The following is a 108,498-nucleotide window of genomic DNA, read 5'->3' as shown; positions in this document are numbered from 1 at the left end:
GCGCGTTGCCCGGCGCGTCTGCCTCCGTTTGTGCTACGCTCCCTTCCTATTTCCAAGGCTCCCAGCTAGCACAGCGGGAGCAGGACTCCTTAAAAATGGAAGCAAAAGGGGGGAAAGGGACCGTGTGGGAAGAGGCACCGACGTGCCTTTGCCCACAGGGCAGGGAGAGGCCTGCCTCGTTTTGGCGGAGTGAGAGAAACGGCCGAGAGGCCGCACCGCGGTCGCCGCGCGGAGCGGGTTAAACCGAAGCGAGGTGGCTTGGAGGCTGCAGCCAGTGGCTGTGGTCATAGAGACTTAGAGGCTGTGTTCTGGCTATAGCCACTCCAGCCGTCGTGCCTCACCTCTTGCTGTGGCAGACCCTTCTTTCCCCCACATGGTCCCCTCAGAGAAACCTGCTTCCATCCCGGAAAGGAACAAATAGAATGGAGGCTGTAATGCCATCCAGAACTGCCAAGAAATGACAAAGAGCATCTAATAAATCAGCTGCTTATTTTTCCACCAGCTGCTTTAATATGCAGAGTATATGAAGACTATGTTAGCAGTACCTTTTAATCAGCGTCATTCATGAAAACATACATGCTTCTCTCAGAAAGAGATCACACCCATAAGTCATTGAAACTGTACTTCCTTCAGATAATACACGAGCCTTTACTGTACTATTAACATTTTTTTCTTATCTTTTGTGTGCACCAGCTGGATCTGTAAGAAGGCTTTTGCCAAATCCATTCCACTCCATTCTGCACATGAGTGTATGCAGAATAAAGGCAGAGCCCCAAATTCTGTGTTCCCTCTTCAGTAATCTTGGGTAAATCATTTCATAAGTATATTACTAATACAGTGATGAAACTCAGCTAAATCCTGAGTCTAATAATGTTTCCTTCACAGGAAATTTGAGACTAATATGTTTGTTAAGTACTATGAGATCCCCCACTGGATTATGCTAGGTGAGGACAAAGGATTCACATATGAAGCTTTTTCCTTCCACTGTCCAAGGGATTTCCAAGTGCTCATTTTCCTTCCCAACATAAAAGTCCTCTGATTCTGCATAGCATCATCTCAAACAACAGGTGTTTAACGAGAGATAAGGATGAAGTCAGCCTAGTTATTGTCAGCTATGGGAATGAGACAGGAAATGGCAGGAGGTTATCCTAATTTATACAAAAATACCCTGCTCTGGTATGTTAATCAGTTTTGACAGCAGAATAAAATGGTGCATCCCGTACACATATATAAGTTGTTCGAAGGGCCCAGAATAAAGACCTTGAAACTAGGTAATAGCTAAAGGAAATGTGTCAGATATAGTCATTTGAAAGTAGTTCTCTGCAGTTCTTTGTGCTATTGAGCTAATAAAAAAATGTCACTCAAGCTTGTGCGTTAGAGCTATTTTTATGAGTCTCAAGGGTCTCCCTTCCATGATAACAAAAATGCAGAACTTTATTTAATGTTCCCTGAAGTATGTGACGGTTGGTGGTCTGCATGGGCTGTATTTTTACAAGTGACAGATCCCACATACAGGTTATTACTGAATAATTCTTTGACCTGCCAGAATCTTTCAGCCAGCTGTTTAACAAAGGGAACTGCAAATTGGAATGGCTGGGTCAAATCAAGTGTAAAAATTTAAAAATAGTAGGTAATCTGTGTTTCTTCAATAACATTGCTCCGACCTGTATGCAGATCTAAGCACTTTACTGCACTTCGGCCTGCATAAGCTTCAGAACGTTGAGGCAATGGCCTCAGCTTTTTAATATACCTCTCCTAATTATTGGGCTTTTGTTTTGTGAAGTGTTTAGCTTTCAGTGCCGTTCATGACTGTCCTTTGATTGGATCTCCAGAGCATTTCTCTTTGGGGAGAAATGTTTTTCCAGCTGCTTAGTTCAGGCTGTGGGTTAAGCTATATTCAAGAATCCAGATCTTAAACCATGCTTTGAAAATAGCCTTCAAAGTCCTCCATCTCTGGGGAAGTCAGTCAGAAATAATGGTCCAAATTCTGCTATGGCTGAACCACTAGTGAGTTGAATTAGTCTTTAAGTGGATGCGCTTGATAGTTTCTACACAATCATGATGTTCCAGCAGCGTAAGAATTCCTCCTAAGTATAAATATAATTAAGTTTATGGATCTCCCAAATCACTTTCAGTGGGGTATAATCTAATGGCATGCTGTAGGTACAGGTATTCTTTCACCAGTAACATTCAAAGGACAACATGTATTGTTTGCTGTGATCCCCGGAGAAACACAAGCAATCAGTGCATGTTCCACTGTGGTTCTTTGCTTGGAGGCTTACTTTAGCCTGTCAAGCCCCTGCAGTATGAAATCAGCAGAAATCAGCATAGTCTGCACTCTCAAGCCCATCTCTCAAGCCTCCAAATAGGCAAGCTTCTTTTCAGTCCTTCGCTCACGATTTTATAATTTTCATCTTCTTTGACGGTGTGCATTATGACTGCATTAACACCTGCCTCTGCACTTCTTAGGCTATTTTCCTACCTTGTCATGGATACATGAGTCATCTTATCTGTGATCTGCTGGGCCGAGTTAGAGTCATAGTAGCGCTGTGCACTTCAAGGCCATTACTAACACTGCTAAAGCTTGCATAATATATTCTTCTATGTCTAAATCCCTCAGAGATTGAGTAACTGTTTTCTTTTTCACCTCAAATGACTATGCAACTGTGTGAGTCAGTGCTATTATGACAGAGGAAATGTAATCCTTGTGTCTTTCCAGTACTGTATGGCCAGAAATTTCTTTTGTAGGAAACCTTTGTTCAGTCTTCTCCAAGTCCTTATATGTCACCAGAGACATTTTTACTGACTTCAATTCACTTTAGACCCTGTGCTTTGATCTGGAAACTGCTTTAGGTCTGGTTATTGGTAAAACAGATGGAGAGAAAAAATAATATTTATCCAATATCCTGGAATGATATTACTGAGCTGTTTCTTCCCGTTATTTATGGAAGCATTACTGAAATGTAAACATATTTAAAAGTATTTAAAATAACATAAAAAGAAGCTTATTTAAAAAAAAAATTAAGACCAGAGGTACACTAGAGGGAATATTTTGTACAAAAGCTCTGTAGTGACATCTGTGAATGAACCATGAAAGGGACTAGCAACAGATGGCTGCTAAAAAGGAGGAGGGAGTGAAAGGTGTCCTTTTGTAATAGGTGAACATGGTATCCCTGCAAATAGCATGGGATGCACAGACAGGATCTTTGAGGGACAGGATCTTACATGGAAAGGTCATTGTGGCTCTTCCAAACACGCTGGTACATGCTGGAGGAGCCTTTGGCCTGCTCTGACGGGGGCTGGTAGTAACTGCCCAAGGAGGACCCTTGCAGCAGCAGGAATTGCTGGAGCTTGGCACATTCCCCACATCCCGGCTTGGCACACTCCCCCATGCTTGTAAGTGAGATTGCGTTGGTGCAGAACCAGGTATCAGCCCCCTGCGCCACCTGGCAATGCTGATCCGGGCTACTTTTTCACGCCAGAGCACCTCCACAGCGCTGTGCAGGGCATCAAAGCGGCCCCCTTTAAGCAGCCACTTCAAAATGGGTAGCCGCAGAGCAAATCAATGTTCAACCTAAGCATCGCCCAAACGCAGTTACAAAAAATGCTTCTCATTATTTTTTCTTATCTGATACAGAATTTGTTATAAAAACAGATTTTTTCCCCCTCTCTGTGACCCCATTTCTCCTGTGAGAGCCTGCACAAAATCCAGCCTTATATCAGTACAGTCTTATATCACTGCAGCAGAACAGACCCTACTGAAATGATAGTAAGAGTAATAGTCAGGAATTTCTAGATTTAATCCTACCTCTTCCAAGGACAAGTTGTGTAGCTTTAGTTGAGCCAGAGGACTACACGAATTAATGTGTTAAGTGAGAAAATTAGCATATCCCAAAGAGTCATGGCAGGCTCAGTCCGTTCGTCTTTCCAGGCAGGTGGGACGTACGGATCACTGAACAGCTGTTGGCCAGTCTGTTACTTGGAGGTTACCCTCACTGCTATGGGTGACCTCACAGCTGGATGAAGACGTAGCGGTAGCGGCAAGCTAATTTAACCAGAGCCCATCCTCAGCTACATCTAAAATGACACAATTATCAGAGTTTTGCTGATTTAAAATCAGATGAATGCATGGCCCATATTTTTCTGATAATAAAAAAGCAACATGGAATCATATTGGGCATGATCTTTTCTTTAGTTGGAGATTCTTTTGACCTCATTTTCCATTGTCCCCCACACTGGTGCGTCTGCTTTCCAAGAAGACATTCTGAAGCTGGTGAAATAGTTTTTCTCATAAATCTTTTAAATCACGCAAATCCTCCTGGCATACCAGCTGACATTTTAGATGATGCATTTTTGTTCTTGTGCCAGGAAGCATTTAACATGTTACAGTTGCTTATGTTGTTGCTGTATTTTTTTAAGACGGGAAAACAGTTCCTTCCTCTTGTGTCTCCAGCAGAGAGACTGTTTCTCCTCGAGGAAGGAGTTCACATGATTATGCAGATGCGTCAGATAAATCCCTTCCCACGTTTGATATTTGCTAAGTTGAATGATTGTTATTCCAAAGCTGATAGCTGGAATGGTTGTGTGATTTAACTTCTCTGAAGCTTTTTCCTTCTGCTCACTAGCTTTAAAGAAATGAATATAAAATTGAAATCCTTCAACTTAGAAAGAGTCATTAACCACACATTCTTGACCACATTATCTACACAAGCATTTCTCCCTGTTTGTTTAAAGCTGGCCAGGAGTCAGGCTCTAAGTTCCAGAAATATTTTTAAGATAACAAAAATGGGCATCCAGATTGAAAAGGAACTCTGTATTTAGAAACTCAGAACTACTCCTGGGGGTGGCTGTGCTGTTAACTCTTTTCTGGTTGTTCTGAGTCTCCATGGTATTGGAGAGTGAGTCATGGCATTCTACTTTATATGAATGTTTTTCACATCCTAGATGATTAAAAAAAATACCATAGGGGAGTCTAGTAATACAATACCCAGCTCTAATCGCATCATGGCTTTCAATAAGGTTGTTGCTTGAGAGAGACTAAATCAAGCAAATTCACGGGGATGGTACTGGGCAGGAACTGTGACAAGACTCAGTATTCACTGAGTCCACGTGCACTTGGTACAGAAACTACCACAAGCTTAATTTTAGAAGGGAAGGAAGAGTGAAAAGGGAGAATTGAGTGCTGGTTTGTCAGGGGCTCTTACAAACTGGTTTCCTGCTGCAGAACACACTTGGGAACACTGAGCCTTTGCTAAAAACTCACACATTAGAAATTTTAAAACATATAAGGAGGGTGTCACATTTTTTTCAAAATTTTTTAAAGAGTTCATTGAAAACAAAAATAGGCACATTTCCAAGCTTGGCCTCTATAGACTTTTCAGTATCTGTAGCAAAGTATTTGTCCCCTAAGGTAAATAATAGCTCAATTCCAAATTTGTTGTCCTTTTGAAATACTGATAGAGGGGTTTTGTCAGACTCTAAAGGAGGGCTTACAATTTGTAACTAAAATGCATTTTAGTATAACTAAATTTGTTGCTATGATTTTAAGGGCTGATGTGATACCCTCACAGGCTGGTAATGCAGTTCTCATAGATATTTTCTTTCCAAAGCTTTCCTTCCCAAACATGTATTTAGTATTGTTTCAGGCCTCAGATAATTTCCTGCGACAGTCATCAAAGCAAAATAAAAATGGACATGCCGCTGTCAGTGTGTATTTCAGAAGTTTTCACTGTGTTATCAGCCATTTCCAGGGTGAGAAATGGTCTTTGCAAGAATACAGAACCTCTGGCAAGACACAAGGGTATAAATGAGCTGTCTCTTTTCACTTCACTGCTGGGATGGTTTCATCTCACTTACCTGCAGCCACCTTAGAGGTGAGTATCTAATCTACATCAGTTTATAGAGCTTTCTCTATAGCCAGTGAAGATGGACAGAGGGGATGAATTGCTCACTGACATCTGATCTGTCTTCAGACAGAACAAATCACCACTCCAGTGCTCCTGGCCTCAATTTACTGCCATGGGCACTTTGATGTCTTATTTTTAGATGAGTTTTTGTGGTTTTAGAATGAAAGTCTAGTTGTAGCAGGATACTAATGTCAGTGAAGATAACCATGCGCAAAACCTGGCACGTCCGGGTCAGCAATGAATGGGCTGGCAGCAGTAATCTCCATTCAGTTATCTGTCAGTAGGGGCTGAAATTTAGTTACCCTTTTACGCTTAGATCCTGATAATGTTAAAATGCTGCTTAACAGAAGAGCCATTATTTACACTTAATAAAAGTGATACCGTGACGCATTCCTTGTGGGGTGGATGTACTATCACATCTTGGCAATTGTGACAAAAGGAATTATTCTGCCTGGCTTGCAGTCTTTTCTTCAGCGTAAAAAAATAATAATGAGGCTGTAATTACCCAGTTGGAACTAAATGAACTCAACTGAAAATGCTGAATGATGAAAGATGACTCCTAACAGCTTCCCAAACTTAGCTTGTTTGGATCCCATCATTGCCAGTGGTAATGTCAGCATCAGGTCCTGGCTCCTGCTGGGCCATATCCCTAGCCAGGAGACATAGTTAAATTGTTCGGACTGTGGTGGTGTCCCACTTTGAAGCAGCAGTGAACAAGTAGTGGTGAGCATACCGTAAGCCCTGCCTAAATGACCTGCTTACATGACCAAGTCAGTATGCAGCAAATGAAGATGAGATTTGCAGCACATGAGTCACTCCACATTAATTCCTGGGTAAAGCTTCCTAATGTAGAGTAGTTTACTCCACCTTAGGAATGGAGGAAGCTCTTGAGTTTGCGTGAGGTCTCTCTGTGCAGTGTGACTACTGGTTGGTGCACTATCCACCTCCCATCCAGCCCAGATGCACCAGATTCTCCACACAACAGGTCTTCAGCTGAGCTGTTGTTGTTCAGTGAACAGTCATTCCCATGGCAAGCAGGATCCCACACTCCTCCCTCCAGCAGGCAACATTTCAATATCAAGTCTGTGAGGTTTCTCCAATTTTGCATCTTAAATTTCTCTAATAAACCAGTAGATTTACTGAGCCTTTTTTTCCTTCCGGCAAATGAAGAAGGGAAAAGGGGTCTGTTGTTCCCTTAATTCTGGCTCTCTGTTTCACACAGTTGTTAGCCAGCAAGGTGACAGCTAGCAGAGCAATCCCTGTTTGGGCCCTTACACGCCGGGACTTGCTTCCCAGATTGGTTTAGATGCTGAAAGGCGGGTGACCTTCTGCATTCAGAACAAAAGTAGCGTGTTCGGTGGTGCTGTTGGAGAGAGCTGAGGATGAGCTTCCCATAGCAATGAAAAGGCATAAAGGAATGTTTCTAGGTGCCCAACTAGCTCCAGTCTAGTTCAACTCACCATTTAAGAGTGCTGAGATTTAGCAGTTTTGTTAATGATACAGTACAGTGCCTAGTGACTTGGATAAATAATAACTAAAAGAGCATCTAAGTCAAAATACGTAGGATTTTTCCTCCTGGTTGTTCTGTGCGAGCCCTCACTTCCGCAGCAAAGCACACAGTGCTGTTGTGAAGCACACACCTCTTGTCCAAACACTGAGATCTCTTTCCTTGCTGGTTGCCATAGTGATAGAGAGAGCTGAGGGCCTTTTGGGGTAGTAATTCTGCAACACAAGACCAGTTGGATACGACATCTCTTTGCTTAACAGCTCATTCAGTTAGCCAGCTTTTCAAGTTCCAGCAGCTATGTCCAGCTTGAGAAGGGCAGCTTGCAAAGTGTCCATCTATATGGCTGGCCTTTTTGCAGATATGTAGCTTGTTATGCAGCTTGCTCCCTTGAACGTGCCTTAGCAGGATGGCCAACTATTGTCCATACAAAAACAATGGCACGACAGTTGCGCTGACGGCTTGCAACGTACGGGGCAGATCACACAGAGTACTGTGTGTGGTGAGAGCAGAGGGCTGTACCCAGTGCCTCAGTGAAACGCTCCCAGGTTACTAGGCAAACCTTGTTTTTATTTCACGTACATTGTTAACACAAACAGAGTATTTTGTTCTCCAGCCAGAACAGGGAGTCCTTCCTATGAAGTGCCCTGAACTCCCACTGACCAAATTGCAGGCGTACTCTGCCTCACTGATCTTGATCTTTATGGCCTTGGAACAGTTGCAGTAGATAAGCTGCAGCACGTCTAAGGGCATGGGATGGCACAGGACACAGGAATTGCCGTATTGAGCTTATCCTGTCTGCTGTAGCAGCCAGCTGCTTCATGAGAAGGCAGAGCATCATCTAGTTACATATGCACCCCTTAATGAATTGATATGGAAAGCAGAGCATCATGCCAGGAGGTTAAGCTGAATTTTTTCCTGACCTTAGGTAGAGAGTGAGCATGTATGTTGAAGCTTGAAGATTACAGACTGGCAGAGGATTAATTGCCCGAGTTTGAGCCGTCACCAGTACAACCTAGAAGTACCCCAGTCAGAGTCCATGGAATAAAATCGTGTGAAAGCCCATTTAGCTAGAGCACAAGCCAGGACCAAAACATTTACAGGGCTTCTGTACATCTGCAACAGGAATCCTTGTCTGGCTGCCAAGCACTGGGGAAAAATCCGAACTGTTGGCTGGGTGGCTCCAGCATTTGTTTTAAAGTTGACAAAGACCACTAATTTCTTCTAATTTATTAGCATTCCCCTTTGCTCTCCCAAAAGGAGAAGTACACTTGCCGACCTAGCCTGTTACCTAATGTCTTCTAACAATCCCGTTTAGCAGAAACAGAGGGAGAAAAAGATGAAATACCTGCGTGTGGACCTTTGAGGAACTCCTGCTTCCCTTTCAGCAAGACCTGAGCAGTCAGTCGCAAGCAGCCCTCTTGAACAGCTCTGAATAACTGAAGTAATACGTTTCCCGTAGTACCTTCTCATCCTGACACTCATTTTAGCCTTTTTCTACGTCAAACCCCTCTTGGCAAGCAGAAGCCACCAGGAATGAACCTGTCTGTTTAATCAATACTTGCATGTCTCCTCCTCTGCAATTATGTCCCTGAACTGAGACGTTGATATTCACCTTGTGTCACAACAAGAAAGCTTTTGCCAGCGGGATGGTTTTCTGATGAAGCATGTGCTGGATATGTGACCTTTGTGGGTTTATACTGAAGAAGCTTCTGGATCCCTTTAGACAAACAAATCCCTTAACAAGCAGGATTTATGCTTGTTTTGTATTCTTTATGCTGCTAACCAGCTGCCACGCTTTCTCCTATCAGCAGCAGGTAAAGTGCTTCTTCTATAGAGTGTGTAAGGTAGTTTGTAACAGGCTTTGGGATACTTCTGGATAAAACATGGCATAAGATAGTGCTGTCATTGAATGATGATTCTGGCTTACCATGAGATCTGAAATTGAGACTTGCTTGTATTTGTTGCAGCTGCAAAGAGGTAACTGGCAGTGACTTATTTTGGAAAAGCCTTTGGATGGAAGGAACTTTACAGAAGTGAATGATTAAAGGGTGCATTTCCGGGATTTGCTTTCAGCAAAGGCTTTGAACCAGACTTTGGAGGCTACTAAAAAAAAGTTCTTTTATTTTCCGAACTCGATACATTCCCTAGGGAAAAAGAAAGAAAATAAATTCAGGCTGAGACTCCAAACAGCTATCTAGCCAGGACAAGCCTTTCAGACGTGTTTGACTCAACAGGCAGGGAAGATAAGATTCCCGGGAAGTAGTGGCAGGCAAGGGGGATGGGATGAACTTGTGGAGTGAAATTGCCCAGAAGCAAAGCACAGCCACTCACTTTGCAGTGAAAAGCTTTATCATCTCTGCACAGATTACCGGAGCTAAAAATAGCTTCAGCTCAAAGTAAACTGTTTTTGAGAGTGCTCTGCCCTGCTGGCATGTCAGCCCTGCACGGAGCCACTTTGCGGGAACATCCCAAGTGGCCTGTTCGGGCTGCGCACGTCCACACATTCCTCGTGCTGCCGCGCCGGGAGCGCTCTCCACGGTCAGACTGCGTCGTAAGACCCTGGCCATTAACAAAGGTGACCCTGGAGATGGTTTGCTAATGAGTTTAGCCCCATTACAGGCTTTTTTTTTATATATTTCACTTGTTGCTGAACCTTTCTGGATTAAGAACTTGTAAAAAAACTAAATTGGCTTGAACATCAAGTAATTAATTCAGACATATCGATACTCCCTGTCTCTTCCTTAATCCACCACAAACGATGCCCATTCTTTTAGATTTGGGACAGTGAAAAGAGTAGTTTGTCACTAAAGCTGCTTTTACCTGCCAGATACTTCTTTTCTTATGGTTCCCAGAGTGTAAGATGTTATCTGATGGCCTGAGACATCCTCACTCTATTTAATGAGCCCAGCAGACTGTTGAAACAAGCTATGCATTTTCTGATCAAAAGTTCATTTAAAGAATGTGTTTTCGGGGCAGGGGGGAGGGTAGAAGTCTGGAAAAAATCAAACTACCACATTTTTTCCATGTCCATTTTTCACCATTCCATATTTCCTTGCAATCTTGATCACATCAAGGGACATGAATGTAGTTAGGGGACAGCTCTGTGCCTGGGAAATTTAGTGGAATGCTTCATTTATACAGGAAGGCAAAATAACATAACGGGAGAGCTGTTGCAATGCTGCTCTAACAATAGCTGCACTAGTTTCTGAGGGAAACTAGGCTCAGCCTGCAAAACGTCCAGGTCAGAATCAGGACATTTCTTCCTGAGATGACAGATTGTCTCCTTGGGCTTTGGAGGTTCCTGGACGGTCCTGTGTGTTGTTTGTTCTCCTTGCTGGAACACGCAGTGCACGGCCGAGCACCGAAGCGCTGCTCCGTGGATCGTTTTCTTGACATTATCACCCTTGGGGATTCTCTCAGCTAATTTTGACACTTGTCCTAAAAAATTGCTCTGACTTTGTCCTTCCTCCTTTGGATCATGAGCTAAAGGGCAACAATCAACCGGTGGGCTTTCTTGGGGTGCTGGTCTCCGACTCTGTTTTCTCTGACGCGGAGCATCCAAGAGCTGAACAAAACTCGCTGCAACTCCCTGCAGACCCTCTGCGTAGTCCGCAGCAGGCAGCGGCAGCGTAGCAGAGCAAACCCGAACCTCCTGTTGCCCGAGCGGCAGCGTCGTTAGCAGCAGCCCTACACCACGCGGGACAGCACAGCATAAAGCAGCTGGATGCGAGAAACAGCAAAAACAGCACCAAAGGCAAGCATTTCAGCCAACTGGAGTAAAAGCCGTAGAAAAGTACAGGAAGCCGTTAAAGGCCGATTGTGGCTTTAGCTGAGCTGGTCTGCTCAACCCTGTAATACGGTCTATCATCCAGTGCCTGCCACGCCAGGCATTTATAATGTCTTCTGATTATGGTGGGGCAGGAGCAGCATTTATTCATTTATTTATAGCCAGCACCTCAGGATGGGTGTCTCGGGGTGTCTGGGACACCAAAGCCTTCTGCGTCCTGTATGAAGCAATAGGACAAGAGATGGCGAACCTGAGAATTAGCTAGAATTTAGGGTGGACTTCCAGAGAAAAACATCAACTTTCATTTAAAAATAATGAAAATAAATACATTTTTTATCCTAAAGTGTTAAGACTTCAGGCAAACTGAAAACTTCTCGGCATGTCAGGACTTTCTTCCGTGTAAGAAAAAGATACATTCTGTGGAAAATATTATTTCACCCCAAGTTGTATTTTCCTACTTAAAAAGAGTGTTTATTGTAAATATTTGACCAGCCCTTGTGGAGATGGTCTGAGATGAGGAGGTCACTGTAAGGATATGTGTGGAAGAAAGGAAGGACTCTTCTGAGGGATGCTTTGGGGAGGTTGTTCCCAGGACCAGACACACACGATCAGGAGGTTTGCATGTGACAATTAGTTAGGAGAAATTGTATTTAAAATGCAAAGTTAGTATACCATGCTCCAAGATTTCTGAAGTGTTTTGTTATTATCATTGCTGCTCATTGCATGCATTGCATCATTTGGTTGGAAAAGCTCTGGGCTGCTGTTGTTATAGGCATTTGTGTCCTTACAAGCACATGACAACACTTGGCCTTCAGACCCTGCAGTCTAAGTGTTAGCGTAAAAGCTTTTGTCTTTTGGATTTCTTTCAAATATGAGTTGGAATAAACACAAAAAAACCTTCTGCCTTTGCTGAACCAGCTGAGCAATCTCCTAAGGCAATGGTCCGGAGAGCCGATATCTCAGCACAGTGGGGCAGAGCCCTCCTCCACCAGCCGCGTCCCTAACGAAGAGAGGCAGCACTTTGCGCTCTGTGGTGAAGTCATTACCGTTACGTTCAGGTAAGTAATAATGCATGACTCAGAAGCACCAGAGAGATTAGTTTCTGTCAAATGATACATCTCTGAAAATCAAACTGGCTTCCTGGTGCCAGCTTTGAAACAAAATAGAATCGAATCAAGAGACAGCTATATTAGGTCAGTTGGGGCTCAGCAGCTACACTGAGCATGTTTTGCTTTATTGAGGTCTTTTCCCCTTCCTCAGTGCCTCGTTATAGTCATCAGGGTGTTTCCTGCACTGCCTGCTTCTTTTGCTGGTATTTTTTTTTTGCTCTTCCTGCACGTGATGGCACGGGGTGTGGGTGTCTATCACAACGAGCAGTCATCTTCTGATGCACACGATCGGGGCCGAGGCAGGTGGAGCAGGTCCGGCTGAGCAGCCCGGCCTCGGGTGGAGGCAGAGTGCCGGGTCTCCTAGCCGGCGTGGAGGCAGATGGCAAGCCTGGGGCTGAATGACACTGAGGCCCATCTGCCGCGTGAGAGCTGCAGGACAAGAGAAAGCCTGGTTTTATGTCCATCTTCTGCTCAGCAAGATGGCAGGTTGGGAGAGCCAAGTCCTTGCAGCCCAAATTGCTCACTTTGCACTCAGCCCAACGGGAAAGCTCCCGTGGCTCCAGCGGGGACTGAATCGGGTCCTCTGCAGGGAGCCTGCACGCTGCCCAGCTGAGCCGTGCCCGCTTACGCTCCCCTTTACAGGGTTGTGGCTCCTTGTGTCCTTACAGCAGGGACCGACTATCTTGCAATTCTCTTGGCAAAGCAATTAGCGTTAAGGGCCCTGGTTCCGACTGCAGCATTTGGCAGTAGCAAACCATGTATAGACAGCAATATCCATCACATGTGTGTGTTTGTGCACCTCTCCACTGTGCTGGTGAGGCTACGTAAGGGTGTGGGCCAGGAGAAAGACCAGAGACAGTGCTGCAGCCAGCTTGCTCTTTTGGCGTCGGTCACCTGGTGTTGCCTCCAAGACAGATGGGATATAGGCAGAGAGGGATGTTGCTGGGCATCTGATATGGGCAAAAGCAGCCAAAACTTCCTCTGCTCCTGGAACGGTCCCGAGCTCACTGAGGGCCCCCAGGCTTTGCATCTCAGCAACACAAAGACACGTGATCGATATACAGCGCTGGCTTGCCCTAAACGCCCTCCCCGCTTAGATTTGGGGGCCATGCCGACACCAGCTCTGCATTTCACCCCCAAATAAGGCTGCGATCCAGGGGCAGATGACCTGGAGCATGCATGGCTTTTACAAAGCCTATCACACCCTGTGGGACCCCGCGGAGCAAAAGGCACTCCGAAAAGACGTGAAGCTATTTTTCCGCGAGGCGCTGCCCTGCACTCAGCCCAGTAAAACTGTTTGCACGGTATCGAGTGCGAGGGTGCCTTCAGCCGGGCCCCGCCGGACGGGCGAGATACCGAGGCGCAGCTGGGACGTGAATCCCAGCAATGTGCTACAGCAACGCCGGGGAGCTGCGGCACGAGCACCGCTGACAGGTGGAGCCTCCGCGGGGGCGGGGGCCGCTCCAACAGTTGCGGCTGGAAGGAAGCATCTTGCAACAAAAGCTCCAGCGCTGGAAATCGAAGGAAGGATGTTTGGGCACCCGCAGCTGCTGGGAGATGAGGTTACAGCGCAAAGCTAAACAAAGATCTCTGCGAGAAGGAAATCGATCCCTCCCGCCTCACTGTAAGGCAGGAGCCGCGCAGTAGCTGCTTGACATCATCAGGATGAGCATTGGATTACAGCGGCGGGGACTCGCTTGGCGAGAGGAGGAGAACACGCCCCTCGGCCCCAGAAGTGCAACTTCATTTAGCAGCTCTTAGCACAAGGAAACTGCAAGTCTGAAACTGGCTGTGACTAACCTGGCTGGCTCGGCTGCTCGCCGTACCCGGCGCGTACGCTCGGAGGGTTTCTCCGAGCCCCCATTTCTTTGCCGGCAGCGGGACTTGGTAACCTGGGATTCAAGCAGCAGCCGGAGCCTCGGTGTGTCGGTGAGTACCGTTGCAGGCTCTGCCGGGCGCGGGGGACGCGGATGCTGCCGGGGTGCATCCCCGGTGGGCGATTCTCCCTGCCGAGGACAGACCTACCTGGCAAGGCGGCGAGGAGCCACCGGCACCCGGCGGGACCGCGGGGGAGCCGGAGCCGCGCTACGAACAGGCGATTTGCTTGAAGATGTGGTTAACTTTTGCCTGCCTGCCTGTGAATAGCGAGATTTTGCTGCCCACGAGCCGTAGGTTGAAAACTTAGCTGAATTCCAGTTTTCTGCTGTTTGCAGCAGCAGTTTGTGGGCTGAGCCGAGGGAGGTGGCTACCATTGCACTCTGGAAAGAATGTGGTCCGGGACTCGCTGCGGAGGGGAAGCGGGGAGAGCAGATCCAGCATTTAGAAATCACAATGGAAGGAGGATTTCTGCCCCCGCTGGGGATTTCTGCCCTCATTTCTGACATTTGTCCATTTATTTTGAGCAGCTAGCCAGACAAAATTCCTCGCAGCATAAGGGGCACTTCTGGTTTTCATGCGAACAGATGCCAACGTGCGAGCTAGCCGGGCGGCCTGTGTGCCTGGAGCGCCTTCTGCGCGGGGCTGTGCGCGGGTGTGCTGTGCTGTGCTGCGACACGAATCGCGACTCGGGAGCGCTGGGGACTGCAAAGCCCCTGCAGCTCCTAGGTGAACCGCTGGCACGAATGGGAGTTTTGCCGCGTGTCAGTGGAAACGGGCTCCGAGACTCTGGCATCCAGCTTTCCAAGCAAATATTTTAAAAGGCAAAGACTTGGGATAAAAAAAGAACGGCAGTGTGGCGATAGTCTCGGGAGCTTTTGAGAACTCCTCCACCTCCGAGCTGTGTGTCTTCCTCTCCCCTCTCTAGTTTCCCCCGAGCTGCTGGGAAGCGGTGGCGGTGAGCTTTTATGCGAATGTAATGCCTTGGCCCTAAAGGGGCGTTTAGGAAACATTTCCATTTGCTCAGAAGAGGTAAATGAGTCCACAGAACGAGAGCCAAGTGCAACGTTTTCCCAGAAGCAATGCCCTTGGTGGCTGAGATGGTGGGACAAACTCTTAGGAGGACTTGCGAGTGTCAAATGAGCAAGAGGTAGCCAGGGAGGGGATGCTGCAGCAGCGCGAGAGGACTCCAGGAGAGGGGACAGCTCCATGCCCCGCCGCAGCCACCTGGCCTGGTGGCAGGGACAGGGCAGGCAGGGGCAGCCCAGACAACTCTGGGCTCTGCCCCGGTGGCTGGTGGGCAGGTCGGCGTGCCCAGTTTGGGTAGCCGCGAGGCACGCTTTGGCTTCTCAGGCTCTGAGCTGGAAAGGGCCCCTTGCTGATGTGTGGCCACCCAGCTGGGAAATCCTCACATTTCTGCTCTCAGGAGGGACAGTGTTCGGGAAACATGAGGAGCATGAGGAGCTCCTCAATGGCTCAATTCATTCATGCTGCAGACACAGATTAAATGGCCATTTACAAACATGGCTACAGCAGCAATGCTTAAAATATCTTGAGCACAGAACAGGGCACTCTGGTTTCTTTAGGCAGAGCTCCACAGAGACATGCTGGTTTTCCATGCCATCATTTTCAAGGACACTTTCCAACAGAGTGAAGACTCAGATGCCTCAAAGAACTAGAAACGATTAAAATATGGTAGATAGGCTTCCACCATGGGTAGCTTCAGAGTGGAGACCTTAAAACCCAGGAATGTTCATAGGCATGCATTTTCCAGCTGCTCATTATTTTTGTACTCACAGTGGCCATTTCTAATGGGGTGTAAAGTCACACAATGAGCTAGAGCACTTGGTTTTACCTATTTTTTTCCTGATTTTCTTATTCCAAAGAAGAATAAATCTACTTTTGAGCCCACTCAGGGCAATATACATAGCCACACAACCTTCACCTCAAAAATATAACTATGAAAAATGCTCTCCAAGTTGCTAACACTTCCTGGCCCTCCCGCATTTCAGGGCTGGTTATTGTAGGATTCTGCCATGTGTTAATCCCTCCAGCCTGTCTGGGCAGTCCATCACAGGCTCTGTTTTATAGACAGAAACTAAACAGATCAAATGATTTTCCTGGGGTCACAGAGCTCTGTGGCAGAATTGCTGGGTTGAATCTACAGCTCCAAATTCAATACGGAACATGAGAAGCCATGACCCAGCTTTTTGTTTGCCTTTCTATGCCCCTCTGTTCTGAGTCTCTCTCATTTTCACATTCAAAGCCTGGATCCAGCAGTTTCTCCACTGCTAAGGGTTTCCTCTGTGTGACTAAAGCCCTATACAGGCACTGATTCAGAGGACCCAAGACAAGTCATTCACCGCAGTATCCATTTCGGAGACAGAATGAGAAAAAATATGCTTCCAGTACTCTAATCTGTGACTAGAGAAAGCCAGGTCGTAAAGGGAACTGCTGCCAAAAGCTTACCAGTATGAGCCAGTGAGATGGAAACTAACTGGGAGCACTAGGCTATGGCATGCACGTTGTCCCCAGCTACTCAAGACAGAAGATACAGATAGGTAGAGAAATTGTTCCAGGACTCGGTCTGAGACCTGTTGTGCTAGAGCAGCCCTGTTGGACTATGAACTATTTATTCCCGTTGCAAAACCTTTGCTCCATTCGAGCCTGCAGGGATATGTACTTTTGTACCACTGGTTTCTGGTTTGCACTGCAAGTTCTTAAATTCTTCCCTTACCAGCAAGGCCCAGTAGAAGCATGGTGCTCTTTGTGTCGCTTCTCCATGGCTGCTTTCATGAGACGTACTGCTGGTCACAAGCCATTGCCTCGGGAACTCCCAGGCAAGCCCTGAAATGCCAACATTTGTTGATATTTGCAATGATGTAATAGGCCAAACTTATCCTCACTGGAATGTCATCAACTTTACTGGAATTACTGTTTCCACAACATGTAATTAATCTGTAGTGCTCATTGCCACAAGATATCCCTGGAACTAAGACTTCAGAAGGCATTTTAAATAGATGTAATGTACTTATCTGGGTAATAAAACTACTCTGGTTATAATTAAGAAGATATTGTTCTAAGGATTATAAAGCCTTCTGTTTCAGAGCAATTAGTAACTGATGAAAAATATTCCATTACAATTGCAAGTTTGCTTGCACCTCTGAGGCCAAGGATGCCAGCTATTGTTTTGTGGACAGGATACTAAATGAGACAGTCTTTCAGTCTGCCCTGGGAGGATAATTCTCATATTCTAATCAGCGATGCATTTGGCCTGTTGTTTACCCATGAGTCAAGACATATGAGGATGACCTTCCCTCTGTCACCATCACCTTGGTTAAAACCAAAGAGGATTTCCTTTCTGGATCAAAAGCGGCACCACAACATCTGCCATACAGAATAACGCTGAATTCTGCCAAAACACATTCTGGGTCTTCTGGAACGTGCAGTCATTTTGAAACAATGCTGAGAGCACTGCATTCGTTTCATGCATTTGTTCCTTTTGGGTAAGAGTTGATAAAACCAGAAGGAATCTGAGCCCCAAATGATGTATAGTTTGCTGATGACAATGCCCTTGTAATTCTTTCCTGATCAGCTATCGATGTTCAGCTATCCAATGCATGTTTCTAGAGGTCCCCAAATAATCTATGGTACCTTGCTGGCTTATAGCACCAGATTAGGAAGAGTAAAGCGTTCTTTAACAAGTTACGTTTGCCCATCCTTAGTCGCATTGCACAGACTAAAACCACCTCAGCACCCTTAAACCCACAGCGTGGGAGGTTGCCTGGCCAGAGCCTTCACGCAGAGGCACCTTCAGAGCTCTGCCCATCGCAGTGGGAGCCGCAGGGTCAGGCCTGCCCAGGGCGGCGCGGGAGCCTTCACCGACGGAGCAAGGTGCCCACTGTCACTTTTGGAGACACAGCGACTCCAAATCCCCCAGCTGAGGCTGTGCAGAAAAACACCTAGCTGGAGCCAGGACCGTGGTGTTGGAAGGCCCATACTGGTTGTTGAAGAGATTCCCTCTCGAGTCCTCTCCTTTGAGTGACGGCAGGGTTTTCCCCTCACACCCCAGCAGGAACAGGCTTGCTCAGGGATGACTCTTCCTTTTCTAGTTCAGAGCATCATCATTCCAATTTGCTTTAAGCCTCTCTTGGCACAGGGCCATATATTTTGAGATGGCTTTTTTTTTCCTGCAATAAACCTGAAGTGCTGGGGGTTTAACTGGTTGGGCTGCGTAACACAAGAGCCAGGAGGAGGCAGGAACGCGAAGGAGGAAAATGAAGAATCGCGGATCGTCAGAGCTGGCTTTCTTCCTTCCTGCTTTTGTTTGCCTGGTTGGTGTCCCAGAAGGGCTATACGTATTCCCAGAGTTATGGGAATCCTGTTTCTTTTCTGGTCTGGTGTTTCCAATGAGCACTTCACTGTAAATGTGGTAAACACCAACAAAACTGTATTGTTCAGTCCTGGCATCTTTGTTTGGATAGTGTCACAATCATGGTTAGTATTTTCCACTTCTGTAGGCCTGTCATCGGCAGGTCTGAAAGTGCTTTACAAATACTTGAAACGTCTAGTGAGGGAAGCAAGTATTAATAGCTCCATTGAACAGATGGGGAAGCGGACACACAAAAGCAGCAAGTGCCCTGTCCTTGAAGCAGTGACGGAGCCAGCAGGGAATATTCGGCTCCCGCAACTAGGCATTTTAGAAAGTGGGTCAAAAGTAAGGAGAAAGGCTCTGGAACTGTCCTGGTTTGGGAGCTGATGGGGCATAATAGCAGAGGGCACACTACACTGATGGGCTAGACAGAACTAGTTCCCGCTTATATTATTAAACAGTTAATTTCTTGCTTTTTGTTCTGCTAATATTTGTTCCTGGGACAAAGTGAAAAAAAACAGTCCATGATGTTCCAAAAAGTCTGAAAGCTGAAACAGCTGCTAAAATAAGCAAGCGTCTTGTTGGCTGGGCTCTGCAGGTCAGGAGATTGCAATTCACCCACAGATGTTAAGGACACAGAGGAAATGTCTCCGAGTGGGGTTTGGGGACAAAACGCGCAGCTGTGCACAAACACAAACAGCAAAGAAACCCAAATAACGCAAGATAAACTGAGCAAGGCAACTAGCAGTACCGATCAAACTTCCCCTCTTGTCTCAAAGAGCCAGATGGGGAAGTTTCACTTCTTTAAACGCCAGTGTAGCTGCCAACCAACATTTGTTAACGTCCGTGAGAGAGCCGCTGACTCGCGCCGAGCCTGCCAGCGGTCCGGGGCAGGGGAAGTGAGCTGCCTCAGGCCTCCCAGCGCACCCGACCGAACAGAGCAAAAGGAGAAGTAAAACCAAAGAGAGAACTTTTAGTGAAAGCCAGGCCTCTTGCTAAACTTTCTGTTCTTAGACTCTAATGGGCCAAATCGCTGCTAGTGCAAATCCTCCCGAGCGTGAGCCTCGCAGACACCTGCTGTCCCGCAATCCTGCGGCTCTCGTCTGGGTGCTCACCAAGCCCAGCTTCTGCTAACCCCCTGGGCAAAGCCCTGCCAGACCCCACCTTCCGTTTGCTGTTACACTCACAGACAGTTGAAAAAGCAGCTGAGCTTCATGCTTCCGAACAAAAGCACAGACAATGTTTTCTTATGCTTATTTTCTTTTCCATCCCCAGAAGTTGCTGCCCTGCTGCATATGAAGCTTATTTGAAGTCATGTCCAGAAGGAAAGTCAACTAAATCAGGTAAGGATTCACACTGCAGACCAACATGATTTTTATTCACAGGGAAGTATTATATAAGCAGGAAAGGGTTTTTTCCTTCCCATTTTGCAGAAAGTCATTTGACCTCCCCTTGTATTCTGAATTACTAGTTGCTAGAAAGACACCCGGAGCTAAGAGGAAGCGAACATCCGCAATTCTGCTGTAATGACTTTCCTGCTGTATTTTCGATGCTTCATGGCAATGTACTTATACAAAACCATGTTGCAACGCTGACTCTAAGGGCAGCTGCTAAAGCAAACCATGCTGCATGGCTCTCCCTCGTCAGCAAACTCTACCACCGCACACCACGTGCGCCCTGTGAGCAGCAGAAGGGAAACGCGTCTCGTGCAAAGCCTGCTCTTTCTTACAGGCTGCCCCTATGCTTGCATGGGAATAACGCTTGCCCACAGATAGCCACATCAGTAGGGTTTGCCCGGCATGCAGAGTCAGCCCAGCAAGATCTGAGGAGCACCCCATGTACTCCCATGCCCAGGCTGCATTTCAGTGGACAACGAAATAGTTGGCAATTCATTTTCTTGGGAGCTTCCCCTGTTCTGAGGCTGTAGCTTGGTGATGCCCACTCTGAGCATCCCTGATGTAGTGTTGCAGGCACGTTTCTAGAATACCACTTCAATTCACGTCTAGGTGCCCTCTCTGCAGTGACTTACGGAGAGGGGATTTAACCTGCCTGCAGCAAGGAGCAGAAGTTGCCCTCACCTAACACAGATGTACAAAAATTCTTCACCCACCACAGAAATGCACAGAGAAAGGCATACGCAGGCCCAGTGACGCTTTCCCTGTTCAGGTGGGGGTTTGAGTGAGTTAGCATGATCAAAGCAACTATGGATCTAACAGCAGCTGTGGAGCCACACTAATTAGCCCCACCTCACCGCAGGCCTGTTTTTAACCCCAACGCTTTGCACTCCTATTGCATGTAAAGCACCAATAGCAGCATCTCAGCCATTTAATCCTTGTCATAGCTCCAGAAGATGGATTTCTTCCCCCAACACACAACTTTCCTGGCAAACATTGCCCCTGCCCTGGGCTGCAAGTTATGCTAGTGATTTTCTTCTGTGCAGTGGTGTGGAGGAACAGGTCAGACAGGCCCCAGGGAGTGGAGCTAAGCCCATTTTTGCTGATCAGCCTGCCTTACTCCATGGAGACAGTCTCAAGAGTTACTCTGGTTATTTTTAGGACTACTGAGAGTTGCCAGGGCTTTCACACCTCAGGAGGTTTCAGGGCTTCTCACTTAGCCCCTTACACTGCACCTAGTCAGAAGGACTATGGGGACACTGAATGTGGCTTTCTACAAGCTTGTACAAGCCTGACTGAGGAAGGCCCAACACAGATGGTTATCAGCTTTACACACCCTGTACTAAACAGTCTCCCCAGACTAGCTATGTAGTTTTAGCTGCTGCTACAGCCTCTGTAACACCTCTCCCAAGCTCAGCTCTCCCTTCCCAGGCATACAAGCACAGAGCTCACACAACAGCAGAAATCAGTGCTTCCCCTCAGCAAATAGAGCAAAGTTGCATACAATTTATTCATTTCCCTCTTCGGCATATAAAAAAAACCCAGCCCTGCTTACCTCTACCCTTGCAGAAAGCTCTTCTTGCACCTAGAAAGACAACTAAGCCATCAAGAGCTGGCCTGCCTTCTCCCTCCATTTATACATGACAAGGGCAGCTGTGCTAGAAAATAAGCCCCAGCTGTATCTGCTCCTAACTTATTTAACTTCTCCCCTAGAGTGGGGTGTCTGTCAGGTATGGGAGGTTGTGCTGTGGGTGAGAGCCCCCAGGGTGGTGGGCTGAGAAGGGAATTCAAAGAGGGCTGAGTGGGTGATGCTCCCTGGGAGAGCAATGCCCTGGTGTGACCAGAGAAGATGTGGGATTACTGGGTAATTTCCAGCCTTTGAGGTGAAATACAGCAGGGACTTTTCTTTCAGGGGCCTGAGCGATCTGGGGGGAGGCAGGAGGATCTGGGTCCCAAGGCCATCCCCTTCTAAGAGGGATCCACTCAATGGCCCAGAAGTGATGGGGATGTCTGTGCCCATTTTAAGTGGGGACAATACAGGAGCCTTTCTAAAACATTAGAGGAGCAGCTGTGAGATCTTTACAGCTCAGTTGTGTGAAGTGGCTGCTCTGTGGTTAGTCTGTCTTGCAAATTCAGCCAGTATTAGATCTTCCACACAGTCATCACTTTTGTTCATGTGAAAAGCATGTTCACATGAAAAGGCAGGTAAATAAGAAGCTGGGAGAACACACTGACACCTTCATACTCCTTATGGCTTTAAACCTACCCTCCAAGGGTGGCAGGGGCTCACAGAGGGCTGTCTCCCAAGGGGGAGGGCGCAAAGTGGCCGTGCAGCAGCTTCCTGGATGAATACAAGGGCTTTGGCTTGCTTCTCTTTGCTGTGCAACAGTCAGAGACCGGTGCTGTCCCAGCACTAGCGTGATGCCTGGCTTAGGAGGCAAAAAGGCAGGGAGAGAGATGTGCCAGCCTGCCCTGTCCTGGGGCCGGCTTGGCCTGACGGCTGCTCTGAGCCGTGGCAGCGGCAGGGACGTGCATGCTGCCACCCCTCTCCCTGCAGGGGCCCTTCCCGGAGCTCGGCTCCTGCCCTACAGAGGTGGGGGTCCCCACGGGCTGACAGGCTGCTCCACCACCTTCGCAGCTGGCACTGGCCAGTGGAGGCTACCACGTCCCCCCCGTGCACGGCGCTGGTCTTGCACGGAGCAAGGGGCTGCACTGACTTCGTCCTGTGGCTTTATCTGTCATGGGTTCTGAGCCAGACAGTTAATTTTAACTCCCAGATGCAGATGCTCGCTCTGCCCTGCCTCCCCCAATGCTCAGAGGAGCGTGCGCCTTTCTGAGGGGTGGAGAAACTCAAGTGTCCTGATTTATTAGCACCTCAAAGCTGTGGGATGTGAAAAACAAGTTCAACCTGGGAACAAAAAACAAAAATACAACTGCTGTCACGGCAACTGTCTCCAGATGCATGAAGAGACCAATTATTTCCATTAATCAACTTAGTGAGAAGCAGCAGAAGAGGCTTAAAACGTAGCCAAGGTTGGATGCTGGGGGGAGGGAGGAACAGAGAGCTTCATAAAAGCTTAGTTGCCAAGGGACATTGTGATTCCTACTGTCCCTGAGGATTTTGGGAGCAGACACCAAGCACCTGTCCATAGCGGAGACTAAAGGTGATGCTGCCCTGGTGCAGGTGGAGAGGTGCCTTAGGCACCCCGCACGGGGCTGTCTCAGCTAGTGCAAAGTGGCAGAGACTAGACTGATGTGCACAGCACCAGGCCCAGCCACGCTCCCAGGCGTCTGGAGCTGCCTGTTGCCTTTCTGAGCAATTAGCTGGAGCCTTTTACTATTAATGTGAACATAACTAACAGCCTCGTGCAGCCACTGACACGCGCACGGGGCTGGAGCCAGAGCCTCGGCCAGCAGAGCGATCAGCACAGACTGACGCTGATGAAGCGGAGGGTGCTGTTAGCTGGAGGAACGGAGCGATGGCCTCCCACCTCCCCACCTTCACCCCCAGGCCTTCCCCACTCCCCTGGGGACCGCTGCACAAGCGTGAGGGACCCATCCTGCCCTAGATGCCAAAGGTTGTCCCTAATTTTGAATTCTGCTGGAGCACCTCTTACATCAGTTGGGAGCGCGGCAATGGCCTGGAGCAGCAGGAGGTACTTTGGGACGGCAGAGGTACAGGGGTGAGAGGGCAGTGAGACATGCCCAACAGCCCAACTTGGACATCTCTTCAGCCACTAACTGAAGGAGTGAGCGAGAAATCCTGGAAAGCCAGTGAGGTATAACTCCAACTCTGGAGACACAAGGGGCTTCTGGTGAAGCTTTTTCATGCTGTTCTCCTCTGGAAAGGAGCCTCTGAACAAAGGAGCTGGACACATGTACTGAGGTGGACACACGTACTCTGGTGGGAAACCACGCTTCGGCCCTCGTCCTGCTTGTTTTCTCACACAGCCAGGAAACCTGGGGCTCGGCCATTTGGACCACATCAGGTCTGACAAATACCACCACATCCCCATGTTTTGGAGGATGTATGCCCACTAGGAAAGCAGGGAGCTATGTGCCTTGGTCAGCGTAGACCAGTCTGTGACCAGCCTTACCAACACTTTTCACGTATATAACAACTAGGAAGACCGGGCTCCACACAGGACTTCGGCAGCTTCAGTTTGGCTTCTGGCTGTGGCTCCAGGCTCAAGTGATTGGGGTCTTGGGCCATAGCTAGGCCTTGAAAACATAAGCACAGCTCTATCAGCGCTCTCCAGCCCTGGTACAGGGCCCTCCTTCTTTGATGCACAACATCTCACGCTTGTTCCCAGACAAGAGCTAGTGGAAAATTTGCTGAAATTCCAGCTGGAAGTTGTCAGACAGTTGGTGGAAACCCCCTGACCTCAAGTGCTGCCTTCTGCCCTGTGTGATTTTTTTTCTCCTCCCTGGATGAGACTCTCACAGCCGGGAGCCCCAGCAGACCCACAGGGAGCACAGAGCGCCTGGCGCTCCCGCCTCTGTGCTCTACCAGGCCCCCCTCTGCAGTGAACCATCTTACGCTGTAAATATTTTAAAAGCCCAGCAGGGCTGTTGAGTATGTTTTGCTGTTGTTATGGATCTGGCCCCAGCAGGACAGGGCTAATAATAGTGACCGTGCCATGGAATGAAAGGGCAAGGGGAGCTCGGCGCAGCGCGGGGAGTGCCAGCACGGCCCTGCGCCTTGGTGCCGGTCCCCGCGGGCTGGCAGTGAGGGGCCGAGAAGCAGGATATGATGCCTGAACAGAAATAGGCGGTTGTAACCCCGTTCCCCGAGGGAGCCGTGACACCATGCGGGGCTGGATTATACCCCGGAAAGCCAGTGAGGTTTCGCATGGCCTCACAGCTTTACGATTTCGTATGTCTGGGGGCCCGAAGGGAGGTCCCACGCCGCCCCGGAAGTGCTGCCCTTCCCCTCGGCAATCACTCGCGGCCCCCGCGGCTCCCCGGCCCCCCGGGAGGCAGCGCAGCGGCAGGGAGCCAGGGGTGCCGGGGGCCCCGCTCCGCCCAGAACCCCGCGCCGGGCGAGGCCGGGGACCGTTGGCCCCCAACCGCCAGGGACGCGGGGCGGCGCGGGGCCCTCAGCACGCCGGGACGCGAGCCTGCTGCAGCCCCTGCCCCGGGGTGCCGGCCTCGGCGCTCAGCCCCCCTTCGCCGGCGGGATGGGCCGGGCCGGGCCGGGCCGGGGGACGGCGCCTTGAGCAGAGCAGCCCTGCGGCTGCTCCCGCTTGCCCCGTGGGACAGGCAGGTCTCCGCATCGCCCCGGAGCGAACGGCCGGCAGCGGCTGCTCGGAGCTTCCTTGTCCAGCAGTACGGCGGGGCAGTGGGGGATCGCGATCCCCCTCCCTCCACGAAGCGAAGCAGGGCCGTGCCAGGGAATAGCTATGCAGGGAAAGCCGCTGCGAGCTTAACCTCGCACCTCCCGCGGCAGGCGTGCTGCGCTGGCCTCCCTACGGGGCGACCATGTCCAAGCGCGAGGCCAAGCCGCCTAACGCCAGAAAGTGCCGTGGATGCCACGCAGAGACGAGCAGGTCTTCCTCTGACACCCAGGGCCTTTGCCTTCGCTGCAAGGCCGGGTTAGGTGGAGAGCAAAAGCCCGAAGCGGGCAAGAGGTAAGAGAGGCAGCTGGAAAGGCAGAGCGAGGCAGGCGGTGGGGGGAAGGCGGGCCCAGTGCTGTGGGCTGACAGCCAGTATCACTACGTGGCCCATAAATCGCTCTTCCTTGCCATAAAAAGCTTACAGTTTTACCTAGACAAGAGGCAGCAGAGGAGGGGCCTGCAAGGTGCTCCTCGCCGCTGGAGTCCAGGGCTGGGCACGACGGTAAAACCCACCCGATCCCGCCAAATCAGACCCGGGCTTCTGGCCTGCGCACGGGGTTCATGTTTGCTCTGCAGGTGCACAGCTCCAGGTTGAGCTTAAGCCTCCCGTGGCGTTTCCGCGTCATTCGTCCACCACTTACTTTATTTGCAGTAGGTGTTTGCTCTTAGCCACGGGGCCCGGCACGGCCTTACGGAGAAGCAGGTAAGCGGGGAAACAGGATTTGGCTGCCGAGCTGTCAGGTGCACGGAGAGGGGCACTGAGCTGACTCAGAGGAAATGCCCTAGTTTCTGGCGCTCCTGCACGCCAAAATGTGGCAGAAACGTTTAACCCTTTAATTACCCGCCAGACACCTTCTAAATGGGTAAAATCCAGCCCCAGTGGGTCCCAGTAGGGCTAGTTTATCTAAGCTACAAAATTTCAGAACCCGAAAGAGCAGAGGCAGCTGCTCCTTCAGCTGCTCTACGAGTTCCCTAAAACATGACAGTGAGCCTAGCTGCGGTCCAACCAAAAAAAAACAACCAACCAAAAACACTCCAAAAGCCAAATCCAAACCAGTGAAACTGAGACTATTACAACTCCAGATTTTCTATTTCATTCCAGTCCTCGTAAAACACTAAGGAAAAATAAGTACAGACCAAACAGCAGGTTTGGCAGAGCGAGATTATTTCAGCAAGGCAAGCGTGCAGCCAAGGTGCCCTGGAAATACTTGTACACTGCGTTTTAATGTGCTGCTAAAACCGAATGCGCACTTACTCTGGGAACGCCTGGTGAGAGCTCGCAGACCCCTCCCTCCCCTGCCGGCCCGCAGGAATATGAAGAACAGGAGGTGAGGAGCCATCTGGTGAAGCATGGCACTTTCTGCACGCCACTGCCATGGCTAGGTGACTGCCCACAGTGACGCAGTTTCGCACTGAACTACGTGGGTAAGAGGGAAATTGGCTCCTCTCTTGTCACTGACATGTTAAAAGATGTTTCCACTGACTAAAACCCACTGATCTGTTCTGCATCTGGCTGGAAACGTGGAAATCATCTTTGAAAAATCAAGTCTCACAGAAAATGGAGGTGAGAACTCCCACCACCTGCTCAGTGCAAGGGTTTCCCCGGGACAGAAAGGCCAGACCCTCTGCCAGCAGGGGAGGGATCTGCCCGTAAGGCTGTTGAGGGCTGTCCGCCTTGACAAGCCTGCAGGAACTGCACAGATTCAACAGCTGTGCTCAAAATCTGCCCTTCTCCGTCTCTTTGCAGTGGGATCCTAAGGCACAAACTTGCCCAGCAATGGAAAATAAATCGAATGCGCCATCTCTCGGCCAGCACCCAGCAGAGCTCGAAACCAAACCCGCACACACCAGGACATGCTTTTGCAGACATAGTCCTTTTCTTTTTTTTTTTTTCTTTCTTTTTTTTTTTCTTTCTTTTTTTTTTTCCTTTCTTTTTTTTTTTTAGTAGAAAGGTCCCTTCCTTTTCCCACGTGGTAGGGCATTCAGTCACCTGGCACGGTATTTCCGCAGTTAGGCAGATCTACCTATGACAGGCACATCAAGCAACACCGGGAAGCGACTGCATCCCGTGGGCTTGTCGGCTCCTGCCCCTGATTTGTGGAGTCCACCCTTAAGCCCAGGCAGTGCAGCCCCGGTGCCAAGGCAGGAGGGCCCCTGCGCAGCCCACACCTGACCTGGTTGCACCTCATGGTTTGAGGAGACAGATGCATGCTTGTGTGGCCCACTCTCGCAGAAGCTTCCTAGTTCCAGCACGTGACATTTCTCCAGCTGCTACCACACAGCTCTTGAGGCAACGGGGATGCCCGGGAAGCGGTGGGAGGCAGGCCGACCATGGGCACGCTCTAACGCAGAGCCGCGGTTGTGAACCCACAGGCTTTCCTAGGCTCTCCTCTCCCCCGTTCAGTCTTAAGGTTAATTCTCGCTTGTATATTCATTTTCTCTGCCCCCTCCAATTTTGAGTTCAGCTGCAGACACATCAGCATGGCTAAGTGTGCAACCAAGAAAGACCCAGAGCAGCTGCAGAGGATCAGCAGCCTCTGGGTCCTGAGGAGCTGAGAGTAGACTTGGCAAGAAGTGACAGATGCTCGATCTGTCACAGGGAAAGGCACTTCACTTGCTGAGGACAGCCAGCTTGCCACATCCAGAGCAGGTGCCGTTTCCTGGGAAGGACAGGCCTGCTGGAGAAAGGAAGATGAAGGAAAGACCAACAGCTGGGATCTCCTTCTGGGGTGAAGAATGCAGCTCTTCCCCTTGCTCAATTGAGCACTTGTTAGATGGATGCCGAGCCCTGGGAGGAGGGGCTGGATTTCGAGAACCAAGTTCTTTGGGGACGTCTGCAGGGGGCCAAGTCCCACATCCTACCAGTGAGCCGATGGATGCCAGTGCTCCCTGAGCGAGCATCAGCACCAAGAGAGGAGTCCCAGAAGCTGCTGCTGCAACATACTGGATTTATGAAAGTTTGAGGATACTGCACCCTGCTAAATCTCAGAACAAGGGGAGATTTTTACCTCTTTTTATCCTAGCCTATTGCATCTTCTCCACGGTTTTCTTTCTACCATCATAACATGAGTGAGGTTGCTGCATGGTTGCTCCACAAGCTGTGGGTCTGGCGTCTTGTGTTCAGTGCAAGTCCTGCAGGGAAGGAAACATTGGCTTTTAGCATGCAATAGCACTTCGGTTTCTCGTGCAGCTCCGAAGTGATACCAGAGTAGCACTAGTGGTTTCTGACTTCCACCACCCCTGTGGCACCAAACGGCTCTCCCAGCATTTGCAAGTAAGTATCTAAGTGAGACACTTCATCCAAGACTGGCCACTCCTCTGCTGGCTCCAGCAGAGATATCCATATCCCACGCTCATTGGTAATCCATGCGAAGAGCCCAGATCACGCTGGAGCCGGAGGGCTCTCCACTTCCACGCTGGGAGCGAGTCATTTCCACTGGCTGCACGACGAGGTGGTCGGATGGGAGCCCAGCCTCAGCACTGCCGATGGCACCGCCCCAGCTCCGGGGAGGGATTCGGGGCTTACCAACGCCGAGCCAGTCGGTGGTGGTGCGCAGTCACTGTGCCGTGCACTCCACCCAGGGAGCTCACCAGTCCCCTGGTGTGGCCGTTCCCACCGGCAGGAGCTAGGACTTAGAGGAAAGGATGTACTTGCAAAGCTGAAAGCTCTGTAAAGAGCAGTCAGGTTTAACCCTGTTCCTTTAACATCTCATCAGTCAGGAGTTTCACAACTGGTTTTCAGTTTTCAAGCCCCAGAAGCACTGGTTCACAGCACCGCCTGGCCGCAGGGATGTCTGGGCTGACACACGCGAGCCTGCTGCCGCCGAAGGCTCCCTGAGCCTGCGAGTTTGCAGCAGAAGTTGCTACCGGGGCAGCGCTGCTGGAACGGGCTCAGCCCCGCCGAGCACGACCCCCACCTGCTCTCCAACGACCAACACAGGAGAGCGGGTCAGGGCCAGCACTGGGGCTGTCCCAGCCGCGAGGGACAACAAGCAAGCGCAGGTCTGGCCTCAGGGTTTGTCTCCTTTTGTGCGTCTAGCTCCCGGCAGGGAGCAGTGTGAACACAGCAGATTTCCTACATCGGAAGAGCAGCACTATGCAGGGCTTGTAAAGGAGCCAAACAAACTTCTCAGCCTCTTGTGGGACATTAACTCCAAGCTACAAAGCACTGAATGACGAGAAGTTGAATTTTTTTCCTTTGGACACCAGCATGTTTCTCATCAGAACCTCCTCCAAGTATGCACAGCATCAGTGGTTAAGGATATTCTTTACAGCAGGGAAAATCAGAGATAAGAAAACTATTAATCTCCAACTTCCATGCAAATAAACAAACTAAATGCCTTGTAAAGATGGGAAGGAACTAAGAGCACCACATTTCCAATGCAAAGGCAGCATGTGATAACTAGCTCTGTGCCTGGGAGCCAAGACACTTGTGATATGTTCCCAGAGCTGCCGAGATCCCTGGACGGTCTGTACTGTACAAATGCTGGCAAGTTAAACCGTCAGCTAAAATGAAAACCAACAACATAAATACCACTCAGGCTGGAATAAGAGTTGGCTCGCGGCGTCACTCTCGGGGCTACGAGTGGCCATTCTGACCCTGTCTTCGTGCTTCGCACAGAAATAAGCCTCGGGTGAAGGGATCCAAAACCTCACAGGAGGTTTGTTTTTCACATGGCAGTGCTTATCTCAAAGCAGTTTAACTGACCCCTTTTGCAGTTAGGTACATGCATCTGACAAATACGCCAGCTGAGGTCAGTACTGGTCCAAAGCCCGAGAACTATAAAACACCCATCTGCCTCCTATGGCTTTCACACCCGCATCCATTTGAGGCCCCGATCATTTCTGCTTCAAATTCAGGCTGCCTCAACCCTCCCACCTCCAGGGCAAAGGGCCAAAATTGGCCTCCATGCAAAGCTCCCGTGGCAGTTTGAGGGAGAAGGGGCTGGGGGCAATGCTGCCATCAAACTGGGCCTCCCGGCTTTGCAGTCAAGAGAGCCTCCATGCCCTCTTCGGTGCCGGGGAAACCGCCTGCCTCAGCATGCCGCCTCCCGGGATTTCAGTTTTGCTGCTGCCCCTGCTCATCCGTCCAAAAGCGGCTCCAGGTGAGGCGGGGTGAGTGCTGTGCCTTTAACCGGGGGCAGCCGGGCAGGACGAGGGAGCAGCCAAGTGCCAGGGAAGGGCCCGCGTGCCAGCGGGCCGGTGCTGCGGTCGGAGCAGGGCAGCAGCGAGGACAGGGCAGCGCAGCAAGCGACCCAGAGCCGTGGCTCCTTTGCTCCGTCTCCGCTCACCCACTGCAAGAACAAAGCTGGCGGCAGCAGAGTGAACGCTTTTTCCGTAGAAAAGGCCCCGGCTGCTGCTGTAGCCTTGTAAAGGAGAAGGCTAAAAACTAAAAAGGGGAGGCAAATGCCTCGTCTGCCTTGCTTCTGAATGGGGAAGGCAGAATAAGGGCCAAAAATGCTGCTGAGACGGATCTTTCCCACCTACCTGCTCTCACCTGGCACAGTGCGGGTCACCCAACACGACACCCCACGTGACCAAGTTGTTATCTGAGATTTCAGTAGCCGCTGTTCTAGGACCCAGGGCAGAATTACAGCCACTATTTTTTCATGCTGTAATTTAACTCCATAAAGTAATCTAACCTGAACAGAGCCATGCCTCGAGGCTTGCCGAGCATCCTTGACCTCAGAACTGTGTTTTCTCCCCAGGGATTTGCAGGCGTATGGAAATGCAAGACCAGCAATGGAGGTAGAGTCCACCACATACACTGACTTTATTTCCTGTGATCGTTCTGGTCGGAGGAACGCTGTGCACGATATCCAAGGAGATGCGACTGCTATTAGCATGCGCAAGCTGACAGGGGACATAAGTGACCTCTCCATCGAAGGAGCAGGTGAGCCGCCACGGACACCACTAAGCATAGCTCCTGGAGCCTAGGCCAGAGGGCAAGGCGCGAAACGGCCGGGAGGCTGATCTGTGCTCCTTGCTCAGCTGGTACTGGGCCAGTCGGCAATTCTCCCAGACCGAGGGCCCCTTGCAAGGAATGCGATGGTCCCTGGGGTCCCCGGCACACGAGCGCTGCATGCTCCAGGCACCCCCTTTGCTAGTCTGCTTTGCAGAGGCACTGGTGCTTAAACTGGACAAGGACTGACTGACAGCATTCCCAGGGCAAATTACACATCAGACCTACCTTAGACTTTTTTGGAGTGGGTTTGTTTTGTTTTTTGAAAATTAGCCTTAAAATAGTTCCACAGTATTTTAAGTAACAATAGAAATAATTTTTAACACCAGTCAGCCATCCCCAAATCTTCCCCTGTAGCCCAAACATGGCAGCACTGTCACCCTGCTCAATACGTGCTGACCAGCTGACTGGTCAGGAAGCAGAAACCCTCAGCTCAAAGCGTACGCAAACCATCTAGTCTGTTTTCGCTAATGAGATTCAAAACATACAGCACAGACACGGAGACTAAACTCATTTTTAGCCCTTTCTCTTTTACCCCTCTAAGCTACAATCTGTAACTATAAAAATGCTTTGAAGCATGTTACCCCAATTGTACCCTTTAACGTCCATAATAGAGGCAAGCACAAATCAGAGCTCTTCTAACAGAGCAATTTGGCTAACCACCGCGGTGTCTTAAAGATGTTCCAGGAGCACTTACAAGTTGCATCTACGGTTTAGACAAGGAGAGCACATCCCTGCTTTGAAAGGGATTATTGTTGCAGGACTGCTGTATCTACACACCCTGCGGTCATTTAAAATCCTTGCAGCTCCCTTACACCTCCCAAGGCTCCCTCCCAACATCACCAGCTATTCTGTTTGGAGAAGTGTTTGTACTCTAGGGCCATGAAGGGAGAGTCTAACACTCTTAGGCCAAATATCTGGTCACAGGAAGCTCTTCAGCTGGCAGTATGAGTAAAATCAGCCTGTAGCAATTATTGATCACTTCTGTCCTCAGCAGAGTGTAACCGTGCTTTCTTCCCAATCCTCCCTTCTGCAGAAAGCCAAGCAGATGCCACTTCTTCTGAGAAGGAACCTGGAGCAAGACCAAAGGGGCAAGACAACAGCCCCTCCCCATGAGAGCGTGCAGGGGGTGGGATGGGGCAGGAGGAGGGACTTGCTGTAAGCCTTAAACAAGAATTTACTGTTGAATCTGCAGACAAAAGCCAACATGGAACGACAAGTGCTCTGTCAAATGCCTCTGCTGCAACCATTTGGTTCAGAGAGCCGCAGGATGCTGTGCAAGGACTGGCACCTCCAAAAGACTTCTGCTCCCATCCCTAACAACTTAGAACAACACTGCAGTGGTTGTAGTGATATGAGCCATTCTCAAGATGCCTTAGCTGCAATTTTCCTCTCTAGGAAAACACAATTTCAGTAATAATATACACAGACTTTCCTGTCCAAGGTACCTTCTTACTTCATAAATTTAGACTATTATTTATTCTCTGTTTCCATAGATTAGGAGCTTAGATTTTGGGGTTTTCTAAGCATCACATTCATTTTGCATCTTAGATCTGAACTGGCCCCTGGACTGTCCGCGTAGCCCCTAGTCACGGTGGGCAGTGGGGAAGGGACCCGGCCAGTCCTGCCGTGTTCACGTCAAGCACCACTCACCTGTACTGCTGCCACTTAGCGATCAGAAAAGGACCAAAGTGCAGACGTGTGGACGAGCTCCACCTACAGACCCAGCAGCATCAGCCACAGGCATCTTTTTCTTTGGGTTTTAGCATTTTAAGGTATTGTTAAGGGGAGGGGAGGGGAGAAAAATTTTGCTGTTTTGACTGTTGAAATTGAGGCTTACCCATGAAAGCTGTTAGCTGAGAAGTGTTTATCTCTGGAAAGATCTCACCCCATTCTCTTTTAGGAGACATGTTTTGTGTTAAAGACAGTTTGATAAAACTATATAAGCTGTTGGAATAAATAACACACAGCCTTCAAGTATTGAAGTTGAAGGTGCTTTTCTGCCTGGATCTCTCTTCTTCCTCCATTTTGCCTTTTAACAGGTTGAGTGCAGGGAGGTTACACCAGCTTATGCTAAAGGGAGATAGGGAGCTGTGATAGAAGAGTCCCTTCTGTTTGATCCCATGAAACTCCCGATGTCTGCAGCATCCCGTTGGAAGCAGATCTAAAGCCAGGCACAGAGAATGCTGGAAGTTGGCCTCGGCTTTCCCCAGGTTTGCTGCAAGGCAGCTCTTTTCTCATGGGTGTTTAATTTACATGTTGGAGTGCTGCTTCTCCATGTTACCACCCTGTAAGCCAAGCACAGTAAAGCTGGCTTAGGGCTTGGCAGGGTGGCCAGAGTGGCCTGGTGGAAGCTGTGCTGGTGGGGAGGTGTCTTCTCACTCCAGAGGCACAGAGCTCGAGGATGGCAGTACGATTCCCAACCCCAAAGAGAAACAATTCAGCCAGAGCTTTGGAAGACGATTACGGCCCAGCTGGGATCTACTGCCGAAGCAGTTGGACAGACTGAGGCAGGGGCCAGGCAGAGCTGGCCTGAGAAATATTCTCCAATAGTGACACAAGGACAAACATCTCCTTGACAGGCAAGGAAAGAACGGAATGTTACAAGTTTGAGACTTATCAAAGAAAATAAGGCCATAAATAAGCAGAGGACTTGCTGCCAGACAGAGGAAGAACTGTCTATGGGCCTCTGAGAAGTGATGGCTGCAGAGCCAGGACAGAGATGTATATAGCTCTATCCCTCAGAGGAAACAAGAATTTGGCAGTCAGGTAGAAGCTACATCTGCTTTTTTGGCAACTACAAACAAACTCAGCTCCTCGAGCTGCTGGATACTATTGCCACTCAGTTCCCAAACAGCATCCAAAAGCATGCTCCCATTTCCCCAGTCAGGGACAAAACAGCAGGTACCTCCTGGTCTTGGCTGACTGCACAGTTTGGTTTTCAAGCCCCACTTTCAGCTCTCCTCACTTCCACTAAGTATTTTTGGCACACACTCAAGAAGGAAGCTGAAAGGCAGTGCCGAAGGACTGTGCATCACACAAGACCCGAGCAGTCAAACGCAGGCTAATCTTAGGTCTCCCTAGTCAGAATGCGTCTGCTGTGACATTAAATTTAGCCAGGACATTAGCAACCTGTTTGCCAGCTAGCCTTAGAGGACAGGAGAGAGGCATCAGGTTTCCCCTGCAAAAGAGCCAAGTCAGCTGCCATCACTGATTGTGCTGAGAGACCAAGGGCATCAGATTAATCTAGTAACATCCTGACTGGCAAAGCTGCTGACCACACAGATGTTCTGAACCTCTGATTTCAGTGGAAAATACAAGCATTCAGGACCTCCTAAAACTAACCATGCACTAAATATCAAAAAGCCTTTCAGAAACCATCTCCTGCCTGAGTCAATATTAGTCTAACAACCGTGCAGACCAGAGATTGTACCACTTCCGACACTTTGTATAAAACAATTGTTCAAACCTCAGGAAAGTGGGGGGAAAAAATTGTAAACTATTTTTGATACATGCCAGAAAGTCACAGCACACCGTCATAATGCTGCCACTTCTAGCAGTGATACATGCAGTTCTTTGATTACTGAAGGAAAAGTGGCATGTGAGGTTGGAACAACTTGCATCAATAAGCACAATTTGCAAGTCCAGCAAGGGAGTGCAGGCATCTTCCCCCTTGCCCACCCAGCATTAACTTTCCAAGTGTTCTGGCTTGGTAAAAGGAGAAAGTAGGAATTGGGCGGCCACAGCACTGTATCACACCTACTTATCACCCTCTTGCCACACCAGGGATATGACCATTTTAATAGAAATATGTTATTTTATTAAACAGGATTAACAATCATCTATCCAGAATCCAAACAAACAACTGTTCTTCAGAAACAACTTTTGGAGAAAAATTATCCAAAAAACCTGGGTCTAACAGCAACCACATTCTTAAAAGCGATGACTTATCATTTGCTTTATAAAAGTAACAAATTCACTCTCTCATATCTATATATACATATAGGTATATATATGCACCATGTATTTCAGAGATGAGTATTTCACTCACTTAGAAGACAAATATGGAAGCCCCAAAACAATGGCAGTATTCCCAGCTGCAGATCACTGCTGGTTGAGACTGGAGCAGTCAGTCTCAGATACCATCTGTGGTAATGGTGACCACAGCCCTTTGTCAAAGGCAACTTTTGGTGTAGTATCTTTGGAGTATGCATCTTTGCAGACACCTGGGATATTAAAGCACACCACACACCTACATTCCCCCCTCAAACATGTTGAGGAGGTCTTTGACAGTAGAAATATTACAGGCTTTTCTCTGGAGGCGTGGCTCTGTTACATATTAATTGAAAACACTATAATGCACCAAACTCACTTAGGAATTTTGGTGAATATTTCTTGATAAATTCTTCACCACACTGAAGATCTGATTTCTCGTCAGTGCTGCGGTTACACGACAGAAGCAACTGAGATGAGAACTGAGTCAGTATTTGATATTGGGCCCTAGCTCATTAATTTACTCATTCAGTTTTAATGGTGCCTAAAGATTACCTCAAGTCAGGAAGAGGGTAGCATGGTTAAAGAGGCATCAATCAGGTTTGTAAGTGCTAAACAAAGGTACAGGGAGAGCAGGATGCAGCTCTCAGGAATTCTCCAGGCTGAGTACGGGACTGGGGGAAGTCCCAGAACGCAGCTTTCGGCCCCAAATGGTAAAAGAATGCTCCAATGTCCTATGCATGCGTGAGCATGTTCATGGGCTGCTGTGAGCATAGCTGGAGGCTTAAGCCCAAGGTTTGTGCCTCTGTAGCAGTGACACTGTAAGGCCTGATACACAGAGCTCCTTATCCAAGGCAGGATGCCAAAAAAGAAAAAAAAAAAAAAGTATTTTTTTAAATGCCCTTCAGACCTACTTATCGGTAAGTGTGCCGGCTTCTAGCTTGTTCTTGATCCGGGCTTGTTAGTACAAGACTAAGCATAGGTAAATACAGCTGTGGCCAAACTTTCCTATCTGCATCCCTGGGAATAAACCTCTGTTTCTGAGCCACCTGCTTACTCCCTTTCAGGGTTAACTCACCTTTTCCCTAGAAACGTAAAGGTTAACCCTGGCCACAGTCACAAGGTGGTTATTTTTGTACTGCAGACAAGGGCTTAGGCAGGTCAATGGGGCATTAAAATTAAAGCAGGGCATGAGGGGAAAAAAAAAAAAAAGCAGGGAAGGTTCTTCTGTTCTCATTTACTCTACAGATAAATTGGCAGATGAAGGGAAGTCAGGCCAGGAAGCAGTTTTAGTCTGCTTGCACAACAGCAATATAGGGAGCCGGATATCCATTTGCGAGAGACATAGTATGTAGGGGGTGATAGGTGGGATAGATGATAGTAGCCCGATTCTGCTTAGGGCCATAAAGGTTAATACAGGGGTACCAGTAATAGAGACTGACTCTGGGCACCCAGGTGCTCCCAACAGCACAGAGATGAGTCAACCAAGAATGGCCACTTCTCCGTGCTGGCTGGCAGAGCTGCATCAAGATGTACTGGGGACCATCCCATAGGCTTCATAGAGTGTATTGAGAAGTTCCTGCTTTTCTTTCTCAGGTAAGAAGCTGGACTGAGCTGCATTGATGTTCTGCAGAGGAGGAACAGAAAGGAGACATTTAGACACATCAGACATGAATACATGGTTGTACAGATCCAAACATCTGTCTCTGAGCATCAACAAGAGAGGGAGGGTGCAACATTTCCATTCCTAGATACATTTCCATGGCCTCATTTTACAAGACAACTGCTCTGGCCCACCACTAGCAACAATCCTTAGAGGAAGGAGGCAGGCACAAAGAAGTTTTTAAAGGCTTCAGAGTTTTTAAGAATATGCACTTCAGAGCCATTCCTACACTCCAGGCCTCCCTTTGGATAAGAGGCCTTTCACAACAGTTCACAACAGCCTGATAGGCTGCTGCTGTGACAAAGCTGCCTTGCTCTGCGATTTAACATGCTTGTCTTTCTTGTGCAGGGACATTTCTTTTATTACACAGAAACAGCCTGGCTTCTGCAAGAGCAGAAAAGGACAGCTGGCAGCAAAGCAGCTGGACCCAAGGTGGCAGAGTTCAGAGCTGTCCCCTGTTCCTCCTCCCAGACTCAGAGCATAAGTCATGTCTATGGGAGAGAGAAACTCCGTTGTTCCTTCAGCAAGAGCTCAAAGCAGGATTAATGGTCTCTTGTAAAGTGCATCCTGGATTTCCAATTCCAAGCAAAGATTCCTAGACACTAGCTAAGATCACAGATAGTCTATAGAGACATGTAAGTGAAAGCTATCAAATCAGCACGGCTCTAATGCTAACCAGGAAAGCTTTACTTAGTATCTAGATAAGACCAGATAAATGGACAGTAGAAGTGTTGGGAGTTTGTCTTAGGTAAGTGATAGTGCCAGTTTTTAGGATGTGTTGAGACCATAAATGACTACGCATGCCAAAGCTGAAGCCAACAGTCACTTTGCTTTCAGTTCAGTTGTATGTCAGTCATACCATGATTGTTGCATATTCATGTTACATGTGCAAAAAACACAAGTGCTTTTGCACATGCTGAATCTTAACCAACTTTTGGGCCAGGTCTTTGAATCACCTACCTGCAATTCCAAATGCAGGGTTGGGGGGGGGGGGGGGGGGGGGGGGAAGAGAGGCAACAAGCACCTTCCTTCCCTACCACTCAGATCTGTCTTGAGGACTGCAGTGGGCACTTTCCACCCTAACCTGTTTTGCGCTTTACTGAGAACGGTCAGCCCAAGACACGTGACACTTATAGAGACCATGATGTACAAAGCAGCCTTCAGATCCCCTCTTGCTCTCTGCATTTACACCAGCCAGCTGACCACATCCCGCAGTGCTCCTAGCATCCTCCCTCCAGCAGCTATCCTCAACTGATGCCTGGTGCTTACAAGGAAAATGAATGATTTTCTTACTTCCTTCCAGTGAAAACTCTTCAGCTTACAAAGGAAAAAAAAAAAGCTGATTGTTCTGGGCAGCACCAGGACATCTGCAGAGCATCCAGCTGAGGCCAACTTACCACTCTCTTGAACTCCTCTTCAGTAAAGCCCATGTACTCCTTTGCTATGCTGTAATCCTTGTCAATAGTGGAGTTAAAGATGAGGGGGTCATCGGTGCTTATGGAATAGTTAGCTTGATCCTTCCTAAATCTGTAAGGAAATAGAGTTTAGAATGGGGTGAATACTGGATGTGGCACTGTTCAAACACTTCTCAGGATAAAAATGCAGCAAAAGCAAAAAAACACCGAGTTGTCCATGTAGCTTACGTTGCTGGACACAAACATATTGCTCAGCTTGTCTCACCACTGCTCTTCACTGATCTACTTCAGCAGAGAAAGTAGTAGGGTGTCATGGATGCCTGTTGCTTAGAGGTTCAGCCACCTCAGCTCTCGTGCACAAACCAAAGCTAATGCCCAGGGCAAAGCAGCTGGAGCTCTGGATGCCCTGCAGCCCCGAGTGGGGCTGGAGCGGGACAGGGAGGCCTCGCACCAGGGGGCCTGCACACTTACTCCAGCTACACTGGATTCCTCTGCGGGGAAGAGCAAGGATGTACCATATTCTCGTAAGTGGTTAGATTTTTATTTCCCTTGCAAAGCAATAAAGCAGCTATAAATAACTAGGATTTGGGTTGGTTACTTTAAGATTATACATTATTTAAATGCCTTACTGTGCTACTGGGTGTTTCCTAAAGTCTGGAAGACATGCTCCGGTAAGATAACTGGACCAAGGGCAAACCTGTTTGTGGGAGTTAAAACAAAGAAAAAAAAAACAGAATCAGCCATACAGATCTGAAATACTGCTGGGCATGCAGATAGCTAAGCATGCGGGTAAAGCAAGATGTAGGTTTACAACAGCTATGTTCACTGCTATCCCTCAGCCCCTCTCAGAGCTGGCAGGACCATGCACATCCCGAATCACGGATGGGAGAAATCTACAGCCTCTGCTAGAGTGAGTGTGCAAGGGCTGGTGGGACATTTCCCGTTGCCAGCCAACCACTGGTGGTCTGTGGACTACAGCTAAGAAACCACTGAAATAAGAAGAAGGGGGCGAGGGGGGAAAGAGGAAAAAAAACCCCAAAACATGAACAGGAACATTTCTCTCTGCTCCACAATTCCTCCAAGCTGATGTGAGCTCCAGGGCTTCACACAGCAAAAATCCCAATATGTCATCAGGTGTCACTGCATTTCTACCATGGAGCTCTGGGTATCTGGGTTCAACAACAGCATTGTTGTAGATGTGGTCAGCACCCGGGTATCAGGTAGCAGGTACAGGGCTGAAGCACAGACCAAGCAAAGGCCAGTTTTCCACTCTGAGACACCAGCTACCTGGCAGTCACACCCACAGGATACATCCTTACCTCAAAATGCATCTTTGTTCTCAACAGTTCCTTATAAAGCTCAGGGTCTTCCAGGACATGGTAGCCATGGCCAATGCGCTCAGCCTTCAGGAGGTAAACAGCCTATACAGCACAGAAAAACACAGCCTCTGAGCACAGGCTGAGCTCCTGCCTGGTCTGAGAGGTCCCTGTCCCACCAGGACTGCAGCCCGTATGTCTGGAATAGCTCCCAGGAGATCCTTTTCTGAGTTGTTGGAGCTAGGTTTCCGTCCGGGTCCCAGATTTCTGCTCCCTTATGAATACAGAAAGGACTTGGGCTTCTCCTGCAAAATACTACTGAGTAAGGGGCTCTTCCCACCCCTGCCACTCATCTTACAATGCAAGGATGCTCCAGTGCCCTGCTGATCGCCACTCTGCCCTGGGCCAGGATCTCCTCTCACCTCCTTGATCATAGCAGCTGGTCCAGCCTCCCCAGCATGGACAGTTCGATGAATGCCGCATCTTTCAGCTTCCTGAAAAGTAAGGCAGGAAACATTTCTGTCCAATCACACAAAGCAAGGTCAGCAAATTGCTTTCAACAAATACCTTTTTCACTGACTACCACTCTGGTGGCACAGCAAGCGAGATCAACAAGGCTCTGGGCTAAGAGCTCCCAAACTGCAGACTCCACACCCTGTGAGAGTTGCATTCTCCCAGGCTGGGACTGTGCCGTAGCACAGGCTAAAAGAGGAGAGACTGGTAACGCCACAAGCAGAGAGACTTAGAAAGTCTGGTTACCTTCCACATGGAGCCCGGCCAGACTTCTCCAGGGTCTTTTAATAAACACTGAGCTCACTGCTGTCTCCTCTCCAGAGAGGAACTTGAAGCTCTCCTTCCTCTGCTCACTTGCCTTTATACAAGAAACCTGTAGGAATTCCTGTCTTTGCAACTTCTACCGCTTTGGCCAACTGCAGCCAAGTCTGACAAAGAATTTAAAAGCTACTGGGTAGAAAGAAAGCGATACCCAGAGCCCTCACACCTCACTTCCCCGAGGGGCTGGGGACAAGCCATTGCAGCCCGCTCTGCAGCTGAGAAGGCTCTGCAGACTCCAGGCGAGTGAGATTTGGTGTGTTTCAAGACGGTCTCCGTGGCCATCCTGACAAACGCCTGGGGACGCTCCCTCTGCACCCTCGCCAGGGACCGCCTGGGCCTTTGGAAGCTGAGCTCCCTCCTGCCACGGCCTCAGGGGAAGCCTGGCACCTGCCTTGCTGTAGAAAGGCCACACAGCTGGCGGCTGTGAGTAGGCTGCAAGCCCCAGCTTGCATCAGACAAGCTTCCCAGACACTCCTTCACGGCTTTTTATTCATGTTTTTTTTGAGTAACTTAAGAGTTTTCTCAGCTCCTCCTCTGCTGCACGCCCAGGCCCAGAAACAGCAAGGCCAGGCTCTGCCTAAGATGGCCCCAGAAGAGCCCTGCACACATCTACCTGCAAGGCAGCCTGTGCTCCCTGAATTCTAGGCAGGGTTGATTTTTCCCCAACAGCTGATATTTTGTCACTTTTATTATTTTAGTGACAAAATCCCTCTGGCCAAAGCAGCAGACAAGGACTAGAGAGAAGACTCACACTAACACTGAGACTTTCTGCTTATTTCCAAGAAACCCTCCTCCCCCCACTCCCAAGACAGCCATTCCTAAATACCCCAACAGGAGTCAGGAGCAGAGATGCAAGGGAAGGGGCTGGAAAGAGCACCCAGAGCATGATCCATCATCGCTTACCCTCCTGGCTTCTGGAAATCCAACTCCCTGAGCTGTTCCCACCAATTGCATCCAGGAGGGAGCTCATGTTTAATGTCCAGCTATGGATACAACCTCCCCAAAAGAACGTTTTTCCAAACCGTTTTTGGCTTCCATATCATTACATGCTTACCACACAGACAGCAAATACATCCGTCTGCTGTGCCACAAACACTTCTTTTGTGCCTTAGAGCTGCTACTCGACAGCTTCCCTTGCCTCTTCCTCCAAGGATCATTACCTCCCCTCTCCTTGGACATTGCTGTCTAACTCCTTAGCTGTAAGTTTTTCCTAAGCCAGCACCTCCAGTCCTCCTCTGAAGCCAGCATTCACAGTCAAGTTTTCACTGTTATCTGATATTTCCCCTCTAGCAGCAGTCCCCAAAAGCTCCCAGGCAGAACACAACCACCCCGGGAACTCTAGCCCAAGGGAGACATCTGGTCATGTCATCTCGAGCCTCTCCAGTTCCCTCAGATCTACTACATATCCCACACAGCACGACTTTCAGGGATGCTTTTCACTGCCACGTAGGCCAAGAAGGGCCAATGGACTGGAATGGGGTTTCCTCCAGTGTCGAAGAGCCTTAATGAGCCACTGGCATAGCAACAAGAATCTGTATCCCTAAGACTGAGAAGTCTGCGCTGGGGTACCTCAGAGGCACAGACAGGACAGGATGAAACATCCTGCCCATCAGTTAATAAAACCCTGTTAACATACTCGCATGTCAGTTTGTAACTGCTCAGTTCATCTTGTATAACGCAGCACAGCAGTACAGACAGACCTTACAGAGGCTCCGAATGCTCATACTTTACAGCAATGAGATTTCAGTATAGTTGGAAGACAGAGATGTCAGTCAGCACCGTGTCATCCTTCAGTGCCTTGGTGCAAGGTGATGGCGAATGAGGAAACACCACAGTAAAGGCAGCAACATTAAGTATTTACAGGAAAATACAGGTGTTCTGAGGCCAATCAGAAATAATGTTCAGTTCTTCCCCACATCCTTCAGATTCGTGTCCATCATAGGGTGCCTCCACTGCAAGCTACAGCAGTATGGACCCCAAGAAAACCCCCTATTGTGTCAGTCCTGTGCCCTGTTTTCAAACCACAACTCTTTTGAGCAGTGATTACCCACAATCTTGCCTCTCACTCATCTACGGGAGCCACTTATATAACCAACAATTCTACAAACTTAAATTCCTACCAGGTAGAGGAGAGAGACACAAAGTTTTCCCCTTACGTTGCTGTAAAGCACAAAGGTCTTGTGAAACCTCAGATCAGCTTCCAGAAGTCATTTCAATGCTTGCATTGGAGATTATTAGATAAAGTAAAAGAACTGCAAACACTCAACTTATTCTATATTGTTTAGGTGATTTGCATCAGTTGAAGACTGGAAAGACTAGTCTGCTCCATATTTAGCTGCAATTTCATAGAGCACTGCGAACTGACCCTGTCTAACGAGTCAGAGGCACCTCTGCAGAGGGGAACGCAAGCTCCACACCCCACATTTGATGCTCAGCTTCACTCTGGGGTAGTGCTCTGAACTCTAGCTCTAAGAACATGCTTAAGCAAGGATGTCTGCCATTAATCATTTAGAAATATAAACAAAGCAATACTTCTGCTGTTTAACAGAACATTTTTAATAACCACAATGAATTTTAAGCTCTACCAGCTGTTCGGGGTCTGAACAAAGTGCTGCATGCCCCCTAAGTAGGAAGAACTCTGTTATAATTTCTTATAATTTCTTTTAAGAAGCCTATTTGACAAACCTCATAAGCTTTTGTATGCTCAGAAGAAGCATCCACCTTCAGCGACTCATCCCCAGCCAAGTCTATGGCTACCACAGAGCTGTTTCGATACTTCTTACAGAGCTCCACCACCTCCGGAGACCAGCCTAGAAGAGACAGCATCAAGATTCAGGAGGAAGCATTCATGAGAGTCATGTCCCGAGAACATTTCTAAACAAATTCTGGACATACAACTAGAATGCTAGAGATGCTTTCTTTGGTGTTTTGTAAAATTTGACACTCAAAAAGTTAACAAAATCCTAGAAACATCTGCCATCTTCAGCCAAATAAAAACTGCACACTGACTGGCCTACTAAAGGTCAAAGGGAAGAAAGTACATTTACTGGCTATAAAACTGCTCTCACCATGTTCTTCTCTCCCCACCACCACTCCCCAAAAAGAAAAAAAAACAGAAGTGGTGGCTGACCACTGCAGTTGGCCCAAGGTAAGCTGAACTAGGCAGAGACCACTCTTCAGAACAAGTGCAGTAACATGCTGTGTGGGAGGAGTCCCTCAAATCATTCCTGTGCTTTCACACAGTCACAAGCCGGGCAAGGGGAGGGGAGAGGGAAGAACTGGTATGTCAGAAGTGTTGTATCGTGGAATGATTTGGGTTGGACGAGATCTCTGGAGGTCCTCTACACAAGCATCATTAGCACATTGCAAAGCATGCTAGACTCCCCCAGCCAAGATGACGGATGCTACATCTGGCAGAAAGGAGCTGTTTAGCCACCTGGAAGAGTGACCTTTAATGCTCACGAAGTTTTGTAGCTTTATGGCTTCAGTGGCAACAAGAGTAATAAGTGCCCAACAACTACTTCAGAGTTATCTCTGATCAAGATAGGGTATGATCTCCGAGAAAGAAGATGGCATCTATTAGCTGATACAGCACTTACCCTTAGCAAAAAGGTCAAGAAACAGAGATAAACTCTAGTATTAATAATTAACAGATATCTGTTGTGCACATATGATTCAGAAGTCATATTAACATATAAGAAAATGCACACAATTCCATCTTCTTGTTTCATCAGTTTCATACTTGTCAGGTTAGAGCCATTATTTTATTGACAAGTTTAATATGAGCCAATTCTGGCTGGCATTTCTGCCTTTCTGTCAACACTTCATAAATTAAAGGGTGGCTTCTCACTGTGCAGCATGTCCCAAATGCTGACACTAAAGACTCTTGTGTCAAGCACATTGCTGACTCCAGGTAAGAGTTTGTGCCCTGGGACGACATTTTCAGGTAACACATGCAGAAAAACACAAACTCAGCTGTTTGCAGGAGCAATTCCTACTGCTGTGCAAGTGCACACTACATGTGCAGTTGACTGCTCCAGCCACTTTCTCCATATACCACTTCCATGTTTGCAGGAACTGTAACTGCAGGCACAGTTAACAGCACACAAAGTGGTCTAGTTTCTACAAATAAGGAAAAAAGTCCTTTTCCTAGAAGCTGGAAATCCAAAGGTCAAGTTTTCAAACTATTGTTTGGTGTTGACTGTGCAAGGCTGAAAAAAGAAACCACTCTCAAATCTTCCAGTTTCCAGGAATATCATTTTTCAAATTTCTGGACACAAGTTAACCACATACTCATCAGCAAATCTTTTCACCATCTACCCTATTAAGCCTATCTGAAACCTGTGAGGATATGAAGCTATATATATATATATGTATATAAAATCTTCATTTAGGCAGCTACTGTCACACAAACTCATTCTGACTGCATTTTTCCCTAGATAAAAACGTTCCCAGGACTCAGCAACCCAGTGAAACACAGGAAATTGTTTTTGCCTATTCTGGATAATAGCATCAGTTACTGAAGAAGTTCAGAGCTGCTGATTTTATCAAACATACTTAAAATGTAACTTAAGTACACTTCACATGTGTTTTGAGCCGAAATCAGCAGAGTTCACTACGAGCAATTCTTTGGTTAACCCACAATAAGACCAACTAAGGAGAATACTGTTGCAGATGCGTGATCTCCAGCTGGGAAGGTTTCATTTCTCCAACTCCATGAGAAGTGCTAGATTTCATGCTTGTTCCTCCTCTGGTGACTGTTTGTTCTCATGCCCTTGCCCCACATGGTGTCCTGGATGCCCCAAAAGACCCAAGGAACATCCCGGCAGCTGCTGCCGTCAGCCCAGCAGCCACTTGCTTTGGCCTCCACTTTGAAAGCAGCCTCAAGTGGCTTGAGGAAAGCCCCAGCCCTTGGGCAGGGAGTGAGGTACTAGCAGAAATTACATCTCTCACAGCAGAGGAAAAAGAGAACTCTTTTTGTCTCTTTAGCAAGACCTTTTTTAGCTAGTTCTTCAGATACTGATTGTGTCAACAGTTCCCCTCTTTCACACCCAGCTGACCCTTTCCTTATAGTCAGGGAGCACGAAGTCCCTGACTAAGAAAAGTGCCTTCGTTCCCAGCCCCGTCTGCCCGGCACAAAGAGGAACAGTCACCACTTGCCCACAGCACTGGTCTCATGGGGAAAACCAGAGCCACGTGACTGGTGCTGTCCCAGCATTTCTGCGGGGACCTGAACCCAAGGGACTTCACGCACACCCAACAAGTCAGGAAAGGGGGAGCAGAGCAGCGGGTGGGCTGCAATACGTTACTTGGCATATGGCGCATGCAGCATAGAATAGACCTGACTTTGATGCGGAAATCCCTTTCTCCATCCTGTAGTCCCTGATTAACGAGGCTAACAACTTCATCTGGAGTGAGGTCTCCCCTGCAGGAGGAGGGAAAAAAAGGAGTCAGTAGCAGACCAGCAGGGCACAGTGCTGGAAGCCCACCAGGGCAGCATGCAGGAGCTGCAGGCCCACCTCAGGGAAAGCCCAGCACCGCTGCCAGCGAGGTGCCTGGGAGGCCCCGCAGACCCCAGGCTGCCACGGGGTCCCGCTTCCATTAACGCCCAGAGGAGCGGCTGAGCTCTCGCCGGGGCTGCCCGAAGCCGAGCAGCGCCTTGCGCACCTCTCTGTGCCCAGACCTGCAAGATGTCAGGCGCAAAAGCATGCAAAGATGTCTCCTAAGATGGAGACAAGCCTCAGGCAATGAGATACCCCTGCTGCCCAGGTGCACTGCAGCCAGAGGCGTCTGCGAAACCGGCCTGGCGCGGCTCCCATCTGCAGACCTGAAGAGCGCCGGGGCTGGGGGAGGCCACGCTGCCAAGCGCACGGGCTGCCTCGCGGCCTGCGAGCTGCGCTCTGGCAAACCACACGTTCCATCGCCGCTCGTCCAAGTGAACGCAGGCGGGCGCCGGCCGAGGAGAGGCACCCGCTCCGCCACAATGGCGCACGGCTTCGTGCAGCGGCGGCCGGAGCAAGCGCGCTCGAAGCCCGTCACGACGTGGAGCTCGGCATGGATTTAGTCGGAGGCGTGCACAAAACCGGGGATGGTGTGCAGAGGAGGGACTGAGCATCTGCCCGCTGGCTCGGCCAGCGGGTTTACACGCTGCGGGCAGGGAGTCCGCGTCCGAACTCCAGCTCCCCTTGCACGGAGCAGCTTCAGCCAAGAGTTTAAGCACAGCTGTTTCACACATGCAGAATTAAGCGCCCAAAGCAAGGCAGAGAGATTATGAGAGGGAAAAAAAAAAAGGAATACTATCAACAGGAAAGAGAGATGGAAGAGCGCCGGCTCCTGCTGCAGTTAAGGAGAGAGAAGGCCTCCGTTAGCCTATCATCCGCCCGCCTGCCAGCACGGCCGTGGCTTCTCCCGCCCACCCCCGTCATGACCACGGTGGTTCTTGACGACGAGGCGCTGTGGCCCCGCGGCAAGCTCCCTCTGCCCCACGACGGGTTTCCCCCAGCAAGCACGCCGCCATGGCCCGGCCCCCCTCTCCCCAGCCACCCGGGCCACGCGCCGCGCCACCCTGGCCTCACTCACTCCTGATGGCCCCAGGGAATCGGCTCCACCTTGGAGTTGGCCAGGAGGTGAGGGCTGTACCTCACCTCCATGTAGATGATGCCTTCCTTGGCCTTGGACTCCACCAGCTCGTAGGCGATCCTCCTCACCGCCTCGCGGTCCCCCCTGCGGAGATGCGAAAGGGGCCGCGTCGGCCGGGGCGCCAGGCCCAGCGACACCGCGGCCGGCCCGAGGCCCGGTGCCCCCGCGGCGGACGGGGAGGGCGAGCGCGGGGTACTCACGCGATGGCAGGCATGTAGTGATTGAATTTCTCTAGAAACTGGGTAAGCGTCACGGGCGTTTTGTAGCTGACGTACTTCAGGAGGTCATCGACGGTGCTGCCAGGGAGAGGAATGCCCCTTTTCCTAGAAACGGAGCCACACTTCACTGACAGGAAAGGTGACCGCGCTTTTAATCGGCTCATTGCGTAGAGCAGACACATCCCCAGCTGGCAGCACTAAACCCTTTCTTCGCAGAAGTGACACGGCACAAGTTGTCCTTCCAAGACCTCCCCGCAGATGCGGCCTGGATCTCAGCGGGGAGGAAGGCGATCCAAAACGCCAACGCCCCGCGGCGAGCCCAGCGTGACCCAGCAGCAACAGAGCTGGGGCATGTTTTCCTACAGCTTCAGGAGGAGTTCATTTAAACAGACTTTGGAGCATTTCTTGGCACTTCCAAGTCCTAGAAGCAGAATTGCCAAAATACTTCAGGGAGGTTAATCTCCGCTTGTGCAGCCTCGAGAGCTGGTAACGCTGCAGAGAAGCTCCCAGGCACAGAAGCCCGCACAGCGGCATGGCGGCTCTCCGCAGTTACCTGCTGGCAGCCCCGAGGAGCAAGGGTCATCCTGAGACGGCCAGCGGAAAGCGGACATCGCGGCATTTCCTCCGACGGGGATGCCCTGCCCCTCAGAAGCCAAGGGCAGTCCCAGCGACTGCTTTCGCCACAGATGGCGATGGTAAAGCCCACCTGAGCTCTACCACGGGAGCAGCGGCTGCTGTACCCCCGGGAGCAGCACGCGTCTCGGGCGGACGAGGCGTCCCCGTGAACAGCCGGGGTCCCTCCACTGACCACCCCGGCTCAATGGGACTGTTTGCTGAGGTTGCTGCACATTTCCGAGGCAGGTTTCAACCTCCCGCCACTGTCTTCTTGCATATTAATGCTGATAAAAATTAGGAATAATAACTACACATTTGTTTCTAATCCTCTTTCCTTCCCAGTCCTGCCATGATGAATTACAGTCAACTGAAGGAAGTTTCTCTGCTAACAGAGACAAAACGCCACAGACAGTTTTAGCCTCCCGATGCCAGCAGCCATCCCAAGGAGCAAACTGCAGGAAAGCAGCCCAAATGACACCGCTCCTGGGCTAAGCAAGCATTGCTCACTTCCCCATTTGGGCCAGAAGGAAGTCAGCCTTTTACGCTTAGCATTCAAATGCAATCAGCAGAGATGAAGCTGCTGGCACTCAGCAGATGCTCGCTACTGCCAAGGCATTGGCTTTCTTCCCCATCTTGCCCTTTGCAGACCAGGGACCCATCTTTTCCCTGTTCCAGTAACTGGGTCCGTGTCTTCCTCCACCTGCCTATGGAAAGTTTCCTCCCAGAGCCCTGTCAGCAATGCTGTTTTCCTGACTTCCTTCAAACACTTCCCAAGGAACAGCGGCCATGCAGTCGGCAGCCGCAGCCCTTTGGGATGATCCGCACACACGGAGACGCTGTATTTAGGCCGCTGGCTGATGACCTCTGATGAACATCGCCACCATGGCTTTTGGGGTTACTGTCCCATGCGTGACCCTGCCTGTCAGCTAGTAGTGCGCTCAGCCCACTGCAGCTCTGTCCCACGAGCTGCTCTGCTACTGCTCTAAACATTTTTCCATAGCAGGCTGGTTAGGGGGTGCAAAGTTGGAGTCATACCTGACCAAACTGGAGCCAAAGTTTCTAAAAACTGCAGAGTTAAGCCACTGCCCATGGGGGCTTATACATCCCAACAGCTTCATGTTATTTGTATGTGGTCAGCCACCACCTGGCAAACCTATTTCTAGCTCTTTACCTTTAAAAATAGACCACAAGCAGCTTCCTGTGTCAAGGCTGAGGTTAAGGTAGTCTCCTACACAGCCCCATTGGTTTTAGGTTTGTGCGCACACACGGAGAGGCCACAAATAGCATTGCTCCACCCAAGGGGAGCATGACCCACAGGCTGGCAGCTCCGGGGGACACCAGGGCTCTTTAAAAACATGCTAAAACACGGCATACACTCGAGCAATGAAGGCTTCTGTTCTAAGCAAAAGAGAAACGTGGGACCCTCAAAGGGCCAACGTCTCCCAGGCCTCAGGGCTCCCAACACCCTCCTGGGGGCCATCCAGGCACTTTTCCTACTTTGGCAACAGGGACTGAGCAGAGTCCCAAGGAAGCCAGAACAGCAGGTGACTCTCATCCATCAGGACTTTTACCCCGGCACTTCAGCCTGCTAACTCCTGTGATAAGGGCAGAACTGAGAGAAATCCTTACTCAGCTTCCCACATGGACATCCTGCAATAAATGAGACTGACTTTTCTGATCTCCCTTATTTATTCCAACACCACTGCAAAATTTATGGCCAGTTGCCCATTGGAGAAGAAGCTTTAGAAGGATTATTCCCCCTTGGAATCACATGCCTTGGAATCTACTGGGCTTACATAACCATTTCCTTTCCTCCTCAAAAAGGCCATAACCATTTCCTTTCCTTCTCAAAAATGACTTCTGGCCCAAAGTTACCCAAGTTGTGCCTAAGAACTGTTTCCTGAGATCTTCAAACTTGCCACGTTCTTGATCTGAGGGTATCTGGAAGTGCCCATTAGCTTTTCAAACACTCACAGCTAGAAGAACTCAAGGCTTTTTTTTGTTTCCAGCTGTGGAGCCAGGATCTTGCACCAGTTAATCATTTACCCTGGTGTTTCCCACACATAAACTACACTTAAGCAAGAAGGCAAATATAGGCGTGGTCAAGGGAGCAAACTGTATTTAAGTCACTGCTGAGTGCTTTCCTGGGTCACCCTCACACTATCATGACTCTTTGACTGTTAGGATCAAACAAACAGCCATGCTGAACAGTAGCAGTCTGAGGTTTAAATGCACACATCAGCAGGTGAAAGAGGAACAACCAAATTAATTTTTCTTCCAGAGACTATGGTATGATACCACCACTGAGAGGACACTCCCGGGAAGTTTTCACTTCAGTCAGTTTTACAATTAGGAATGTGGAAAAAGTAACGAAAAACAAAGCAAGACCTGTGTCATTTCCTATGTACACATCCAAGGCAGATAGCTATCTCTTTATGTGACATCTTCTTTCTTTCGGCATGGGCGGCTCCTCTTAGCTTGCCTGGCTCACAGGCCGATGACCGCTGTGCTGGGTCACTGCTTGTTCACACACCTCCTATCAGTTCAGCCCAGCTGCAGCACTGTATTCTGGAAAGTGCTCAATATTCTCACACCACGCAGCCAGAGGACCGATCTGTGCAGAGATTTGAGTCTGATTACCACCAGTTGGGTTTGCTGCACGCAGAACATGGGGAAAGAGCTGTCTTGGCCTGCCAAAACAAGCTTTTTGTCTTCGACAAAACAGAAGGCATGGGAGTAGGGACCGATCTGTATGACTGCTTGTCCCATGCACTAAGTGAAAATAGAGCGTTTTTACTGAACAGTTAGAACCTGCTAGCCAAACGTGTTTCACACTGTGATAATCAGCGTTTGGACATGGCAAAACCCAGGGAGCGTCTCCTTCCCTAGAAGTCACTCTGTGCAGGCACGCGTTAGAAGTGCAGGCATCCTGCTCAAGACACTGAAGCAGACAATTATTCAGAGCTAACCAGAGCTTTCCCCCACTGCCAACTCACTTGCCAAAGTGTAAGATTGTTTCTGGCCTAATGGCTCCATCCAGGTGGACATGAAGTTCTACCTACAATAAAATAAAGAGAAATCAGTGATGTATTCTTAGAGCCACAGCAAAAGTTTAGAGATAAGCAGCTCATGCTAACACAGGTATAAATGTCACTAATACAGGGACAGAGTCATGAAAAGGAAGTGAAAAAAGACTGAAAACCAATATAAAAAAAATATTTTTGAACAGCTATGTATTGTCCCAACATTTGTTTTTATTCCTACTGCAGTTCACACATTTAACAGATCTCTGGAAATTCATCTATTTTCAGTAATATTCACATTGCTTTAGAAACTTGCCTATTCTAATGAGGCTTGCATGGCTTGGAGTTTGGGAAGAGCGAACAGACCAAACCCCAAATACCTTTGCCTTCCAGCTGACTCCTTCTGCAACTCACAGACCCTCAAGCATCCATTAACTTTTTGCAGGAGTTATTACACGAGAACTTTGACTTCACTTCCAAGAATCAACTCCTGCTATATTGTTAATTACTTGGTATTATCACAGCATGCAAGCTTTTAATCCTGCACAAGGATTCCAGAGGTAAAAGGTGCGGTAAACAATAAAAAGAAGAGAAGTTGCCCCATAGAGCTAACAAGCTGGTTTCAAAATAGAACACTTAAGTTTCGACTCATTAAAAATGGGACAGTGATTCAGATCACTCTGAAGCTGATTTCCAGATTATTGCTGAAACAATGGATTTGGAAAAAAAAGTCACAGAAAAGAGAAAGCAAGACTGTTTTTTCCATTAGGCAGCCTGGGCTTAGGAGGAACCTGACAAATGTCATTTGGAAGCAAAGCTGGGAAGCAAAACATCAGCTGTAAGATGTTTCAACTCGGTCTTCCCATTTCCAGAACTATTTTCTTTTAAGCAACAGGGTAGTGAGTGGCCTACAAAATAACTTTTTTTTCTTTCATTATTCTTTAAATGGAAGGGGAACCTGAAGCACAGATCAGTTACTGGGAAGGAATGGCTACAAGACTGGCTTCGTTCCCTCCGGGTCTTTCAGGCGTGCATGAAATGAGGCACCGCTGTACTGAGCTACCCAAAGAGCAACTGCCACACCTGCATGGGACAAGATTTCAGCCATTAGCATTTAGAAGAGATTAACGTGTGGTGACACTGGGACGCTTTCTCTAGTCCCTTAATACTGTGTGCAAGTCAAGCACACTTATGTAGTCTATCAAAAACTGGACAGAGTGGCCAAGGAAACTGAAAAGCAGCAACTTAAAATAAAAACAAAGCTCTTGTTAGTTATAACACTGTGTAAATTATTTTGTGCAGATAATTGCTACAGGATGTTAAGAATTTAGTAGGATTCAGAGAAGGACTGGATATTTGTATGAATAACTAAACCACCCACAGTTACTCATTAATATCTACAGACCCTCTGGTGTCAGGGTATGTATCAAACAGTAACTGAGAGAAGCTGGCAGAAGAATAAATAAGCAGTCCCTACAAGCAGGCCACTTCTTAACTGTCCACTTCAAGGCCCTTTCGCCCTCCTTTGAAGCGATTGCTACTGGCTGGTGAGGGAGGAACGACGCTGGCCCAGCACCCTGCTCGGAGCCGCCAATCGCCATCTCTGGAGTGTGCACTCACGGCCCGAAAGCTCGCGCCCATCCCCACCTCTTCCAAGGGTCCTAGACTCCTGCCAGGCATGTGAAGAGACCCAGTTTCTTCACACGTCTTATTCACAGTCAGCGTCTTCATTGACCATGGCTGCTGCAAAAGACTGTCACTACAGGAGTGGGAAAATGCTCGGGTTCAGGCCACCTACGTAGGAAGGCTGTGAGGCCGTCACCGGAGAAGTGTGCTGGCTGGAGAGCAAAATGCAGATAACAGGCTCACAGTCGCTTGATGTATTAATCCTGCATCTTCGTTACAATCAGCAAATCCAGGCGCCATGAATATCCCCTCGATGGTAAGTACCCCACAGTCCATTTAAATACACACACACACACACGGTGATAATGTACACAGGAGGGACAGTTCTGCTTTTCTTTTTATTGCCTCAAATCCTGTAGCCAGAGCTATTTCCTCTGCCTTGACTTGCAAGTTCTGAATGAGGCCAAATTTAGTTCCCTCCTGGAAAAAAAGCCACCCTCTCCATGCTGCTGGGCCCTCCAAGGACAGCTCAGCTCCACTAGAAAAGTGGCACTGCGGAGTGTCACACTACCGCGATGGGAGAGTCTCATGCAGCCAAACCCAGAGGACTCACGGCCCCAGACCACACAAAGCAGGGCCCTGCGTCACCTCCTGGGCAGCCTTCCCTGCAAGTCCTCTCCCAGTCGCACTTCTCATTCCACCTACCAGTGCTTCCACACATGCCTCTGCTAGAAGGTTGTAAGAAGATATCCCTGTTACTTCTCCTACTCCTAAGACATGATCTGAATCTACAGATATGAAGATTTTAAAAGGACAAAACCTGATCTTTCCCCCAAGTTATGTGATTCTGCTTACTGAGACTAAATGTCCTGAGAAGCAGCAGATAAAATAACAGACTAAGGACATGATCTGCATCGCCAGATGTGGAAGCCTGCCACATTTTACACTCATGGGCTCCAATTCCAATTTCAAAACCGTGCAAGCTCCATTCCTTAAGGTTCTTAAAAATCCTTGTTACCTTCTGATGGAGTGACAGGCTTTACTCACTCCTGCTGGATACTAAAAAAAAGCAAGCTGAATCGACAGAGCCTTCTCACTCCAAGTATTTCCCAATTGTTTGCTGCAAAAACATCCCAGCGTGCAAAACATTTAAAATGAAAGCAAATTAAATGGTGTCCTTCATACACGCAAGCCATTTGCTTTCTGCCACTGCTGCAGGCAAGATGCCTGTAAAGCAGCAAGGCTCCCCTCCAGTTCTAGGAAGAGGCCCTTCCTCCACTGCCACCCATTTCTTTGCATCTGGAGGTGCCTCAACTGCAGCCACAGAAGTGATAAGAAACTTGTGTAATGCCTCAGATTACACAAAAACTCAGCCCCAAACTCCAAGAGGTTACACAGGATCGGTGCTCAGGAGGGAGTCCTTTCTGCAGCTGGCAACTAACTGACCTAGGCTGCTCAGATTACTGCAGGACATTTAGCAGCAGAAGTGGAGGTGTGCCTATGTAGGAAGGACTAAGGACATATCTCTAGCCCGTTTCCTCAGACAGCCTGCACCAGAGACAGATGAAATCAGCAGAGGGAAAACTGAGCAACCCAGCTCCCTCAGAGACCCTGCTTGCAAACCTGCTTGCAAACCCTGCAGGCTTCCCGTGCTATAAGAGGCCACTTGTTGCAGACTTCATGCTTTATCCAACACAAACACACGAGGAGAGAGCCGAAGTATAAGACTTTCCCAGATAAAAGCGGGGGACATGACCTTGCTTCAAGTCAAGGATAGAACCCAGATAAAAAAAAGATAAAAGCTCTTTCACTGAACCGCGGCTCTGAGACGATGCCTGAAAAAGCAGAACTGCAGAAGTACATACAGGCTACCTCTGAACATGGGTGCCCAGCACCATTTCCAGTGCTCTGCTCTGGGTGTGTACAGACATCCGCCCCTAGCTCTCCGGCTTGTTTGGAGAGGGAGCTGAGGTGCACAGATCAAATGCGAATCTCCACACTTGATCCAGGATCCGACTGGGACCAGAGGATGCACCAGCCAGAGGCATGGAGAGGAGCCAGAGAGGTCTCAACCTCCAAGCACACTGGGGCCAGCAAAGCCTTCGTTTTCACAGCAAACCTGAAAGTTAATACATTTGTTCTGATGAAGAACTAGAAAGGATCAGAGATCTCAAATGCTTTCCCAGGGCAGGAGCACTGCTCTTCCCCCGCTGCAGGAAGGACCTTTGAGGCCACCTTTGGCAGAGGCTTGGCACGGTGTGGTCACCCTTCAGCCTTTCTTCTGCATGTCTGCACTGCTAAGCTGAGAGCAAGTTTACTGGCCTGCTGGTGCATAACAAAACTGGTGCAATTTGCTAAAATATGTATGTCTGAATAATATGTCTGAATAAATATGTCTGAAGCTAGAAGAATGAATTCAAGAGAGAGAAGATACCATAGGATGTGTATCCTCAGCACAGACAACTCCCAGGAAGGTTGTCAGTGGAAAGAGAGGGGTTTTCATTTTTCCACCAGAAAAGTTTTAGATCAACCACAGCATCTGACCTATAAGCACAGATACTAGCAAATGGTTTCAGCTTAAAAGAAAGAGAAGATTTAATGGTTCTGGCTTGACCTTTCTGTCTTTAAAATATGGTCATGTTTTATTTGAAACTTAACAAGCTTCAAAAAAAATCCAAATGCAAAATGAGGTACTTCAGTTCAAACAAATATGTTTCTTTCAAGTTTGATTAGAGTCAATTTAGTGAAATGAAGGGGAAAAAGTTAACTAAACATTCAAAATATTTTCTGCTGTAGTCAGCCCAAACAGTATTTCCTCTGCTACTCTATGGTTTGATCAGCAAATCATGACAGATCAGTTAACTGCTCAATTTACCTATTATGTGGCAAAAGTAGTCACCATCCAAGCCAATTCACTTAAAGGAGTTTACTTATTAGGTGTTTATTCTTTTATTTATTTATTTATTTTTTTAATTACACTATGAGTGCAATCAGTCAGCAACTGATTACTGCAAAACCTGCAGAGACCTAGTGGCATGGTAAAAGCAAAACTAACCTCACCTTTTATTTTGACCATTTTCAGCAGATATTAATAGCTAAACCATGCAGCTGTTGAAGTTGCATCATTTAAAAACCGTATCAGTGACTTTGCCCAGGACTATTTATCAGCACAGTAAAAGGTGGTAATTTAGAGCATGTTACTTGTATTGATTTCAGTAACAGGAAAATAGAGTAATTATGTCATTCATTGGTCAATTATTAAATATTTAGGAAAGAAATAAAGCAGAAGAATGTTAACAAGGGTCAGCATTCGGCAAGAGATAAGATGAATGCCAACCACTGCAAAAAGGAAGACCTGTGTTCCCCCAAAATTGTTTTTATAAAAACGCACTGTCAGGAGCTATGTAAATTGTTATCTGCATCATAAATGTGCCACCAACCCTCGTTTTAGAAGTGACAGGTAAGACTTGATCAAGAGGGGTGGGAAGTGAAGACACACAGTATCATCCCCGTCTAAACAACGACAAAAAAAACAACTAAAAAAAGAGAGAGAGGGAGATGGCAAACTTCAAGACCCACACAACATACTGCTTCATTGCAAAAAATATTTCTGCTTTCTGTGGAAGTAGCCACATGATACAGTCTTTAGTACCATTCCTCTCAGCATCTATCACCCAGCCTCCTCTGGCACCTTCTATCCTTAGACCAAAATATAAGGCTCCCAGTGCCATTACACCATAGGACACTAATAAAAGAAGGTGGCTTGGCATCACCCTACTGCAGGGACAGCTTCAGCAGGGACCGCAGGGCTACGATCCCCACTCCGAGCTGCTGGAGACCTCTCACCTTCAAATGAGGCAATGCCTCCGAGCAATAAAACAGAAGACCTTGCACTTCAAGCACCACCAAAACTGCATTTATTACTGCTGCCCCGTTTGGTAAGCATAGACAGGAAGGTAATCTAAGAATTTGCCTGCATTGCATCAGTGAAGTTATCAGCACCCACAGCAATGCGTAAGCACACGGCTGAGCTCAAACGCAGCCTCCAGTCCCCGCGGACACACATGCTGCCCACGCTCAGACTTCGACCTGCACAAAGAGCCACCGCGCTCGAGCTGCGGGCTGGTTTGTGGGTGAGAACCAGCCGGGGCGAAGGCAAATGACATGTCGAGCTGTCACCGCGAGCACACCACATCCCGATGCCCAGGTGGGGTGACCAAAGCACTTTGTCGAGTCTCGCACAGCGGACACCAGCAGCTAAAGCTGTTTTCTCCTGCTAACAGCCGTGGCTCAGTGCAGCCACCCAAGACCTCGGCCGGTACAACAGTGTATTGGCGCTGCGACTGTCCCTCCGAGGAAACAGAGCCCTGGCAAGGGGCTTCAGGCAGCGAGTTCTGGGGAAATGCTCACATCTCTCCATAATAAGGAGCCCTTTAGCTCTGCACCCAGGGGAAATACCTGCATTACCTGTTCAGCAAGGTCACTGGGTTTCAGGGGCAGGATGTCCACCCAAACCCTAGGAATAAAGCCAGCAATCCACAGCAGAACTAGCACCTTGACATCCAGACTGGGTCATCAGGAGCTCTCACAACCACTGAAGGACACGTCCAGCTACTGCAAGTTCTTGCCCTCCCTCCCCATTCCCAGGTACGAAGGACATGTCAGAGATGGCCATACCATACCCCAGTGTGTGTCATTCCCCCAACAACAGGGTCTGCCCACTGGTGCTGAGAACTGCCCTTTTGTGGCTGTTTCTTGTAAGCCATTAGTGTTTGAAGAGCACGCTCACACAACGAGGGTAAAGAACACCTAGCTCTGATGCAACGATCACCATCCTCGTCCCTCCTCACATCCCAGCCCTACGGCTCACCTTGAAGAGGGACAGGCCCCCACAAGATCTCCAACACGTACGATGAACCTCACAAGGGCTTGTGGGAACACCTGCCCGAAGCGAGCAGCGGCCTGAATTTGTTTTGAAAACATTGACCCAACGGCACAGCTACATCATCTGTCGGGAAGGCACATGCCTGACACCAGGAGTCTGCGTGCACATCCCACGCTCGGCCCACTTGCTCCGTTCGTTGGTGGGACGGAGAAGCTGAGGCGCTGACACGGCTGCCCTCCGCACCGCTGCTATCCGCGGGCCCGGATTCCCGCTGCGGCAGGCGAAGCACTGCCGCACGCCAGCCCCTGCGTGTCCCTGCTTGCTTTGGTGGCAAACAAAAGGAAAAGCACCCAGGTGGCCCAAAACAGCGTGCGCGGACTGGCCTGCAGCAGGGAAGAGCCCTCTGCCGCAAACTCCCCGAGCTCAGGCTGGCCTGCGAAGGGTCCGGGCACTGGCGTAAAGAGGAGCCAGCAGCGAGCGCTCGGCAGGCGCAGGAGCCCTGGGTGGGAGATGCAATCTCTGCTCTAGCTCTGGAGAGCCCCCCGACCGCAGCCTCCGAGGGGAAAGGCCCATGGTCTGCAGCCAAGGAACGGCAGTCTTTTCTGCTCCTCCATGTATCTACAACAAGCAGGGTTCAGAGTCACCCTACTGCAACCCAGCAGCTCCCTTCTCATCCGCCACAACAGCTGCCAGTCAGCTAGCTCCTGCCCGACGAGCCCCATCCCACGTCTGCGGGGCCAGAAGCTGCCCTGGTCACCAGCAACCACCTCTAAAACGCAGCCCTGCTCATCCCCAGCGGCAGAGGGTCCCGGGGAGGGAATGGGGGTAAGCAGGGCTCACTGCCTGCCTTCAGAGCTCAATTTTTTTTGTCGAGCCTGACTTAGCAGGCTCACAGGACTGAAAGGGACTGCCTGACTCATGAAATCCAAAGTCTCGCAATCGCGGGCAGCCAGACAACAGAAGACCGATCTTAGCAGAAAAACTGCACAGTTTTTCCTAGGTCTCTCTTCTGCATCCCACTTTCCCCCAGACTGGAAAAGTAGGAGGACACACAAGCGAAAGAAGAACGTAACATGCTTCCTACAGCCAGAAATTTAAAATCACTAGGGTAAACCAGTAATTTTCTGTTCTTAGTGGAGCTGATGAAATGCCATCGACATCTTCCCAAACTAAAGTGGCCTGAAAAAGGCTTTAACCTTTTTAAAAAACCAAGGTTTGCCTGCTCTCGTATGGATAACCTCCCAAGAGAGGGAAACCTCATACAGCAGTGGAATGAAACACGAATTAAAAACACATAAACAGGCTTTTCCAGTTGCAGGCTTTTCCAGCTGAAAAGCCCAAAGCGAGCCAGACGGAGAGAGGACCTGCTCCTCGGTCCTCCAGCTTACCTGAGACCACAGGCGAAGCGCAGGGCTGTTCTCCAGTCAATGCAGTGCTCTCCCATGAGATACACTGTTGGGACTAAATGCACCTGTTTTGTCTTCTTCCCTCTCACTTCTTTTATAATCTGATTAATATATATATTGCTATATGATCCTACTTTGGATGTATTTATACACGAAATGGTGAAAATGAAATATTGGAGAACCATACCAGCAGCCACTATGATGGTACCTTGGGTATCTGAAGAATAACTAAGTGATTAAAAAAAAAATCCAAGAGAAAACACGTTTGTTTTACTAGAACGAAGTAATCGCTACACAGCTGGATCCTTCAGAAACATCCCCAAACCCACACGCACAGCCCGGAGCGGCGGCGAAGGCCCGGCCTGGCGCTGGGACGTCCGGCCGCGGGGGCAGCTCCCGCCGGCGGCGCAGGTGCGCGGGCAGCTCCCGAGGCGCCCGCTAAAGGCAGCAGCTCCCCGCGGAGCTCCCTGCCCAGGCACCGGCCCCAGCTGCGAGCACCCTCCCGGGGCAGCTGGGGCCGCCCCCGCCGGGGGGCACCGGGCGGGCACCGGCACCCGCCCCCGCCGCAGCCCCGTGCATGCCCCGGCTCCCTCCGCCCGTGCGCGGAGGCCGAGCCCCGTGCACACACCGGCTCCAGCTCCCGGTGCATGCCCCGGCTCCCGCCCCGCGCACGCCGCCTCAGCCCCGCGGCACACGCGCGTTCCCAGCCCGGTGCACGGCGCCCCAGCCCCGGTCCCGTCCCGGGGCGGGGGGGTCCCAGCCTCACCTTGGGCTCCCCGAAGACGCGCAGCCCCCGCTCCATGCCGCCGCCACGGCCGTCGCCGCTCCCGCCGCGCCGGCAGCGCCTCGCCCGCCCCCGGCAGCGCCCGCCCCGCCCCCGCGGGGGAGGGGGAACCGTGCCCGTGCAGCGCCGAGCACCGCGCCGCGTCCCTGCACTCGCTCGGCTGCGCGGGGCGAAGCCCCCCGGCGCCCACCGCCAGGCCTCGCACCCTGGAGCCCTTCACCCCCGCCTCGAGGCACCTCCTAAATTCAGCCCGCTGCTCCCTCCTCTCATGTTTCGCTTGGGAACTCTAAACCCAAAACTTCAGCTGAACTTCTGGGCAGAATTATTCCTCCAAAGATAACATCAAATAGCTTAGCTCGTAGGACTGGCATGCAATCGCAGGATTTGTCTGCCGTCTCGAGTCCTGCAACAATATTTTTATAACCTAAAATGGATTTAATTGTTTAGATTGAGGAGCGATCGTTCCTCACCCCCTTCCCTGCTTGCAAGGCTGCTGCTCAGTGACTCGTGTTTCGTCGCATGGCTTTGGGGCTTTTTTTGGCCCCCATACACCTGCTTTTCGCTCCTGCAATCTCAGGCTCCAAATTTCATTTCTTCTTTTACCGACCCAGCCACCTTCTGTACTGCTCCTTTCCTCCCCTCCTGCTCTTCCCCAGTGCCTCCAGCACCAGCTCCCACAGTCCCAGACGCGGCAGAGCATCGCTCCCACCACGTGATGGGCAGGACCATCAAACCCCTCCCAAATCCTGTTCCCGCATCCTTCAGAGCAGAGGCACAGTCCTGGCTCAGCCTGGGCCATTCCTACAAAACCTCAGACCCAGACACAACATCCCGGGGTGCTGCACGGGTGGGGGGTGTCCTGTCGCAGATGGGTGCTTGGGGATGCATGGGGCAGCCTGCGTCTTTGAGGGACAGACCGCTCCTCCAGCCCCACGAGCAGCTGACAGCAGATCTGCGCTATGAACTGTAAGGCAGAAGAGCTCCGCAGAGCAAGCTTTAGGGAGTCCCTCGGGTCCGGGAGTGGGCTAACAGAGATGAGACCCAAGCTGCCCGGAGGGCACTGATCAAACAGCAGCATCGCCCAGCTCGCTGCAGAGCCAGGCCACGATGGCCTTATTCTGCAAGTCTCCAACTCACCCGCTCAGGTGAGGCCCTCCCTAGCCCAGGCCCCGGTTTGTGCAAAGTCTTGGAGATGAAAGTCACAATATCAGCATAAAACATTATTATTGCTCCTGCTGGTATGTAAGCAAAGAAAGCAGCCTGGCCTGGAGGCGGGCGCGCTACCACAAATGGTTGGAAAATAAAGTTTCCTCTTCTCCTTCTCCAGCTGTGTTTACAGCAGAGAGGGAGACTGTTTGCAAGAGCCTGTTGTAGGGGATTAGCTGCGCCAGGGCCCTGCGCACCAGGGGTGGGGAAGACCTTGGCGCCCCTCCAGCCGGTGCCTCTTGCAGCAGCCTCGCAGCCATGGTTCACATTTGCTGGGGAGGTGGAAAGGTGACGTGGAAGAGCCCACAGGAGCGAGCGGCTCTGAAGACAGAGGCTGCCAAGTGACACTAGACACTAGTTAGCAAACGTAGGGAGTGCTGCGGACATGGTGCTCTGCAGGGAAATAGCACAGCAGTCCTCCAGTCACTCCTTTTTGCCCCTAAGAGCAGGGATGGGATTTCTGTCCCAAAGCCACATGGGCACAGAAAAAACAGCAATTTTTCAGCTCAAGTCGCAGTACCTGAGCTAATTTGTACACTCCAGCAGAGCCTACAAGAAAAGCACAGTCTTGGGCACAAAGCTTGGCCGGGGAGCAAAGTTCAAACTATTTTACTTATGTTTTCTTATATTACCTTTCAGAAATTCCCTGACACCTTTCTGAATCCATCCTGTACAGCTAAAAGCACATTAGCCATGTTTAACAGTCAAAAATATTCTTAACAAAGCAGCAGCCAGCAGGGGACAGGACTTACCTGCAAAGGTTGGTGAGCAGTGCTGCCCTGGGGTTTCCTCTCATGGAAAGCAGGGAAACAGCAGCTTAGGGCCCCGAGAATCCAGTGGGATGAAGCAGCAGGAGAGGCGCTACCCTGGGCCTGTGGTAAAACAGTGGAAATAAGCAGCAGGTATTTTCTGCTCTGAAACTTGTGATTTCTTGAGCCACTAAAAGACATTTTCCAGCTTTCCAAAACTTTATAAGGGGATTTTACCTAAATTCAGGACTTAGGTGTGCAATGAGTTTCTGGGCAGAACCCAAATATCTGAATGTGCAAATTAGCAGCAGGATGTGAAGCCATGAAACCACACTGTCCACACAGCAAGGTGAACTCTGGCTCATGTAAACCATGTCACCACCCAGGCATGGGCATTTTTAGCATCCTCTTGCAAACACATTTTCCCTAGAGAATGCCACCCCACATCACATTTTTGGATATCTGGCTTGCAATCCATAATATCTGTATCACAAACAGCCCTGGCATGAATTCATGGTGTTCTATTGGGCTTCTGCAGGCACAGCCTCCTGGAAGATGCATCATTTACACCAGAACGGACACAGTTCAGTTAGAGCCTTTATTTGCATTTAAAGGAAGTTACAGGGTAAAAATAACACAAGTGATCTTACGTCACAAGAAAAGTTTAGTGAGGGTCAAAGAGGCAAAGGGAGCTAAATGGCCCCACAGACTGGGGAATGGTACAGCAAGATTTTTTTTTCCTGCTCAGCAATTATGTGTGCACTGCAGACTCAGCTCTTTCCAGGAGGACATCAACATTGGGCTTGCTGTTTAGAGCATACAACTCTGTTGCAGAGCCTTAGAAATGAGGTTCAAGGTCAGGCTGATTTTAATTAGCCTGATCCCGACCCAGTCTATCCATCTTTATCACTGCCTTAATCAGTTGGTTGCTATGACTGCTGTACTATTTATATAAAAGCAACATTTTTTCTATGGGAAACACTGCATCCCCACTGCCTGAAAGGCTCAAGAACAAGAATCCATATTAAGTAGCACAGACTGGCTGTAGTTTGAACTGAAATGCAGTAGTATGCTAAATAAGGCTCTTGCAGCCTGAAAAAACTGATCCTCCATGCGAGATGCAGCCCACAGACAAGGTATGGTCACTACTCCTTGGCAGAGAAGCGGGACCGGAGCTAGAGCACCTTTCCCAGGGAGCACCCAGTCCGCAGTCCCCACTCTCCTCCACTCCTCCCTGCTTTGCCTGGGGCAGCGGTCCCTGGCTCTAGCAATATGTTCATATGCAGGAAGCCAGAGGGGCAGGCACGGGGGCCTCTCTTCACTCTAAGCACTTGCTTTCATTCATCAGCTGGACAGTTATGTCAGCCCCAAACTTCAGATCTTGTTTGCTCTCTTTTCCATTCCAGTCGTGCTTTTCGGTTGCTTGCAGAGGGGTATCCCTGTGTTTGGTTCAGCTTTGGGGAACAGTGCTTTTAAAGCAAGCAGGAGAGAAGAGACCCACCCCCCCCCCACCCCCCCACCAGAACAGATGCTCCCCAGAGCCTTGCTGCTGGCAGGAATAGAAAGCAAACAATAAGCAGTTTATTTTAGTCCTGACTAAACCTGTGCAGTGCTAAGGAGCCAGGAATCCACCTGATCTAGGCAACCTCAGGCTGCTTATGGACAGGTCAGGGAAAAAGCATGGTTAGGAAAGGCTCCAATGTGACTTTCTGCACTCAGTTCAAGTCTCCACCCTGAGCTGGCAGAGCTTCTCCCAACCTGTGCAAGCAGGAGGAGTCAAAGCATCCCAGGCATGCAGGCAGGCGAGTGGACATCCTGGCAGCTGCTGGATCACCAGACTCTGCTTCCTCCACCAAGCTGCTGGGACAGGGCTGAGCTGGGGCAGAGCAAGTGCACATGCCAGGCAGGCTGCGGGTGAGAGAGGCCCCCAGTGCTGCATTACAGGGGTGTGAAAGCCACCACTGTCTAGCAGGGAAGGTAAGAGGGTCAGGGACATCTCACACATGGTTCACGAGATGCAGTGGGTCTGGCCAAGCAAGAGGCACAGCTCCAATGAGGCTCCTCTGGGGCCATTCCTGGGGGAAGGAACAGCCCATTTCTGCAGCCTGCCCATGGCTCCAGGATCTCGTGTTGATTCCTTCTCTTCTGTATTTTTAGGAAAGCCCCAGGCAGCATAGTAGGAATAAGTGATCTTTGTAGGTATTCTAATGCTTATTTCCCAGAGCTATATTGGAAATCTGCTCCTTCTTGATTGCCCTCACAGAGCAAGACCAGCTGTGAGAGGGGTAGTTAAGCACCTGCTTCCCCTGCAAACAGCTTAAGACTCCTGGAGAGTGCATTGGTAGCTGGGCTTATGTTTTTGAAAAACAGTACTTTTCAGTCTGTTCCACATCCATTTTGTTTTTTAACCAGATCCCAAAGAGTGTGTCACACTACAGCCCATTGAAAAAGCTTCCCCCCCTTGCCACCTCAGCCAGACTAATTCTGTCAGTGAAGTATTATAAGCATCATGTGCAAGTGTGCAATATTGCTGTAGTGATCATTTCTGCAAGCTTAGAAACTCTTGGCCCAAAAATCAGTTGTTTCTGCAAGTTTTTTTTGCAGTGAAGCCCTAACTCTTATATCAGCATTTCTCATCTTCTGCAACTCTTCAGCAGGGCAGAGAAAACTTCTGCCCCAGGGAGCACTAACATCAGAGTGATCTCAGCTGTGACCCACATGCTTCTTACTGAGAAGACACAGGACCCTGTGGTTAATGGGAGGCCACAAGGCAAAAAATCCAGCTTAGACACCACCCTGGCTCCCAAAAGGGAACTCATTTCCCCTCTACTCTCAAAGGGGGCAAGGGCAGATCAGACACTGGCCCCCATGGAAGCAGAAGCACGTGCCACACTGCACCATGGTCTGAGACACTTTTCGTCAGCTCTCCAGTGGTAGGAGCAGGTGACAGGCTTTTCCTGAAGGACTTGCTCAGCCACAGCCCCCAGGGCACTAAGGCAACCGCTGGCTACAAGCCAACACCTCCTCAAAGGGCCAGTGACTACCTGGCTATGCCCAAGAGTCATCACACAGACTTAAGTGGGGGCTAGCACCTGGTGCAGTCTGCAGCTCCTCTCCAGAAGGAGCCACAACCCTCATGCCACCAAACATAACACCAGCCTGCAAGTAACAAGAAAACCCATAATCTCTGCAGTGGAAAAAGTCCACACATAGCCAAGGACTGTCCAGGCACAGCAAAGGCCAGCAGTTCCCTCAAGGGTGGGCAGCAAGCAGGTAACATAGGTTAGGCAGGACAGGAGCCTCATCAGCCAGGACCCAACCACACAGTACCTGCACAGGCCAGACCCAGACATGGCAGCCAGGGTCAACCAAGATCGCCAGGCAAGCACATGGTGATGAGGCAGGTCCAAGGTCAAGCCAGGAGGTCCATCGGCAAGTCAGGTCAGGTCCAGCAATGGCCAGGCAAGTCCAAGACCTGGATCAGCAGAGACCATGGTTGGGACAGGGCTAGAAAGCAGCAGTCCTCTAACACAGCCTAAGAAGGAGCTCAGTATGCCAAGGCTGAGCTTAAATAGGGCCATAGGCAGGGTTGGGTGGTGGCCCCAGGTGAGCCTGGTCAGGGCCATTAATTAATGCCCTCAGGGCCCTGGCAAGTATATCCTGTGAACAGGTTGCATTTTCCCATTTGGGGGCATTTATGAGACAAACAGAGGAAGTGCTGGTGTGCGCTCGGCTGGATCACAGTGTGCCGATCACACGGGTGGCCCCGCACATGGCAGCATCTCAGGATGCAGCCGTCTGCACAGCCACGTGGGCCGCTGCCAGCCTGCCCTGCTGATCCCCTAACTGGATTAAGATGATAACACCAAGGGCTACGGTCCTGATTCAGCACTGTGCATCAGGCCATGCTAAAGTAGTTTAGGGTTAACCTGTTACGGACTAGAAGGATCCCTTGAATTGTGCTATAGGAGCTTCAGGCTGCTCTGGGGCCCACAGGACATCAGGATAACGCAGGTGATCGAGGTGATCCCCGAAGGTGATACAGCAGAGAAAAGGCAAAGTAACACAGTGCCGCTGCTTGGGGCAAAGAGCAGAGGTCACAGGTCTATGTGCTACGGAAAAGAGCAGCGGAGGCGGCACCCTTTGCTCTGCCCCTGCTGCCCACCTCCCGCACAGGCACGGCACGGGCCTTGCGCGCTGCTCCGGCGTGAGCGTGCTAGCGCCCAGCGTAGGCACGAGGGCAGGTTTCTGCAGAGCCCGTTTACTGCGTGAGTTTGTACTTCCCTGTTGGCCTGTTTCGCTATCCTAAGGTCAAGCACGCAAGTTAAAAGCCAAGTGCGGTATAACCACAAAACGGAAGCAGGTCTCACGTCGGAGCTGGCTCCGTGCCTCGGCAGCAGCAGCCCTTCCCTCCTCGTGTCAGCGCTGCCGGGAGAAGGAGCTTGGAGGAGTCTGAACCAGCTGCATCAGCTAAGGCAGAAACGTTGCCGGGACGAGGCCCCTCCTCAGGTTTTAAGGGCAACAGTTATCGGCCAGAGGCAGCCTGAGGAGGGCTGAGATAAGGCAGCAGGAGAGCACAAGACTTTCCCATCAAAGCATGCAGGAGGAAACCCACCACCCTTCACCGCTCTGATGTCTCTGGGCCCTGGAGTTAAGTCACTGTTAAAGTCAGTGTGTGTAACAGAGCCCGGACTTACTACTGCCCTTTTGTCACCCTGAGCAAAACGTTTTGGGAGCGCTCAGAGCTAAGCCAACGGGTAAGGCAGGGCAGAGCCATTTTACAGGAGGGGAAACTGAGGCAGCAAGGGGGACAGTCCTGCAGGGACATGAGATTAGGCCTTTCTAGCTGTGCTGAAGTAGCTGCCCTCTGTGTAGATGCTGTGCACCACGAGAAGCCGAGATTTGCACCCACGCAGATCCGTGCCAGCCTGGTGCAATGTGCCGCTTCTCAGGGTTTTTAGCATGGTTACCCTGCAAATCAAAACCTCTTTAGGAGCAGCAACCCAATGTCCAGGGTGGGGCTAGAAGAAGGTCTTCCTGGCGCTGGAGCCTTGCTCAGACCTAGCTGACCCTCCCAGGAGCTGGAATAGCCTGTCCAGGCCGGCTCGTCAGAGCAAGGCAGCCTGTTGCACTGGGACCATCCTGCTGGCAAGGAGGAGCGGAGGGAAACATGCCAAATCCTGCTGGGAACGACTCCCCCGTGCAGCCCTTCCTGCAGCACTTTTGCTCAGGAAACACTGAAACAAGCAGCATTCGCTCAGGCGGAGGGTGCACCGGTGCCCGGCCACCCCCCGGCACAGCGCGGCTCTGTGCCTGCCTGCGGGGAGGGGGAGCGGGGCGCCGGGGGCAGAGCCGTGCAGTCTCTGCGTCGGGGGCTGTGTCTGCCGGCCCCCCCGGACATCGCAGCCTGCCGGCAGCCGCGGGAAGCCGGGGACCTGCCCGGCCCTCGCACGGAGGTCGTGCAGCAGAGCGAGACGAGTGCGGCCCGAAAGGCTAAGCACAACTCCAGCTGTGGCCGGCCAGTGCGTGACCCTGTTCAGATCCACGTTTGGAGCTCGGGACCGGGAGATGCGTGGGCTGCCAGCTCTGGTCGCATCTCCGCGAGGCAGGGCCCGGAGAGCCGAGGTCTGTGCGGCTCCACACGTGTGCAGCGCCCCGCAGACCCAAAGCCGCGGCTCTCCTCCCCCCGTTACCCGGGGCAGCCTCGGGGCAGGAGCGGGTTTGCATCCTCCCGGCTCCCACCCGGGCTCCTCAGCCACGAAGGCACCAGATTGCGTCTCACGCCTTGTCCCACGTCCAGGCGCTCCCCAGAAGCTGCAAAGCCGCGGTGTCAGGGCGGGGAGCGGGGGCCCCCGGGGGCTTGCACGCGCACATCTGGCAGCTGCGGACAGCAGGAGCGAACCCCGAGAGGTGGCGGCGGCCGGCGTTCATCTGCACGTGTCCTGCGGGGCCGAGCTGCCTCCCGCCCTTGGCCGCCCTGTGCGGCCTAAGCCCGGGAATTAGGTTACAAGCGCTCGGCCAGATGCTGCCCCCGGGCCACCGAAGGACACGGTTAAACCGTCGACGGCGTTTCTCAGACTGGCTCAGCGCCGCGCGACCCCGTCTCCGCTGCGGTGGCCAAAAGGAGAAGAAGGAGAGAGGAGTGCTTTCGCCAGATCCAACCTTACCTCTGTCCTTCGGGACTGAGCAGCGGGAAACTGCAGTGTGCTATTGCCCCCCTCAGACCCTGCCTAACATCACAGCTCCAGCGGGTTCCTATCCAGCAGAAACCCCATCACACCGCCCCGCCAGGCCGGGCTGGCCCCGGCACCGCGGCTCCTTTGCCATGGGTCCCCGGGGAGATGTGGGTGCTCCTGGCTCCACTGCCCCGGCTCTCGGCTTGGAGCTGCAGGCGCCCTGCCAGCACCTTCTGGAGCTGCTCCGTTTCTTTCAAGGGATCCATGGGATTTTTCAATGAGAGATTGCAAGATTTTTGTCCTTTTTGGGTGGTGAAGCGGCGTTCTCGGCCCTTCATTGCAAGGACACGTGGGGATGGGACTGTCACCCCTGCTTCTGCCAGGCCCAGGCCCCTGCCTCTGGGGCTCGGAGGGTGTCAAGCACCCGGGAAGGGCATTTGGAAGCGGGATGGGCTCGGTGGGGATGGGGACAGCTCATGGGACGGGCTGAACGGGGAGCAGCTCACGGCATGGGCTGCCTGCCGGCTCTCCGCAGGGCACCTCGGTGCTGGGGGTGCGGGAGGGAAGAGTGCATCCCCTCCACCAGAAACTCCCTCACGCCGGGGTTTAATGCTCAGTTTCACTAATTAGTGTCACTAATACGGCCTCTGACCAAGCTGTCCTGCCTATGCTGCAGCACGGCAGTGCTGGCGCTGACGGGGATCACCCGGTCTTCTCTGCAGTGTCTGTGGACATGGCTGAATGGTCCACTGTCTCCTGTACCTTCACCTCCGTCCTGGTCCAGGCTGGACACACCTGCTTTTATGCCCAAATCCAGATGTTGGGCTGTAGCTCTGCAGCTCTCGGACAGTACAGGGTGGACGTGAGCTGAGCTTGGGGCACCGCTGTTGGGGACCAAGATTGAGCGATGCTGTGTAGGACAGCAGAGAATCTCTAAGGCAGAAAATAATGATCTGGTAACTATGATTTGTGGCCAGAATGTGTGCACGTGAGTTGCCAGTGATCATGTGTCTTCCTGCCTGTGTCAGCAGCTGCGGTGGGCCTGTCCTGCTGGACCGTCCTGCCCGCCTGCTGGGCATCAGAAGACGCCTTCTACCTACCACAGGATGCCACAATGCCGAGGAGATACTTGGAGGAGTGGCTGAGCCTGATGGCTATATGACCAGCCATTGTGTTTTCAATAAAGGCTTTCTTGCACCATTCTTCTTGCGGTCTGTGTTGTCGAATGCCACACACCGCCGCAGCATGAAGCAAGGCTGGGGGTTGCCTCTTGGCTGCAGAGCTGGTGCAGAGCGCAGTGCGTCACCATGGCCTGCGGCACGGTTAAACCCAGCGGTCAAGTGGGCTCGGGGCCGTGAGAGAGGGTCCACCCTCAGTCTCCCCAATCTCTCTCCCAGCTGATCTAATCTACTGAGCGGCAGGACCTTTCCCTAAGGGTGATGCTGGAGACAAGCAGATCTTCTCTTCCCCCCACAGATACATTGACACCGACAACCTTTGTATTGCGGGTAGCTCAAATGGTATTAGGCTGGCACCGTTCCTTCCCTGCTTCCCATGAGCAGTTTTCAATGGTGCAGGAGCTATTTTCATGCCCTGATTTAGGATCTGGGAAGAAGAGCACTGCCCTAAATTGTCCTGCCTGGTGACAGCTCAAGGTTGCCACCCAACGTGCTTGTAGATCATCCACTTTGCAGTCCCAAACAGAAGGTCACAGCACTTATAAGCAGGGTCCTGGTCCTGGGAGACATTCACTGCTCAAACTGCGCTCACAGACCACCACAGAAAAATAACGCTGGGTGATATTGCGTCAGGCGCTGTACAACCCGAGGAAGAAAGGGCAGGCAGGACACGGCAGGTGAAGCAGAGAAGTAGGGGTGGAGAGGAGAGGGCAGCCAGCTGGGGGGAAGCCGGCGCCAGCACGGCAGAGCCGCGGGTGGCGTTTGCAGCCCGTCTCCCCAGCGGCTGCAGCCTCCCAGCCCGTGCAAGCGGCCCCACGGCCAGCCCGTCCTGAGGACCAGGTTCGGACCAGGTTCTGCCCTTTCCTGGCACCGAGCAATGGACCGTGCTGCTGGGGACGGCACAGGCGGGCTGCCCGGCCGCTGCCAGGGCGAAAGCAGGCTGCGAGCCCCGGGGCCGGCTGGGCATGGCCTCCCACTCGAACGAAGAATGTTTGAACAGAAAACGATCCTCGCTGTGTCAAGCTGGAAATTTCTGGAGACGCTTTAATTCGCCTAATCCAGGGCTCTGACCCAATTAATATTCTATAGGATCTCCTGGAGCTCTTGTTTTGTTCTGTTCTTGGCTTGAAGGGCTGTGGAAGAAATTGAAAACAGATTATTGGGGAGAAAACAGCTTCAATTTTTAGACAGCTGTCTCTAGTGAAGTTGGCTTCATTTCCAGTCATTCCCCAGGCGTGATGCAAGTCTGGCTATAATAAGTTTTTCCCTGGTGGCAGCAGAAAGGCTTCGCTTAAAAGCAAAAGGTAAATATCTGGGAATGGTGCTGAGCAAATACGGCGAACAATGAACGGGCTCTGCGTGCAAAGCCTTGTGGCCTTGCTCACACCTCCAAGCACCTCTGAGCACCGCAAGGTTATGACAAGCTAGTGTTTGCACCGAGCCAGGCACCGCGGCCCTGCAGGCGCACGGTGGGACGGGCTCGCCGGGCTGCCCCGCAGCCGCCTCTGCAGGGGCCGGAGAGCCGGGGGCGGCCCAGGGCGTGGAAGCCAAAGGCGCGAGTTGGCAGGTGAAATATCCAGCCCTCCGGCTGAGGTCCGCCGAGACGCGTAGTGCTGGTACGGGCCTGCCACGAGAGGGAAGCAGAGCCCCGCGCACGCCCGGCGGGGACGGCCCAGGCCGGTGCTCCAGGGCTCTCTCCCGTCCAGGATCAGACACCACCGCAACCTGCTCGCCCAACAAGCTGCTGTTCGGCACCGTGGCCTGAATGCTCAGCTCCTCCTGCTCAGCAAGAGTGGGGGCGACACAAGGGCACGTGCCCCACTTCAACCGGGGGAGTAAATGAGCTGGAGGAATGTGATCCACTTGCAGTGGTCCCTGAGCAAGAGCATTCCCCACCTTGCCTGGGAACATCCGATTCATCTTTTAGACCCAAGGAGGGGAAAGAAGAGGAGAATTTGAATATAAAAATTAGGGTTGGAGTGCTTTTTGTATGGTTATTTTCTCCTCCAGCTTCAGCCTGGAAGCCAAGGCCATGTCCTGTTCCTCAGTCCCACTGAAAAACCTGGTTGCAGGATGGGATATTTTGCTTGGTCAACAGCAGGACTGAGAGGAGGGGAGAGTTTGCGAAGCAGCGTCCGTCCCTACGACTCAGCTCCTCATCTCTACATTAGGGGCAATTGCCCTGCTATATCTACAGAGGGGTTGTGCAAACAAGATGCATTACGATGGGGAGGAGCTCGCAGTGATGGGCTGTAGGTCCATCAGTCATGGATGGTTCCAGCTTAGCCCTGGTCACCAGTAACCAAGAGCCACAGCAGGCTGCAGACCAGCACCTGGCAGGGACCAGATCCTGTTCCTCCTGCACAAACCCCATCAGAGCCCATCCAGGCTGAGCAGGGCTCCGGGGTGGAATAGGCCACGGAGAGCACGGTCAGGAGAGCAAGCGATGAAAGCACAGCGACGAGTGGGGCGTGCTGCGGGCAGGACAGGCGCTATCTGCCCACACAGAACGGGTCACTGTAATGTTTGTGCATCAATGGCCCACTTGGAAACTGCTGATAAACTGCTTCTGGAAGGCCCGAACACTCGCTGTTGGCTTAAGAGACCCAACACCCAGGCGCTGGAAAGACAAAACATGCCTGGAAGGGAGGGGGCAGCTGAAAGGCTGCAGCAGAGGTGGGCTGGCTACCAAGCGCCTGTGGCTGATGCCAGGCCCAAGAAAGCAACTGGAGGGGGAGGAAGCTCAGGGAAGCTTCCTGTGTGGGGAGGTGTTTTTAAAATTACGTCACATCAGATTAAAAACTGAATTTCCCACTGCCACTGGAGGCTTTGTTCAAAAGTGCACAGAAATGGCATGAAATGGCACAGACAGTGACTCAAAACAGTCCAGTGACATTTAAACACCTCATTTCCAGCTAGCTGAAGGAAAGGCTTTTCGAAGAACAACCTGAGGTCAATCCAATAGTCGTCACTGGGAGTATAGAAAACCACTCCTTGCAAAACCCCCCTTTTAGGAGGATGCTCTAGCAGAGCGTGGCACCTGCGGCACCGAGGAGCCGTGCTCTCTCGCCGTGCTCTCCGCAGCCCGCGGCGCCCGCTGCTGCGGGGGCTCTGCCAGGCCCCGGCTGGGAACACTTCCCACTTTGGGCTTTGTCTGCCTTGCGGCTTGCAAAGACGGCTCGAGTGTGCAGGGCTGCCAGCCCGCCCCGTTCACCAGCGCGAGAACGAAGCGGGGAAAGCAAAGGAATGCAAATCAGGCCGGAGGACTCATTCATCCTCCCAAGCCCGGCCGCGGCGCGTTCCAGGCAGCCGTACTACAATGCCGCAGTTTGTTCGCTGCAATCCATCCACACACACGCTCGCCTCTCATCCTCTGCCAGGACTTACTCTCCTGGGGCACCTAGAGCCGAGTCTGTAATAAATCAGACAGCAGCCTCCTTCCAAGACACGCATACCCTGGTTTACTCTGCTGAAAAATGAGCATGTAGCTTTTCATCTAAACACCTGCAGCAGGCAGGAAAACACGCTGACCCGGGGCACGGTATTGCCTCCTGAATGAGAGGCATGTTGCTGTTCAAACACTGTCTCCCCAGCCGGTTTGCTGCTCTCCAGCGTTACTCTGTTCCCCGTGCAGGATGGGGCAGGGAGCAGGCTCCCGAGCCCTGTTCCCTCGAGCTCTGTGTGCATCGGTTCAATCCAATGCTGCCGAAGTGAGCTCAAACCCATCAGCCTCTCTGGAGGATGCAAGTGCTGAACGTGGCCATTCCTCCCTAAAGAGCTGGTGAGAGACTGGCAGCAAAATCCTGTCTGCACCAACGGAGGCTGCTCAGAGGCCTGGGAATGGGCACGTGCAGGGCATAGCGGAGCGACGCGCGCCAGGGTCCTGCTTCCCGGGTGCGGGCAGGTTTTGGCCAGCCAGCAAGAGCACTTACCCCACGGCCCCAGCAGCCCAGGCCTCCTCTCTGTGCCCGCCCAGTTGTTGGGCAGATGCTGCACGGTTCACCCCAAAATAAAATCAGTGCCATGGCATGGACACTGCTGGACTGGGCGATCTGCCTGTGCAGCTGCTAAGAAAAGCCTGTTTGAACTGCTCACAGCATCGCAGCTCCCCACTGCACTCGCAGCTCTGCCGGTCTGTCTCGCCAGTGATCTGGCACGTCCAGGCTCCGCAGGCCATTTTGCCCTGAGTCTGCTGATGAGAAGAGATCCACGAGGACAGAGGGATTTGGGGCTCAGACCCTTGGCCGGTGGGAGCTGGACCACACATTTTGCACAGGTGGTCCCAGGTGGGACCTGACTTCTCCAAGAAACCCTCCTCTCACACCAATGGGGCCCTCCCGCCACGCTGACTGCACCATCCTGGTGATTTTGCTTGCCACGAAGCACTTGCAAAGTCAGCAGCTGATCAGACAAAACCAGGCTCTTTTAGGAGCACGGCATCAGGTGAACCGCATGGCCGAGGTGGCACGGTCGAGGGGCAGAGCTGCCCTGGGGCACGGGTGCTGCAGAAGCACAGCCGTGCTCCCAGAGACGCCTGCAGAGAGCAGCCAACTGCCCCGTGGCCAGTGCTCGGTCCCACGGCGACACACAGCCCCACGGTGACGGCTGCCCGAGCTGCGGCAGCCCTGTCCCCTCCGGCCCCTTTTGCTGTCCGTCTGCCTGCAGCACCGCTCCGCTGCAGGCTGGAGAAGCCCCCCGTGCTGCACGGCGGGGCACAGCCCTGCTTGGAGAAGCTGGAGCAGATGCCAGACCTGGCTGGGTTTGCTTTGCATGCTGCTGAGATCTTTTTTGTTGGGTTTGTTTTCACACAGATCCCCAGAACGCAGAGACAGGCAGGAAAGCAAGAGCTCAAAGCAAACAGGAAAAAGGCAGGTTCTCTGGATTTCTATTTTTAATTTTACAAACAGCATTACTGTCCTTATATTTAGAAAAAAAAAGGAAAAAAAGAAACTAGAGCATTTCCTGCCTTCCCTTTCAATACCTTCAGCTATTTCCGTGCAGATGTTTCCAGGGGCCAGCGTTTGGCGGCAGGAGGAGAGGCTGGGCTCCCTCCCGGCAGATCAGCCCGCTCCTGCAAGGGGAAGGGAGGGTGCAAGAGGAGAGCGGCTCGGAGCAGGTGCCCATGGCCTCACGCTTGTACCAGAAGGACAACCAATGCATGCATGACCTGGTCAGGTCCCAGCAGAAGCCACATGTCACCACAGAGTCTTCAAGCCACCCCTCTATGAGATGCAGTTGTATCAACTAAGCTCTAGGTCTACAAGTCCCTACTCCACGCTGCTCTGCGACCCTCACCCTGAAGCTGAGAAGCAGAAGCAGTGCCACAGGTTGTTTTCTCGCTCAGAAAAGAAGCCTGGGGCTGCCATGGCTGGGGCCATGGTGCGAGTGCTCTTGCTGGCTGCCCTGAGCTGGTCACAAGGGGATGTTGAGAAATCTGTATTTGGAGCTGGAGACAACACAGCTGCTGAAATGCTTGTTAGGACGCTCTGCAGCAGGGCTGAGGGTGGAGGAAAACACTGCTTGTGAGCATTGAAGGTGGCATAAGGAGGAGTGTAAGGGAGAGGAAGGGATATCATCATCATCATCGCACAGGTCTAGGGCAGAGAGGTTGCTGCTGCCCAAGCTGGAAGAGCAGGATTCCCCTGCTGCAGAGACCCAGGGTGCGGGGCAGATTGCAGACTGCCAGACCACAGGGCTAGTTTCCAGCGTAAGTCACACTGTCGGTGTCCCGTCACGCCCAGCGTAACCTTTGTGATGAGGATCACACGCAGGACTGATGAACACAGGCTTCAGCAAACTGGGATCTAAAAGTCGGGGTAAGCACTTAGAGGACGGCTGAGGTCCCTTCTGGGTAGGGAGGGCCTGACGGCTCCCAGGGTCGGCGCGCCCAAGCGCAGCACTTGTGCCAGCACCCGTAAAGGTGGGCAGCGAAGGGGCTCCTCTGCGCCTGTGGCTTCTCCGCCTGTGAGTGCCGGGCTGGCTCGGTTTCGCCCGGGCAGCACCGAGGAGCTCCCCTGTGCTTTGACAGCTCTCGGCTCAGTGCCTCGCACGCGGGGACTGCGGCTTGCAGCGTGTTTGTGTTCAATGCTCACACAGGGATTGCGGAGCATGTTCTCGGGGTGGCAGGCCAGCGGAGCGGCTTCGTCTGCAGGGGCGGCAGACCACATCTCAGCAGGACCGGGCGATGGAAGGAGACCCAGGGTCTGAATGTGGTCAGCTTGTGGCGGTAAAGAGAGCAGCCAGCAGCTGGGGAAATGGCCCTGACCACACCGCGCGGTGTGTGGTTTCCAGCAAAATCACAGCACAGGGAGACCAGGATTTCTCCATGTGGCTTGGGCAGCCCCACGCCCCAGGCAAGCGCTAGATATACCCTAGGAAATGCAGCGAGAAGAGCGTGCACGGCAGCCAAAGGCACATTTAAAACATGCCCTCCAGCCGGGTCACTAGCAAGACCTGAACACCCACCACGCACACCACTGTCCCCGGACGAAGGGAGTCTCTGCCTTGGCCGTAGCTGTGACGGATGGTTGTCCTTCACTGGCCTCAGCCAGAGCTGGGAGAGATGTTGGTCCTTGCCGACCGTCTGAGTTTCCAGGCTACGTTTCCCTTCCTAGACCCTGGTCTGCAGGAGGAGCTGCCCCATGGGAAGGTGCTGCCGAGGGCAGACGCTGCCCACTGGCAGTCGCGCTTCGCCTCCGCCGCGAGCCAGGCTGCCGGGCCTCTTCCCAGGAAGATCCCTGCAGGAGCTCCTGCTGTTTTCTGCTCGGGGCTGCAGGGATCGGAGCGGCTGTCCAGGCAGTCGCAGACCTTGCACCGCAGCCCTGCTCGGCGGCTGGAGGTGGCTCGGCGGACACTCCCGGGGTCTCCCGCCAGCTGGGAGACCCTGGCGAAGGGGCCGGGCTTGCAGGGCTGCGAGCCAAGGGGATCCCACGAAATGGGAGCGGGAGAGCATCACTGCCCGTCACCCTGCCGGGGGCCACAGCCAGAGGGACCACGGCGGCGGGGGACCGTGGCGGTGGGGGTCCAGGCTCGTGGTGCCCGGCTCCCCATCCGCAGGCAGAGCACCGGCCGAGCAGCCCGGCTGCTTCCGACGGGGCGTGGGAGCCGCGGGAGGCCCTCGCCCCCGCCACGGGGGCGGCCGGCTGGGGCGGGGGGACACCGGCAGCCGCGCTCCCGCCGCCCCGCGTCCCCCTGGCCACGGCAGCCTGCAGCCGCCGGCCACGCCGAGCCAAACACCTTTTACAAATCATCCCGCATAGCTCGCATTCCCGGCCGCTTTACGAGCATTTCAGCTCCTCGTATTGATCAGCGCTGGAGCCGAGGTAATTACGTTCACCAGAAATAATTTCCCCCTGACCCTGAGTCATGTTCGAGCGGGCGCCGGCCCCCTCCCCTCGCCCCCTCGGCGGGCAGCTCGCTGCTGCATACTTTCCGGGCGACATCGCCGCTTTCATAACCCAGCGAGGCCGAGAGGTCTGCTGCTCTCAGCCGGATCCCACGCACGCACACGCAAAAGGCTTCGGTCTTCGGGTCTTTCCTGGCTGGGCCGGGCCGGGGGGCAAGGGCGAGCCGTGGCGGGGGGCCGGGGCCGCCGCAGTGGGGAGCAGGCTCGCCCTCGGCCACCCCAAACGTCACCGGCCCCGGCCGTGGCGGCTGTGCAGCTGGGAGCGGGCAGAGCTCGGCCAACGTCTAGCAGCAAAGGAAACGGCCGCAGAATAGCGCCCGCGCCCTGTGCACCGCTCTTGGGTCCTCGAGGAGCGCGATGGGAACGGGGGCTGGAAGCGACGCAGAAATCGCCTGATCCCTCCCTTTCTGAAGCAGAACAGGCTGCAATGAAGAGGCGAGCTTGGCCGGACCTCGAGGCATCGCCGCCCTGCCTCAGCGCGTGCCTGAGTCTGCAGCGCGTTCGGTGCTGCAAGGGACGTGGCGGCTGCTTGAGAACACAGCACGCTCCATCAGGACAAGGGCTGAAGGAAAAACACGGGCTATTTTAGCCTGAAACCACAAGAAAAACAGAGATAGTCAGACAGAATGAGCAATTTGATCAGGAAACATGAGTTAACCATGCAGCTCCATGGAAAACACTAAGGGCCTGTCAGTAACCTCCCAAGGTCAGGATCTGGGTTTTATATCTTGTCTGAAAGACAAAATTTCGAGTGAGATTTTTAAAAGCAGTTCATCTTTGATGATGTTTGGTACCAAAAATAAACTCTCAGAGGATCATAATGTCTGATACTTGATGATTTCTGACACTGTTTTCCAAACAATAATGGGAAGATTCGTCTGGCTAAGTTTCCAAGCTTTGTTTTACAAAATTCTTATTCTTTGGATTATCTGGATGTTTAAGTTGTGGGGACAATTATGAATTGCTCTTGTCTGGACTTCAGCAAAAAATCACACAGAATTACTGCCCAGGGTTTGATATGTCTATTAAAATAAGGGTGGTCCTTTCATAATAGCTGATATATGGATATACTGTAATAATCATAAGGCCCTCCGTTTGAATTAAGAAATCTTGCTATAGCTCTGGCTAAGCAAGCCTTTCTCAGTTATGATCATCTGTTTGCTCCCCCGTGTAATCTCTCAGCTCCTTCCTCTTGGCTATTTTAGAATTTGAGAACAGAATTGGTCACAAGCACAGAAACCCATTTTTCAGTACTTTTTTAAAATAGAATCTACTTAAAGTACTGGAAAAATGGCGAAGACTCTAGTTTTGAGCATGATCAGCAGGGCAGTGCTCTCACCATCCCATCTCCATGCACCAGCCCGGGTCTGGAAGCCCCTTTCTCAGTGGGAGATGGCAATTCATTGCTGTTGTTCACTCACTCTTTGGCCTCTTTGCGGAGGCTGGGAATTTGGAGGGGTCAACTGGTCCCAGATGAAACTGAGGTTTTATGATGTAGTGCCTGACCATCCGAAACTGGACGGCAGCCCTGAATTCTTTTCTCACAAGTCACTTGGACAGTCACCAGATGGTAAATACTTTTAGTCTCTCCTAGCTTGGGCCTGGGTTGGAAGCAGTGACCTAAAGGTAAAAGATTCCCTGGCCCAGCCCTAATCCCTCAGTGTGGCCCATCCTCCGAACCTGACTCTGCTCTCAAAGCGGAAGAACCAGAGGGACCAAAGATGGCCAGACAAGGATGGAAATGGAAGATGGAAATATAATCACCTCTCGGCTCTGCAGTTCAAAGTGGGATAGGATTTGAAACAACTTTCCCACCCTGCCAAAAACATAGGTATTTCAAAGTTCCCCTGTTCAACTCCATGACAAAGCCAGGACGTTTCCAAAAGTCTTATGAAAAAGAGCCAGCAGCCACCCTGAAGCAGCTGAGGGAGGCCTGAGACTTCTCCTTTTCGTCTCCTGGCTCTTGGCTTTTCCAAGTTGGGTGTCCATCCAGCTTTCTCATCAGTGCTGTCCACTCTTCACGAGCAGCCCTGCTCCCCTGGAGCAGGGATCTGAGCCAAGAGCTCCCAGAAGCAGAGGGAACGTCCTATTCCCTGAAATAAGGAGGTGGTCTCACCCTAGACCCATAGCAATTTCACTGTTTACACAAAGAGGAACAGACCCAGCAAGGACTCAGGAGACCTTCCTAGGACAGTCCAGGTGATCCCCGGGGCAGAGAGATGGACATCCAGACCTTGGTCTGACTTCAGCCAGCTCTAATGAGGATGTTCAACACAAAACATGGAATAAAGAAAGTAAGAGGATCAAGGCAGAATATAGTCTTTATCCATCACAGATGGATGCAATTTCAGCTGAGCAGGGTGCAACAAATATGACATTTGCAGTGTTATTCATGATGACATGTTAAATGGCACTAACATGAATAAAAAAACATTTGTCTAAAAAGATAAATCCGTTGGGTCAGTTCTTTCATTTCTATAGAAACAGCAGAGCTTGCCAGCAGCTAACTCAAAGGAGATGTATTCAGATCCCTGTATCAACTATTTTCTTGCACAACTGACCACAAAAAACCCCCCCCAAAAACTGACAATAATACCATGGAAACTTCAGAGCACAACATATGGATTTAATTATTAGCTATAAAATCACACGTATGGTACAGAACACATATGGGGTATGTGCTCCAGAGGGGAAGGGCTATAACTGCTTATTTACAAAATAAACTGCTAAAGTACTCCTCTCAGGCTGCTTCATAAATCAAAACCTGTGCGAGAGCTGTATCACTTGGCGAGGCCCTCCACTCTTTCCCTCCGTGCAGCCCCTTGCCCAGCTGCGTCTGATCCTCCAGCACAGGGACATGCAGTTCCCAGCCACGGATACCTCTGCCAAAGGCTCGCTGCCACCCACCTGCGGTGGGTGTGCAGGACCCCAAGAGCTGGACGAAGGCAAGTCTCAGGCCTAGGCCACTCACAGAAAAGCCTCCTCATCAGTGGAGGAACCATCACGATGGACTTCTTGGATACCAGAAGCATTTCGGCTGGGCTGGGTTGGCCATCGCTAGGGCCAGAGGCTTCCTGGGGAAACCATCCTGTTTCCATCCTGGAAATAGAGGAGAAAGATGACTTGCCAGGGGATGGGCTAAGACTTCCGCAAACCAAGATATTTCCCGGTGCTCAGGAAGAGCTTCTGTCCTTTCTTGGGCCAGGAGCAGCATGGGCAGGAGCAAGGTTAACATCTTTTGGGGGCTCCTGAATCTCACCAAGGCTTGGAAGAAAAAGTCTCCCCAAAATCATCAGCACATGGCCCCATGCCCAGGCTCTGCCCTGCTCCGTTAGTGTAAAGCCTGGACAGAGTCACTGCCGTGGGGCCAGCGGTGCAGGCTGGGCTGTCGGGGACAGCGCAGCTCAGCATCCCTGCGCTGGTGGCGTCCCTTCCTCATGGCTGCTTGGGGCACGTGGTGGCCGAACTGGCCCCTGAAGCTCCACGCATGGTCTAGGCTTTGGCAGGGGACACAGACTATGAGATGGCTCACAGGGACTTGTCGTCGTGTGAGCTGGCAGCGATTCAGAGCGTGCCATGTTTTCCTGCAATGGGGTTTCCTGGTGTGCTGGATTGTGAGCCTGGAACTGGCCACAGCAAAGAAGAGCAAGTTTAATACTTCCTCCTGTACTCCAGAAATGTGAGAAAGATTAAATGCCCTTTGCATCTTGCACTGTAAAGTCCCTTGCAAATCAATTATGGTCCCCAGTGAGCTCCAATTAACTGGGGAGTGGAAAGAGAGAGAAGAGCAGAGCAAGTCCCGCTGGGGTAATTATGGGCAGCATCGTGACATCCGAGCAGTAGTGCCATCGATCCCCGAAGGCAGCACTGTTGGTACTCACTGGTGGGTGGTACCTAACCTGGGTCAGGCCACCGAAGGGCTTTGAGCAGAGCTATCCCTAAACTACTGCCCTTTCCTGCTGCTTTGCACTGGCTCCTGCCCTCGCAGAGCGCTCCTGGTCCGCTCCTCTGCTCGGCAGGCCGGTAGCCTGCAGAGGTTACGGCACACGCGCCAGATGCCCAGAGCCATCTGCTGACACCGCGGCTCTGTGTTTGCAATGCTGCTGCCTCTCCATTTTCCATCTCATTAGGCAGGTCTGTATCCATGAGATCTGGCAGCACTGGACACTCAGGTTCACACCCAGGAGGGGTTTCAGCCTGGACTGCAGGTGCTGGAGCTCAGGGCAAGCACTTTCCTCCCTGTCACACTGGTCCACTCCTGGCCTGACCTCCTGTACAGGCAGGAAAGGGTCCCGAGCATCACAGGGTCTCCTGTGCCCGCATCTCACTTGCCTCTGCTGGGCACAGAATTGCCTCATCTCCCAGGCTCCTGGGCATTTGCAAAATTTGTTTTCAAAGGCAGCAGGTCCCTGAGGTCAGGCAGACCCTCCATGCTCTTACCGCATGCTCACTGCTGGGCCCTGCCCAAAGAATCTCTCCTCTTCCCACTGGACGTGTTTGATCTCCTCTCAGAGCCTTCAAACGCTTCCCTGGCCAGGGACTACCTGCATGTCCCAGGAGACGTGTCCTTTGCTCAGGTTGCACCTAACCCCCCGCCTAACGGGGTGGCCCAGGCGGAGGGTGGGCAGAGGAGGTGCTGGAGGAGGGACCCAGCTTCGGGAAGGCGGAGGGGAGCAGGACAGGGCTCGCGTGCCGGCGAGGTGGGGATACCTGGCTGGCCGGGGACAGGGAGGCGAGCCAAGAGGTGGCCCACCACCCTGAGCGGGAACCAGCCACAGGTATGCCCTTTCTGGGGGAACGTCTGCCGAGGGCTGTTTAGAAACGGGGACGGCTCCTTGGGCAGCCAGGAAGCCTCATGAGGCCGGAGCCGATACCGCCGAGGACACTTCCTCCGTAAACAGCTCTGATAAAATCTGAAGTATGGGCAGCTGGCTGTGCTCGGGCTTGTGGTTTTGGCCTCCGTCAGGCCTTGCTGTTTTCCTTAACATTGCAGCCCTCTGTCACTAGCCGGAGCAATGCTGGTTCCTGGTGATGTCGTATCATCACAGCAGTGTCACAGCGACATTGCATCACACCAACAACACTGCTCTGTTGCAGTGACATCATGTTCACATGGTGACATCATTTTGGTGATGTCAGGGATGATGCCGACGGTTCCCCTCTCTACCCAGCCTGCAGTGAGGGGGGATATTCGCCCTCCCTAAGCAGCACGTCTGTCCCTGGGGCTTGCTGCCATGGCCAGCAGCAGGGATTGCAGGCTCTGTGAGTGGGCTTGGCGATGGCCCTGGACCCACGGCAGGACAGAACTGCAGGAGGAATAAGACAGGTTGTGCCCTGGGTTGGCTGCTGACATCCCAGCCCCAGTGACAGCCCCCCGGGACACTCAGATTGCAAGCTTACCGTGTGCCAGAGTATCGCTCGAAGATGCTTTTCCTCCTCCTAACGCCTGGCATCCTCCCGTCCTGCCCACGGGGCTCTTGGAGATGCAACCTGCTCCCCGGCGAAGGGGCTGCATGGACCCAGCCAGGACCAGGACCCAGTTGCACGAGGTGCTGCACAAGTCCTTACCCCAGTGAGCTCAGCATTAGTGAGGACAAGGCAGACAGAGTGGGGAGCAGCTAAGCCCCAGTGTTGTGCCCATGGGGCGATGGGCAGCCCCAGGGCTGGGGCTGTGTTGGGCCTGGGGTCCCACCACCCCACGGGGCTCAGGATGGGGCAGAGGCCTCACACATCCACCTGTCCATGCACCAAGGAGCTGCTCTCAACACCATCAACAGAAGGGGACAGAGGGTTTTATTTCCCTTAGCACCACTATAACCTGATTTCTAATGAGAGAGCAGAGGCATGCCTGTTAATCAGGATTCCCTAATAAACAGGAGCCTCAAATAATTAATTAAACCACCCTCCCCCGGAGGCAAGGCTGGATTGGTGCTTTGGCTCCTCTCAAGCAGTTGCTGATACAGGCACCGCAGCTGCCTACGGAAAGTCTGGCTAAGCCTCAGCGACTGAAACACCCCAGCAGGCAAGGATGCATCACGGCTTCACCAGCTCTTGGAAAGAGAGGAGAAAACTGCAGCACGAGCTGCGGCTCCAGCCCTTTGCGTTGACCCTCTTGGCTTGTGAACATCTGTCTGTAGGGCCTGGACCCGTCTGCTTGTGAGGATGGAGAAACGCCTGGCGCGCGTGCCTCCAGCGTGACCCGCAACGCTGCCAGTGCGGACGCACCTGGGGAAGACGTGCAGCCGCGGCAGGCGCACCTTCACGCCCCACGAGGCAGGAGACTTGTGCTCGCCCACAGGGAGAGGAAATTCCAGCTCCAGGGTAAGTCGCAGCAGCATATTTTCACAAGCTGCCGTGGTCTCATTAACAAATTGATTACAGCTAACGAAGCGAAACCAAAGCACAGAATCGCTCTGGTATCTGAAGAGGCCCAAGTCTGTCTTCCTTCCCTGGCTGCCTCTGTTCCTGTGGCTCCGTGTCTTGCAGAGCAGCTGTGCTCTGGAAGGCATTTGCTTTCAGGCTCTGCAGCTATTTCAAGCTGCAGAGAGCTCATGTACCAAAAAGCTGAGATCTAGCTTTGCTGTTCAAGTGACTAAGGATTTGTCACCTTCCTTTTCATAATGATCCCATTTTACAGCCAGAAAAAAGTGAAGAGGAAGGGAAAAGTGGGTGGAGGAAGGGATGGGGCATCACTCATGATTGTATAACTTTATAACGTTGGTGCCCTGTTTAAATGGCACTCAGCCTCTTCTACGTGTTCGCCAATATATTTTGTAATTCCCAGAGCAGTTCTCACCATGCCTGCCTGAGAGACAAGGGTAAAGTCTTGGTGTGTGCAGCCTGCCAAGATCCATCCCCTGGACCAAAGTGGGGAGACACATTCCTGGCTCCTGGAGCACGTCTTCAGTCAATGGAGGCGCAGGAGAGGAGCACGGGAGAGCTGCAGGGCACGCGTGCATCCTGCTGCGAGCTCAGGCCTTTCCTACAAGCTCTGAGCTCACAAATTCCCCTTCTTATATCTTCTGATAAGATCAGGGGGCTGGGGGCCTAGAGGAAGGACTCAGTTTACTGGAGGAATTGAGATTTTCTTTTTTTTTTCTGGAGGGCCAGCCTTGACTCCTCAGACACAGCAGCTGGGAGGAAAGCTTGCAAAGGGCAAACTGAAAGAGGAAGGCACAGGAGCAAATACAAAGCACTTGCTCTTTATCGCCCAAAGTTAGATTTTAAATTCTCATGATTGCTTAAACCAGTCATAATTTTTCAGGAGCTGAACTTGGGTTTACAAGCTGTGAAGTTAGTAGTGCTGCTGCAAGGGCCAGACCTGCAGCCTTAGCTGCAACATGCACTGGCCCTTGGGCAATGCGCTACGCTGTGCACCTAAACCTGCACCTACCCCCAGAGGAGCCTCTCTGGGCAGTAGCAGTTTGAAGCAGTACTGTGGATGCCGCGGTGCTACCACAGCCGCAGCCAATCCCTTTCCTGCTCTTGATGTGCCAGAGAAACTAGGAAAGGCAATGCACCTAGGAGGCCTGGAGACCTGGCCTGGCAAGCTGCTGCAACCACAGCTCCTGGGAATCAAAAGCGAATCACACAGTCTCCCTAAACATAGAGGGACCTGATCCCGCCTTTGGCTCAGGGGCTCTGTACAACATGAGGAAACACACCTCTCCCACAGAGCTTTCCTTCCATACACTAGGCTTAGCATAAAAAACAGGGGTGGGTTCCCTGTTATTGCTTGGTTGTAGCAATGTCCCAGCACAGGACAGCCTGTCCCGTGGAGGGGATTTAATCTCGGGCAGGAGCTCTGAGAATAGAGTAAATCTTTCAAGGTGGAAAAATGCAAATCGCTTTCAACATCCAACTCCGGGACACGTGGACCATGCAAAGGAGCTATCTGAAACCCAGGAGAAACACACTGGGTCTGTCTGGGCAGACTTGGATCAGCAGGACAAGGCATAGACCTTCCCTCACGGTCTGGGCTAGGACCACGTGCCAGGCTCGGCCCTGCCAGCCTGGCTTTGCAGCCCCCTCTCCTGCACCCGTGATCCCCAGGGGAGAGACTCCCTTCTCTTTGCTTTCTGTCTCCATGGATAGCACATTCTCACCTTGAGGGGAGTGGAAATGTTAGCTGGAATGTGGGCTGGAAAAGAAAAAAAAGAAAATCTTGAGGCTTGTCCAAACCTACTCATGTTTATACTGGAGCCTGTGAGTGACATCAGAGCAGGGAGAGTATAAACACCAGCAGGACCTACTCAGGGCTTTAAAACCTGCAGGCAGGCTGCTGCCTCCAAACTGCCTGGGGGGTGATGTGCTGAAGCGTCGGCAGCGAGCGCAGCATGGGGCTCCAGCTGGAGAGGCAGCTTCTCTTCTTCTCCCTTCTCTGCACCCTTTCCAAGGTAAGGGAGCTGGGGTCCTGGGGTGCCTTTAGCTCTAGTGAGGGAAGCGTCTGATTCTCGCAAAAGGAGGCTCAGGGAGGACTCCAGCACCACGACACGCCAGCCCAGAGCCCTTCGCCCAGTGACTAACGCCTGCTGGCAGAGGGGCTGTATTTATGCAGTCTCACAGAGGCAGAGTAATGCCAGACAGAGACACTTTCTATTAAGCAGCAGGGTCCTAACGTTCATGGGCCAGGCGTGCCTGTTGTGTGCATCCACGGAGCATGCAGGAATGACAGCAATGTGCTCTGTTTGCTTGCCCCTTCCCGGGAGCTCTCCTGCACCGGGGGAGGTGGTATGCGTCCCCGCGAGCAGCAGCGACGGCGTGCACAGCTCCTTCTGCAGATTCCTTACTCTGGGCTCGAGTCTCGAGGCAGGGGGCCAAGCAGCTAGCACCAGCCTCAAGATTACTCAGTTTCCCCCCCTGTGATGCTCATGTAAATCTGATGCCTCCTACAGGATTTGGGTTGTCCTAGTAACTTTTTCCTCCTGGACTCTGCATAAAGGAGTTCCCTGTGCACAGAACAGGAAAGCTGAAAACTTTGGGGTATCTCAGTTGCAAGTTCTTTTAATTGCTGCTTGAATCCCCAGGTTAGACGTTCTGCAAGCAGGGTCATCATGGATGCTTCGTGTCTGTTTGACTCTTCCTAGACAGTTAAGATCCCTAATAGGAGACACATTGTCATCTAAAGGCAAGGTAGTTGCAAGGAGCAGAGGGAAATGGATTAATGGAGTTGACCTGGCTAATCTTTCCAGAACATCGATCTGTAATAGTAACCTCCTGAAAGATGGAAAGAGGAGTTGGCTGCCTGGGTAAGATGTAACTGAGAAATGACTGCTGCCCCGAGAGCGCTCAGTGCACTTCTGAAGAACCACCAATGGCCTTGTATCTCCAGCCCACTGTCACCACAGATAGTCCTTCAGTCCCCACCATGGTTCTCACTATGGTTTTTGCCATGGTAATTAGGCAATTCATTAATAAAATAAGAAGACACAGATTTTCCAGGCCATTTTGGATATATTTCATCTTCAATTACTAGTATTGACATTTCTATAGGCAGATTTAAAAAAAAATCTGGCCACCTGAACTGCTGCAGATGAGGAAAACAGATGGCATACCAGTATCCATCTTCTCTGTCCTACTGGTCATACCAGAGTTGATGCTAATGGAAGAGACTTAAGAAAGAAAGATGGTAACCAAAACCCACGTGGTCCAGCTGAGTCCATTGATCTCTTGGCAGTCTCAGCAGAGACACCCTTGTCTGGATCAGCATGAGACTGAATTTTTTGGTTGCATGTTTGCTGAATTGCTCTCTAAATTTCATGTGTTGGACCTGCTGCAAGCAAGGTGTACATGGCCCGGAGCAGCAGTCCTGCCAGTTGGGAGTGGGGGCACCCAGAGCCAGTCTGCTGCAGTCCGTATTATACGTACACTGGCTGTCAGTCCAGTACCGGCAAAGAATTCACTTACAGCACATAGATCCAAAGCATGTGAATTTAGTCTCTATAGGCAACAGCTCTATCAATGGTCCCTGTCAGATATGACATGACGAGGCTAAAAGTGCTGCCTGCAAAAGCTGTTTGTGCCCAGGGTAATTGGGCATGCAGAACGAGTGGCGGCTATAAATATCTACCTGCCTGGTGAACTCCTGCAGGGCTCAGCCCTGGCAAAGCAGCCACGGGGCACAGACCTGCTGAAGTAATTAGTCTGACTGGGAGGGAATATTTAGCTTCCAGTGTTTGCAAATGTGCCAGTCGAAGTGCTCCTTGCCCAGCTGGCCAGACCGGGCGGAGGATGCTGCAGCCAGGGAGAGCCCAGAGCAGGAGGCATCTGGACCAAAAAGGAAAGCAGTGAGACTTACCTGGCTTCAGTCCTCCCATTGCATAGACATCACTCTAATTCTTGGCACAAATCGGAGCTATTAATACCTCTCCTGAGAGCAGAGGTGCTGGGCAGGAGCTGCACCCTCACCGTGCACATGCTCCTGCATGAAGCTGCATCCCGCGGCCGCAGCAGCAGGCTTTGGGGCAGCTGGCTTTCACCCCGCTGGCAGTCGCAGCAAAATAGCAGCTGTTAGCCGCCGGTGACAGTGATGGTTTTGCCTCCGCAGGTGTGTGCCCAGCTGTGCCAGAGACCATGCTACTGCCCCTGGGCCCCCCCCCGCTGCCCCCGCGGGTCCCCCCTCGTCCTGGACGGCTGCGGCTGCTGCAAGATCTGCGCGCGGCGCCTGGGCGAGCCCTGCGACCTCCTCGCCGTGTGCGACCAGAGCCAGGGCCTCGTCTGCGACTACAGCGCGGCGCGCGCGGGCACGGCGGGAACCTGCAACTGTGAGCACCGCCGCCCGCCGCGGCCCCGGGGTGCTCCCCCGGCCCGGCCCGGCCCGCGCCTCCACTGCGGCCCCGGCTCCAGGCAACCGGACCGCGTCAGGGGGCGGTTGCGGCCCTGAGAGCAGCGGCGGCAGAGCTGACGCACGTGCAGCCCGGCCCGGGGGCTGCGCTGCGGCTCCGGCCAGCTCCCGCCCTGCTCGCGCTGGGGTTTCCAATTTTCCCGATTGGAAAATCGTGAAGAGATTAGGAGGGAGGCTAAGGAAGGGGAGGAGGGTGGATGACACGCATGGCTGCTGTAGGGCAGGAGCAATAAACCCTGGTCCCTTGGGAGCCCTTGGAGCCCATCGGCTGTCAGATGTCACACCTGAGGCTCCTCTGCGGCCAGGAGAGCCGTGGCCAGACTCTACCCAGACTGGAGATGGAGCAAGGCAGGAGGCGGCAGCTTGCGTAGGTGGAAGTGGCAGCTCCCCCTTGGTGCCGGCCACATGGGAGCCCTCCAGGCGCCTTGGTCCCCTCGGACACCCACACCTCACCAGCACTTTGTCCCTAACTTTGTCCCCGGCTGTTGCTTGCAGTTGAAGACAACGAGGAGGGCTGCGAAGTGAATGGCCGGGTCTATCAAGACGGGGAGGCTTTCCAGCCCAGCTGCAAGCTCCAGTGCCACTGCCTGGATGGAGGTGTCACCTGCGTCCCACTGTGCCAGGAGGACGTCCGCCTGCCCACCCCGGACTGCCCCTACCCGCGGCGCGTGGACGTCCCGGGGAAGTGCTGCCAGGAGTGGATCTGCGAGCCCCGGGAGCGGCCGCTGCTCCAGGACGCCGCGGCAGGTAACGTGCAGCCAGGCACACGGCCGGGGTGCTCCTGCGGGGCTCTGGCGCGGCCCCTTCCCCCTGCGCCCAGGCCGTGAGCATCAGCAGGAGATGCCTCCTTGCGCAGCTGGTGAGGGCTTCCCACCCACCCTCAGACATTCACGACCTGCTTCTCGAGCCTGGGCCCGGCTGGGCCTGCAGCACCCATCCCGGGCGCGCCGTGCCTGGCTCCAGCCCCCCTTTCCTCCTCTCTTCCCGCGCAGTGCCCCGGGCCCCAGGGCTGGCGCTCCCCTTCCCCTGCGAGGAGTGGAGCACGGCGTGGAGCGCCTGCTCAGCCACCTGCGGCATGGGCTTCTCCACCCGCGTGTCCAACCAGAACCGCTACTGCCGGCTGGAGACGCAGAGACGGCTGTGCGTGGTCAGGCCCTGCCAGGCTCCGCCGGGAGCATCCCCTGTGGTGAGTGAGGCCTTCGGTGGCTCTGACACTTCTGGGCAATGCGTTGGACAGAGAGGGAAATTCCAGCCAACACGAGAGCTGTGGGATCCCCCAGGTGCCCGTGGACACCTCATCACCCTTCTCCCCTCCCCAGCCATGAAGTAACCACATCTCAGGGTCAGAAAAACCCATCTCCTGAAACTGCACTTGGGAAACATACCCCAGCTATTGATGGCAGGTGCAGACCTGAATTTGGGGATCTCTGGATGTCGGAATCCAAGAGCACCGATGGGAACCATGTGGCCCTGAGCCCCACAGGTTGGCTCAATGTGCCCCTGCAACAGGGCATGTGTTTATGGCTCCTGGGTGCACCCGAGCAGCAGGGCTTTTCCACTACTTTAATTAGCCTGGTTCAGACCTAGTGTGGACACAGTGCAAAGTTGCCTTGCTCCTGAGCTGCAAGAGCTTTCCTGGGCCAGGTGCTTGCGCGACCACTTGCCCCTGCTCCCGTAAACCTGGGTGACATCCCCCGAGCCCTTCTGCAGTGCCACAGCCTGCAGCACTCCCATCTCCGTGTCACCGTCTGCTCTGCCCTTCCAGAGGGGAAGAGGAGGTCGCCTGTAGCCGTGCTCACCCCGTCCGCAGCCTGGAGCCAACGCCTCGTCCCGGCAAAGAGTCTGACACAAGCCCCCGGCACTGTGGTTTTGGTGGAGGTGGAGGACACATCCCCTGGGAAACTAGGGAAGAACGGATGGACCTTGGCTGCACAGGAGGGTGGAGAGTCGAGACTAAGGCCTCGTTCATCCGGCACCTGCCCCCTCGTGTGCACCCCGGTTCCCCTAGGCAGGGCTGCTGGCCGGCGAGGAAAGCGTCCCCGAGGCCCGGCCCGTGCAGCAGCAGCGCGCCCGTATCGCAGCTCGGGGCTGTTACTGCAACACGGCCACTGCGGCGATGCTTTGTGGTTAGGGCGATTCCCAGGCCAAGGCTTTGGGAAAGCCCTTTGCAGAAGAGGACAGGGAGGAAGCAGTGGGGAGGTGGCTGGGCCAGCTCTCCCCTGTGGTCCTGGCCACACCAGGAGGGACTCTCGAGTGGCCGGTGCCCTGGGGACCAGCCTGCCAGCTGAAGTGTGGGCAGGGTGGCCACCCGCACACACAGCTCCCTCAGGTCCCCCGGCAGCAGGTCCAGCCCCAAACCGGGCACCATCCTGCAGCTGCTTCCAGGTTTCTCTGGGGGGACATCAAGCCAGGCCAGGGATGCATCCTGCCCTGTTTTCACCATCTGGGCTGTGCCCGCTCCTCCTGAGAAGCGAGACGGCAACCTGGGCTCCCCAGGGGACATCGTGCGGCACGGCCTCGTGCAAAGGTCTGGGGAAATGGGGAAATTCCTGCCTCCGAGCAGGAACCCACCCGAGAAACTGGGAATTGCTCCTTCGCAGGATGGGTGCTGGGACTGGCGGGGTTTTAGAGCGGGCCAGGTGATGCCGTTCCTCCGCCGCGTGCCACGCGCACAGCTCTGCTCTGTGGCTACGCGGGGGCTGAGAGAGACCGCCTCAAGCATCAGGTAGACCAGATCCCTCGCGGGACCCGCTCTGCCCGACCCACCAGGGACGGAGCGGGCAGGACGGGCCTCGCACCACAGGTTATCTCCACTTCGGGTTGCACAGCTCCACAGTTCGCACACACTCAGTTATCCCACAATACCCGCCCAGCAAACAAACGGCCGCGTTTCTGGGCATCGGCAGAGGCGTCCTCCTCATGGCAGCTCCAATTCACCTTCCCCGCATCTCTCCAGAATAAACACAAACCTTCCTGCTCCGCCTGGCCTCCTTCTTTCCAAAGCGCTGGTGGTTTGGCAGGGCTTCGGCGAGCGAGGAACTCAGACACAGGAGACAGCGCTCCGCAGCACCAGACATACCACCTAATATCCAAGCACAAACCCTAAAAGCTAAGGCCAAAACAAAGGCAATAAAAGAGAAAACAAATTGCAAAGATGAGTTGGGGCTGTCTCCCGACAGCCTGGAGCCACTCCAGCTAGGCAAGAGCAGCCCAGGAGAGCTACTCTACAGCTCTGCTTTTATTTTCTCACCGCGATAATCCTTTCGGGTTATTCAAAAATGAAGTCTAAATGCCCTCTAATGGCCTCTGTTTAAATGTGCAGAGGCTACACGCTTCCCGCGGCTGGATGAGAAGGGCAACCCGAACAGAGCAACGTTTTAGGTTACATGTCCAGGTGAGAGCTGAACATTTTAGGTTCGTATTCATGGAAAATAAGAATGTGCTCACCTAGGTGTGGAGCTTGTCTCGGCGTGCCCCGAGGGGGGACCTGCCGTGGGGGTCACCGCCGGAGCCCTGCTGCGGGCGGCGAGCTCGGCTGCCGGCAGCCAGCCACGACCCGGTGCTCAACCACCTGGACGCAGCTGCGACTCAGGCAGCTCAAAACTGAGTAAGACAAAAACAGAGGGAATTAAACTACTGAAAACATTATTAAACCTGGATTAAATTCGGCCCCTTGCTCTTCTGTCGCTGTGGCCTCCATCAGTTCCCCCGCAGGGCCCGAGCAGCGGCGACGGGGCGCGTTTCCCGGCTCGCTGCGGGGAGGGTGGGGAGCGCCGGGCGCGGGGCCGTGCAGGTGCATCCTGGCTGCGCAGCCCGGGTCGGAAATAACACCAACGGCGGTGGTGGTTTTCCGCCACCTCCTCAAAAGAAGAAGGGAGGCCGGCTGCTCATGCAGTGAAGCGCTGTTTACAAAGAGCATTATTTGCAGTGATGATCTGGTACGCTGCCCGTATACAAATTATTAATTCAGCTTGATAGCAAGGACTCTGTGAACCTCTGGCAGGCAGCAAACTACGGAATGAGCGTGGCCCGGCCTGCCACTTCTCTGGCTTTTTTTTTTTTTAACCTCTGCAATGGAAATGACAAAAAACCAGTGACATAAGGCTTATGTTAAACCACCACTTTAAATCACCACTTTAAAACCACAGCAATTGTCTGCTGACATGGATAAGACATGTTCTGGGAACTGAAAAATCCTGCTTTTCAGCCAGTCCTCCTCTCAGCACGTTGGGACCCATCCGCCAGCGCTCGGGGATTTCCTGGCAGGGAGAGTGCTACGAGGGCTCGCGGCCCCTTATCAAATGCTGCCCAACCATCTCTGTCTGAGGATAAAAATCAGCAGGTCAGGGTTTTTCAAGTGGAAACATGAAATTCTTATCTCAAACAGAAATGACTTAACATACCTCCTTGCTATAGTTTCCTTTTTTGCTGGAAAAAGTCATACTCTTGCGATTTGACTGAGAGTCTCACAATATTCGCTATTCCCTCTAAAGCCCAGTTTCTCTGGAAAAGTGCTTATTTGAGAACCATGTTTACTGCAGCATCGGATGTTGCGGGTCCTGGTTTCCACCTGCTGTTTTGGGGCAGTAGATGTCAGATAAATATACGGTTATTCAAACAGGATTATAGTTACCTATAAAGCTTAAAAAACAGAAGACCATTCTAGTGGCACATGCGTTTAACAGCCCAGGTCCCCAGCCACCGGTGAGCAATAGGTCACTCTCGTCTCAGAGCGAGCACACGTAATAGCTGTGCCCTGGCTGCCGTGAAAAGAGAAACCGTGAGCTACCACATGCGTAAATCCCGTATCTCCGGGTTTCCTTTGTGTCAAGCCGTTCTTGTGATTGATGGTTTTCAAACGCATGGAGCTGGCATTGCTGAGAAAGGGCGAGGCGAGCCCCTCATCGATGCTCAGTATTTCCAGGAACCTCCCCGAGCACTGAAGTGCAGTGCTCCGTAAAATAAAAGCAGATAAAAACACGTGTTTGCTGCTGGTGAGCAGCCCTGAATCGGCTGCCTGAAAACCAGCCGCCCCGGTGCGGAGTCTGATGCTACCGTGGCGCCGCGGTCCGGCCCAGCCTGTGATCCCGCCCAGGGTTACAGCAGTCCCCTTGGCCAGCTGCAATCCCTGCCTCAGTTTCCCCAGGGGCCGATGCTCTGGGGGTGAGAGGGACCCATCCCGGCTCGCTCCTCTCGCCTCCGTAAAGCCACTCCGCGAGCGCCGGCCCCACACCAGGCTGCACGAGCAGCACGCCGCTCCTGGAGCCTACGAGTGTGGAGGCGAGGGGGGCACAGCCTGTGCGGGACAGAGCACTGCTCTCCCAGACGGTGCGTCCCTCCCCATCGACCCCTCCTCTGCCTGCGCTGCCGGAGGACTGCAGTCCCACCAGCGCCTCTGCAAACCTCCAAGGGCAGGAAAACTTTGTCCCTCTCCCATCCCATGGAAATGACTTTTAAGCTTCTCCTCTCAGGGGCAAGCTTGTAGCAGTTAAATTTTATTGCATAGTCAAGAAATAACATAGACCTTTTCCTGGAATTTATCTGCTCTAGCACACACTTTTTGGAGTCAACGCACAGATACCCACAATAAGCAACCAAGACCATCCAGTGTCCCAGCTGCGCCCTGGCGCCCCGGAGCCCGAGCACGGTCCAGCAGCGATGTTTGGCTGTCGGGATGGCTGGTTGGGACGCGGTGCGGAAACCCCGCCCTGAGGCAGCACACTCTTCCCACGCGTTGCCCTACATTCAATTCTAGGAAACCAGGTGCCATGGCCCTTCCTGAGCCCAGCCCAGCACCTGAAGTTGTTTTGCTAAGGTCCTTTCCCTGTGACTCATCCGGCTAAACTCTCTCTGTCTCCTGGTTGCTGGCCTCCGTTCTCTTGTTTCCAGCAATCGTTATCCCTGGCAGTGTTTGTGCTGCAGCACCTTTCGCAGCTGAAAACGGGAGCTCACCTTCCTCAGGGCTGGGAAACTTGGGGTCGTCTTTGAGGTTGCTGGTTTCAACTCTTGACCCACCCTTGCAATATCTGGCATCTCCTGTGTGACGTCCCCAGCAACACCAAAGGCAGGATAGAAAGTCACAGACTTTCTTGCGTTTCCTGTCAAAATCTCACAGGGGAGGAGGCGGAAGAGAGCTTTCGTCGGTGTTTTGGGGCGATGTGTAAAGGTAGGCAGCAGTGGCAGGCTGTTGCTGCGTGCTGTAAAGCAGGTGCAGCCGCTTGGCATGGGGCAGGGCTCCCTGCCGCCTGCGCCGAGGCCGGACAGCCGTGCACGCCCGCGCGTGCTGACGCAGCCCCCGGCGAGGGCTGGCTGTGGGAGCAGGGCCAGGGCGTTCGGCAGGAGCCTTTCTGAGGGCTGCTGATCCAGGGCTTTGCTCGTGCTCCTTCTTTCAAGCGCGTTTCTGGGCTCTGCTGCCGCACAGCATAGCACAGCGCTGGGACGAGGAGAAGAGGTGCTGGGAGTGGAAAAATGAGAGCCCGTTCACCTGGTGTGATTTTCCCAGCTGGTCGCCTCCGTTCTCTAGGGACGGGGTGTCTCCTCGCCTGAAACAGGACGGACCAAAGCAATGGGGAACAAGCTAAAAGCTGGTGCTTTGGACCCCTTCGTGAGACGTCTCCCACCCCTCCAGGCAGCCCCATACAGAGTCACCCTCTTGCGTCCTTCCCTGCCCCCTCCCTCCCGCTCCTGCCAGGCACCGTGGAGTCAGATATCGCCGCGGCCCTGGCGCCAGCTCGGAAACAGCTGCAGGGGGCTGGCGGCAGGCGCCGAGCAGCGGCAGGCACTAGGCACCCAGCGCCCGCTGCCCGCTGGCACGGCCCTCGCCAGAGCCTCCCCCAAATACCCGGGGACAACACGAGACCCCGCGGGAGGCTGCGACCCGCGCCGGGGCCCCGGGCGGGGAGGGCGCGGCGGGGCGGGGGCCGGGCGCGGCGCGGCGCTGCCGGTTCGCGAGGAAGCGGCCGGGCGCGGCCCGTCCCCCCTCCCCCGTCGTGCCCTCCCCGCCCGGGGCGCGGCGCTGCGGGCACCGCCGCCCCCGGCACCGCCGCCGCCAGCGCCGTCCCGGGCACCGCCACGCCGGGCACCGCTGCGGCTCCGGGCATCGCAGCCCCGGGCTCCGCGCTCCAGGGCACCGCTCCGCGGCTCCGGGCACCGGGGCACCGCGCTCCCGGGCTCCGCTTCCTCCGGGCACCGCCACCCCGGGGCGCCGCCGCTGCCGCGCACCGCTCCGCGGCTCCGCGCCCCGGGACGCCGCCGCCGCCGCCAGCACCGCCGCAAGCACCGCCGCGCGGACAGCGCCGCCCGGCCCGAGCGGGGGCGGCCGCAGCGCGGGGCCCGGAGAAGCCGCCGCTGCCCCCCCGCTTCCCCGGGCCGAGCCCCCGCTGCCCCGGCCCCATGGCCGCGGAGGGTGCTCCGGCCTGGGCTTCGCAGCCCGGCAACGGCAGCGGGGCGGCGTGCCCCGTGGACGTGGCCTTCGCGCACCGCTACTTGCCCGCCGTCTACTTGGCGGTGATCCCGCTGGGGCTGCTGGGGAACGGGCTGGGCCTGTGGCAGCTGTGCGCCGGGCGGCGGCGGAGCGCCCGCGGCGCCCTGAGCCTGCTGGTGGGCAACCTGGGCCTGGCCGACCTGCTGTACGTCAGCACGCTGCCCTTCCTGGTGAGCTACTACCTGCAGGGCAGAGTGTGGCTCTTCGGCAGCGCCTGGTGCCGCCTCACCCGGGGCCTCTTCCACCTCAACCTCTACGCCAGCATCGGCTTCCTCACCTGCATCAGCGTCCACCGGTACCTGGGCATCGTGCACCCGATGAAGACGCGGGGCAGGTGCCAGGCTCTGACCTCTTCCCTGTGGCTCAGCGTGATGGTCTGGGTGTGGGTCGTCGCGCAGGTAGCTCCTGATTTCGCCTTCAGCAAAATGGACCACACAGGGAAGCGGTGCCACGACACGACAGACAACAAGAACCTGGGCATTTACTTGCCGTACACCGCAGCCATCACTGTGACTGGCTTCGTCATCCCCTTCCTCATCATCATCGGATGCTATGGCCATGTGGTCGTGGTGCTCTGCAGGAACGACACCGTGGACCCCAGCCTGCGGAGGAGAAGCATCAGGCTGGTGATAGTAGTGATGGTCCTCTTCTCACTCTGCTTCCTCCCCTATCACATATTCAGAAACCTCAACTTGTTATCTCGGAAGTGGCAACTGCAAGGGTCCTGCACGTGGACTTTACAGAACATTTACATTTCCTACCAGGTCACCCGCGGCCTGGCCAGCTTGAACAGTGCCTTGAACCCCCTGCTCTACATAATGACCAGCGAAGACTGCATGTCCCATGTGAGGACCCTCCGGCAAAGGGCCAGCCACTCTCTGCGCTCTCTCTTCAGGAGCGAAGCCAGCCAGCAGACGGACGAGAAGAAAATCAACATCATTCACTGTGAGCAGCAGGTTTCTGAGGAGCTCTGAGTTACCCAGCTCCAGATGTGGATTTAAGACAGGACTCTCTCCTAAAGCGAGGCAAAGGGAATTAACTACCTACCTCGCAGGAGCACTGTAAGGGCACATTTTAGGGGGAAGTGCTTTGGAAATGGAAATGTTCATAAAAACATCAGATTTTAAATATATGACTAAGCTGTGCCAGTCCCTGTGTAAGTTGTTCCTGGGTGACTGAGCTGCTTCAGGACCTGTGTTAGCCTCTATTGCTCCCCTCTTTTGCAGAAGAAAAAAGTATTTTAGCTTTACTCACTCCCTTCCGGAAAAGCACATAGCAGACAACAACAAAAAGGCATTTTAAAGTTTCCGGAGGCTGGTGTTCTGTAAGGAGAGGACTGCAGAAGCCTGAACCACCAGTTTCAACAGGCAAATCTCAGGAGATTTTCCAAATCTTCAGGTGGGTGGCTGCATATTACTCTTGCACCTAGCCTGGCATTATTAGAAGCTAGACGTGCAAATACACACCTGACGTGTGTGTGTGTTAACCTGACCACAGCTGGCCTACTAATAGTTGTGGATCAAAGGATTAAATCTGTGGCCATTAATCATTAAATTTGTGGCCACTAATGATCCCTTTGCAGCTGACTCATTGCGTGAAAAGTTTGACCCTACAGTATCTGAAAACGTGGCAAAGATTTTTCTTTTTAAATAGGCTTGTAGCTGTGAGAGTGCGGTGAGAGGTCCATGATGGGGCCTTTGTGCGCAGTGTTGCTTGTGGCTGTGCATGCACAAACCTAGATTCACGACGGCTGCGTGTGTGCATATCAGGCCCGTGCCTAGCAAGTCTGACTGCATGCTAAACTTGGTGCAAATCTCTCCTGATAATTTCATAAAAATGACCAGGTGCTTGGAGTTAGAAGTTTGATGTTTTCGACCGTGTCTGTTAAGCCATGGGTGGGAAGCCCAGTTTACAAAGCAGCCATGAGTTTCAGGCTTATCCTAGTGAGTATTCAGAAATGGTCATCATACACTCCTGCACTTCTGAAATCACTGCTCAAGGGGTGGATGAAGACATCCGCTGACCCAAAGAGAGTCAGATATCCTCGTTTGTTTGCCATCGTAGATGGCAAATGCTCTTTTTTTTAAGATACAAATAGATTCTCTGCACACCTTAAACGATACTTGTTTTACAGTCATCCTCCCAGCCTTGCCGGAAGAGAGGCAACGCGGGTTTGAAGACTTGTGAGGGAACGGTTAGACCGCAAGGGTAGGGTCTGCGCTGTCTCCAGGGCGGGCTGTTCCCAAGGCCATGGGGCGTCTCCGCTTCCCGGGGAAGCACAGGCTGCCAAGCGGTGGTTTCCTTTTTCCTCTTGCTGTTCTCACCACTAACAGCTCAAATATTTCAGTTCTTGTGAAAAGAGCAATGTAATTCTTAATAATCGTTAATCATTTAATAATTGTTAATAATGTTTAATACTTGACCAGACAATACTGGGAAAGTGCCAGCGCATGAACCCTGTGCTCTTTGGCACGAAGCCCCATGTTTCTCACTGCCAGCTGCTGCTCGCGCCGACCCACCTTCGCCGTGCCACAGAGGGAGCGGCGGCTAGCTTTCAGACAGCGTAAATATGTCTAAAGTGCAAATAAACACTTAATGCTTTCAATCATGAGTCGTCTGGCTTCTTTTAAAGCTTTATAGGAACACAGGAGCCAGCTGGCCTGCGGGCTGGAGCAGGAGGCCTGCCTGCCGCAGGAGGAAGCAACGAGTTTCGTGGGGCTCTGCGGGGTGGGAGTTGCTGGGAGCACAGTTTGCCTGTCCGCCTGGTGAGACCGTCCGCAGTGAGGCTCCATCCCCCCGGGGAGAGGCAGTGCTGGGCCAGGACGGACCAAGGCAACTCTTTGAAACGTGCTCAGCACCTGGCAGGGGTCCAGCAAAGCACTCGAGCATCTCTGAAACTCAGCTCCTCCCTCATCCAGACGAAATCAAAAGGCAAAGCTTGAATTCACGACTGAGAAGATGTTCATCTCTCTCTGCAGTAGGGGAGACCTTCAGGACGTCAGGACCTGGTCTGGCTGCTGTTGTTTGCACATAGTCTGTGGAGCTGGGACCTCCCTGGAGCTTCGCCAGAGCTCTGAACTCCCCCTCCTTGCCTGAAGAAACACTCACGTTTCGGAAAGCTGCCCAGCTCTTCCGCCTTTGTGCGTGGAGCTCATCAAAGACACCGCATCTCCAGCAGATCTGCCAGGCCCGTGGGAGCCGTGGCATCCCATTGCTGCTGAGCCCGCGCACGGAGGGACCGGCCGGGCCCCCTGGCCCTGCAGGTCTCAGGCCACTCCCCACACCTAGGCCTGAAGGCAGGCTGGAGGTGGGGGTCTGAGCTGGGAAAGCGAACCCCCGTTGCTTTTTCTGTCCCTGGTCTGCTCGGTGCCTGGTCTTGTTCAGCTCGTGCCACTCACCATGCCCGGAGCCCTGGTCTCTCCTAGGGGTGGTGAGGGACAGAGGGCTGATCCTGACCCGGGCTTCATCCTGGGCTCCCGGCCGGCACAAGCTCAGGCAAAGATTTGGGAGGGCTGTGCCAGGGCCCGAATCGGCACCTACACTCTCCATGGACTGGCTCTGAGCAAAGTCCTCTCCTCTCGGCTGCAGAGACCTCTTAGCGCCGTCAGGCTTCTCAGCTGGGTTGCGCAGCCTCACCGTGCGAAATCGCTCTGCAGGAGAGCAAGCAATTCGTTTCACCTCCTGTGGCCTCCTGGCTTAGGATGAGATGAGTGTTCCTGTCTCCCTTCTTTGCCCATCTGTTGTCAGACTTTTTAAGATATCTCAGACCAGGTGAGAGGAATCCCACCTGTAACGTCTGCTTTTCAGTGCAGCCCCGCAGCCTCTCTGGTGTGGCAAAGTGCAGCAGTGGGTTTTGACTACTTTACCCAAATTAGTGTCAACCCCCAAATCCAGCTGGGTGGGAATTCTCCTGTTGATATTGAGGGGATGAAGATCAGGCCCAGAAATTTGGCAGCATTTCTTGCTTCATTACATAACCCCCTTCGCTGAAGATTTGCTTCAAATACAGTCAAGATTTGTAACATTAGCAGAGAACTTCTGAGCTGACAGTCCAGAAAAGCCGTTCAGGCAAAGTTAACAGGCACACGTATGCTTGCACACATGTTCACCCCCTTTCATTCCCTAAAATGAAAAGTGGTTTTGCTCGGTATACAAAACACTATACAAGAAGAAAATATCACTAATGCTATCAGCAGCAGCTGAGTAGAGGACTCAGCTCTGTTTAATGCTGCATTTGACTTTGCACAGACCTCTGAGAGGGGACCCAGGCGTGAACATGCCACGTCCCCGGGGTCTCTGGGTTGCTGCAAGGAGGCCAGAGGCTCCCACGTGCAGACGGCAACTCGGTGCCATGCGCAGGGAATACAGCGGGAGCGTCGGAGGCTCCTCAGCTTGGGCGAAGCGATTGCCGGGCCCCGTCTAACAGCTGCTGGCTGCAGAGGTAAAACTCTCCAGACTGCTGGAGTAGGAGAATTTGGCTCTGCTGATATGTACGAGTTTCATGGCATGTGATATATGGCCGCGGGCTGAAATCTGGCTCCGGCAGAGCTGCCCACCTCCCCTTGGAGCATGCGGAGCGTCCAGCAAGTCCCCGTTTGCCAGCTGCCTCGCGCCGAAAAGCTGCGCTTACCGATGCACCACTGTGCCGGCGGCTCCCCGCGCCCGGGGTGAGCGGGAAGCGCTGCCCGGCCGCGGGCTCGCGCCGCTGGGGACGGTGCCGCAGGGTTTCAGCCGTGCAGGGTCGAGGCCCCGGCTGGCCCGCAGCGCGCGATGGGCTCCCTGCACCGTGGTGCAGCGCCTGCCCCTGCGGTCTCGGCTCCCTGCGACGCCGGGGGAGCGGGACTCGGTGCTGCTCTTGCAGCAGGGTGGGAGACCAAACCCGCACCGAAAGGGATGAGTCACGCAGCAACGAAAGGTCACGGCAGTCTCTAACTCGGCGAGAGGCATTCATTTCTGCAGGAAAACAATTTCATCCTTCAAGTACCTTTGGCTATAGGGAGAGCAGACCTGACAGTTTATCTCATTTACTGAGGATATCGATTGGGCTGTGAAAGGACCAGCAGATGCAGTTGTGGCCTGGGGAGATGTGGTAAGCGTACCTGGGGTTGGGTGCTGCTGGCGAATATTCTGCTGGAAAAGAGACTCCGACTCTCCGTTATGTTATGCAGAGTGTTTTGACATCTGGGAGACCAGCCGGCTTGCTAAAAAAAGCAAATCACATAAATCGAATAGCATTTAATGCGAACGCGGGAGGCCACCCGTCTAATATTATTTCTGCAAGCTGAGCAGTTATAAATAGGTGAGGCCGCTGAGCCCGGGACCTGCACGGGACGAAGCTGAGGAGCTCCTGGCCGCTCGGCCGCTGCAATGCTTGCGGCTGCAATGCGCCCAGCCTGGATAATGCCTGGATAACGCCGGGGGGTGCCACGGGGAGGGGAGGCCCGGAGGTGCTGCCATGGGGCGCTCCCCGGAGATGGGGCTGGGGGGAGGTTCCCGGGGAAGCGGTGACCGGCAGCCGGGGCAGCTGCGGCCGCGGGGGCTGCAGGCCTCCTCGCGGAGGGGGCCGCGGCGCAGGGCTGTGCTGTCTCCGGCTGTCCCTCTGGCTCCGGTACCGCAGAGGACATCCAAGGACGGGACGCGGATTAACTCCGTGCTGCCTGCCTGCCGCTGCTCTCTGACGCGGCGTCGCCGAGGCGGCGAGGGAGGACGGGATGCCACCGCTCCCAGGCGTGTCCTCCCGGGCCGACCCCCCGCGGCAGCGCTGCGCCCCAGTGAAGCCCGCGGAGGGGGAGCAGCTCGGCGGCGACGGCTTGCAGCCTCTCATCGCAACGCGAGCCTCAGCGGCGGGCTGCGCCGGTGCCAGCGAGGCGACGGGGAGCTGCTCTGGCCGTGGAGCTGGCCCGGAGCAGGGCTGCGCTGGTGCCGATGCCAAGAACGAGCCGCTCTCCCCGGACGAAGCATTATTTGGACTTAACTGGCGCTGACTGACGGCTGCGAGCGATACCGGCAGCCTGGCTGTGGGGGGAAAAGCCCTCTATAGGACCGGGTGCGACCGGGGAAAGCAGTGCTTGGGTGCCAACGTGGTTCCCGTGCAGGGAGCCCCGAGGCAAGGGGGACCCACGGCAAGCCCCACGCATGCCCCTCGGGGCTGCAGCACGGCTGGGCACCTAGGGCTGTGGAAGCCCGAGCAGCGTCCCTGCAATCTGCAGCAGGAGACTGGAGCCTCCGGGGCTTCCTGGGGGGGAAGCACCTTTCCGTGGCTGGGCACCTAGGGCTGTGGAAGCCCGAGCAGCGTCCCTGCAATCTGCAGCAGGAGACTGGAGCCTCCGGGGCTTCCTGGGGGTGAAGCACCTTTCCGTGGGCAAAGGAAAAACGTGAGTCCCATCGTGATAGCCACTACCACAGCGTGCAGGGGTGGGAGGTGAGGTGAACATCTGCCAGATTAGCTCCAGCCCCCTGCCATGTAGAGCACTCAATGGCACAAGACGCACGGCAAAAGCCTCCACGGGCTCCTCCGTGGGCTGTGTTTTCCCCTGCCTTCCCCGTGCGGATGAGCACGACCCATCTCTGCAGAGCCGGCTTTTATGGCCACGCAATTTTTCAGTGGGTCCGAAGCTATCCCCCGTCCTTGCTGTGCCTCCCTTTTGCAGCTCCTCATGCCCAGGTTGACTCTGGTAGCTACAGATCACAGACCGGGGGACAGCCTGCAGCTCTCAATCCTCTCGTATAAAGGGGGCAACTCAAGTGTGGTTCATAAGCCAGAAATTCAGAAACAGCCAGGCTTTGCCACGTGGGTCCGTCTGGCTCAGTCCCAGCACGGATACCCAGACAAGCATCGTCTCCTTCTGCTGTTTGGTGCCTCAGCTCCCACCACCAGAGAGACCCAAACAAGGGACCTAACTAAACATTTCCGACCTTAGAGAAGCCTCAGACTTGTGTTCCTATTTAGCTCAGGTGCTTTGCCAGCCTCTGAAAAAGCTGAGTTCTAATCTGATTCCCTATAACTGATTCATGATCTGGAGCCCTGATGCTAGGGACAGCTGTGATTTTTGTGCTGCCATTTGCTCTGCTCCAGGGACTCTGCGCAGTGACTGAGCATTGCTGGAGCGAAAGGGCCAGGGCTGGAACACAGCACAAACAGCTGGGCCAGGCGAAAACAGGAACATCTTTGCATTTGCAATTCAGAGAGGATGTGTCTCATCCGCCCAATTCATCCTCCCAGAGAAAAGACTAGAGAGAAGCAGCTGGAAAATATCTGCACACAAATAAGACTTGGTAGAATTTGCAGTTTTGAGGTGGAGGAAAAAAATGTGGCCCCAACACAGTCTTTCCCTGTGGGATAGAACAAGTATTCTTGTTTTATTTCGTTTATTCCCCACCAGCAACCTGCTGTGCTCGCAGGCGTGGAGCAGCTGGGAGCATTTTCACAGGGCAATTCGCAGCTTCCTTGGGTGGGAAATCGCTTGCAGCCCTGGCACCTGAGCCACCGGAGCCGGCAGTGGGGCCAGTCCATGGAGCATCGCTAGTGGGGAAAGAAAAACACCTCTTGCTGGAATCATACACAAGCAATGTCTAAGGAAGCTGGTGCCTGCCGTAATCCAGGCAGGCTGGGAAACGCAGTCAGCTTAGGGGGACAGTGCCTGCTCCACGGGCTTCAGCTGGCAGAACAAGCACAGACATGCTCATTTTTACTGCTGGATACACTTTTCCCCAGCTGAGGTTCTGGGGCCTATTTGTTTCCCACTGGGTTATTATTAGCATCAAAACGAGCCATTTGCTGCAAACTGTCTGCTGTAGAAGCGAAGCTCCGGGGGTGGCAGAGGGGCTGCTGCAGCCCCGGCTGCTGGCCCGACCCAAGCCTCAGGCAAAGCCCCCGCTCGGCTGGCCGGGGGACGAGGTGGGGCTGGATGAGGACAGCCGACTGCTGCCCCCCTCCCACCAGCAGACCCGCTGCTCTGCGCTGAGGCTGCTCACAGCAGCACGGAGCCCGGGAGCCCGAAGCGTCGTGATCCCTGCAGATCTTCCCTGCAGATCTTCCCTCCTGAGCGCAGCCAGGAGCTGGAAGGCGGCCGCAGGAGCGGTGGGGGGTGGTTTGCAGCAGCGCAGCGGGAGCAAAGCCGTTCCCAGAGGCGTCGGTACGCCCCGGGCTCTCGCACAGCGGTGGGACCAGGGGCTGTACCAGGTCCCCAAGTGGAGGCTGCTCTGACATGTGCAAACTTCCACAGCCCCAGGGCAGGCTGCACCCAGGGCTGAGCGTAACGACCAGGTGACCAGCAGCAGCCGGGTTAATTAACTGACCAGGAGGGCAGACGTGCACCTGGGGACACAGGTCTACAAAGTGTAGCTAGAAAGCAGCGTGCAAAAAGGCTGCAGGAACATTTCCAGGTGACTTTGAGGCTGTCATTGAGCCCCAGCAGCACTCTGCATTCGACCCCTTTGATGCCAAGAGGATTGCAGTCCGTGATGGCACCAAACCCACCCACAGCCGCGGTGGAGGCTCCTGGCAGGGGGAAACGTTTGGGAGTGGGCAGCATGCAGGCTATGCGCGTCCCGTGCAGCGCTCGGGAATCATTGCTCCTCCGGCAGCATCCCGCCGAAACCCTCGGCTGCTCAGGGCCTTTCCCACCGCGCACGGCTGCGCTGCCGGCCGGGGGAGCAGCTGCCGGTGGGGCGCGTGCCGGGGGAGCCGCGCATACTTGCAATTCCTTCCCAGAGCCTTTGGCCCCCCACCCCTGACCCTCCCGGCACCCCGCGGGCAGCGATGCCTCCAGCAGGGCGGGCACGAAGGAAGGCACGGCACCGGCCGCGGAGGCGGGCTCGGGGTCGGCCCGAGGGCCTGACGTGGCCGTGTTTCTATGGCGAACGGGATGTTGCGCCCGCGACAGCGTGTCTCCAGACATGCCTTCCAGGGAAGCAAAGGCTTCAACGAAATTTCTGCAGACGCTTTTCCAAGGCTCTGTCCTTCGTCAGTGCCCGTCGAGCTCCTCCGAGCAGGGGTCAGCTCTCCTCGGCGCCTGCGGCAGCGCCGCCAAACATCCCACCCCCAATCCGAGTTGAAAAACGCTCAGTCCAAATTCCTTGCGAGCTCTGACCTAACAAGCTCTCAGCAAATATTCCCACAAGTTATTAGGCCAGGATGTTATCTCTCTATTATTTTTATTTTATTCTATTTATTAAAGCCAGAATCCTCAAAAGAAATAGATGAACCAATTAAAGAGACTGAGATCGAAAACTTGCTAAAGTGGAGCAGCACCTTTGGTTGCAGTCCAGGCAGTTAATGGCAGGTACTTTGTGTCTGGCTGACGTTCAGCTGACAGCTTTCCAAGCATATAAAACCCTTATTAGGCTGAAAATAGAGTTTGCGATCATAAAATGTCAAGAGCACTGCTGTCAGCGTTTCCCGCCCCGGTGTGCGCCGGGCAGGATCCCCGGCAGCTCGGGCTGCCGGCGGCGCAGAGCCGCGGGGGACGGGGCTGCACGCACGGGGACCGTGCGGCCGTGGCACCTCGCGGGAGCGGGCGGCCGAGGAGCAGGTCGGCCGCGTGAGCACCCTGCGGGCTCCCTGGGATGGGCTGTGCCGTTCCAGCACCCGCGAGGTGCTGGGGCACCAGGCAGGAGGGGGCACGGCCGAGGTCTGGCACGGGCGGACCGGGCAAGCGCGGGGGCGATGGCGGCACGCAGAGCCCGGTCCTTGCGCGCGCGCCCTGGCTCTGAGCTCCGCAAGCCTCACCCGTGCTGATCGCTCAGAGGCAATCCGCATTTGCAAACAGTTTATAGCCAGCTTTATTAATCTGAGTTTCCAGATTGTGGCACGGAGAAAAGCGCTTGCAGCCATCCGAGCTCCGAGGACTCGGGGAGCGACGCAGCGGGCGAAGCTGCGCGCGGGTGGGTGAAGCCCTGGGGCAGCCGGGCGCCGGCAGTGCCCGCCCTGAGCCAACCCCGGAGCAAAGCTCTGCGCAGCTGGAAGCAGACATGGCGGGAGCTGCTGGTCCCGGCAGCGCGGCCGGGAGGACAGAGGCAGGTTAGCCTGGGCTAACGGCAGGCTGGGCGCAAGATATTTTACAGGAAGATTAATGCAACCATGGGGCAGAAGCAAATGTTAATACGTCAAGTCTGGGTCGAGTCAGGGACGCTGTCTTCCGACGAGAGCATCCCCCGGCCCCTCAAGCTGAGTGGAGCAAGGGATCGTATCCATCCGGCAGCCACCGGCCAGCGTCACGGCCGGCGCGTGGCAGGGGACACCAACCCATGGCGCTCGGAGCCACGGTCTCTGCTGGGCAGCTGCGGCTGTTATTGTTATTCATATCTCAGTATCTAATCCTTTTTAGAAATAAACTAATCCGTTGCTTCAATAATATCCTGTGGCACGGTGAGCCTATAATCTTGGTATTAAATGGCATTAAAGCCAGAATAGCTGATGCTTTTGCTAAAGAAGAACATCTATTTGTTCTTTAAAAATAGCTGAAAGCAGCAGAGCGTGCCAGGACGGGTCCGCGAGCCCCTCGCAGAGCTGCGACGCCTCTCTGCCGAAACCCGGGCTGGAGCCAGACCCGGCGCCGGTTCGAGGGGGCCGCGGAGCCGGCAGCGGGGAGCGTGGCAGCAGTGGTGGCGGTGCAGGCCCAGGGTCCGGCCGCGCTGCGCCAGCCCGCCTCGGGGCAGATGCTTCTTTCAGTCCCTTCAAACCAGAAAAGGTTTTTAACAAATTCCCCGCCAGCCCAGAACTGATAGACGTGGGCCAGTCGGGCACGTTAATTAGACGCTGCTTCACACACCGGTGAGGCCTGGCTGTGTTTACCAGCCTCCAGGGAGTAACGAGTTTCTCAAAGTTCACCTTAAAATGACTGAATTAACGAGGGACATTTGTTCCCGGTCACAAATACCTTGCAACAAAAACACATCGCTTAGGCTTCTGTTTTATTTTTGGAGCTCTTGCTTTCCCTCTGCCTCCCCACGCAATAAAAATGAGACATTTAATCTCATAATGCGACTTCTTGCTGGAAATCAATGATCACGTACATTATCTTGCCGGGTCGCATCCTGCAGATCCTGCGTGACCTTATTCAGAAGCAGGGAGGTCGGGGAAAGACAAGATGGACCTGAGTGAGCCTCACGGGGGGCTCAGAGTGCGAAACTCCCACCCAGACGTGCCCCTGCGCGCACTGCACGCGGGAAAAAGAAACGTGTGACCACAGAGGCCGCACAGCTCGCAGCCACCACGGGGCACACGCTGCCTGCGCGCTCCTGGATTTGCTATGATGGATTCGTTGCTGCAGGGTTTCTTGTTGTGAGATTGACCCCGCTGCCCTTGTTCCTTCTAGCGGTGTTCACTCCATAGGGACCTGGGACCTGCAGGAGGGGTGGCCCAACACAAACAGCAGTTTTGCCATGCCCGTTGCCGCATGAGAGACCCTCTTCTAACACTACGACATTGCTGCCTTCCCCTTTTACAGAAAAATATCTGCCTGAGTCTCTTTAACTCCCTGTGCAACAGGGAAAGGCCATGATGAGGGAAAAGCTGGGGGCAGACCATCCATAGCACAAGGTGAGGATTTCTTTTGGGGGGTCAGGAGATGACCAAAGTGGGTCAGAATTAGCAGAAACCAAGGCAAGGAAGAGCTGAGAGCTGACTGCGCTGAGGGGGTGGAGATGCCCCGGGTCTCCAAACGGCCAAAGGCCCCAAACTTGTACCTATCCTCCTCTTTTGTGTCTGGAGAGGATCTCACCAGGGTTTTGCACACCTGAACCCGCACTGGCACGTTAGCCCAACGAGTGCACACAGCGGCTGGCTTCGGACAACACATTTTGCCTTAATGGTCCAAATATCACCTGGGTTTTCAAGTCTGACCTGCAGGGCACAGGGGACCCCAGAACCACTCCTAAAAGATGTGTAAAAGGCAATCAGTGGGCATTTCAAATTGCTCCAGCTGGACTCACACATCCACTGGAAAGTTTCCAGGTGGCCACCAGCAGGTGAAAGGTTTAAAACCACTGGCCCAACATGATAGTAAATAGCCTTTTCAAACAAAAAGCAAGGGAATATCTTATATCCAATTAGAGGGGGCAGCCAGGAATAGTTAAGCAAGGGGCCAAAATAGTATGTAGCAGATGATTGTGAAATCTGCTTTCTCTTTAGAGGAACCAACAGGATTTTAGTGAGCAGCCCTGTGCCCTGTCCTCAAGGTAGGACTTGCTGGAAAGAATCACCCGCAGTCGACCACCAGCACGCGAAGTGCATCTCCCCTAGCAGGCGGTCCCGATGCTGCCCTGGGGTCTGAGAAGCGATGAGATCCCAGCACACGCTAGCAGAGCTGCAAACGAGACCGGGGGAACATAAACCAGACACGTTCCTCCAGCGGAGGCCTTGCCGCGTGATTTAGGAGGCTGCGATCGCTGCGATGTCAGGCAGCCTCCCACCGACAGCGTTTAGTGGTGGTGATGGATGTCGGAGCCGGTATTTACTCTTCAGTAACAACTCTCACTAATGGTGCTGGCACCGAGGCTCGGCAAAGGGGAGGGAAGTGGCAGGAGTCCAGGGCGAGAAAGAGTTCCCGCTTGCAGCAGGAGAGGACACGGGATCCTCAGCACCCTCCCTGGAAAGGCAGAAGCCAGGGCCGGGAGAGGCTTTGGGAGGTCACCACCTGTCCCCTGCCCCAGGAGGGCACCGGCTCTGCCCAGGGCGCCCCGGCAGACCTCTACTGATCTTTGCAAGCCCTCCTGGTGACGGGGCTGCCGCTGGCTCCCCGGGCAATCTGTTCTGGTGTTTAACTGCCTGCACGGCTAGAAAGTTTTCGTTATGTCCAGCCTAAATCTCTTTCGCTGCAATTAAAGCCTCAAGTGCCTTGTCCTCTCCATGGGGAGAGCCAAGATGCAGCGGAGAGGGATTAAAGCCTGCTGTTTGGCTGTTTGGTTGGTGGTTGGTTTTTTCTCTCAAAGGAAGGAGAGTTTATTTCTTGCAGGAGATGGTATCTCCTGCTGCATACAATTCAGAGGAGAATTATCTTTCTATTTTTGAAAGTGAAACATATGGGTTACAGGAAAGCTCAGGAAACCAGCAATGACAAACAGGCCCTGCGGCTCCGCGACTTCGCCTCCCATCACGGCTACTTCCAAGCGAGTACAACCCCGGCAGCCCACGGCCCACCGGCGTCCGGGGGCAGCGGCCCGGGGCAGCCAGGTGGTGCCGGCCACCCGCCACCAGCCACGCGGTGCCACCTCTCTGCTTGGAGCCGCACGGAGCTGCGGAGGCGAGCGCTGGCCCCGCCAGGCAATCGGGGTCTGCGCGGAGCCAAAGCTGCCGCTGCCGAGCGGGGCCGGCAGGGCCGGGAGGCGGCAGCACCCATGGTGCTGCTTCGGCCCGGGAGCCAGCGGCTGCAAAGATGCAAGTCTGGGCCAAGGGGTCATTGGCAGCGTCACCAGCCCGGGACGAGGCGCAGCCGGGCTGGAAGGGGCAGCTGGGCCAGCGCGGCTGCCCGCAGGGAGGCCCCTGTGAGAGGCCCTGTGCCCCGCGGCCGCTGGGGCTGCGGGCAGGCGGCTGCCTTCCCTCGCGGCCCTGCCGGAGCTCGGGAGGAGCGGGGTGCCACAGGTGACGCCAGTCCGGTCCCCGGCCCCCGCGCCAGGGCCAGCGAAGGACGGTGCTGCCCCTGCCCAAACAGGCTCTTTGCTCCCTCCCGCTCTTGAGGCGTGTGCAAGGGTGGGCAGAGCTGCCCGTGCAGCGCCGTGCGCCTCCCCGCTGCGCCCACCCCCGGCACCACAGGGCAGCCCGGCCGGGCCAGGGGGCAGCGGGCAGCCCGGGC

The 108,498-nt window shown here is 52.9% G+C and overlaps 4 protein-coding genes across 5 annotated transcripts; 3 read left to right on the top strand and 1 right to left on the bottom strand.

Annotated features, from left to right (window-relative positions):
- Positions 1-13,825: 13,825 nt before the first annotated feature.
- On the top strand, positions 13,826-33,243 carry PKIG (cAMP-dependent protein kinase inhibitor gamma). Its single transcript, XM_026092996.2, has 4 exons — positions 13,826-14,238; positions 19,832-19,899; positions 30,995-31,179; positions 32,285-33,243. Exons 3-4 carry the CDS (start codon positions 31,029-31,031, stop codon positions 32,362-32,364), a joined length of 231 nt encoding a protein of 76 aa, XP_025948781.1. The 5' UTR covers positions 13,826-14,238; positions 19,832-19,899; positions 30,995-31,028; the 3' UTR covers positions 32,365-33,243.
- A 1,802-nt stretch (positions 33,244-35,045) lies between these two features.
- ADA (adenosine deaminase) lies at positions 35,046-60,267 on the bottom strand. Of its 2 annotated transcripts, none has more exons than XM_026092997.2 (11): positions 60,136-60,267; positions 50,938-50,999; positions 47,309-47,431; positions 47,049-47,192; positions 45,779-45,894; positions 43,155-43,279; positions 40,058-40,129; positions 39,639-39,740; positions 38,949-39,016; positions 38,302-38,431; positions 35,046-36,868 (listed from the first exon to the last, which is right to left on the bottom strand). In XM_026092997.2, the coding sequence occupies exons 3-11, from the start codon at positions 47,320-47,322 to the stop codon at positions 36,767-36,769; spliced, it is 873 nt and encodes a 290-aa protein (XP_025948782.1). In that variant the 5' UTR covers positions 47,323-47,431; positions 50,938-50,999; positions 60,136-60,267; the 3' UTR covers positions 35,046-36,766. The 2 variants fall into 2 exon arrangements, with proteins under 2 accessions (XP_025948782.1, XP_064377509.1); XM_064521439.1 differs by lacking the exon at positions 60,136-60,267 and adding an exon at positions 59,648-59,736.
- Positions 60,268-84,584: 24,317 nt separating this feature from the next.
- On the top strand, positions 84,585-90,201 carry CCN5 (cellular communication network factor 5). Its single transcript, XM_026092954.2, has 5 exons — positions 84,585-84,775; positions 86,926-87,142; positions 87,718-87,969; positions 88,215-88,408; positions 88,988-90,201. The coding sequence occupies exons 1-5, from the start codon at positions 84,716-84,718 to the stop codon at positions 89,009-89,011; spliced, it is 747 nt and encodes a 248-aa protein (XP_025948739.1). The 5' UTR covers positions 84,585-84,715; the 3' UTR covers positions 89,012-90,201.
- A 4,203-nt stretch (positions 90,202-94,404) lies between these two features.
- LOC112979066 (P2Y purinoceptor 1-like) lies at positions 94,405-97,310 on the top strand. The gene has a single exon (XM_026092959.2). The coding sequence runs from the start codon at positions 94,615-94,617 to the stop codon at positions 95,677-95,679; it is 1,065 nt and encodes a 354-aa protein (XP_025948744.2). The 5' UTR covers positions 94,405-94,614; the 3' UTR covers positions 95,680-97,310.
- The last annotated feature ends 11,188 nt before the right edge of the window (positions 97,311-108,498 follow it).

This window comes from Dromaius novaehollandiae, chromosome 16 (genome assembly GCF_036370855.1).
Source record: "Dromaius novaehollandiae isolate bDroNov1 chromosome 16, bDroNov1.hap1, whole genome shotgun sequence".
In the NCBI taxonomy this organism is placed as follows: domain Eukaryota; kingdom Metazoa; phylum Chordata; class Aves; order Casuariiformes; family Dromaiidae; genus Dromaius; species Dromaius novaehollandiae.
This window is presented reverse-complemented; position numbering and strand designations above follow the sequence as displayed.

What these genes read in the sequence shown, in the direction of transcription:
- PKIG (XM_026092996.2), top strand. Translation starts at nt 31,029, where the DNA reads ATGGAGGTAGAGTCCACCACATACACTGACTTTATTTCCTGTGATCGT. An exon ending in CCTCTCCATCGAAGGAGCAG is followed by an intron (nt 31,180 to 32,284) that starts GTGAGCCGCCAC and finishes TCCCTTCTGCAG; the next exon opens with AAAGCCAAGCAGATGCCACT.
- ADA (XM_064521439.1), bottom strand. Translation starts at nt 59,683, where the DNA reads ATGGAGCGGGGGCTGCGCGTCTTCGGGGAGCCCAAG. An exon ending in CACTACATGCCTGCCATCGC is followed by an intron (nt 47,193 to 47,308) that starts GTGAGTACCCCG and finishes GCATCTCCGCAG; the next exon opens with GGGGGACCGCGAGGCGGTGA. An exon ending in AGCATACAAAAGCTTATGAG is followed by an intron (nt 40,130 to 43,154) that starts GTTTGTCAAATA and finishes CTTACTTTTCAG; the next exon opens with GAAGCTGAAAGATGCGGCAT.
- CCN5 (XM_026092954.2), top strand. Translation starts at nt 84,716, where the DNA reads ATGGGGCTCCAGCTGGAGAGGCAGCTTCTCTTCTTCTCCCTTCTCTGC. An exon ending in CACGGCGGGAACCTGCAACT is followed by an intron (nt 87,143 to 87,717) that starts GTGAGCACCGCC and finishes TGTTGCTTGCAG; the next exon opens with TTGAAGACAACGAGGAGGGC. An exon ending in GCTCCAGGACGCCGCGGCAG is followed by an intron (nt 87,970 to 88,214) that starts GTAACGTGCAGC and finishes CTTCCCGCGCAG; the next exon opens with TGCCCCGGGCCCCAGGGCTG.
- LOC112979066 (XM_026092959.2), top strand. Translation starts at nt 94,615, where the DNA reads ATGGCCGCGGAGGGTGCTCCGGCCTGGGCTTCGCAGCCCGGCAACGGC.